The sequence below is a fragment of the Somniosus microcephalus genome, chromosome 13, assembly GCF_052327205.1.
Source record: "Somniosus microcephalus isolate GS21.2 chromosome 13, FLI_Smic_1.0, whole genome shotgun sequence".
NCBI classification, from domain to species: domain Eukaryota; kingdom Metazoa; phylum Chordata; class Chondrichthyes; order Squaliformes; family Somniosidae; genus Somniosus; species Somniosus microcephalus.
Window position 1 is genome coordinate 186,149,244 of NC_140999.1, and position 143,754 is coordinate 186,292,997.

A 143,754-nucleotide genomic window follows, 5' to 3' on the forward strand; every position below is an offset into this window, starting at 1 on the left:
CAGTAGGTAGCACTCGTCTCCTCTGAGTCAGAAGGTTGTGGGTTCAAGTCCGACCCCAGAGGCTTGAGCACAAAAATCTAGGCTGACACTCCCAGTGCAGTGCTGAGGGAGTGCTGCATTGCCAGAGGTGCTGTCTTTCGGATGAGACGTTAAACCGAGGCCCTGTCTACTCTCTCAGCTGGACGTAAAAGATCACATGGCACTATTTTGAAGAAGAGCAGGGGCGCTCTCCCCGGTGTCCTGGGGCCAATATTTATCCCTCAATCAACATCACTAAAAAAAAAATTAGCCGGTCATTATCACATTGCTGTTTGTGGGAGCTTGCTGTGCGCAAATTGGCTGCTGCGTTTCAAACATTACAACAGTGACTACACTACAAAAGTCTAGGCTGACACTCCAGCGCAGTACTGAGGGAGTGCTGCAGTGTCGGAGGTGCTGTCTTTCGGATGAGACGTTAAATCAAGGCCCCGTCTGCTCTCTCAGGAGGATGTAAAAGAACCCATAGCACTATTTTGAAAAAGAGCAAGGGAGACCTTGCCGATAAAAAAGTCACTAAAGAAAACAGATTATCTGGTCATTATCACGTTGCTGTTTGTGGGAGCATTGCTGTGTGCAAATTGGCTGTCGCGTTTTCTACATTACAACACTTCAAAAGTACTTCTTTGGCTGTAAAACGCTTTGGGAACATTGTGAAAGGCGCTATATAAATGCAATCTTTCTTTGAAGGCAGCCTACCTCTCGCTAACCTTTGGCTCTCAGTCGACTTGCTGTTCCATATGCCATTGGGCATGTCCAAGAGAATCAGTTTAACATGGATTCTATTTGCCACCTCCAGAGCCTGCTGCCCATATCCTGTCCTGCACTAAGTTCCACTAATCCATCAACCCTAACCTCATTGACCTTCACTGGCTCTGTGCCCAACGCTTCTTTTAAAATCCTCTCCCTCCTCTTTAAATCCATCTATGTCGTCACCCTACCCTATCGTTGCAATCTCCTCCAGCTGTATATCCCACCGCCTTCACTTACTGGTCCTCTGATTCCAGCCTCTTGTGTGTGCCCCTCTCCTATCGCCCCACCATGGGTGGCACAACCTTCAGCGGCCTGGGTCCTACTCTCTGGAACTACCTACCTAAACCCCTTAGGCACTTTACAACATTCCGGACTCAACATCGAGTTCAACAACTTCAGATCATAACCAATGTTCCCTTTAAGCTGCGAGGCCGCGCAGCGCTGCAGGCATCCCGTGCAGCCGGTTTGCCGGCTTTTCAATGCAAAAACCGTGCATGCGCGGTATTTTGAATGGCTTGCGCAGTCCCTTAAAGGGGCCATGCGGTGCCAAGAACAATTACAGGGAACATTGATCATAACCATTGCTTCCATTTTTTCGGAATGCAGGTTCTGGCAATGATTCTGATGTTGCCATTTACAACTCCTCTCGACCCATCTTTTGTTTCTTTTCTTGTCCCATTACCATCTCCTTTTGCCTTGCAGCATCATTCCTTTTGTCTTTTAATCTCTCCTGCCTTCCACCCGATCACAGACCTTCCCTTTTGTTCTTTCCACCCCTCCTCCTTTCCCTGACACTGTACTTGCTTAGAAACCTGTTACATCTGTAACATTTTCCAGTTCTAACGATAGATCATTGACCTGAAACGTTAACTCTGTTTCTCTCTCCACAGATGCTGCCTGACCTGCTGAGTATTTCCAGCATTTTCTGTTTAAATCCCTCCTCCTTTGCAAACTTTCTCAGAACCCATCTCTTCAACCCAGCTTTTGGTCATCCCATGTAATTTCTCCTTTCCTGTCCTGACCTCTGTTTTCCATACGCCTATCTGTGAAGCACCTTGGGATCTTTGTATATTAAACATGCTCTATAACTTCCAGATGTTGCTGTCCCTGCCCTCACGCAACACCCACACACATCTGCTTTCCGTAGGCATTACTAGAAAGCGATCAGGAGCAACTTTAAGTAACTTTTCCCTCAGTATCGAAGATGTTGAACACTATTGTAGGTGTTCAACTGAGGTCAGTTGATTCAGCAGAAACCAGACATCAAACCTCATTACCACTTCTGGAGGTGCATATAACACCTGAACCGTGAGGGGGGGGGGTTCAACAGTGACTACACTTCAAAAAGTAATTCTGACAAAAGGTCATCGACCCAAAACGTTAACTCTGTTTCTCTCTTCACAGATGCTGCCTGACCTGCTGAGTGTCTCCAGCATTTTCTGTTTTTATTTCAAAAAGTACTTCATTGGCTGTAAAGTGTTTTTGGGACATCCTGATGTCGTGAAAGGCACTGTATGCAAGTTCTTTCTTTTTTTGCTAAATTGACCATTTTGAATAGAATGAGCCTTGTTTTACTATGTTAAAGGCGCTATATACATGCAAGTTCTGTTTTTTTTGAGTCAAACATATTAAATATGATAGTACTTGTTACAACTCATCAATTACATAATAAATCCATTACATTCATTAGCCGCAATAAAACAAAGCCTTAAAACCAACTTTAGGGTTAACAGTATAAATGCAGTGGTAAATTTTACAGATAAATCAATAATATTAACAGTACAGGTACCCATAGAAAAAAAAACAATTTTACGCCAGTCCTATTGGCAATCTAGTGACTCCTCATTTTTTCTTGGTATTATCTAACCCTGTAATATCATAGTCCTTATACACGGTCTTTAGCTTTTCACAAAAAAAGGAACCACTCAAGACCCGAGGAAACACCGAATACTTGAATTTTCTTCTACTTACTGTTTTTTTTCCACATTTACTATTTTTGTTTAATTCTTTATTCAAGTACAACAGTAGTTATACAACTCATCAATTACAAAGTAAATCTATTACATCCATTGACCACAAAAAAAGCCTCAAAAGCAGCTTTAGGGTCAACAATATAAATACAATAATAAATTTTTACAGGTAAATCAATAATGTTTACAGTACAAACTGCCACTATTTAATAAACCAAGAAAAAAACCCTGTATCACGCCAGTCCTACTGGCATCGTTTACCCATTCAATTGTTCAATCATTCATTCGTTCGCTTCCACTCACTGATGTTGCAGGTTGTAGTTGTGGTGACACCTGGAGGGCAGGTGAGCCTCTGGCCGGGAAAGACTACAACCCCCAGGATGCTGTTCGCCGGCCGCGCAGGCGCAGTGGGCCGGTGCCCGGAGGCCGGGCGACAGGCAGCGAATCCCGGGGATGTGCGGCCCAGGCTCAGGCCTCGGCCTGTCCCGGGTCACTCGCAGTTAGGCAGGGAGAGAGTGGGTGAGAGAAAAACATGAAGCTTCTGCCGAACTCCAGCTTCGAGGCGATTAACTGGCAGCTCACCATCGAGACTGGAGACTGCGGCATCATCGGCAGGTGAGGAGGGACACAGCACCTGGGGAGAGGGAGAGAGGGGGGGGGACACACAGCACCTGGGGAGAGGGGGGGGGGAGGACACACAGCACCTGGGGAGAGGGGGGGGGAGGACACACAGCACCTGGGGAGAGGGGGGGGGGACACACAGCACCTGGGGAGAGGGGGGGGGAGGACACACAGCACCTGGGGAGAGGGGGGGGGGACACACAGCACCTGGGGAGAGGGGGGGGGGACACACAGCACCTGGGGAGAGGGGGGGGGGGACACACAGCACCTGGGGAGAGGGGGGGGGGACACACAGCACCTGGGGAGAGGGGGGGACACACAGCACCTGGGGAGAGGGGGGGGGGGACACACAGCACCTGGGGAGAGGGGGGGGGGACACACAGCACCTGGGGAGAGGGGGGGGGGGACACACAGCACCTGGGGAGAGGGGGGGGGACACACAGCACCTGGGGAGAGGGGGGGGGGGACACACAGCACCTGGGGAGAGGGGGAGAGGACACACAGCACCTGGGGAGAGGGGGGGGGGGGACACACAGCACCTGGGGAGAGGGGGAGGGACACAGCACCTGGGGAGAGGGGGAGGGACACAGCACCTGGGGAGAGGGGGAGGGACACAGCACCTGGGGAGAGGGGGAGAGACACAGCACCTGGGGAGAGGGGGGGGGACACAGCACCTGGGGAGAGAGGGGGGGGACACAGCACCTGGGGAGAGAGGGGGGGGGGACACAGCACCTGGGGAGAGAGGGGGGGGACACAGCACCTGGGGAGAGGGGGGGGGACACAGCACCTGGGGAGAGGGGGGGGGACACAGCACCTGGGGAGAGGGGGGGGGGACACAGCACCTGGGGAGAGGGGGGGGGACACAGCACCTGGGGAGAGGGGGGGGGACACAGCACCTGGGGAGAGGGGGAGAGGGGGGGGGACACAGCACCTGGGGAGAGGGGGAGCGGGGGGGGACACAGCACCTGGGGAGAGGGGGGGGACACAGCACCTGGGGAGAGGGGGGGGGACACAGCACCTGGGGAGAGGGGGAGGGACACAGCACCTGGGGAGAGGGGGAGAGGGGGGGGGACACAGCACCTGGGGAGAGAGGGGGGGGGAGACACAGCACCTGGGGAGAGAGGGGGGGGGGAGACACAGCACCTGGGGAGAGGGGGGGGTGGGGACACAGCACCTGGGGAGAGGGGGGGGGGGGGGACACAGCACCTGGGGAGAGGGGGGGGGGGACACAGCACCTGGGGAGAGGGGGGGGGGGGACACAGCACCTGGGGAGAGGGGGGGACACAGCACCTGGGGAGAGGGGGGGGGACACAGCACCTGGGGAGAGGGGGGGGGACGACACAGCACCTGGGGAGAGGGGGGGGGACGACACAGCACCTGGGGAGAGGGGGGGGGGACGACACAGCACCTGGGGAGAGGGGGGGGGGACACAGCACCTGGGGAGAGGGGGGGGGGACGACACAGCACCTGGGGAGAGGGGGGGGGACAACACAGCACCTGGGGAGGGGGGGGGGGGACAACACAGCACCTGGGGAGAGGGGGGGGGGGACACGGCACCTGGGGAGAGGGGGGGGGTGGACACGGCACCTGGGGAGAGGGGGGGGGGTGGACACGGCACCTGGGGAGAGGGGGGGGGGTGGACACGGCACCTGGGGAGAGGGGGGGGCGGGACACGGCACCTGGGGAGAGGGGGGGGGGGGGACACGGCACCTGGGGAGAGGGGGGAGACACGGCACCTGGGGTTGCTCAAAGGAAAACAGTAAACAATGCATGCAGGGCGGAACTAGGCCAATATCCATTAATAATCACTCCAAAAAAGAGCCACCAAATTTTGGAATCCCCTACAAATGAGCAACCCCCAATGCTATCACTACGACGCCCTGAAATGCCAAGAGCTGACCATAAAGAAGAATACCCTCAGTCAACTAGTCCTGGGACTCAGTGAAGTAATTATTAACAATACTAACAATAACCAGCCCCAGGACAGTGACAGGGTAACACAAAGAATTCGACCCAACACAATCGTCGCTAAACAAAAGGAAAAATATCTGACATATTGGGCAGAAACAACAAAAACCCAAAGCAAACTCAATTGCTACTTGGCCCTAAACAGACAATACAACATAGCTGATTACCTGACCATGGTAAAGGATAACAAACTGAGAAGAACCTCGACAAGGTACAGACTTAGCGAACATAGCCTAGCGATTGAAAAAGGCAGACACAGGCAGACCAGGCTGCCAAGAGAAGACAGGATATGCTCTCACTGTAGTCAGGGAGTAGTGGAGACAGAGATGCACTTCCTCACAGCCTGTGGAAAATATCAGGACATCAGGGAGAATTCCTACCAAAAATTCTCACGAATATGCCCTGAATTCAGAAATCTGAATGACAACCAAAAACTCCCATTCCTACTGGGAGAGGAGAGAAGCTGTGTAACACTGGCGGCACACTATGTTACAGCTTGCCATGAACAGAGGGACAACCAGTAAACTAAGAAAAGAATATATATAAACAATGCGAATGTATATTTATACACTCAGGGATATACCTGTTTATACACTGTATGAATAGAACTGCGTTTATGTGCTCAACCATAAATGTATTTTGATGCTTTGGCAACATAAGATGTAACTTATCATGCCAATAAAGCGATTTGAATTGTGAATTGAGAGGGGGGAGACACGGCACCTGGGGAGAGGGGGGAGACACGGCACCTGGGGAGAGGGGGGAGACACGGCACCTGGGGAGAGGGGGGAGACACGGCACCTGGGGAGAGGGGGGAAACGGCACCTGGGGAGAGGGGGGAGAGGGGAGACACGGCACCTGGGGAGAGGGGGGAGACACGGCACCTGGGGAGAGGGGGGAGACACGGCACCTGGGGAGAGGGGGGAGACACGGCACCTGGGGAGAGGGGAGACACGGCACCTGGGGAGAGGGGGGAGAGACGGCACCTGGGGAGAGGGGGGAGAGACGGCACCTGGGGAGAGGGGGGAGAGACGGCACCGGGGGAGAGGGGGGAGAGACGGCACCTGGGGAGAGGGGGGAGAGACGGCACCTGGGGAGAGGGGGGAGAGACGGCACCTGGGGAGAGGGGGGAGAGACGGCACCTGGGGAGAGGGGGGAGAGACGGCACCTGGGGAGAGGGGAGACACGGCACCTGGGGAGACACGGCACCTGGGGAGAGGGGAGACACGGCACCTGGGGAGAGGGGGGACACGGCACCTGGGGAGAGGGGGGAGAGGGGAGACACGGCACCTGGGGAGAGGGGGGAGAGGGGAGACACGGCACCTGGGGAGAGGGGGGAGAGGGGAGACATGGCACCTGGGGAGAGGGGGGAGAGGGGAGACACGGCACCTGGGGAGAGGGGGGAGAGGGGAGACACGGCACCTGGGGAGAGGGGGGAGACGCGGCACCTGGGGAGAGGGGGGAGAGGGGAGACGCGGCACCTGGGGAGAGGGGGGAGAGAGGGGAGACGCGGCACCTGGGGAGAGGGGGGAGAGAGGAGACGCGGCACCTGGGGAGAGGGGGGAGAGACGCGGCACCCGGGGGGAGGGGGGGGAGACGCGGCACCCGGGGGGAGGGGGGGGAGACGCGGCACCCGGGGGGAGGGGGGGGAGGACGGGGCACCCGGGGGGAGGACGGGGCACCCGGGGGGATGGGGGGGGAGGACGGGGCACCCGGGGGGAGGGGGGAGAGAGGGGGGACACGGTGATGTACCTATCAATTCATCCAATGAAAAGCGACGAGTTAAGAAAGTAACTATAGCTTTTTTTTGGCTAAATAACAGAGCCCACCCTCGTGGGTGATCGGATCCAACAAGGAGGAATACCAGCCAGTCGACCACCTTTATACCTGGGCAGGTAGGTGGAGCCATGGGCGGAGTCAGCAGTGGTCAGCCCAGGTATAACAGCGTGACAAGAGGCGACCTCGTATAGTGATACAACAGTGTGAACAGTGATAACTATAGTGTAACGATAGTGAACGATAAAAGTGGTTTACCACATTCACCCCTTGTTTAGATTTGAGTCCGGCGGGGTGAAGTGTACTACCAGTTCTGGTAAGTCAGTCTGTCCGGAGGCCTCGTAAGCCTTTCTGATCGTCGCAGCGGCGGTGTTGCATTCTCCGGTGTTGATGCTGGTGTCTGCGTGGTCGGCGAAGGCTCGTGGGGTTCCGGCATGCCGTCTACCTGAGCTGGAATTGGTGGGGGGGGTGGGGGGGTGGTAAAGGTGGTGTCTCCGGAATGCCCAAGGGTGCGAGGTCTCGCAAGGAGACTGTGTCCTCCCGCCCGTCCGGGTAAGCCACATAGGCGTACTGGGGGTTGGCGTGCAGGAGGTTCACCTTCTCGACCAGGGGGTCCGTTTTATGGGTCCTCACGTGCTTTCGCAGCAGGACGGGCCCCAGGGAGGTCAGCCAGGTTGGTAGTGTGGTTCCCGTAGTCGACTTCCTGGGGAAAACAAACATTCGTTCATGGGGGGTGGCGTTAATGGCAGTGCAAAGTAGTGACCGGGTGGAGTGCAGGGCTGCCGGGAGGACTTCCTGCCAGCGGGAGGTTGGGAGGCCCTTAGACTTTAAGGCTAAGAGGACGGCCTTCCATACCATCGCGTTCTCTCTTTCTACCTGGCCGTTCCCTCGGGGGTTGTAGCTGGTGGTCCTGCTTGCAGCAATACCTCTCGCTAGTAGGAACTGACGGAGTTCCTCGCTCATGAAGGAGGAGCCCCGGTCACTATGTATATAGTTTGGGAACCCGAACAAGGCGAAGAGGTCGTTCAGGCATTTAATGACCGTGGTACTGGTCATGTCTGGGCAGGGGAAGGCAAAGGGGAAACGGGAGTACTCATCAACGATGTTGAGGAAGTACACATTACGGTCAGAGGACGGGAGGGGCCCCTTAAAGTCGATGCTCAGGCGCTCGAAGGGGCGGGTGGCCTTGATCAGGCTTGCTCTGTCCGGCCTAAAGAAGTGCGGTTTGCACTCGGCACAGGTCTGGCAGTTCCTGGTCATGGTCCTGACCTCCTCGATGGAGTATGGCAGGTTGCGGGCCTTAATGAAGTGGTAAAGTCTGGTGACCCCGGGGTGGCAGAGGTCGCTGTGGAGGGTCTGAAGTCTATCACTTTGCGCGCTGGCGCATGTAATTCGTGACAGAGCATCAGGGGGATCGTTCAGCTTACCTGGCCGGTACAAGATATCATAATCATAGGTGGATAGTTCGATTCTCCACCTCAATATCTTGTCATTCTTGATTTTGCCCCTCAGCTTGTTATTAAACATAAAAGCGACCGAACGCTGGTCGGTGAGGAGGGTAAATCGTTTGCCTGCCAGGTAATGCCTCCAGCGTCGTACCGCCTCCACAATCGCTTGGGCCTCCTTCTCGACCGACGAGTGTCGGATCTCAGGGCCCTGTAGGGTCCTTGAGAAGAAGGCCACTGGTCTCCCCTCCTGGTTAAGGGTAGCGGCTAGGGCGAAGTCGGATGCATCGCTCTCCACTTGGAAGGGGATGGACTCGTCCACTGCGTGCATTGTGGCCTTGGCAATGTCTCCCTTAATGAGGGAGAAGGCTGCGCACGCTTCCTCTGTAAGGGGGAAGGATGTGGACTTCATGAGGGGTCTGGCTTTGTCTGCATAATTGGGCACCCATTGGGCATAGTAGGCGAAGAGCCCCAGGGTTCTCTTCAGAGCCTTTGGACAGTGGGGGAGGGGTAGCTCCATGAGGGGACGCATTCTTTCGGGGTCGGGGCCGATGACTCCGTTCTCTACTACACAGCCGAGGATGGCAAGGCGCGAGGTGTTAAACACACATTTCTCCTTATTGTAGGTGAGGTTCAGCCGTTGGGCCGTACGGAGGAATCTCTCCAGATTAACGTCATGGTCCTGCCGGTCGCGGCCGCAGATGGTGACGTTATCTAGGTAGGGGAACGTGGCATGCAGCCCGTTCTGGTCAACCATCCGGTCCATCTCCCTTTGGAAGACCGAAACCCCGTTGGTGACGCCGAAGGGAACCCTAAGGAAGTGGTAGAGGCGGCCGTTCGCCTCGAAGGCTGTATACTGGCGGTCCTCAGGGCGGATAGGGAGTTGGTGATAGGCCGACTTAAGGTCGATGGTGGAGAATACCCGGTACTCCGCAATCTGATTGACCATATCAGATATGCGGGGAAGGGGGTATGCGTCCAGCTGGGTGTACCTGTTTATGGTCTGGCTGTAGTCGATGACCAGGCGGTTTTTATTGCCGGTCTTAACGACCACGACCTGGGCACGCCAGGGGCTGGTGCTCCCCTCGATAATGCCCTCCTTCAGGAGACGCTGCACCTCAGAGCTAATGAAAGCTCTGTCCCCGGCGCTGTACCGCCTGCTCTTGGTCGCGACGGGTTTGCAGTCGGGGGTGAGGTTAGCGAACAGGGAAGGTGGCGGGACCTTGAGGGTGGATAGGCTGCAGGTGTTACGCGGTGGGCGGTTTAAAATCTGTTGGTTGTCGACTGTGAGTGGGGGGAGGGGTCCGCCGTATGCTAGCGTGACGCTTTGGAGGTGGGATTGGAAGTCTAGCCCTAGTAGGACGGCGGCGCATAGCTGGAGAAGGACGAGGAGTTTAAAATTTTTATACTCCGTACCCTTAACCGATAGGGTCACAACACAGTAGCCGCTGATGTCTGTGGCGTGGGATCTCGATGCCATCGAGATCCGGTTGTGCGTTGGCAGGACAGGGAGGGAGTAGTGGCTCACCGTGTCTGGGTGGATGAAACTCTCCGTGCTTCCGCTGTCGAACAGGCAGGTCGTGGCGTGGCCGTTTACTCTGATGTCCATCATTGACTTGGACAGGTGATGCGGGCGGGCTTGGTCCAGTGAGACGGAGGCTAGTGTATAGCTGAGCGAGTCGTTGTAGTCTGCGGGTGAGGCGGTAGTCGGGTCTAGAGGCACGGTGGCGGTCGAGCGTGGTGGGTAAAATGGCGTCTCCCACGAGGTTGGACAAAATGGCGGAGAAGATGGCTGCCCCCGTAACTCACATGAGGCACTGCTGGTGTTGGTTGCCTGTATCAAAGATGGCCGCCCCATGACTCACATGTGGGGATGCTGGCCTCTGTTGCCTTGAAGGAAGATGGCCGCCCCCACAGCTCGCATGAGGCACTGCTGGCCTCTGATGATCCACCTCTGCAGGCCTTAGCGAAGTGGCCTTTCTTCATACAGCTTGAGCAGGTAGAGTTCCTGGCTGGGCAGTGCGACCTCGGGTGTTTCGCCTGGCCACAGAAGAAGCAGCCGGCGGCCCGATCGCGGGGGTCCGATGTCGGAGCCGGTACCGGGGGTGGCGGTCTCGATCGGGTCTGGGACGCCGACGCTGAGGTAGGTCCCAGGGGGGGTGCTGCGGGGGGTATCGCGGTCGGGGTCGGTCCCAAGTCCCAGGGTCGCGAGTTACAGTACCTTGAGTATGCCTCGAGGTCCCGGTGGGCCACTTCTAGAGAGAGAGCGAGGGCTGCAGCTTTGTCCAGGTCGAGGTCCCTTGCTTCCAGTAGTCTTTGCCGTGAGTAGTCGGACCGCAGGCCTTTCACGAAGGCATCGCGGACATTGTCTTCAGTATTTTCTGCCGCCGTTACCGCTTTAAAGTTACAGTCTCTGCCGAGTGCTTGTAGCACCCGTAAAAATTCCTCCACGGGCTCTCCTGGCTGTTGCGGGCGGGATCTTAGGAGGTGTCTGGCATACATGGAATTTACCGGGGTTTGGTACTGTCTTTTCAGCCGGTTGATGGCGTCCTCGTATGTTTTGAGGTCCCGGATGAGTGCGAATACTTTAGGGCTCACTTGGGCGTTCAGAACTCTTAGCATGGATTTCTGAGGCACGCCGGATTCTCCCAGGTAGGCTTCGAAGCAGCTCAGCCAGTGTTCAAAGTCGAGGGCTGAGTTTGCTGCCTGTGGATTTAGATCCAGGTACGGTGGTCTGAGGGCTCGCAGCCAGGCAGGCTGCTGTGGCTGTTGTAGCTGGGCGTCTGGCTGGTCGTTTGACTGTCCAGGTGTCGACATTTTAAAATTTAGCCAATAAAATTGATATACCTATCAATTCATCCAATGAAAAGCGACGAGTTAAGAAAGTAACTAAAGGTTTTTATTGGCTAAATAACAGAGCCCACCCTCGTGGGTGATCGGATCCAACAAGGAGGAATACCAGCCAGTCGACCACCTTTATACCTGGGCAGGTAGGTGGAGCCATGGGCGGAGTCAGCAGTGGTCAGCCCAGGTATAACAGCGTGACAAGAGGCGACCTCGTATAGTGATACAACAGTGTGAACAGTGATAACGATATAACAGTGATAACTATAGTGTAACGATAGTGAACGATAAAAGTGGTTTACCACACATGGCACCTGGGGGGAGGGGAGAGAGGGGGGACACGGCACCTGGGGAGAGGGGGGACACGGCACTTGGGGGGAGGGAAGAGAGGGGGGGACACGGCACCTGGGGAGAGGGGGGACACGGCACCTGGGGGGAGGGAAGAGAGGGGGGGACACAGCATCTGGGGAGAGGGGGGGGGGACACAGCACCTGGGGAGAGGGGGGACACAGCACTTGGGGAGAGGGAGGGGAGGAGGGGGTGGACACAGCACCTTGAGGGGAGAGGGAGGGGAGGAGGGGGGGGACACAGCACCTGAGGGGAGGGGAGGGGAGCGGAGGGGACACAGCACCTGGGGAGAGGGGAGAGAGGGGGGACACAGCACCTGGGGAGAGGGAGGGGAGGAACACAGCACCTGGGGAGAGGGGGACACAGCACCTGGGGAGAGGGAGAGGAGGGGGAGGAACACAGCACCTGGGGAGAGGAGGGGGGAGGGGACACAGCACCTGGGGAGAGGAGGGGGGAGGGGACACAGCACCTGGGGAGAGGGGGGGACACAGCACCTGGGGGGAGGGGAGAGAGGGGGGACACAGCACCTGGGGGGAGGGGGGACACAGCACCTGGGGAGAGGGAGGAGTGGAACACAGCACCTGGGGAGAGGGGGACACAGCACCTGGGGAGAGGGAGGGGGGGGGAGGAACACAGCAGCTGGGGAGAGGGGGACACAGCACCTGGGGAGGGGGAGGAACACAGCAGCTGGGGAGAGGGGGACACAGCACCTGGGGAGAGGGAGGGGGGGAGGAACACAGCACCTGGGGAGAGGGAGGGGGGGAGGAACACAGCACCTGGGGGGGGCAGGGACACAGCACCTGGGGAGAGGGGGACACAGCACCTGGGGAGAGGAGGCGGGAGGGGACCCAGCACCTGGGGGGAGGGGCGAGCGGGGGGACCCAGCACCTGGGGGGAGCGGCGAGCGGGGGGACCCAGCACCTGGGGGGAGGGGCGAGAGGAGGGACCCAGCACCTGGGGGGAGAGGGGGGACCCAGCACCTGGGGGGAGGGGGGAGAGTGGGGACCCAGCACCTGGGGAGAGGGGGGACCCAGCATCTGGGGGGAGAGGGGGGACCCAGCACCTGGGGGGAGAGGGGGGACCCAGCACCTGGGGGGAGAGGGGGGACCCAGCACCTGGGGGGAGAGGAGGGACCCAGCACCTGGGGGGAGGGGGGACCCAGCACCTGGGGGGAGAGGGGGGACCCAGCATCTGGGGGGAGAGGGGGGACCCAGCACCTGGGGGGAGAGGGGGCACCCAGCACCTGGGGCGAGGGGGGAGAGGAGGGACCCAGCACCTGGGGGGAGAGGGGGGACCCAGCACCTGGGGGGAGGGGGGAGAGTGGGGACCCAGCACCTGGGGAGAGGGGGGACCCAGCACCTGGGGGGAGAGGGGGGACCCAGCACCTGGGGCGAGGTGGGAGAGGGGGGACCCAGCACCTGGGGGGAGGGGGGGAGAGGAGGGACCCAGCACCTGGGGGGAGAGGGGGGACCCGGCACCTGGGGGGAGCGGGGAGAGGGGGGACCCGGCACCTGGGGAGAGGGGGGACGTAGCATGAGGGGAGAGGGGGGACACAGCACCAGGGGAGAGGGGAGACACAGCACCAGGGGAGAGGGGAGAGGGGGGGACACAGCACCTGGGGAGAGGGGGGGACACAGCACCTGGGGAGAGGGGGGACACAGCACCTGGGGAGAGGGGGGACACAGCACCAGGGGAGAGGGGGGACACAGCACCTGTGGGATGGGGAGGTTGGGTGGGGTGTTGAAGGCGCCTGGATCTGATGTAAGATCTTGGGCGGGGGGGTAGGATCTGGGTTTGTTGGTCAGGAACTGGGGTGGGTGGGTGTAGAATCTGATGTGGGGGTAGGATCTGGGATGGTGGGGGGTGGGAAGGCTCTGGGAAAGTGGGAAGCACTTGGGCCAGCACCTGAATTTGTGGGGGCACCTCAGGCTAGATCTAAATTTGAACTGGACTTGGGTTTGAGGAGATGGATTGGCAGAGGTAGGCAGACCTGGACCTAGCTGATGAGGAGATGGGGTGGGGTAAGGGATCAGGACACTGGGAAAACGCCTCTTTTTCTCAAACAGTGCCATGTTTATTTTTGGTGTCCACCTAAGCAGTCAGTCAGGGCCTCGGTTTAACGTTTCATCCGAAAGACGGCACCTCCAACAGTGCAGCATGTTCTCTACTGGCACTGGAGGGTCAGAATAGATTTTGTGCTTCACTATCTGGATTGGGAGTTGAACTCGCAACCTTCTGACTCAGACAAGGGAGCTCTACCAACCAAACCAAGCTGATCAGAAATCAGCGAGAGAGCAAGTTTGAGAGAATAGAAGAAACGAGCCTGCTCACTCAGTTTGTTTCCTTGTAACTGTATTTACTGGGTAGTTTACTGTCCCCTTATTTATTGGGGGGAGATACATAGGAGCAGTCTGCTCTAGTTATCTGATTTTATAGTTTTGACAAATTGCTTTAAAAGTATTAGCCGATTCTTTCCACAGCGAGTTATTGTGATTTGGAAAGCACTGCCTGAAAGGGCGGTGGAAGCAGATTCAGTCCTAACTTTCAAAAGGAAATTGGATGAATACTTGAAGGGGAAAAGTTGCAGGGCTACGGGGAAAGAGCAGGGGAGTGGGACTAATTGGATCCCAAAGAGCCAGCATGGGTATGATGGGCCAAATGGCCTCCTTCTGTGCTGTATCATTCTATGAAAAGAATTAGCAGATCTGTGGTATCACTGACAGGTAGTTTGGAGTACAGTTGTGGTGTTTAGCTGCTACAGTGGAGATGTGCTTGCCTGGCTTGTTAGCATGATCGTCACAATGCACTGTGCCTTAGTGTGCAGAGGAAATCTTGCCTCCATACCTTAAGGGAATCTGGTAGTGCTCTCAGTAAAGAACTGGTATTTTTGAGGAGGTGAACAGTGGAAGGCCCTATGAACTGATCTTCAGAAAAACTTTTGAAAAAGAGAGTTGTGCATAAAAGGCTCCTAGTTAAGCTTAAAGCAGTTGGGATTTAGGTTAAACCCTGGGAATGGATGAGAAATTGGCTGACGGTAGCAAGCAGTGGCTACATGTTAGAGGAGTTATGCTAGGGTAGTTAGGAATAACTCGGTTGAGTACCTCCGATATTGGTATCAGGACCTCTGCTGTTCCTAATTTTTCACAAGGCAAATAGAATGTTGAATTACACGAGCTATGTAGTTCTGCACAAAGAAGAACTTCCCCATATCAGCTCTACGTTTGCCTTTCACTATCTTGAATGCAACACATCGAAAGGACTTCTGAGTAGAACAGGGGAGGTGGGAGCCTTGGAATCATTTTAAAAACAGTTGCAATAGAGGGACTTTTAAGGTCTTTTGGATGTATGAGCTGAGCTAAGTCGAGTGGCCTTCCTCATCTGTATCTTGTGGAAAGAAAGTGTCCTTTATTGCCACTTGAGAAGATTAATACTGCCTCTGGAGCGAAACTAGCTCCCCATTTAACACGAGAAATTATGTAAAACTGACGATAAGCATGAGATAAAATTACTTTTTTATATACTGCCTTGAATCATTGTTCTTGGATAGTTAGAAATCAAGAACTTGCATTTCTGTAGTGTCTTTCACGATCTCAGGATGTCCCAAAGCGCTTTACATCCAATGAAATACTTTTTTGAAGTGCAGTCACTGTTGTAATGTAGGAAACGCAGCAGCCAATTTGCGCACAGCAAGCTCCCACAAACCGCAATGAGATACACGACGCGGTCATCTGTTTTAGTGAGGGTGGTTGAGGGATAAATATTTTCTTTTAAATAATGCCATGGGACCGTTTCCATCCATTTGAGAAGGCAAACAAGCCTCAGTTTAACATCTCATCCGAAAAACGGCAGCTCCAGTAATGCAACACTCCCTCAGTATTGCATTGGAGTGTCCGCCTGAATGATGTGCTCACCAATCTTCCCTTCAAGTTGCGCGGCCGTGCGGCAGCCTGGAGGTCCTGCACAGCTGGCTCGCCGGCTTTTAAATGGAAAAACCGTGCATGCGCGGAAGTTTTAATGAACCACGCAGCCCGTTACATAGAAGATAGGTGTAAGAAGTCACACAACGCCAGGTTATAGTCCAACAGCTTTATTTGAAATCACAAGCTTTCGGAGCGCTGCTTGTGATTTCAAATAAAGCTGTTGGACTATAACCTGGTGTTGTGTGACTTCTTACATTTGTCCACCCCAGTCCAACTCCGGCATCTCCACACCATAGAAGATAGGAGCAGGAGTAGGCCATTCAGCCCCTCGAGCCCGCTCCGCCATTTAATGAGATCATGGCTGATCATCCAAACTCAGTACCCTATAGAAACATAGAGAAAGGGGCCGTGCACCAAAAAAAAATTAGAGGACATTGATGCTCACGTATTTAGATATCAAGTCCACTTCTAGGAAGGAGTTACTTCTTTGATTTTCCTCTTGTCCCTGGGGTTCCTCTCCTCCTCCTCTGTTGAAGTTGCTGACTCCTGCTGGCTGCAGTTCCACCTCATGAACCACCCTCTGATACTGCTCCTAAGTGGCAGTCCATTCATCTCCTGAGATGTGGATACTGTGTGAGATTTTGTGGGTTTTTTTTGTCAGCTTGAAGCGAGTCTAAGCATTTTCTTGCAACACAGAGGGCTGCTTCCAATCAAACATAGGAAATGGCTGTCTTACTTGAACCCACAACCTTCTGACTCGGAGGCGAGAGTGCTACCCACTGAGCCGAAGCTGACACCGAGCGTTCTAGTTTGACTGTCCTGTGTATTTTATTTTCAGGATTGAGAGTTATTCCTGCAAGATGGCCGGCGAAGACAAACAGATGTTTAAGCATTTCTGTCAGGAGGGACAACCGCACGTTCTGGAGGCCCTTTCACCGCCTCAGACTACTGGCATCAGCCCTAACAAGTAAGCTTTGGGTTGTCATTTGCATAAATCATCTAGATTTATCTTTTTTCTTTATAGGGTGAATCGGAAATGGGACTTAACTCCACTTGTGTCAGCCAGTGGCTCAGTGGGTAGCACACTTGCCTCTGAGTCAGAAGGTTGTGGGTTCAAGTCCCACTCCAGGGACTGTTGTAATGTAGGAAACGCGGCAGCACATAAATCTAGGCTGACACTCCAGTGCAGTGCTGAGGGAGTGCTGCACTGTCAGAGGTGCCGTCTTTCAGATGAGATGTTAAACCGAGGCCCCGTCTGGATGTAAAAAATCTCAACACTATTTTGAAGAAGAGCAGGGGAGTTCTCCCTGGTGTCCTGGCCAATATTTATCCCTCAACCAACAAAACAAAAACAAACACATTGCTGTTTGTGGGAGTTTGCTGTGCGCAAATTGGCTGCCGCGTTTAATTGGCTTTAAAGCGCTTTGAGACACCCGGTGGTTGTAAAAGGCGCTATAGAAATGCAAGTCTTTTCTTTAAAGAAACTCTTTTCACTGAAGCCTTTCCTCATTCCAGCTGATGCTGTTAGAAGCCTATTCAGAAAATGTATTTCCTTGAATATTTCCCTGTTGCATTAAATGAATTCAGTGAGTAAAATTTAGTGGTCATAAGGGAGATTGGATGATTCAGTGGGTGATAGTGGTTTAGATCCTGGCCTTTCGCCTCCTTAGGAGCAGTCCAGACTGATGGATGGGTGCAATGAAATGTGAAATGACGTCTCTGTCTAGTACCCTGTGGGCAAACCTTCCCCGATTCACTAATAATGGGCAGTAAATTAGCATTTAAAAAAAATTATTGGATGGGGCGTCGCTGGCAAGGCCAGCATTTATTGCCCATCTCTAATTGCCCTTGAGAAGGTGGTGGTGAGACAACTTAGTGGCTTGCTAGACCATTTCAGAGGGCAGTTAAGAGTCAGCCATTGCTGTGGGTCTGGAGTCGCGTATCGGCCAGACCGGGTAAGGGCGGTAGATTTTCTTCCCTAAAGGACATGAGTGAACCAGCTGGGTTTTTACGACAATCCGGTAGTTTCATGGTCACCATTCCTGATACTAGCTTTTTATTTCGGATTTATTTAATTAAATTCCACAGAACTCGTGTCTCCGGACCACTAGTCCAGGCCTCTGGATTACTAGTCCAGTAACATAACTACTGTGCTACCGTACCCCTATACAGGATGACAGGTGTGGGTAATGCCACACCGATTCAGTCGGGGCTGCTCGTCTTGGGTTGCGGCAGAGGCATGTTGTTGACTCCGAGAGAGGGAACTTTGATCTGCGCATAACTGCGCTATACCCGACCTGGGAGCGCTTGACGTTGATACTAGGTGTCTGAAATGGAAAATGCCCCATTCCCCAGGACTAATCTTCGTGGGCATCATGTTCACAAAAAAAGTACTTTTTATATAAAGCTGGGTGGCCTAAATGGGGATGGGTCGTGTGTGAGGATGAATTTAGCAGCAGCAATTGTAGATAAAACTTCACTAGAGAGCAGAAGACTTGGGTCATTGGCAATGGTATTTTCTGAAAAGTTAAAGCATCCTGGACTGGTATAGAAACATAGAAACATAGAGGATAGGAGCAGGAGTAGGCCATTCGGCCCCTCAAGCCTGCTCCGCCATTCAATGCGATCATGGCGGATCATCCAAATTCAGTACCCTGTTCCTGCCTTCTCTCCATATCCCTGGATCCCTTTAGCCTTAAGAAATATATCCAACTCCTTCTTGAATATATTTAATGAATTGGCCTCAACTGCCTTCTGTGGTAGAGAATTCCACAGGTTCACCACTCTCTGGGTGAAGAAATTCCTCCTCATCTCTGTCCTAAATGGCTTACCCCTTATCCTTAGACTGTGACCCCTGGTTCTGGACTCCCCGGCCATCAGGAACATCCTTCCCGCATCTAGTCTGTCTAGTCCTTTTAGAATTTTATAAGTTTCAATGAGATCCTCATTCTTCTAAACTCCAGCGAGTATTACTGAGTGGTTAGGGGAAACACCACGCATTTGTGTTTCAGGAGGCACAGACCAGTTAGGATAGGGAATGTCGTATTGCTGTATTATTGGCAAAAAAGATAAAATTGCAAATGGCAGTGAACGGCTCACAGTGCTTGCATAAGATGGAAAAATTAGAGCGCAATTCCTACTGTTGGCAGAGCAAGCCTAATAGATTTGTGCACTCGTGGGGGAGGTTTGAGCGCTTGGTTCCTGAGAGAGGTTCAGGCTTCCCTTTCAGACTAAGTATTTTGAGAGATTGAGGAGAGAAGAGGTCCTTTAACCTGGAACTTCTTTCCCTACCCCTCGGACAATGTTTTTTGGTGACATTTTCCATTGATGTGGTGATAATGTACATGGATGCATCTCTGTTCAGTAGTGTCACAGGCTTATTTAGTGCATTGGTCTAGGAAAAATCTCTCAAGCTTATACAGTTTAATTTTGTGCCAATATATTTGCGCAATGCTCTTAATTCATCAAAATTGCCGCCATTACCACCACTATATTTCACCCAAGTATCATACAGCTCCCAATGCTCTCTACACACAACCCGACTTTGGAAGAACAAAAGGGGAAACATTCAGTTGGTTGCGCCTCCCGTTAGCGCCGTAAGAGGGCGCTAACGGGACGCAACGCAACTAGCGCCCGGGCGCGGCACTGCCCACGCCTCCCGCAAAATTCAGCGGGAGGTTAATGGTGGCGCTGCGCCGCTGGCGATGACGTTATTGGTGTGTGCAGCGCCCCGCTGATGCCCCGGCCACAATCTTCGGGGGTGCCCCCTGACTTACCGCCGGATGCTGTGTCCGACGGGGCCAGGGGGGCGTACCTGCGGCCGGGGAGGCGCAATTCAAAGGCGAGGTGCGGGGCGGCCATTTTTGTTGCTGGCCGCCTGCCAGCGCCTGCTTGCGCTTCCGTCCCAGACCTCCTGAAACGCCACCCCCCCCCTGCAGAGTGCTGGCTGCGCTCCAAGAGCCCGGCACTTCTCTTGAGTGCCGGGCTCTTTTGCCTGCATTCCCGATCCCCGGGGGCCCAGCTGGGCCCCAGGTTGCGCTGCACAAGGCCCCTCCCGTTTAAGAAGGGGAGGAAGGCCTGCAATACTGCAGCGCGATGTGCCGCAGCGGCACATAATGCCGCAATATTGACTCACAGCGCCCCAAGAGGGATGCGGGGCGCTTCCAGTAGCGCCCCGCTTCCCTCTTGGGGCGCAACCACTCAATTTCCGGCGCGGGGACGCTAATTTTTCCGGGTAGCGCCCCGGCGAAGTTAGCGCTACTCAATTTTTAGCCCAAAATCTCACATTGCACCCCTAGGTGTTTGTCCACAGTTCACTGTCCTTCAGAGGAAAGACCTACCCCCCGTACCTGGTCTGGGCTACAAGTGACCCAGTCCCACACTACATGGTTGACTCTCCGTGACTTCAGGACTACGAGGGACGAGCAATACCTGCTGCCTTGCCAATGCCGCCTGCATCTCAACAACAAACAAAAAAATAAATGGACATAGTACACAACCATTACTCTTTATTGAAATACTATTTATTTGTTATCACTAAGCTTTTTTGTGCTTTCTTCCCATACTATATGCCATGGTGATGATCATCTTCCATACATTCCCTTTGGGGAGACAATGGCCCCTGCTCAGTACCTCTCCTGCAGCACATCTCACATCAGGAACTCGCCGTGGGAGCGAGCTCATGCCCTGCCAGTCCCTTAACTTACTGGCCCGCGATTGGATTCTCTTCAGATTGCAGTCCAATTCGTTGCGAAGGATTTGGCTTTTAATAAAGACCAACTTCCCAGTCTTTGCTTTTGGAACTTTCCAGTAAAGTTGGTACGGAATAAGATGGTGAACAGGTTAACGCGTTCAATCCTCCGATTTTTATCTTCCAGGCTAAGTCGGAGTCAGAGTGGAGATGACGGCGAGGGTCCGCTGTGCGACAACTGCAGTCGCAAGACCTTGTTTTACTTAATCGCCACGCTCAATGCGTCCTTCCGCCCAGACTATGACTTCAGCAGAGCAAAGAGCCACGACTTCAGCAGGGAGCCCAGCCTCAACTGGGTAGGTGGAGGCTGAATTGGATTGCAGGGACACTGGCCTCACTTTAGCTGGGTTCAAAGATGATTTACTTGTTTTTAACGCAGCAGGAATGTGCTGGGCATCTGTTCAACTTAATAAGTTGGGTCTAAATAGCAATCCAAAAAAGCTGGTTATGATATAAACAAACTTTTACTGTAAAAAGAACCGTATATAAGTTTTCTTTTAAGAGTGTATCTCCAGCAGTGGTGTTACTGAGTTTATTTAGCATATATGCTGTAGGAAAAAAAATTGTGCTTAAGCCAATATACTTTGATGTCGTGCCAAAACGCTCCTTGTGTCCTACTCTTAATTCAGCACCTCCCATTTCTTCTACCGCAAAGCCCACCAATGGCAAACATGTAGCCCACAAGTACTTCACCCCAGTGTTAAACAGCTCAACTTGCTCTCCACGCACGTCCCAAGTTTAAAATCGGGGGGAACCCTATAATTGTGCAGCTGAATTTTGTTTTATTAAAATAGACAGCATATGAAAGTTTCACACACACCACCAATATGCTCCGACTGAAATCCTTTGAGAAAACCGCTGTTTAAAATTTACTGGTCCCTTATTCCCTTCTCACTGTCTTTTTATATTACGGCATTTAGATAACTGAAATACAGTGGCCGAGTTCAGTACGCTTTCTTTGTCTTTCTCGATATTCTCATCTTCAACGGGAATGTTTTGTGTATTTATGAATGGTTGCTAACCTACTTCTCGCTGTCTGTGATCCGCAGGTTGTAAACGCAGTGAATGGCAGCCTGTCCTCAGCTGCTGGCGAGGAGTTTAACCAGCTGAAGCCTGAACTATGGAAGGCCATTAATGATGAGATCTGTCTTTCGGAATGTGAAATCTACAGGTAAGGAGTGTTCCCAGGCTCCTTTTAGTTGAGGCCTTTTTCAGGTTTGTTCACAGCATGTGCCCCCTGACTATACACAAGGGTGCCAGGATATTGGGAACCTTAAGAGTACTCCTCTAGGTAGTGTTTCGATTCACTTCCTTGGCAACGGTTTTCAAACTTTTCTGTGGTGGGTCACCCGCTGAAAATATCGACACATTCCTAAGGAGTCCCAACAGTTATTGGCACACTCTCGGAGAATCCCTGCCGCAACTTGTCAAGGACACTGTCAGCCATCCAAAGTGCTGCTATTGAGGAAGTGTGTTTCTGTTAAAAATGCAGAAAAATTCACGCATGCTATGTCAGATGGACTGAAGACTGATGGCCCTGGGAATCCCTGGGGTCTCTTGTAGACTCCCTCGGTTCCAGACATCTTTAGTGTGGAAGAACTACAGTGGCGGGAATGACCTATGAGGAGAGACTATGTAGTTTAGGGATGTACACACTGGAGTTTAGAAGATTGAGAGGGGACCTCATAGAAGTGTATAAAATTCTGACAGGTCTAGACAGACTGGATGCAGAAGGAATGTTTCCCTTGGCGGGTGAGAACAGAACTAGAGGACATAATTTAAGGATAAGGGCTAAACCATTTAGGACAGAGATGAGGGGGAATTTCTTCACTCAGAGAGTGGTGAACCTGTGGAACTCATTGCCACAGAGGGCAGTGTACGCCAGCTCATTAAATATATTTAAGAGGGAATTAGATATATTTCTACGGGCAAAAGGGGTTAAGGGTTACGGAGAGAAGGCGGGGACGGGATACTGAATTAAAGGATCAGCCATGATCTCATCGAATGGCGGAGCAGGCACGAAGGGCCGAATGGCCTACTCCTGCTCCTATCTTCTATGTATCTATGTATCTATGTAACTACAATTTAAAGCAGAGCTGTCTAACCTTTTGGAGCTGTCTGATTTAAAGGTGCATTTAACGTGAGTGCGACCAGTCATACTGTAAATTTACCCTAAATTTATTATTCTTTTGTCTTTTTTCTCTCTTGCGCCCTCACTCTTGCTCTTTCTTTTCTCCTCTCTTTCTCTGTTTCTCTCTTCCTTTCCTTCAGTTTATCCTTCTTTTCTGTCTCTTGTTCTGTTTGCCTCTCTCCCCACTCTAATTTCACGACCATCTCGGCCCTCCTATGCTCTTTCCTTTTTCTCTTTCCCTTCCTTACTGTTCTGTTTTTAGTTCTGTCTCTTTCTATGATTTAGACAGTGAGAGGCAGCAGCATGGGGACTTGGGCTAAGTAGCTAAGTTAGAAGTGGGTCTCAGGCCAGATAGAAGCAGTGCATTGGGATTCGGGTAAGCAGGGGCAGGTTAGAAGCAGCAGCGTCTCCGTGGCCACCATGTCTGGTGCATTGCGGATAAAGGGTGCTGGTGACCCACCTGTATGCCGGGGCAGGATCTGAGAGCTTCCTGGATGATGGCCACCTGTGGGAGACTTGACCTACTGGGGAGAAGGGGAGGACTGCACCTACTGGGCATAGTGGTTAGCACTGTTGCCTCACAGCGCCAGGGACCCGGGTTCAAATCCGGCCTCGGGTGACTGTCTGTGTGGAGTTTGCACATTCTCCCCGTGTTTGCGTGGGTTTGCTCCGGTTTCCTCCCACAGTCCAAAGATGTGCGGGTTAGGTTGATTGGCCATGATAAAAATTGACCCTTAGTGTTAGGGAGGATTAACTCCGTGGGGTTACGGGGTTACGGGGATAGGGCTTGGGTGGGATGGCTGTCGGTGTAGGGACCGGGTGCTAGGGTTTGGATGATCAGCCATGATCTCGTTGAATGGCGGAGCAGGCTCGAAGGGCCGAATGGCCTATTCCTGCTCCTATCTTCTATGTTTCTATGTACTGGGGAGAAGGGGAGGACTGCACCTACTGGGGAGAAGGGGAGGACTGCACCTACTGGGGAGAAGGGGAGGACTGCACCTGCTGGGGAGAAGGGGAGGACTGCACCTACTGGGGAGAAGGGGAGGACTGCACCTACTGGGGAGAAGGGGAGGACTGCACCTACTGGGGAGAAGGGGAGGACTGCACCTACTGGGGAGAAGGGGAGGACTGCACCTACTGGGGAGAAGGGGAGGACTGCACCTACTGGGGAGAAGGGGAGGACTGCTGGCATCGTAATCCTTGGCCTTCACTAACTTGGGTCAGTCAGTTGCTCCAGAGTGGGCTATTCTCCGTATTGCTTTCACTCCCAGTACAAAGCCACAGATAAGTAAAGTGAAGTGAACGCCATTGATAAAAATCACTCACCCCTGGAGTTGCAATCTTTTCACCACTGGGGGCATTATCGCTATTGCTTCATAAAATGTATTCTGCCAAGGAAGACTCCTCTCTCATAACTGACCTGCACTGTGACGTGAAACTTTTCGTGGAGAATTTTAGCAGGCATTGAACAAAAAATCTGATTGGTCAACTCTACTTAGTCCATTTACAGAGCAAGAGTAAGATGTACTGCACAGTGTCTGCTGGGAGAAACCTGGTGATTTTTGTATTTGAGCCCTGGCATTACTGGCTGTGTTGGCAGGATTGCACAGGGTTGATGCGCAGCTCCGCTTTTCTCCTTCCGCCGGGACCTGCATGTTACGAAGTGCTGAGGCAGGTCCTGAGTGGAGGAGAAAGGCAGCACTACTGGGAACGAGGGCTGCTCGACGGTTCGGAGCGCTCCCGCTAGGAAATCACTAGTTTATTCATTTTTATATGACCGATTAAGTGAGTGGGCAATAAGGTGGTGGATGGGATATAATGTGGTATAATGGATACCCCAGAGGGCTGTGGATGCTGAGTCATTGAATATATTCAAGGCTGAGATAGATTTTTGGAATCAAGGGATGTGGGGATCGGACGGGAAAGTGGAGTTGAGGTCGAAGATCAGCCATGATCTTATTGAATGGCGGAGCAGGCGATTGTGTGTGTATATAGCAGGGGGAGCCCGGCTTTGCCAGGGCTGTTTTGGACCGGGCGGTTTAAATCGAGTGCCAGGCTTTGGGGCCTCTCTGTGTCCCTCTGTGAATCTGCTGCCGGGCAACATTTTAAATCGAGTCCCAGGCTTTCGGGCCCTGTCTCTGTGTCCCCCTCTGAATCTGCTGCCGGGCAACATTTCTACCTTTTAAAACCTTGAAAGATGAAAGTGAAAGTACTTATAAAATGTTTTTGGTAAATCTTATGTTATTTTTAAAAGAGATACTAACTTTTTCAAAGCTGGATGATCAAAGTAGTTTGAGCTGGAAGCTGAAGTAATGGCAGTGAAACAATGGCTGCCAGATCCCTGAGATGAAAACGATTAGTCCCGCCCCCACACACACACACCGATTGGCCAACCATCAGGGGACCATACTGTAGGATTGGTCAATCGTGACGGCACAGGATTGGTGGAACCTTGACGTCAGTCAATCAATGCTAAGTAGCAGATAATGAGTTTAATTTTGAAGGTTTTTTGCATAAGGCGCGAACAATTTTCGTGCGACCGAAAAGTAAATACGCTTACGACCGTCCCGGAAGCGTAAGCTTTCTTCAGAGGTAACGCGCGCGTAGGTACGCCCTATAACTTTCGAGCGCATAGCCGGACAGACGCACACCCGAGGACAGAAGGACAGACAGACAGATAGACAGATCGATTCCTTTATATATATAGATATAGATATTTTGCCTACCTCTCTGTTTTTTATATATATATAAAAAATATATATATAATACAGGAAACTTTGTGCTATCCGGCAATCTGGAGCCACCGGCAAAAATCAGCAGCCGTTTTTTATTCTTTTTGTTTTTTTTTGCTTTGTTTGAACAGTCAAGCTGTGCAAGGTCTGTAGCTATAGCAATGGCTTCAGCTACAGAGCTTTAGGGCCACACCCGAGTGTTTAGAAGCTGTTGCTAAGCAACGGTGTTTGTTGTCAAATACGGAGATAAGAATCTCCGTATCGCTCAACATTAACTCTGGAGAGTACGGAAGTTTTGAGGCAACGGCAGCAGCTCGGTCCCGTGGGTGCCGGATAGCACAAAGTTTCCTGTATATAGTAAATTCTTGTTTAAACGGCACTGAATCATCCGAAATACTTTAATAACCGGTAAAATAGATAACCGGTAATCTTGCCGAATCCATCCAGCACTTGTTTTGCCAAGTCTGAGTCTCCTGCAGTGGTCGAGTTAGTCCGTGGTTTTTATTTTTGTTTGTGTTAAAAATTGCCTACCTCTCTGTTATCCAGAATTTTTCATCAACCGGCACCATCCTGGTCCCGTAGGTGCCGGATAAGAAAGAGTTTATTGTAATATACATTACAAATCTGCAATTGACTCCCACACTGACTCGCTCTCTCTCTCTCCCGCAATCCTACTGATGGGTCAGCAGTTCCTGCTGGCGTGAGGGCTCCGAAAGCAGAGCTTTGCAGGCCAGATTAGATTGACAAGCGGCTGGGCACCATTGGTTTAGAGCGCACAGTTGTGACCGGTATATATCTCCCATTTGGTTAAATAAAGGACAGGGTATGGAGAGATATTGTAACTCTTCAGTAAGACGTGGTCTGGGGTGAGAGAGGGAGAGAGAGAGTAAATTGCATCATCCCATTGCTGGCAGGCAGAGTATAACAAATCATTTAATGGCTATTTGTATAGCTCAACAGTTTAGGGCTGCAGGAATGTAAGGATCTCCACACTGTTTTCGTTTCACCCTCTACATCCCCATGTCCTGTCTGTTTCACCTTCTACATTCCCATGTCCTGTCTGTTTCACCCTCTACATCCCCATGTCCTGTCTGTTTCACCCTCTACATCCCCATGTCCTGTCTGTTTCACCCTCTACATCCCCATGTCCTGTCTGTTTCACCCTCTACATTCCCATGTCCTGTCTGTTTCACCCTCTACATCCCCATGTCCTGTCTGTTTCACCCTCTACATTCCCATGTCCTGTCTGTTTCACCCTCTACATTCCCATGTCCTGTCTGTTTCACCCTCTACATTCCCATGTCCTGTCTGTTTCACCCTCTACATTCCCATGTCCTGTCTGTTTCACCCTCTACATCCCCATGTCCTGTCTGTTTCACCCTCTACATTCCCATGTCCTGTCTGTTTCACCCTCTACATTCCCATGTCCTGTCTGTTTCACCCTCTACATTCCCATGTCCTGTCTGTTTCACCCTCTACATCCCCATGTCCTGTCTGTTTCACCCTCTACATTCCCATGTCCTGTCTGTTTCACCCTCTACATCCCCATGTCCTGTCTGTTTCACCCTCTACATTCCCATGTCCTGTCTGTTTCACCCTCTACATTCCCATGTCCTGTCTGTTTCACCCTCTACATCCCCATGTCCTGTCTGTTTCACCCTCTACATTCCCATGTCCTGTCTGTTTCACCCTCTACATTCCCATGACCTGTCTGTTTCACCCTCTACATTCCCATGTCCTGTCTGTTTCACCCTCTACATCCCCATGTCCTGTCTGTTTCACCCTCTACATCCCCATGTCCTGTCTGTTTCACCCTCTACATCCCCATGTCCTGTCTGTTTCACCTTCTACATTCCCATGTCCTGTCTGTTTCACCCTCTACATTCCCATGTCCTGTCTGTTTCACCTTCTACATTCCCATGTCCTGTCTGTTTCACCCTCTACATTCCCATGGCCTGTCTGTTTCACCCTCTACATCCCCATGTCCTGTCTGTTTCACCCTCTACATTCCCATGTCCTGTCTGTTTCACCCTCTACATTCCCATGTCCTGTCTGTTTCACCCTCTACATTCCCATGTCCTGTCTGTTTCACCCTCTACATTCCCATGTCCTGTTTGTTTTAAAGTAATGTGCAGTCTTGTAGGAAGACAATTTATAAGCAGCCCCTTTGGCACGACCTGGCTGCCTATAAACAGGACTCCACGTCATTTATAATGTGATTATTTATCATGCATGTAAATAAGTAGCTGTCGTAAACTTGTGTTATGGTACAGCTACAACCCAGATCTGGATTCAGACCCCTATGGCGAGGAGGGCAACTTGTGGTCATTCAACTACTTCTTTTACAACCAGAGGCTGAAGAGAATTGTGTTTTTCACTTGTCATTCAGTCAGGTGAGTATACGTTGATGCCAATGACTGCCACTTTATGCCTGCAGCTGACCTGTGTTATACCTTACTATGGCTGGCTTGAGGTGAAGTTAACTTTGCTCCTTTGTCTTGACTTGTGACTACCACGCCAATCTGAATTTAGGAATCATAGAACAGTAGAGCACAGAAGGAGGCCATTCAGCCCATCGAGTCTGCGCCGGCTCTTTCGCAGAGCAATCCAGTTATCAGTGAGGAGTCAGTAAGGAGAGGGAATGGTGGGGGAAAAAATAGAATGAAGGCAGCAGAAGAAGTGTTTTAAATTTTAATTTAAAATTCTTTGTGTATATTGCTAGCGTTGCTGTAATAAATTCTGACCGCTGAGCTGCTCAGTTACTGGGATGGCAGGTGACGTCTAAGCTGAATGTTTTATAACAGCCAGGACAGGGATTCTGAAACTCTCTCAACTGCTGGTAGGCTGATGGTTAGATGAAGTTTCTAACTGATGAACCTCTGACAGTGCTGTGCCTCGTGAGAACTGCCTGTTGAGAGTATTAATGAAGGATACCACATATCGAATCATAGAATAGGACAGCACAGAAGGAGGCCATTCGGCCCATCGAGTCTGCGCCGGCTCTTTCGAAGAGCAATCCAGTTAGTCCCACTCCCCCGCTCTTTCCCCATAGCCCTGCAATTTTTTCTCCTTCAAGAATTTATCCAATTCCCTTTTGAAGGCTACTATTGAATCTGGATCCACCGCCCTATCAGGCAGCGCATTCCAAATCCTAACCACTCGTTGCAGAAATTTTTTTTCCTCATGTCGCCTCTGGTTTTTCTGCCAATCAACTTAAATCTGTGCCCTCTCATTCTCGGCCCTTCAGCCATTGGAAACCGTTTCTCTTTATTTACTCTATCTAAACCCTTCATGATTTTTAAACACCCAGTTCGAATCCCAGTTAAGCCACCCGGTACAGTCTGTGAGTGACGATTCCAGTTTTGTGGCGAACTATATATGCTTTGTGCTGTCAATCCACACTCGCTAGGGGCTGGGTTTAGAGCATCATAATTAATAGGATGAAAGTTTACGCTCTTAACCGTCTACGCTGGATTTGAAAATGTTTTAACTCCGACACCCATTCTCTTATTGATGTAGAATTTTAAAATCCAGATGTTTCAAGCGATCTTTACCATGTAGTGTTAGGCAACAAATCAGCTTCTGTGTTACGTAGAATTTACAGCACAGAAACAGGCCACTCGGCCCAACTGGTCTATGCTCCACTCGAGCCTCCGCCCACCCTACTTCATCTAACCCTATCTGCGTAGCCTTCTATTCCCGGCACGGGCTCGACGGGCCGCCTTCCGTGCTGTACCCATTCTATGATTCCTTTCTCCCTCATGTGTTTACCTAGCTTCCCCTTAAATGCATCTATACTATTCGCCTCAACCACTCCCTGTGGTAGCGAGTTCCACATTCTCACCACTCTCTGGGTAAAGAGGTTTCTCCTCAATTCCTTATTGGATTTATTAGTAACTATCTTATATTTATGGCATAACAGAAAATGCTGGAAATACTCAGCAGGCCAGGCAGCATCCGTGGAGCGAGAAACAGAGTTAACGTTTCAGGTCTGGGACCCTTCATCAGAACTGGAAAAAGCTGGAGATGTAACAGATATTAAGCAGGTGCAGAGACAGGGGGGGGGGGGGTTAGGAGGGGAGAAAGAAATAGAAAGAACATCCTGTACTTTTGTAAGAGGCAGGAAAGATAAAATGTTGCAAATGTGAATGGCAAAAATCATACTGCATGAAAAATGGGGGCAGGGATAATTATCTGAAATTGTTGAACTCAATGTTGAGGCCGGCAGGCTGTAAAGTGCCCAATCGAAAGATGAGGTGTTGTTCCTCGAGCTTACGTTGAGCTTCATTGGAACAATGCAATAGCCCGAGGACAGAGAGATCAGAGTGGGAGTGAAGCGGTGAATTAAAGTGACAGGCGACCGGAAGCTCAGGGTCACCCGTACGGACTGAACGGAGGTGTTCTGCAAAGCGGTCGCCCAATCTGCGTTTGGTCTCCCCAATGTAGAGGAGACCGCATCGTGAGCAGCGAATACAGTATATTAAATTGCAAGAAGTACAAGTAAATCGCTGTTTCACCTGGAAGGGGTGTTTGGGGCCCTGGACAGTGGGAAGGGAGGAGGTAAAAGGGCATGTGTTGCATCTCCTGCGCTTGCACAGGAAGGTGCCAGGTGAATGAGCAGGGCTGTTGGGGGTGATTGAGGAGTGGACCAGGGTGTCGCGGAGGGAGCGGTCCCTTCGGAATGCTGAAAGGGGAGGTGAGGGGAAGATGTGTTTGGTGGTGGGATCACGTTGGAGGTGGCGGAAATGGCGGAGGATGATCCGTTGAATGTGGAGGCTGGTGGGGTGAAAGGTGAGGACAAGGGGAACCCTATCGTGGTTCTGGGAGGGAGGGGCAGGGGTGAGAGCAGAAGTGCGGGAAATAGAATGGACATGGCCCCTGGTTTTGGACTCCCTCACAAGTGGAAACATCTTCTGTACGACTACCCTATCAAACCCATTCATAATTTTAAAGACCTCTATCAGGTCACACCTCCACCTTCTCTTTTCTGGAGAAAAGAGCCCCAGCCTGTTCCGTCTTTCCTGATGGTTATAACTAAACGTATAACGAGAACAGTAACATTTGCACTGTGACGTGAAACTTTTTGTGAAGAATTTTGGCTGGCATTTAAAAAAAAAAAAAAAAAATGAATTGATCAAAATCCCGGAACTCCCTCCCTAACAGCACTGCGAGAGTACCTTCACCACACGGACTGCACTGGTTCAAGAAGTCAGTGCATCACCACCTTCTCGAGGGAAATTAGGGATGGGCAATAAATGCTGACCACATCCTGTGAATGAATTTAAAAAAAAACTCTACAGAGCAAAAATAAGCTGTAGTGAAATACTGGGCAGTGTCCACTATCATCGAGCAAAGCATGGCACAAACCTGATCTCCATAGCCCAACAACAATGTGATTCAAGACATGTGTAGGAGGATTGTGTGACTGAGTGAAATGTTAAAAATAATAAGTTGTAGTTCTCTGTATTAGCAGTTTTCACATGAAGCAATGATTGGAGTGTTTGAGACCGTGTAAAAACATTGAGCAGCCAGAACTTTCTATCCTAATGTAAACGGTTCCAGACTTTTAAGAATTTTACTGGACAAATAGCTAGCATACTTGAAGACCCCGTATTAATGTTATTGTGTATATGTTTTCCTAGTGCGCTGATGGTTCCCGGCGATTCCGAGCTAGGCAATGAGCTGGACATGGAGCTGGAGGGTGAGAATAGTTTAGTGGAGGAGGAAGAGAACCTGGGTGAATTGAGGTAAGATAGTTTGTCTGCTCCCCTTCCCCCACCCCTGGATCAACTTTATAGAGTCAGTTAGGACTCGAAGCTGTCAAACCGTGGTCGTCACTTTGGATATTGGAGATTATGCTAATACTCTTCACCTGCTTCTGTTAAAGGCCATGATTTACAGCCATGTATTATTTATGATTGGGGGGGATAAGGTAGAGACACTTATTATTACCTCAGTGATGTCATCACTAACAATTTAGGTAATTGCTGGTAGAAAAAAGCCTTCAGTCTGAATCCAGGGGATTGTTTCGTCTTTCGGATGAGACGTTAAACCGAGGCCCCGTCTGCCCCCTCAGGTGGACGTAAAAGATCCCGCGGCACTGTTTCAGAGTTCTCCCCGGTGTCCTGGGCCAATATTTATCCCTCAGTCAACATTACGAAGACAGATTATCTGGTCATTATCACATTGCTGTTTGTGGGAGCTTGCTGTGCGCCAATTGGCTGCTGTGTTTCCGACATTACAACAAGTGACTACACTTCAATAGGTACTTAATTGGCTGTAAAGCACCTTGGAATGTCCTGAGGTCATAGGAGGAGCTATATAAACACAAGTCTTTCTTTATAAGGATGGAATCAATATGCTTCGGGTCTTATAAAATTAGGTTTTGCAGATTTTTCACCAATAAATTAACACATTTTTCAGGTGGTGAATCAGTTTAAAAACAAGAGATTGGTCCTCAACTTTCCTCCCAAATTTTATTTTATTATTTTAATAAAAGCCCTCGGATTTCCCATATTTTTCTTACCCAAAATCCGGTGCAAAGACGTGTGCTTCACTTCTGTAATCATAATCATAATCATAATCAACTTTATTGTCATTGCTAGTGCACAAGTGCAGTACAACGAAATGTAGGCTTGCGGCTCCCGAGAGTGTACATTTAGTTTAAGACATTTAAACATTCAACATACATTTGGCTTGTAATACATTAACATAAACATAACCATAATAAAGTGCATTGGCAGATGTGCAGGCTTTAGAGTTTATTTGTGGAGTTCAGTAGGATGACAGCCCTGGGAAAGAAGCTGTTCCTAAATCTGGTCGTACGGGTGCGAATGCATCTGTAGCGTCTCCCAGATGGCAGGAGGGCAAACAGACTATGGCTGAGGTGGGTAGGGTCTTTGATGATGGTTTGTGACCTCCGTAAACAGCGTTTCTGGTATATGTGCTCTATGGTCGGTAGCCGGGTGCCGGTAATGCGTTGGGCAGTTTTGACTACCCGCTGCAGGGCTTTCCGGTCATAGTAGCTACAGCTGCCATACCATACTGTGATACAGTTCGTCAGGATGCTCTCTATTGTGCAGCGGTAAAAGTTAGAGAGGATCAGGGGTGACAGGTTACATCCCTTCAGCCTCCTTAGGAAATATAGGCGCTGCTGGGCCTTCTTCACCAGAGAGGAGGTATTGAGGGACCAGGAGAGGTCTTCCGTGATGTGGACTCCGAGGAACTTAAAGCTGTCCACCCTTTCCACCACAGCCCCATTGATGTGAATGGGGGTGTGACTTCCGCCTTTAGACTTCCTGAAGTCCACAACGATTTCTTTGGTTTTCTTGATGTTAAGGGCCAGGTTGTTATCGGCGCACCACTTCACGAGATGCTGGACCTCCTCCCTGTAGGCTGACTCATCAGGAGGAATATTGAAGAGCCTCGCTAATAACAAAATGGATACACTGCCGACGGATACTATTCATAGCACAGACTGCAAAATGAAAGTTTAGCATCAACTAACTCGTAATTGTCAGACTTTAATAATATTTGGTCTTTGTGATGCTGTGGCGGTGATGTGCTACTTTAAACGGTAATTTTAGCTGTCAACATTTTACAGCGCACAGCCCATTCATAAATACTGCAAATGTATTTTTGTTGCTGAAATAGCTTGACACTATTTTGTGATCATGTAAACTTACTGCTTTACTCTTGGGACTGCCACTGAGGCTCATAAAAGTAACGTCTGAACTGTGTAAATAATTGTGGGTTGTCATTTAGCTTAACTTGCGTGGGAGTCTCTACCTTGTTTTCTTGAGGTTTAGTAACATTGAAAATAAAAACTGATTTTCCCCAAATGAACATGGGTCTTTTGGGCTTTCATTTCCTCCCCTGATTTTTCTCCTGGTTTTTGATGTTAGAATTGGAAAAATACCCCCCCAAAAAACAAACAGGGGCCGAGAAATTTGGTAGCGTTCATTTTTGGGCGCCTTACCCGCAGAATACGAACAGCCCGTGCTCAAACAGAGAGGTTCAAGGAGCCCTGGATTTTGGGCCTCGGGCCTCATTATTATATAGGTGGCGCTGCGGTAGGAGCCCGCTCAGGTTTGTGCGCCAATTTTCAGGTAAGTGATTGGGTTGGATCGCGGGGGTCTGCAGGAGGAACAGCTGGGCCTCGGAGTCTGGTCGGAGGGCTGTCGGGGGGTTGGGTAGGAGGATTGCTGCAGTCTGGAGTATTGTTGGGGGGGGGGGTCTGGAGTGTTGTCGGTGGGGGGGTCTGGAGTGTTGTCAGTGGAGGGTCTAGGAGGTCGGGACCAGGGGGCCCAGAGGCTGGAGTCGGGAGTGAGGTCAGAGATCTCGGCAGCGGGCGTGGAGGTGATTATGGTAAGTACTTACCTTTTTAAAAATTCTGTGTTGTTTTAGCGTTGGTTTTCCCGGAGGCACTCGGCGCTGGTGCTTGCTGCCTCAGGTGCAAACCAAAGTTGCAGGAGGCAGCCGAAGCAAGCAATAGACTCCTTGTTTGCATATGCAGCCCGCACCAGAAGTGTGCGCGGACGCCATTTTGGACACAAAGTGGCAGCTGTAGCACCGAAAAACCGACCACTTCGGAGCCAAATTTCCAGGCCAAGATCTTTAACTTCTTGATTCTTGAGGTTTCCTGGCATTCCCTGTTTCTTAAATGATTATCAAATATTCCGTTGATTATACCTCCCTTCTGCAGTTAACACAGTTGTATACTGGTTAAGGAGTCGATCTGAAGTAAAAGACACCTCTTTTTTATGTTGCAGGTACAAAGCCATCTGTGCTTGAAGCTGGAGCCCAATTAGACTGAAAACTCAACTTTATTTTCCTGCATCTTGAGACTGATGTTTCCAACTTCTGCTTCGCTTTATATAGGACTGCATTTACATCTCATCTTAGTTTGCAGAGAGTGCGGAAAAGCGAAATGCTCCTTAAGGTGGTGACGTTGAATAAAGGGATGCTGCTGCCCATTTTTTCCAGTAATGGGGCAAGGCTCCAGCGTTGCGAGTGGGACTGTGGGAATTTATTGCTACTAACCAGAAGCCAGCATTTAAAAAAAAAAAGTCGTAAGTAGCCAACGACCACACATCCCAAAGTATCTCTCTGTCTACAATAGCAAAATACTGCGGATGCTGGAATTCTGAAATAACAACAGAAAGTGCTGGAAACACTCGGCAGGTCAGGCAGCATCGAGGAGAGAGAAACAGAGTCAATGTTTCGGGTCGAACCCCCTAAACGTTGACTCTGTTTAGTCTCTCCTCGATGCTCTCTCTCTCTCTCTCTCTCTCTCTCTATCCTTTCTACAGGTGTTTGTTGGATTAAACAGTATCGGGGGTTCCTGGAATCCCACCATGCTGCAAAATACGTTTCCATACGTGCAAATTACAAAGAAAAAAGGCAGTCAGTGTCAACCTGACTTGGTGCTCGCTTCACATTAAAACAGCACTTGGCGTGCAATATTTTTTTTTCTGACACCAAATATTCAGATGTTGAGAGCGTGGACTCTTGTCTACATGTGTACTGTCTTGCAAGTACACTGCACACTGCCCTTTTTAGATAGGAGAAGAGACTATAATGGATAGATAACTTGTTTTAAATTGCTGCAGGGGTGTGCTCCCGGGGCCCGTGCGATTCCAGGGGCGGCAAGCATTCTATTCTACGTTTTAATGTGTGTGCACAAGGTGAAAGATTGAACAACGTTGAGATAGTGTTTGTTTTCTTACACCAGACTCCTTCCCGTCTTACCCTATCGCATGAAGCTTATTCTGACTGATTTTGTTCACTGAACTTAATGTAGACAGTTCAATCAATCAGAACACCTCTGGGCCAGATTCAAAGCCCACCTCAGACTAGGTGGATGATATTCTCCTCCTGTTGATGGCTGTAATGGTCCTTGTGGAATTAGTTTGGGTAGCATCAATCCAAGTGGCCACGAGTCCACAGCACAAATTAGCATTAATTGCCACATTGATTACTTCAGCCAGGCACAGGGGTTTCGAGTATACTTAATGTATTTTATTGGTTTTTTTCTGCTTGTTCAGTTGAAACACAATGTGACATCTTGTTATCCAAATGGTTTGACTTTTTGCAGTGTAACAGTACGTCTGTGAAAAGAGGACAACAGCACATAGCCCAACATGTGCTTTGTTCTTTGTTGGACTGTTTTTCACAAGGAGCCTGGTTCATCTCTATTATTTGTTCCAGTCACCACAAGCGATTAGGTTCCTCAACATTTTATTTCTTGCTCAACGTCTTCGCTTTACGCCACTTCCAGTGTGCAATGGAACATGTCTTCCAACGATTCGGGCCTTTTCCCAACTTTCTGCCTTCTTGTCCCGAAGAGGCAAGGCTGCCAATGGTGGTGCGATGAAAATCGGGGATGCGAAAGAGGCTAGAATTGGAGGAGCGCAGAGATCTCGGAGGGTTGTAGGGCTGGAGGAGGGTACAGAGATAGGGATCTAATTGAATGGCGGAACAGGCTCGAGGGGCTGAATGGCCTTCTCCTGTTCTTCTAGCTAGGGTGATGCTAAAGATTTTTCTCTGTGTCTTTTGTGGATTAACATCTAAAACGCAAGCTGCAGATTTTCTTTCGTAGTTCTGTTTGAGGAAGACCAGCATGGTATCCTTACACTTGAACTTGAGTTTGAAAGATTCTCTCCTGCCAAGTTTAGGGGTTGGGGGAGAGCAATACAGGCTCGCCACCACCTTCACAAGGGCAGTTCTGGATAGGTAATAAATGCTGGCCTTGCCAGTGATGCCCACATCCCGTGAATGAATTTTAAAAAATTGACACTGCCGCTTTGGAGAGGCTGAGAAAACCAGCAATTCACCAGCCTTCTAATCAAATTGCTTCATATTTATATGCTTTCCTGTGGCTTCCGAGTCTATCAGCTCTTGCCTCCCGATTGTTTCTGCACAATTAAATAATCACTATTACTTACATAACATAAGAAATGGGAGCAGGAATAGGCCACTTGGCCCCTTGAGCCTGCTCCTCCATTCAATAAGATCATGGCTGATCTTGGGCTCAAAGCCACTTCCCTGCCCGCTCCCCATAACCCTTCACTCCCTTGTAAAAATCTGTCTCTCTCCACCTTAAATGTATTTAATGACCCAGCCTCCACAGCTCTCTGGGGCAGAGAATTCCACAGATTTACTACCCTCTGAGCGAAGAAATTCCTCCTCATCTCAGTTCTAAAAGGACGACCCTTTATTCTGAAACTATGCCCCCGAGTTCTAGATTTCCCCACGAGGGGAAACATCCTCTCTGCATCTACCCTGTCGAGCCCCCTCAGTACCTTGCATGTTTCAATAAGATCACCTCTCATTCTTCTAAATTCCAATGAGTATAGGCCCAGCCTGCTCAGCCTTCCCTCATAAGTCAACCCCCTCATCTCAGGAATCAACCATGTGAATCGTCTCTGAACTGCCTCCATTTAACACCTAGATTTTCCCTGTGAAAGTTCTTTCAACACATCGAATGTCTCGGGGAGTGCAAACTCACCCCAGTGGGCGGTCTGGTGCCACTTTGAGCACGTTTTTGCATGTGGAGGGCGTGTATTTTTGAACGCACTGAAATACGCGTGGAGCCAGCAAGTTATGGTGGATTACGATCAATGAGATTGATACAGATCTGGGTTTCTGCCAAGCTCGTGTTCAGGGCAATTTCACTTGCTGCCTTGAAAGATGTTGTAAAAAATGTCCATACTGCAATAGTATTGTGGGTTGAATTGATTGGGGATAATATTTGTGTATACACCAGCGTTACCTTTCAATTTGAGTGACCTTCGGATTGTGTCTTAGTAAGGGTGCACAAACACTTGGCTGTGGCAGCTCGCAGTCGTAGCGTCTTTAACATTACAACAGCGACTACACTTCAAAAGGGACTTCATTGGCTGTAAAGCGCTTTGGGAAGTTCTGAGGTCGTGATGGGCGCTATAGAAATGCAAGTTCATTCTTTCTTTACATAGCAAAGCTTCCCCAAAGCACTTGAGAAGGAGCCCAAGCAGGTATTGGGAGAAGAGTTAGGAGAGATGGCAGAAGGCACGCTCGCTCCAAGATGTAGGCCTTAAAAAAAAGAATTTGAAGCTGAGGAGAAATGCAGAAGAGAGGGTGGGTTTAAGAAAAGAATTACTGAAAGAACGAAGGCAACACCTTGGATAAAAAGCTTTCTCTCCACCCTTGCAAAGAAATAAAGCCTAATTCTGTTGTACTCCCAGTTGTAAAGTTCAACACTAACAGTGTTAATCAGTATTGTATTACTGATTTATTTAAATGCTATGCAACAACGCATCATAATGAATAATAAAAAAACGTGCTGTGAGCTATGTTATGTTGCACTGCAGCCTGTTTATAATCTGTTGTTAATTGTGTGAGCCGTAAGTTAAACTGGGTGCATTAAAGTAGTTTGGACCATGAAGAACTTCGGCTCCTAATTCTACATGGCGATCCTGCACAGGACATTCACATCAGCAATGTCATTTATATCTTGCATTGAACTAACCTGGCAGCAGATATATTTTGCTTAATTTACATAGAAGCCTCCCCTGTTCTAAGCTGTTGGTAAATTGTTCAGACCTCATTAAGGACACAGCATTGTTACTGTTGCTCTAGTTTTGAATTTCTGTTCTATCAAATCAAATCCTAAGGTTTGTCGTCAGATTAACCTTTTTAAAAAAAAATCATTCTTCAGGCTGTGGGCGTTGCTGGCAAGGCTGGCATTTACTGCCCATCCCTCGTTGGCCTTGAGAAGGTGGTGGTGAGCTGCAGTCCACATGAAGGTACCCCCACAATGTCGGGAGTTCCAGGATTTCGACCCAGCGACTATGAAGGAATGGTGATATATGTCCAACTCAGGACGATGTGTCTCTTGGAGGTGATGCTGTTCTCGTGCATCAGTTGCCCTTGTCCTTTTTAGGTGGTGGAGGTTGCAGGTTTGGGAGCATCCTGTGGATAGTACAGACTGCAGCCACGGTACACTGGTGGTGGAAGGAGTGAATGTTCAAGCTCGTGGATGGGATGCCCATCAAGCGGACTGCTTTGTCCTGGATGGTGTCGAGCTTCTTGCAGACATTGGAGCGTTTCTCCCCCCCCGATCCCCATTGACTTCAGTTTTGCTAGGGCTCCTTGATGCCACACTCGGTCGAATGCTGCCTTGATGCCAAGGGCAGTCACTCTCATCTCACCTCACCGCTGGAATTCAGCTCTTGTGTCCATGATTGAACCAAGTCTGGAGTTGAGTGGTCCTGGCGGATCCCAAACTGCACTAATGAGAAAATGCCCATTGATCGCACTGTCGATGACTCCTTTCGTCACTTTCCTGCTGTTTAGGGAGTAGGCTGATGGGGTGATAACTTCCTGGGTTGGATTTGTGCTAATTATTGTGCACAGGACATACCTGGGCAATTTTCCATGTTGTTGGGTAGATGGCAGTGTTGCAGCTGTACTGGAACAGCTTCGCTAGGGGCACGGCTAGTTCTGGAGCACAAGTCTTCAGCACTACAGCTGGGATGTTGTCAGGGCCTGTAGCCTTCAGCTATCCAATCTAATCTTCAATGTTGACATAGTTTCTGCCTCTGGAAGTGAATTTCACCGATTCACAACTCTGTGTACAGAAGTGTCCCTTGCCCTTTGTTCTAAATCTGTTGACATTTAATCTTGTATCCATGACCCCTTAACTACTGGAAACAACCTTTTTCTATCAACCCTGTCCCATACTTTTGTAAATTTAAGCTCTTTTACCATATCACCCCCATAATCTGTGTTCTAATGAAAAGAGCCCCAATATTTTCACGTCTTTCTTTGTATCTGTACTACTTCATACCCCTCTAAAGCCTCAGTAGCCTTCCTGTAGTGTGGAGCCCAATACTGCACACAAGACTCAGGTCTTGTTAAGGTTTCATATCGGCTCATCATTACCTCTTGGCTTTTATATTCTAGACCTTGTAATAAAACCTGGAATTCCATTAGCTTTTCTCACGGCCATGCCAACCTGAGGTGCTGCCTTTAACGTCCTGTGACCAATGCGCCCTCTTAATTTTGTTTTCCGTCTGCGGTCCCTTTAACTGGCTGCGCGGCCCATTCAAATTTTCACACATGCGCGGTTTCTTCCGTGTGAAAGCCGGTGAGCGCTGCGCGGTTTAGCGGGAACATTTCCTGTGACCCTGTTCCTCCAAATCTCTCTGCTTTTCCACAGCGTCGAGCCGACTTCCATCCAGAGTATAATTACTGCTTGTCATTTTTTTCACCAAAATGCATCACTTCCCACCTACTGAATTCCATCTGCCACTTTTTAGCTCATTCGTCTGTGTGGAGTTTGCACATTCTCCCCGTGTTTGCGTGGGTTTTCTCCGGGTGCTCCGGTTTCCTCCCACAGTCCAAAGATGTGCAGGTTAGGTTGATTGGCTATGATAAATTGACCCTTAGTGTTAGGGGGATTAAATACATGGGGTTACGGGGATAGGGTGGGATATGTGTTGGTGCAGGGGTTACGGGGATCGGGTGGGATATGTGTCGGTGCAGGCTCGATGGGCCGAAATGGCCTCTATCTGCACTGTGGGGTTTCTGTGATTCTGTGATAACAATATCCCTTTGCAGCTTACTTTGGTCTTCTAAAGAATTAAACCAATACCTCTTATTATGGTGCCATCTGCAAATTTTAACGCGACTACCTCTAGGCTTTTATCGAAATCATTGACGTACACAGCGAACAGAAGTAGTCCCAGAACTACCACTACTCGCTTCCGATTGCTCTGGAAAAACTGCCCTCAACTCCTACTCTGTTTTCTCTCTTCTAACCCAATCTTTAACCCTGTTAGCTATCCTCGTCCTAATTCCATACTCCTTAATTTTCTCTAGTAGTCTCCCGTGTGGTACCTTGTCCAAGGCTTTCTTAACTACATCCACTGCACTTTCCCCCAACTACCATGTCTGTTACCTCCCCCAAAGAACTCTGGAGTGCCACTGGCCTGTAATTATCAGGATTTATAAAATGTACGTGAATCGTAGGTATAAAATGTACAACTTTATTATTATTATATATAACTCATGGTACAAGGAATCCCAAATTATAAAAGCTGTAATTTTGGCAATCAATTGCTGGCCACTGACTCCATCCTTCTCCCTGGTGACTATGAAGCGGCACCAGACCATTCGCAACCTTAGTGTCATATTTGACCCCGAGATGAGCTTCCGACCACATACCCGCTCATTACCAAGCCTGGCCACTTCCACCTCTAACATTGCCTGACTCCCTCCCCGCCTCAGCTCATCCGCTGCTGAAACCTTCATCCGTACCTTTGTTACCTCTAGACTTGACTTCCAACGCACTCCTGGCTGGCCTCCCCATCTTCCACCCTCCATAAACCTGAACTCGCCCAAGCCTCTGCCGCCCGTGTCCTAACTCGCACCAAGCCCCGTTCACTCATCGTCCCTGTGCTCGCTGACCTACATCGGCTCCCGGTCCAGCAACGCCTCAACTTTGAAATTCTCATCCTTGTTTTCAAATCCCTCCACGGCCTCGCGCCCCCCCCCCCCCCCTCTATCTCTGTAATCTCCTCCAGCCCTACACCCTGCCGAGATCTCTGTGCTCCTCCAACTCTAGCCTCTTGTGCATCCCCTATTTTAATCGCTCCACAGTTGGCGGCCGTGCCTTCAGCTACCCAGGCCCTAAACTCTGGAATTCCCTCCCTAAACCCCTCCACTTCTCTACCTCTCCTTTAAGAAACTCCTTAAAACCTACCTCTTTGACCGATTTGATGGAGATTCAGACAATATCAAACCACAACAGCAAACCCTGGTCCGAATATCTCTTTATGTGACTCGGTGTTTATTTTTTGATAACGCTCCTGTGAAGCGCCTTGGGACATTTTGCTACGTTAAAAGCGCTATATAAATGTCGTTGTCATCCCTGTACTTGGTTTTGGGGGATGGGAGGGGAGGGAGAAGGTATGAGGCTGCTATATAAATGCAATTTACCTTTATCTTTACTAATTAAAAAAAACGATTCCGCTGACAAATGTGAAGTTGTACGGTCTATGCAAAAACCAGTATGGCAAGGCAGATTCTTGGGTGATAACATCTATAAGGTGGTGGGCATAAGCTGACATGGGTTTGTTTGTTTGTGGTTTGATATGGTCTGAATCTCCATTAAATCTCAAACCAGCTGTCCATTATTCTCTGTGTGCAGTTCTGTGGTTAATGATTTAACCCCAAGTGCACTGCGGGTGAGTTATCTCCGGCACAAGCTTGCCGTCCATGCGATGGATCTGATGACTCGCCCTGCTTTCCCACTTCCACTTTTCATTAAAAATAGTGTCTTGAACTGATCTAAGCTGGGGCAGCAGTTGTGCTGTGCAAATGACCGCAAGTGCCCGAGTTCCCACTCCTGCTCGCTCTCCAGTGATCCCTACCGAGTGTAGACATAGAAACATAGAAGATAGGAGCAGGAGTAGGCCATTCGGCCCCTCGAGCCTGCTCCACCATTCAATGAGATCGTGGCTGATCATCCAAATTCAGTACCCTGTCCCTGCCTTCTCCCCATATCCCTTGATCCCTTTAGCCTTAAGAAATATATCTAACTCCTTCTTGAATATATTTAATGAATTGGCCTCCACTGCCTTCTGTGGTAGAGAATTCCACAGGTTCACCACTCCCTGGGTGAAGAAATTCCTCCTCATCTCTGTCCTAAATGGCTTACCCCTTATCCTTAGACTGTGACCCCTGGTTCTGGACTCCCTGACCATCGGGAACATCCTTCCTGCATCCAGTCTGTCCAGTCCTGTCAGAATTTTATAAGTTTCAATGAGATCCCCTCTCATTCTTCTAAACTCCAGCAAGTACAAGCCCAATCGACCCAATCTCTCCTCATACGTCATTCCTGCCATTTGGCTAAGGATGGGATTGGGCTTGGCTTTGATGCCCGCTACCCTTGGATACCTCGGTGACCCTCACTGTTGAGGCTTGCACGCGGAAGAGGCAGCAGGTCGAGGGGGGGTGGGCTGGTCTGGAACCTTCGAAACCCCGGCCTAGTGAGGAGTCAGTAAGGGGGGGGGGGCGGAAATAGAATGAAAGCAGCAGAAGAAGTTTTAAATTTTAATTTAAAATTCTTTGTGTATATTGCTAGCGTTGCTGTAATAAATTCTGACAGCTGAGCCGCTCAGTTACTGGGATGGCAGGTGACGTGTAAGCTGAATGTTTTATAATAGCCAGGACAGGGATTCTGAAAAACTCCCTCAACTGCTGGTAGGCTGATGGTTAGATGAAGTTTCTAACCGATGAATCTCTGACAGTGCTGTGCCTCGTGAGAACTACCCGTTGAGAGTATTACTGAAGGATACCACATATCGAATCATAGAATAGTACAGCACAGAAAGAGGCCATTCGGCCCATCGAGTCTGCGCCGGCTCTTTCGAAGAGCAATCCATATCCCTGCAATTTTTTTCTTCAAGTATTTATCCAGTTCCCTTTTGAAGACTGCTATTGAATCTGTTTCCATCACCCTATTGAATCTGTTTCCATCACCCTATCGGGCAGCGCAATCCAAATCCTAACCACTCGTTGGGTAAAAAAGTTTTCCTCATGTCGCCCCTGGTTCTTTTGCCAATCACCTTGATTATAGTTGCATAGACTAGGCTTGCATTCCCTTGAGCATTGAAGATTAAAGGGTGATCTAATTGACTTTTTAGGGTCGAGAGCGAGCGAAACTATATCCTCTGGTGGGGGGAGGGGGAGTCCAGAACAAGGGGGCATAACCTTAAAATTAGAGCTAGGCCGTTTAGGGGTGATGTCAGGAAGCATTTCTTCACACAAAGGGTGGTGGAAATCTGGAACTCACTCCCGCCCCGCCCCCCTGCAAAAAAAAAAGCTGTTGAGGCTGGGGGTCAATTTCAAATTTCAAAATTGAGATTGATAGATTTTTGTTACGCCAGGGTATTAAGGGATATTTTGCAAGGGAAAGTGTAAAGAATTACTGAACCAAGGCGGGTAAATGTAGTTAAGATGCAGATCAGCCGCGATCTAACTGAATGGTGGCTCAGACTTGAGGGGACTGAGTGGCCTCCTCCTGTGCCCCTATGATTGAAGCCTGTTGGAATGATTCTAGGCTGTGTGGCCAGGAGGCACGTTTCTGTCTAAAACTGCATGCATGCTACACCTGAACCAACAACCGACAGAAGTGGGGAAAATGCAGCCAGCTGTTTTATTAAATCTAAAGCTGACATGCTCTCAATTTATAATCCTATATTATCCACCCTTTTACATCTTTCCAAAACAGTTGCTGCTCCTAAACAGCTGCCTGTGCTGAAAACTGCAGTATAGCATTCACCCACCAGATGGTGGTGGTGCACTGTACCACTGCACCGTTACTCGCCGTGGATTTTTGCACCGTAACTTGCCGGACGTGCGAGGGCAACGGGGCAGCTGGGACCTCCGGTGAACGGTGGGACCAACAGTCCATCTCCTTAACCCATGGGATTTAAGGATTGAGAAAGGAACGACGGAGAAGGAAATGGGGTTGAATTGGAGTCGAATCGGTTACAGAAAGAGAAATAAAGGTTGGATTAAGAGAGAGGAGGAAAAAAAGACAGGAAAAGTTTGAAAAAATAATTCAATTTGACTTGTTAAAACCTCTTGACAACAATTAGACTGTACGCAGGAGTGAGATTGAACACTTTAAATTGTTCCCGTTCTGGGTCCGAGCGTTTTAGCGCCTCATTAAAAAGGTACTTGCGCTCTTAAACTCACCACAGAAAGTCTGGTAATTAACGGGCAATTAATGTGCAAATCCGGCAAGTTCTTAAAAAAATAACGGGGAGGCAAAGGGTGAGTTGCTGTTTGTACGAAGACAACGAGCTGGCTCAGGCTCGATGGGCTGAATGACCTCCTCCTGTGCTGTAAGAGCAGGAGGAGGGGCTTGGATAGTACCTGTGTCTATATGATGGTGGCTGCCTGGAAGTGATTTAAAGGTTGTAATTTATGCAAGATGTCTTTTCCATTTTTTGCCAACAACAACAACAACTTGCATTTATGCAGCGCCTTTAACGTAGTAAGTCCCAAGGCGCTTCACAGGAGTGATTATCAGACAAAAATTTGACCCCGAGCCACATAAGGAGATATTTGGACAGGTGGCCAAAAGCTCGGTCAAAGAGGTAGGTTTTAAGGAGCGTCTTAAAGGAGGAGAGAGAGGCGGCGAGGTTTAGGGAGGGAATTCCAGAGCTCGGGGCCAAAGCAGCTGAAGGCACGGCCGCCAATGGTGGAGCGATTAAAATTGGGGAATGCGCTTCGAACAGGTGACCCAAAAGCTTTCTTTAAAAAAAAAAGAGGCAGGTTAGGGAGAAGGTAGGAAGGTAATCAGCAGCTGACGGGTTGCTCGAGAGCCTTTCGGGTGAATTGTCCTTGCTCTGCCTTCTCTCAGACAGGTGTCATTCACCCACGCCTTCCCTTCGATGATGCAACTGATTGTGAACTTAGTGTGAAAAATGGTAAATGCAACCCCACGCTCTGTCCCCCTGTAGCACGTGCTGCAATGCCACTTGTGAAAGAAATGGACCCTCCCTGCATTATCCAAATAAAGCTCGAGTTTCCCAGTAATCAGCTTTGGCTGATGTTTTCCGGCTGACTGGTGACTCGATGTGAATATGAGTTGAATAAACCAGGGAAGACCTGATCTGTGCTGAGTTACAACAAAAGGATATAGAGGCACTGGAGAGGGTGCAGAGAAGGTTTACAAGGATGATACCAGAAATGTGAGGGTATACATATCAGGAAAGGATGAACAGGCTGGGTCTCTTTTCTCTTGAATAAAGGCTGAACATAATGTAAGAATCAGGAGCAGGAGTCGGCCAGACGGCCCCTCGAGTCTGCTCCGCCATTCAATACGATCATGGCTGATCATCGACCTCAACTCCACTTTCCTGCCCTTTCTTCATATCCCTTGATCGCCCTAGAGTCCAAAAATCTATCTCCGCGTTGAATGTACTCAATGACTGAGCATCCACAGCCCTCTGGGATAGAGAATTCCAAAGATTCACAACCCTCTGAGTGAAGAAATTCTTATCTCAGTCTTAAAAGGCTGACCCCTTATCCTGAGACTATGCCCCCTAGTTCTAGACACTCCAGCCAAGGGAAACAATCTCTCAACATCTACCCTGTCAATCCCCTTCAGATCAGAGAGGTGACCTAATAGAGGCCTTTAAAATTATGAAAAAGTGGATAGAGAGTGTTTCCACGTGTGGTGACGAGCATAACTAGAGGCTATCACTATAAGATAGTCACCAAGAAATCCAATAGGGAATTCAGGAGAAACTTCTTTACCCAGAGAGTGGTGAGAATGTGGAACTCGCTACCACAGGGAGTGGTGGAAGCGAATAGTTTAGATGCATTTAAAGGGAGGCTAGACAAGCGTATGAGGGAGAAGGGAATAGAGGGTTATGCTGAGAGTGTTAGATGAGGAAAGACGAGAGGAGGCTCGAGTGGAGCATGGACTGGTTGGGCCGTACATCCTGTGTAATTGTACGGGCACTGCAGTTACCTCAGCGTCCCTGCACTCGGGAAGGAAAACAATCAGACAGGTTTTCTTGCTCCTACTCGCTCTCCAGTGACCCCAAGATGGATTGGGCTGAGCGCTGGCGATTAACAGCAGGGCTTGTTAATCGCCATGTCTGAATATAAGTTTTGCCTTGCATATCCAAGTTTACAGGTAACACTTAAGCTAGGAGGCTGAATAAGTTGTGCGGCTGGGAGCAGGGAGTTGCAAAGGGGACATAGACAAACTATTGGCAAATAGAGTTCAATCTGTGGAAGCGTGAGGGCATCTTTGGGTCCGAGAAAGATACATTTTCTTAATGGTGAGACACGAGGAGTTATGGCGGAGCAAAAGGATTTAGGCGTTCATGTACACACATCACTGAAAGCTCGTGCACAGGCACAAAAAGACCTTTGGCTCAAGGGGCTGGAATACAAAACTGAGGAAGCAATACTTCAGATCATCATCCTTTTCGTATCTTCTCAGTGTGAGGCAGTGGAGGGATTCGCAGGCTGATTAACAGTCTGACAGGCCGCAACGTTAACGCTCCTTCCGTGGCCGCACCCATCTTTATACCAGCCCGTAAGGGTGGTTAGTCCGATACGGCGGGAGGGTTTGATGGGCTCCCACCACCCATACCCACCAGACGCGAGTATCACGCTGGATTCAAAGCCGGATGCACCGACTCCACTCACCGGGACTGTCTGGAGTGGGGTTCAAACCCTGCACCTCCTGCCCCAGAGGTGAGAACGCTACCACTGTGCTAAAGATGTACAGCGCCTTGGCCAGACCTCGTCTGGAATAGTGTGTTCAGTTCTGGGCACCCGCACCTAATGAAGGCTTGAATGGTGGGGACAAGCTCGAGGGGCTGAATGGCCTCCTCCTGTTCTTGTAAGACCTTTATGCAGCTGAAGCTGACTTGTTGAATCAGCCCTTCATTTAAAACCCTTTTTTGATGGCAGGTGGAGACCGAGTCCCAGACCTGCGTTATTAGTGACGTAGAGGTTTCACAAAGCACCAATGTTTCGGGGCAAGGCAAGAAACCTGATTGGAGGGATTCAAACAGGAAGTTGCAGGTTGGACAGGCAGCAATCTGGGAGGCAACAACACGTTCAAGGACTGGAGACAGGAAGGGAATGGGAGATGGGGAACGACAGGAACCACCTTGACCACGTTTGTGGTTAAGAGCAGCAGATCCTGTGTTTCAGGGAGTCACCCCATCAAACACAGAGACTTCCTGGAGTAGGGAAAGTTTGAATCTCCCAATTTTAATGCTCGGTAGGTGCACCGGATAGGATCATGCTTACAGCACAGGCCATTCAGCCCGTCCCGTCCCGTCTCTGCAAGAGCACTTCAGCTAGTCCCACTCCCCCGCCCTTACCCTGTAGCCCTTCAGGTACTTATCCAATTCCCTTTTGAAAGCCACGATTGAATCTGCCTCCACCACCCTTTCAGGCAGTGCATTCCAGATCCTAACCACTCGCTGCATAAAAACGATTTTCCTCATGTCGCCTTTGGTTCTTCTGCCAATCACCTTAAATCTGTGTCCTCTGGTTCTCGACCCTTCCGCCAATGGGAACAGTTTCTCTCGATCTACTCTGCCCAGACCCCTCACATGCATCTTCTGTCCGACCATTTTCAGTCTTGGGGGGCGGATCTTTGACTTTGTGCGATAGTGTGAAACAGGCGACAGCGAGTCGGTGGAAGATTTTACATCTCTTCCATTGACATCAATAGAAACACAAAACGTGGTGGCGACTCGGTCACCCGTTTCTAGCGATCGCACAAAGTCAATGATCTGCCTCTTGGCGTTGTGTGCTCTGGGCCTCGTTTGACCATTTATAAAAGCGATATAGCACCCAAGTATTAAATGAGCCAGCCGCGGGAATAATCTGAAATAGGAGACGTGCGGCTCAGAAATTAACTAAACAAAAAATACAATTTTTTTATTTGAAATCGACAAATATACAATCAGTACGTACACGCAATAACTCCAATGTAGTGTTGGTGCTGCTGCACAGGTTATCAAACATATTTACATCAACTTGTCATTCTGTATCATAGATACTGTCCTGTACAAAAACAAGAGGAACTAGCACCTGCCCAAGGAGAGACCAGTAACACGGCCAGGCATGTTACACTCATGGATTTGAGCGGAGTTACGGTACAGAGTTAGTGAGGGGGGGGGGAAACACGGACCGCTAACAGATACCAAAGGCACAGCAACTGATGGCTACTGAATTGTCACGTTAGCCGCGGTCAGTCATTGCCGGCAAATTCAGCAGCCACGGGTCCTGGCAAAGAGTCACCAGCCAACGAGAATTGTCCACATTATTTTTTTTTGGCAACTTAGAACGAACGAACACAGCCCACTGCCGATTGCCACGGTTGGTCATTGCCTTTAACAGAGCTTACGGCCGGCACCCGTAACTAAAGGAAGGCCAGGCAAGGCATCGACTGTGCGGTCTCGACGCTGCCGCATGCGAGATAAGACTCGCGTTATCCAAACGTGGCCCCTACATTGCCCGCCAGCACAAGGGGGCAAGTGGACAGCATCCCCCTCCCTCCCCCCAATCCATTTCCCATCTTGGATATTTTAAATGTTTTTTTTAAAACGCCAAGTCGAACACAGTCAGGTAAAAACGCAGGCTGAGCTTTTTGGACAAAATATGTACACACATCACTGAACTTTATCAGGACCGTGCCGAGTTTGAAATCCAATCACTCCAGTGCCAAGTATCGGGCTAGCCCATGCGATCCCACGCTACTAATCACTCGGGAACCAGGAAATCCATTGGTTCCACAGTCTGTAAACACTGATGAGGCATTAAATGTAATCAAGTATCAAGACGTGCACATCAGGTTCTCGGAACAGCGATCTCTTGTCAGCAGAGAGCAACACTGCACAGCCTGAATTTACACTGCATTAGTCAGTTCTCGATCAGTGCTCTCCTAGGGTGGTGGGGGGGGGGGGGGGGAGGGTAGGTAGGAGGAGGATAAGGAAAGAGACAGTTCAGTCCAGACTCTGCATTGCTGACCCTTATCCATTCCTCAAAAGCACAGTTAAGAAAAAAAAAAATCCTTCAGTTTTGTACAATAATGGGGTCTGGGCGAGGAGCTTTTGGTTTAAGTGTCAGAATCCACCTGAATCTGGCGTTCCACCCACAGATTCCAGATAAGAGTTATTGTACAGAATACTGCTGGTGGAGGCGAGATTGGGCAAGCTGCTCTGTATTCTACCCAATCTGGAGCAAATCGCCACAAAATTCTGGCCCAGAACATTACTTTTCTTCCCCACCGGGCAACATTAATAAACACTTTGGTCCCCAGTTTTAAGGATAAGTCATGGGACAGAGAGGCCATACAATCAACCAATAAACTAACAGTACAGAATAATTGTTACATCTCATCACAGGTCAGAGAGCGGAAGAATAGCTCAGAAGTCCATGGATTTAGTTAGGCATCACTGAACAGGCCACCAATGCTCTCCACCACCCCTCCCTCAGATATTTCATTTCCATCGTCTTTCCACTCCGAGGTAATCCTGGTTTTGCAGTTATTGCTGCCAACAAACCTCCAGCTACAAATGAGACGACTAGAAGCTCTCTTCCACGCCCGATCTCGGGGAAGAGTCTGGTGTGGTCTTCAGAGGAGGTTTGGAAGGCTGATCGTGGGGGGGGGGGGGTTCCCCAGACTGGGTGGACCACCCCACAGTCCAAACACACACCATCAGGTCACGTTGCAAACACGGACTGATGAGGCGTACCCCCTCCCCACCCCGCCTCCCCCCACCTTGAAGCCCAGCGCACCATCTTCAGTCAGAAAACCCCAAACCCCTGGTTACAGGGTACAATCTGGAACCCCAAGGTCAAAGGCTTTCACTTCAGACCACCTCAAAACGAGGAAGGACGCAGAAGTTTAAAGTCACTGTCCAATTCACAGATAAGGCACGCAGCGTGACTTTTTTTCCCCCAATACATTTTTTAAAAATAAATTGTAAAAACTTCTACAAATCGTCCGTGTCCTCCCTGTAACTATCTGGGACCAGCTGGTCGGTCGATGGTCCTGAGCTGGTGTTGAAGGTTAGGTTGAAGTTGGAGCTGAACCAGGGATGATCCAAGATCTCATTGGCCGTCAATCTTTCAGCCGGGTTCCGCCGCAGGAGGCACCGGATAAGGCACTTGGCTTTGGGGGAGATGTTGTCCGGGACGGTGTAGAACCCTCGCCGGATCTTGCTGAAGAGGGCAGCCGGCTCCGTGTCCTGGAACGGGTAGCGGCCCACCAGCATGGTATAAAGGACCACGCCCAGACTCCAGACATCTGCGGCTTTCCCCGAGTACGACTGCTTGGCGTTGAGGATCTCCGGCCCCACGTAGGCAGGGCAGCCGTGCTTATCCATCAAGGAATCGTCCTCTCCCTTCAGGACACAGGCATCTTCCAGATTTTCCAGCCTCAGTTTGTTTCTGGAAGGAAAAAAAACACTATTTAGAGCAGGTGCATTTAAACAACAACAATAACATGTATTTATATAACACCTTTAATGTATTAAAATGTCCCCAAGGCATTTTACAGGAACGATTATCAGACACCGAGCCACCATAAGGAGATATTAGGACAGGTGACCAAAAGCTTGGTCAAAGAGGTAGGTTTTAAGGAGCGTCTTAAAAGGAGGAGAGAGAGGCGGAGAGGTTTAGGGAGGGAATTCCAGAGCTTAGGGTCCAGGCGGCTGAAGGCACGGCCCCCAACGGAGGAGCGATGGAAATCGGGGATGCGCAAGAGGCCAGAATTGGAGGGAGCGCAGAGATCTCCGGGGGGGGGGGGGGTGGGGGCGGGTGGTTGGTTGTAGGAGCTGGAGGAGGCTACAAAGACAGGGAGGGGGGCGAGGCCGTGGAGGGACTTGAAAACAAGGATCATAATTTAAAAACTGAAGCGTCACCGGACCGGGAGCCAATGTCAGGTCAGCGAGCACAGGGGGGCAATGGGCAAACGGGATTTGGTGCGAGTTAGGATACGGGCAGCCGAGGTTCGGATGAGCTCAGGTTTATGGAGGGTGAAAAGATGGTTGGCCGGCCAGGAGCGCGTTGGAATAGTCGAGTCTGGAGGTTGCAAAGGCATGGATGAGGGCTTCGACAGCGGATGAGCTGAGGCGGGTCGGTGTTTCAGAGGTGGAAGTAGGGAGTCTTGGTGATAGTGCAGATATGTGGTCGGTAGCTCAATAAATCTCGTTACCTATTTAATGAATAAAACCTTTTTAAAAAGAACTCCCAATTGAAATAGCCAGACACTTATAACTGAAAGCAAGTTCCATCACAGCAGTGATATTGGGTAATTTTTCAGAACTCACTTTTCTCTTGTTGCAAGCAAATTACCACGTTGCAAGCAAATTACCACGTTTAATTTTTTTTTTTTAATTTACAGAAAGGCATGTTAAAAGTTGTAATAATTGCCAGAATGCTTCTTAGAACTATACACCTCAGAGACCAATGCTGGTGTGTAGGCTGCTCCAGAGGCCTTGTCCACAGTTACAAGGTTAAATGTAAGAGAACAAGTGAAACTTCTTCACTGAGAGCTGCGAGGCTGTGGAATTCACTTCCAGAGTTACTGATTGAGGCGGAGACGAGGTCAACATTACGGATTAGATTGGATAGGTGGATGAGGAAACAGAGCAGCTAAATGTGAGTAGGACTATTCTCTGGTGTGGAGGGTGAACTGCAACATGGGTCGGGCCGAATGGTCCGTTTTCCCTGTAACCTCTTTCTGTCGGAAACTAATGATTTTGCCGCAGCTCAGTGGGTGGCACCCTCGCCTTTGAATTGGAAGGTTGTGGGTTCGAGCCCCACTCCAGAGACTCGAGCACAAAAATCTAGGCTGGCACTACTGAGGGAGCGCTGCACTGTCGGAGGCACTGTCTTTCGGGTGGAAGTAAAAGATCCCATGACACTATTTCGAAGAAGAGCCGGGGGGGGGGGGTGGTTATCCCCCAGTGTCTTGGGCCAACAATTATTCCTCAATCATCATCACTAAAAAAAATAATCAGATTATCTGGTCATTATCACACTGCTGTTTGTGGGAGCTTGCTGTGCGCAAATTGGCCGCCGCGTTTCCCACATTACAACAGTGACTACACGTTAAAAGTAATTAATCGGCTGGGAGCACTTTGGGACGTCCAAGGCTAGTTCTTTGATTCTTCCATTTCCAGCAATCAGTTTTTTTCTTTTAAGGGAGGATGCTGAGAAACTCCAGTAGGATTTGGACAGGTTGGGTGATTATACTGCATCTGCCCAATGTGGATAAATGTGAGGTTATCCACTTCGGTGGCAAAAACAGCAAGACAGATTATCTGAACGGCAATAGATTGGGAAAAGGGGAAGTGCAATGAGACCTGGGTGTCCTTGTGCACCAGTCGCTGAAGGTAAGCATGCAGGTGCAGCAGGCGGTTAAGAAGGCAAATGGTATGTTGGCCTTCGTAGCGAGAGGATTCGAGTACAGGAGCAAGGATGTCTTGCTGCAGTTGTACAGGGCCTTGGTGAGACCACACCTAGTATTGTGCGCAGTTTTGGTCACCTTATCGGAGGAAGGATGTTCTTGCCATGGAGGGAGTGCAGCGAAGATTCACCAGACTGATACCTGGGATGGCAGGAATGTCATGGAGAGAGATTGGGTCGATTAGGCTTATATTCGCTAGAGTTTAGAAGAATGAGAGGGGATCTCATTGAAACTTATAAAATTCTAACAGGGCTAGACAGACTAGATGCCGGAAGGATGTTCCCAATGGCGGGGGAAGTCCAGAACCAGGGGTCACAGTCTAAGGATAAGGGGTAAGCCATTTAGGACTGAGATGAGGAGGAATTTCTTCACCCAGAAAGTGGTGAATCTGTGGAATTCTCTACCACAGAAGGCAGTTGAGGCCAATTTATTATATATATTTAAGGAGTTAGATATATTTCTTAAGACTAAAGGGATCAAGGGATATGGGGAGAAGGCAGGGACAGGGTACTGAATTTGGATGATCAGCCATGATCTCATTAAATGGCAGAACAGGCTCGAGGGGCCAAATGGCCTACTCCTGCTCCTATCTTCTATGTTTCTAATATCAACCACTTGGTGGCAATCTGAAGGTACCAGACAGAACCTCACAGTTCTACGGCTACAGAGCATCACTAAGTGGCTGAAATAATACTCGGATTATATTGCACTTCAATGATGATAGCTCAAAATCAAAACTATCTAGCTGGCCAACATGTTTTCAAATGAACAATTACAATGCACGTCTGTCAGTACAATGTTTTGGGTGAAAACAAGACATTTAAGGGAAAGCGTGTATACCACTTTAATACAGCAACTACTGCAACAATGCAAATTAAAAGGGGGACGTGGGGCTGGGCAGGAAGGAGGAACGGTCGAGATCGTCACAGTACACCAGAGGGGGGGGGGGGGGGGGGTGATTGTACGATGTGGCGTTGTGAGCGGAGAGAGGGCACTCACAGGGAGCGACTCTCAGCAGAAACTACACCCGATTCTCAGTCACGGGCTACCGGCCCAGGATTTCCGGCACTTCCCTCTGCTGGGGCCGCTCACCACCGGAAGCATCGCATCACAGAGCCGTCAGTAGATTCCGCTACACACAAGCTCAGGGAGCAGTGACCGAGTCTTCGATCACTGCCTGCTCCCCTTTTGTGCAATTTCTTTTATTTTTGGCCTCTCTCGGTGTCTCTCCCTCTCTCGGGGTCTCTGCCTGCCTGCCTGCCCGCCCCCCCCCCCCCGCCGATCCTTTGCACCACCCCCTCGGCCAAGGCAACAGGTCCCACCATGAAGCTGGCTTGAGACTGCCCCAGGGAACCGTTTCACCTCGGACGTGAATAACCAGCAGAAAGAAAAGAGCTCTCTTCACCCCTCTTGTCTGGGTTCATAAGAAAAAGAAAACACTTGCATTTATATAGCACCTTTGACGCTTGCGCTATGTTCCAAAACATTTCATAGCCAACAAAGTACTTTTCGAAGTGTAGTCACTGTTGTAATGTAGGGAAACGCGGCAGAAATAATTTGCGCACAGCAAGATCCCACAAACAGCAATGGGATAATGATCAGATAATCTGGTTTTTTTTTAAAAAATATAAAAGTGATATTGGTCAAGGGATAAATACTAGCCGGGACACCGTGGAGAACTCGCCTCTGCTCTTCTTCAAAATAGTGCCATAGGATCTTTTTATGTCCAGCTTGGGTTCAAGCAGAGTTCCGAGTTGAAAGGACACACACACATACCCCGCGCACCTGAAGCACAAAGGCCGATGGCACTTTTGTTGTACAGAGAGGTTCGTTAAATGGCTCCGAGCCTGCTCCCAACCCCCACCCAAAAAAACTCACCTCATTCTGTCGGCGAAGACGAATTTGCGCAGCTTGAGGTCTCGGAGCACGATCCCGTGGTCGTGGCAGTGCGCCACCGCCTGCGCCATCTGCCTGAAGAGCGTGGCGGCCTCCTCCTCGCGGAGCCTCTTGCACGTCCGCACGTACGAGTGCATGTCACCGTGGCCACGATGGAAAAACACATAAGCCTTGCGGTCACCCGCGATCACCTCGGCCATCTGCCCCACGTGCGCGTGAGGCGGGAGGCGGGCGTGGGGCGCAACCACCTCACTGTAGCGCTTCATCGCAAACACCTGCAACGCGGAAAGGAGGAGAGCTGGTCAAGACAACAAACAACTTGCATTTATATAACACCTTTAAAGTCCCCCCAAGGCGCTTCACAGGAGCGTACATCAGACAAAACTTTGACACCGAGCCACATAAGATATTAGGACAGGTGAGCAAAAGCTTGGTCAAAGAGTTGGTTTTAAGGAGCGTCTTAAAGGAGGAGCGAGGGGTAGAGGCGGAGAGGTTTAGGGAGGGAATTCCAGAGCTTAGGGCCCAGGCAGCTGAAGGCACGGCCGCCAATGGTGCTACTCCGCTCGTCCGGACCCTAAAAACATGCTTGTGACCTGCACTGCCAGGTAAAGGAAGGAGACAAGGTGAGGGAGCGGAGGCTGGTCATCATCTGCGACCAGTCTCATGCTCTTCCCAGAGGGTGACGCGAGAACACTGTAGAGAACAGGGACAAATAATCTCTGTTCTCCCAGACAGGGGGAAGCGGGCGTTTGGAAAAGGGTGACTGGGGAGGGAAAGCAGCGAGAGGAATGTAAACTTTTGTGGGACGGGTGAATTTATTGAAAGGATGAAAAGACAAGTGACCGCGGAGGATTTGTTTTGCCGGTTACACCACGGGTCATGGGAAATGACCATTTACAAGAAATATGCGCATCAGCAAGTAAGCTGTGGTTAGTGGTTGGAAGCTGTGCTCAAAGGTTGGGTTGGGTTCGCGAGAGGGGGAAACACTCAGGGCAGAAACTTCCATGTCCTCTCCTGAAAACTCTTCCCGCCCACGACCTGGGGTCCTGAGGCCAATTGTCCTCCCCCTCCCACGGCCTAGGGTCCCGAGGCCAATTGTCTTCCTTACCATGGCCAAGGGAAAAAAAAAAAACACCCATTCCCAATCAAGTTGGGATCAGCTAACACAACACAGGCCAGGAATGGATCTGGATCCTCCCTGATCCGTGGGGCAGTGCGCGACACACAGGACAGTCTATCCAGCGAGCCTCCCCCCCCACCACCCACCCGCTACCATCAATAACCCTACCTTGCAGATGTACTCCTGCTCCGTGTGGGTGTGGACGGCTCTGTAGCAGTTATTCGCCTCGGTGGGATTGAGCAGGAGGTAAGGTCCGATGCGGGATACGCTGTTGTCGTCATCGGAGGAGGAGGGTGTAGGGGAAGGCGAGCCGAGGCACGGAGACAAGGCTGGGATGGACAGCTGGCTCAAGCGGGCCCGCTTACATTTGGGAAGGTCGGGATCATCAGCATCGTCAAAGTCTAACCTCTTCAGCCTGGCGGGGAGGGAGGGCAGCGATCTCGGGGCGTTCACACTCATGAGGATCTGTGGAAAGAAAGAAAAAAAAAGGACAGTTTTACAAAATGGCTTCTTGTATAAAATGGCCCCAAAGCTACTTTCATCAGACCAGGAGGAGGCCATTCAGCCCCTCGAGCCTGTTCTGCCATTCAGCGAGAGCCTGGCTGATCTGCGACCCAACTCCATACACCCGCCAAAGGCATGTAATACCTTTGGTTAACAAAAAGCTATCCATCTCAGATTTAAAATTAACAATTGATCTCGCATCAATTGCCGTTTGCGGAAGAGAGTTCCAAACTTCTACCACCCTGTGTGTGTAGAAGTGTCTCCTAATTCCACTCCTGAAAGGTCTGGCTCTAACTTTTAGACTATGCCCCCTGGTCCTAGACTCCCCAACCAGCAGAAATAGTTTCTCTCTACTCTATCAGTTCCCCTTAATATCTTGAAAACTTCCATCATATCGCCTCCTAAATCTTCTAAATTCCAGGGAATACAACAGCCTAAATAACAACAGAAAACGCTGGAAAAACTCAGCAGGCCAGGCAGCATCCGTGGAGAGAGAAACAGAGACAACGTTTCAGTTCGAAGACCCTTTGAATTTCCAGCATCCGCAGTATTTTGCTATAAGACAACCTAGTTTGTGTAACAATGCAATTATCTGTCAGCACAGACTGAGAGTGAATTCAGCTCCACCCTGTGAACTTCTATTTTATACCTTTTTAATTAATATTTTATATACTTAAGGGAGTTCCCATTTAACCACCACCTTTTCAGTTGATAAGGGTTGTTGTGAAGGACTGAGAGGAAAACAGCTCCAGTCTCCTCAAATTGTTTGGCTCACATTCACCTGGTTTTTCAAATGCCAATTCTTCACCTCCCAAGGTGTGTGGGGTCTGAAGCCAAGAGGGCCCATTGTAACATGAGTTTGAACAGACTTCAATCTAGCTTTCCGCAGGCGTGGGTCCACGGCACAAAACTGACCAGAGTTTGGCATTAGAGTGCTGTTTAGAGGCCATTGAGGATGGCAGACGGAACTGCCACACTGGTGCAGTAGGTGGTGCTGAGGTACAGTGGAGGCATGCGAGATAACCGACTGATCGAAAGTGAAACACACAACTCCAGAGCTTCAGCCAGTAACACCACCCCCCCCCACCCCATAAAAGGCACAGAGACACCCCTCCAATCCTACCACCACTCACACAGATCCAACTCTGCTCCTCCCCAACCTCCCAAAACAAACACACGTACATCCATCTAGATCCGGTGCTTCGAGCAAGCCTCCTGCAGTACAAGCTAGTAAACACAAGAGACCAGACTCACATCTCTGGCGCGCAGCAGCCTCATGAGCCAGGCGGCTTCTGATGAATCACATTCAGGATGAATCAAATAGCTAAGTTCAGGTAACAAATCACTGCCCAGCCAATCCGATTACCAGGGCCAGGAGCACAAGTACATGCCTCATCCATGACTCGATCACTGCTTATAGATGACACTGCCATTAGTCGTCAATAAGCTCAAATCTGCTCAGAGCCTGGAAAAAGACATTCTTTCATTGTTGCAGAAGCATGTCACAGTCACACACTTGGGGGCAGTGACATTTTTTTTTTTTTTAATATAAATGAAGGGCAAATTCTGAGCTGGAAAGGGGTTTAGAGTGATGACCTCACCCTTCCCCATCACTGGAACCTCCTCCAACCCTCCGGGATCTCTGCGCTCCTCCAATTCTGGCCCGTTTTTAATCGCTCCGCCATTGGCGGCCGTGCCTTCAGCTGCCTGGGCCCCAAGCTCTGGAATTCCTTCCCTAAGCCTCTCCATCTCTCTCTCCTCCTTTAAGGCGCTCCTTAAAACCTACCTCTTTGACCAATCTTTTAGTCACCTGTTGTGCTATCTCCTTATGTGGCTCGGTGTCAAATTTTGTTTGACATTGTTCCTGTGAAGTGCTTTGGGACGTTTTACTACATTAAAAAGGTGCTATATAAATGCATGTTGTTGTTAAGAGTGAGACAGTTTAGATCAAAATCCAGTCCCAGTCTGGGTTGGTACAGAATCCATCACATGGCATTGGGTAGAAAGGATGAAACACAGAGGCTGAGTGGCCAGACTCAAAGTGGGTGGGGAGGGGAAAGGAAAGAAGGGGGGGGGGGGGGGGGGGGGGCGACAGTCATTACCCACATTGAGGAGGATGAGGGCAACTTGGTTTAAGGATCACACCAAGCCTGCATTGAAAACTCAAAGCCATTGATTCCAACTACAGGCTGTAGACCAACATGCAATGACCGCTTTGGGGGGAGTGAGGGGGGGGGGGGGGGAGTGAGGGGGGGGGGGGGAGTGAGGGGGGGGGGGGGGGGGAGTGGGGGGGGGGGAGTGAGGGGGGGGGGGGGGGGGGAGTGAGGGGGGGGGGGGGGGGGAGTGAGGGGGGGGGGGTGGGGAGAAGAAATACCAGAGAAAACCAACCCAACACTTCCCTTAGAGCATAGGAACAGGAGGAGGCCATTCAGCCCAAGTCTGTTCCCTCCATTCAATTAGATCATGGCTGATCTGCAACTCAACCCCATCTCCCCGCCTCGGTTGCGTAACCCTTGCCTAACAAAAATCTATCAATCTCAGTTTTGACATTTTCAACTGACCCCGAACCTCAACAGCTTTTTTGGGGGGCTGGGTGGGGGGGGGGGGGAAAAAGAGAGAAGAGTTCCAGATTTCCACTACCCTTTGTGTGAAGAAGTGATTCCTGACATCACCCCTGAACAGCCTGGCTCTAATGTTAAGGTTCTGCCCCCTTGTTCTGGACTCACTCAGAGGAAATAGTTTCTCTCTCTACCCACCCTATCAACTCCTTTAATCACCTTGAAATATTTCAAGGGTCTTGATTCACCCCTAAACTAACCCAGCCATCCCTAAACACACAGGGCGGGGGGACAGGAAGGACAGCAATGAGACTTCTACATATGGGGTGGGGGCTAACTACTATATTCACAAATAGTGCAGTATAAAGGTTCAGGAATTTCAGGTATCGTCGTAACTTTACATTAACACACCGCGCAACTTTACCCCTGGAGGGGAGGGGGGTCCCGGGACACACAATACCATCACAAAAAACACCCACAAATTAGTAAAATAAATCGGGGCAGCGGTTGAAAAGCTCAACACGCGCGATACTGACCACGAATGTAAAAGACTTCGAATAAAAACTAACGCAGAACTCCAACAATACAAACCGTTAGAGGGAGGGAGGAGAAAAAGAAGTTTCGACAAACTTCTGTGACGTTAAAACTTTCTAGACAAAGGATTACTTTCGGCAATATACTTAAAACACAACCTGACCAGAGGGGGGGGGGGGGGGGGGGGGGAAGAGGAAGAGTGAAAATATTTGTAAGTGTAATCAGCATAATTTCTCAACACCAGAAAACAGAGGGGAGGGGAGAGAAAGAGAGGAAGGTCGAATGTGGGGACAAAGAAAGAAACTGAAACACGCCCCGATTAAAAAAAAACACGATTCAAACATTAAATTTCTACGAGTTTCACACACACACACTTTTTATTTTATTTTTAAAAACTCTTACCTAAGTTTTTCTTTCGTTACCAAAAGGGGGGTAATTCGCCAAGTCAGTTTCGATTAGGAATTCCCAGCAACAAAGCAATGTCCGAGCCGGCGTTCTCTCTCTCTCTCCGCGTTTTAAGTTTCCAGACTCGGCAGATACCGGTTCCTGAGCCGAAGCGAGGGAGGGGGGTGGAATCCGTTTGTTGCCCTTTGGGTCTCTTGTCTCCAGCGGGCGGCTCAGGGTTCCCCACGTGTGGATCTCAGGAGCCCCGAAACTGACATGAAATCCAACCTTGGCTACAATTGGAAACTCGGCAACAAAGCGCGCTATCTCCCACCATCCGCCAACATTGTTATTTAATAATATAAAGTTCCAGCGAGAAAGAGAGAGGGAGAGGGGGAAACTTTGTAATTCATCGAAAATAACTTATTTTAACAAAAAACTCCAGCCCTCCCGCACAACCAGAATCATTAAAGGGGCAGAAAGTCTCGAACGAAGAATGCAAGCTGTTTCTTTGTATTCAGAAGTATCTTTCACTCGCTCATTCTTTCCACGAGATTCGGCGAGGCTGATGATTTTTTCTCTTTCTTCTGCTTTCCCTGTTGTTTTGAAGCTGTTCGCTGGTGAGATCTCGGTGAGGTCCTTCTGTGCGAGCGAGTGTGTCTGTCTCTCTCTCCTCTGCCCAGCGACCAGACAGGGTATGATGTGGGGCTTGCTGTAATCTTACTGAATTATTACACAGCTCTGTGCTTTCACTCTCACTGTGAGCTGGCTGACGTTCACGGAGTCGCCTATTGCAACATCCTCCCGGCAACAACTATTGGCAGCAGGAGGGAGGGAGGGAAAAGAACCTTGTTTCAAAGACTGGTTCAACCAGATAACAAGAAGTGGGCGGGCAGACCAGAAACCATTAGGGGGTTCCTCCCATTTATCAGTGAATCATTGACATTCTCCACCATAACAACAATCTAGGGATTTGGCCTGGAGGGTGTTGCACAGAGCAGTTCCGTGCAATAGATTTTTAAATAGGTTTACGGACTCCCAGACCGCCTGTTTGTTTTGCGGTCTGGAGGAGTCCGTCTTTCACGTCTACACGGGGTGTGAGAGGTTGCAGCCCCTCTTCCATTTTTTGAGGGGGCTGCTCCTCAAATTTTGGTTGCACTTCAGTCCCACGCTCCTGATCTACGGTCACCCCGTGCGGAGGGGGGCGGGCGGGTCGGAGGACCTCCTCGTGGGCCTGCTCCTGGGCCTGGCCAAGAAAGCCATCAATTGGTCCTGGCAGCGGGCGAGCGAGGGGGTCGTCCGACCGGATTGCCTCCCCCTCTTCCGTGGCCATGTTCGCGCCCGGGTGGCCCTAGAGATGGAGCACGCGGTGTCCGCCGGCACGCTCGAGCTCTTTCGTGACCGGTGGGCGCCGCGGGGACTGGAGTGCATTGTTAATCGGGACAACCAAATTTTAATTTGATTGGTGGAGGGTTATTTAAAAGGGTAATTGGGTTGTTGTCACCTTATTTGTGAAATTGTTTCTTTTTTTGGGTCCAATGAAAAGAGAGGAGGGTGTTGCACAGAGCAGTTCCGTGCAATAGATTTTTAAATAGGTTTACGGACTCCCAGACCGCCTGTTTGTTTTGCGGTCTGGAGGAGTCCGTCTTTCACGTCTACACGGGGTGTGAGAGGTTGCAGCCCCTCTTCCATTTTTTGAGGGGGCTGCTCCTCAAATTTTGGTTGCACTTCAGTCCCACGCTCCTGATCTACGGTCACCCCGTGCGGAGGGGGGCGGGCGGGTCGGAGGACCTCCTCGTGGGCCTGCTCCTGGGCCTGGCCAAGAAAGCCATCAATTGGTCCTGGCAGCGGGCGAGCGAGGGGGTCGTCCGACCGGATTGCCTCCCCCTCTTCCGTGGCCATGTTCGCGCCCGGGTGGCCCTAGAGATGGAGCACGCGGTGTCCACCGGCACGCTCGAGCTCTTTCGTGACCGGTGGGCGCCGCGGGGACTGGAGTGCATTGTTAATCGGGACAACCAAATTTTAATTTGATTGGTGGAGGGTTATTTAAAAGGGTAATTGGGTTGTTGTCACCTTATTTGTGAAATTGTTTCTTTTTTATTTGGGTCCAATAAAAAGAGAGGAGGGTGTTGCACAGAGCAGTTCCGTGCAATAGATTTTTAAATAGGTTTACGGACTCCCAGACCGCCTGTTTGTTTTGCGGTCTGGAGGAGTCCGTCTTTCACGTCTACACGGGGTGTGAGAGGTTGCAGCCCCTCTTCCATTTTTTGAGGGGGCTGCTCCTCAAATTTTGGTTGCACTTCAGTCCCACGCTCCTGATCTACGGTCACCCCGTGCGGAGGGGGGCGGGCGGGTCGGAGGACCTCCTCGTGGGCCTGCTCCTGGGCCTGGCCAAGAAAGCCATCAATTGGTCCTGGCAGCGGGCGAGCGAGGGGGTCGTCCGACCGGATTGCCTCCCCCTCTTCCGTGGCCATGTTCGCGCCCGGGTGGCCCTAGAGATGGAGCACGCGGTGTCCGCCGGCACGCTCGAGCTCTTTCGTGACCGGTGGGCGCCGCGGGGACTGGAGTGCATTGTTAATCGGGACAACCAAATTTTAATTTGATTGGTGGAGGGTTATTTAAAAGGGTAATTGGGTTGTTGTCACCTTATTTGTGAAATTGTTTCTTTTTTTGGGTCCAATGAAAAGAGAGGAGGGTGTTGCACAGAGCAGTTCCGTGCAATAGATTTTTAAATAGGTTTACGGACTCCCAGACCGCCTGTTTGTTTTGCGGTCTGGAGGAGTCCGTCTTTCACGTCTACACGGGGTGTGAGAGGTTGCAGCCCCTCTTCCATTTTTTGAGGGGGCTGCTCCTCAAATTTTGGTTGCACTTCAGTCCCACGCTCCTGATCTACGGTCACCCCGTGCGGAGGGGGGCGGGCGGGTCGGAGGACCTCCTCGTGGGCCTGCTCCTGGGCCTGGCCAAGAAAGCCATCAATTGGTCCTGGCAGCGGGCGAGCGAGGGGGTCGTCCGACCGGATTGCCTCCCCCTCTTCCGTGGCCATGTTCGCGCCCGGGTGGCCCTAGAGATGGAGCACGCGGTGTCCGCCGGCACGCTCGAGCTCTTTCGTGACCGGTGGGCGCCGCGGGGACTGGAGTGCATTGTTAATCGGGACAACCAAATTTTAATTTGATTGGTGGAGGGTTATTTAAAAGGGTAATTGGGTTGTTGTCACCTTATTTGTGAAATTGTTTCTTTTTTTGGGTCCAATGAAAAGAGAGGAGGGTGTTGCACAGAGCAGTTCCGTGCAATAGATTTTTAAATAGGTTTACGGACTCCCAGACCGCCTGTTTGTTTTGCGGTCTGGAGGAGTCCGTCTTTCACGTCTACACGGGGTGTGAGAGGTTGCAGCCCCTCTTCCATTTTTTGAGGGGGCTGCTCCTCAAATTTTGGTTGCACTTCAGTCCCACGCTCCTGATCTACGGTCACCCCGTGCGGAGGGGGGCGGGCGGGTCGGAGGACCTCCTCGTGGGCCTGCTCCTGGGCCTGGCCAAGAAAGCCATCAATTGGTCCTGGCAGCGGGCGAGCGAGGGGGTCGTCCGACCGGATTGCCTCCCCCTCTTCCGTGGCCATGTTCGCGCCCGGGTGGCCCTAGAGATGGAGCACGCGGTGTCCGCCGGCACGCTCGAGCTCTTTCGTGACCGGTGGGCGCCGCGGGGACTGGAGTGCATTGTTAATCGGGACAACCAAATTTTAATTTGATTGGTGGAGGGTTATTTAAAAGGGTAATTGGGTTGTTGTCACCTTATTTGTGAAATTGTTTCTTTTTTTGGGTCCAATGAAAAGAGAGGAGGGTGTTGCACAGAGCAGTTCCGTGCAATAGATTTTTAAATAGGTTTACGGACTCCCAGACCGCCTGTTTGTTTTGCGGTCTGGAGGAGTCCGTCTTTCACGTCTACACGGGGTGTGAGAGGTTGCAGCCCCTCTTCCATTTTTTGAGGGGGCTGCTCCTCAAATTTTGGTTGCACTTCAGTCCCACGCTCCTGATCTACGGTCACCCCGTGCGGAGGGGGGCGGGCGGGTCGGAGGACCTCCTCGTGGGCCTGCTCCTGGGCCTGGCCAAGAAAGCCATCAATTGGTCCTGGCAGCGGGCGAGCGAGGGGGTCGTCCGACCGGATTGCCTCCCCCTCTTCCGTGGCCATGTTCGCGCCCGGGTGGCCCTAGAGATGGAGCACGCGGTGTCCGCCGGCACGCTCGAGCTCTTTCGTGACCGGTGGGCGCCGCGGGGACTGGAGTGCATTGTTAATCGGGACAACCAAATTTTAATTTGATTGGTGGAGGGTTATTTAAAAGGGTAATTGGGTTGTTGTCACCTTATTTGTGAAATTGTTTCTTTTTTTGGGTCCAATGAAAAGAGAGGAGGGTGTTGCACAGAGCAGTTCCGTGCAATAGATTTTTAAATAGGTTTACGGACTCCCAGACCGCCTGTTTGTTTTGCGGTCTGGAGGAGTCCGTCTTTCACGTCTACACGGGGTGTGAGAGGTTGCAGCCCCTCTTCCATTTTTTGAGGGGGCTGCTCCTCAAATTTTGGTTGCACTTCAGTCCCACGCTCCTGATCTACGGTCACCCCGTGCGGAGGGGGGCGGGCGGGTCGGAGGACCTCCTCGTGGGCCTGCTCCTGGGCCTGGCCAAGAAAGCCATCAATTGGTCCTGGCAGCGGGCGAGCGAGGGGGTCGTCCGACCGGATTGCCTCCCCCTCTTCCGTGGCCATGTTCGCGCCCGGGTGGCCCTAGAGATGGAGCACGCGGTGTCCGCCGGCACGCTCGAGCTCTTTCGTGACCGGTGGGCGCCGCGGGGACTGGAGTGCATTGTTAATCGGGACAACCAAATTTTAATTTGATTGGTGGAGGGTTATTTAAAAGGGTAATTGGGTTGTTGTCACCTTATTTGTGAAATTGTTTCTTTTTTTGGGTCCAATGAAAAGAGAGGAGGGTGTTGCACAGAGCAGTTCCGTGCAATAGATTTTTAAATAGGTTTACGGACTCCCAGACCGCCTGTTTGTTTTGCGGTCTGGAGGAGTCCGTCTTTCACGTCTACACGGGGTGTGAGAGGTTGCAGCCCCTCTTCCATTTTTTGAGGGGGCTGCTCCTCAAATTTTGGTTGCACTTCAGTCCCACGCTCCTGATCTACGGTCACCCCGTGCGGAGGGGGGCGGGCGGGTCGGAGGACCTCCTCGTGGGCCTGCTCCTGGGCCTGGCCAAGAAAGCCATCAATTGGTCCTGGCAGCGGGCGAGCGAGGGGGTCGTCCGACCGGATTGCCTCCCCCTCTTCCGTGGCCATGTTCGCGCCCGGGTGGCCCTAGAGATGGAGCACGCGGTGTCCGCCGGCACGCTCGAGCTCTTTCGTGACCGGTGGGCGCCGCGGGGACTGGAGTGCATTGTTAATCGGGACAACCAAATTTTAATTTGATTGGTGGAGGGTTATTTAAAAGGGTAATTGGGTTGTTGTCACCTTATTTGTGAAATTGTTTCTTTTTTTGGGTCCAATGAAAAGAGAGGAGGGTGTTGCACAGAGCAGTTCCGTGCAATAGATTTTTAAATAGGTTTACGGACTCCCAGACCGCCTGTTTGTTTTGCGGTCTGGAGGAGTCCGTCTTTCACGTCTACACGGGGTGTGAGAGGTTGCAGCCCCTCTTCCATTTTTTGAGGGGGCTGCTCCTCAAATTTTGGTTGCACTTCAGTCCCACGCTCCTGATCTACGGTCACCCCGTGCGGAGGGGGGCGGGCGGGTCGGAGGACCTCCTCGTGGGCCTGCTCCTGGGCCTGGCCAAGAAAGCCATCAATTGGTCCTGGCAGCGGGCGAGCGAGGGGGTCGTCCGACCGGATTGCCTCCCCCTCTTCCGTGGCCATGTTCGCGCCCGGGTGGCCCTAGAGATGGAGCACGCGGTGTCCGCCGGCACGCTCGAGCTCTTTCGTGACCGGTGGGCGCCGCGGGGACTGGAGTGCATTGTTAATCGGGACAACCAAATTTTAATTTGATTGGTGGAGGGTTATTTAAAAGGGTAATTGGGTTGTTGTCACCTTATTTGTGAAATTGTTTCTTTTTTTGGGTCCAATGAAAAGAGAGGAGGGTGTTGCACAGAGCAGTTCCGTGCAATAGATTTTTAAATAGGTTTACGGACTCCCAGACCGCCTGTTTGTTTTGCGGTCTGGAGGAGTCCGTCTTTCACGTCTACACGGGGTGTGAGAGGTTGCAGCCCCTCTTCCATTTTTTGAGGGGGCTGCTCCTCAAATTTTGGTTGCACTTCAGTCCCACGCTCCTGATCTACGGTCACCCCGTGCGGAGGGGGGCGGGCGGGTCGGAGGACCTCCTCGTGGGCCTGCTCCTGGGCCTGGCCAAGAAAGCCATCAATTGGTCCTGGCAGCGGGCGAGCGAGGGGGTCGTCCGACCGGATTGCCTCCCCCTCTTCCGTGGCCATGTTCGCGCCCGGGTGGCCCTAGAGATGGAGCACGCGGTGTCCGCCGGCACGCTCGAGCTCTTTCGTGACCGGTGGGCGCCGCGGGGACTGGAGTGCATTGTTAATCGGGACAACCAAATTTTAATTTGATTGGTGGAGGGTTATTTAAAAGGGTAATTGGGTTGTTGTCACCTTATTTGTGAAATTGTTTCTTTTTTTGGGTCCAATGAAAAGAGAGGAGGGTGTTGCACAGAGCAGTTCCGTGCAATAGATTTTTAAATAGGTTTACGGACTCCCAGACCGCCTGTTTGTTTTGCGGTCTGGAGGAGTCCGTCTTTCACGTCTACACGGGGTGTGAGAGGTTGCAGCCCCTCTTCCATTTTTTGAGGGGGCTGCTCCTCAAATTTTGGTTGCACTTCAGTCCCACGCTCCTGATCTACGGTCACCCCGTGCGGAGGGGGGCGGGCGGGTCGGAGGACCTCCTCGTGGGCCTGCTCCTGGGCCTGGCCAAGAAAGCCATCAATTGGTCCTGGCAGCGGGCGAGCGAGGGGGTCGTCCGACCGGATTGCCTCCCCCTCTTCCGTGGCCATGTTCGCGCCCGGGTGGCCCTAGAGATGGAGCACGCGGTGTCCGCCGGCACGCTCGAGCTCTTTCGTGACCGGTGGGCGCCGCGGGGACTGGAGTGCATTGTTAATCGGGACAACCAAATTTTAATTTGATTGGTGGAGGGTTATTTAAAAGGGTAATTGGGTTGTTGTCACCTTATTTGTGAAATTGTTTCTTTTTTTGGGTCCAATGAAAAGAGAGGAGGGTGTTGCACAGAGCAGTTCCGTGCAATAGATTTTTAAATAGGTTTACGGACTCCCAGACCGCCTGTTTGTTTTGCGGTCTGGAGGAGTCCGTCTTTCACGTCTACACGGGGTGTGAGAGGTTGCAGCCCCTCTTCCATTTTTTGAGGGGGCTGCTCCTCAAATTTTGGTTGCACTTCAGTCCCACGCTCCTGATCTACGGTCACCCCGTGCGGAGGGGGGCGGGCGGGTCGGAGGACCTCCTCGTGGGCCTGCTCCTGGGCCTGGCCAAGAAAGCCATCAATTGGTCCTGGCAGCGGGCGAGCGAGGGGGTCGTCCGACCGGATTGCCTCCCCCTCTTCCGTGGCCATGTTCGCGCCCGGGTGGCCCTAGAGATGGAGCACGCGGTGTCCGCCGGCACGCTCGAGCTCTTTCGTGACCGGTGGGCGCCGCGGGGACTGGAGTGCATTGTTAATCGGGACAACCAAATTTTAATTTGATTGGTGGAGGGTTATTTAAAAGGGTAATTGGGTTGTTGTCACCTTATTTGTGAAATTGTTTCTTTTTTATTTGGGTCCAATGAAAAGAGAGGAGGGTGTTGCACGGAGCAGTCCCATGCAACATAGTTTTAAGTAGGTTCACGGACTCCCAGGCCGCATGTTTGTTCTGCAGTCTGGAGGAGTCCGTATTTCATATTTATATCGAATGTGAGAGGTTGCAGCCCCATCTTCCATTATTTGAAGGGGCTGCTCCTCAAGTTTTGGTTGCACTTCAGTCCCACGCTCTTGATCTACGGTCACCCGGTGCGGAGGGGAGCGGGCAGGTCGGAGGACCTCCTCGTGGGTCTGCTCCTGGGCCTGGCTAAGAAGGCCATTAATTGGTCCAGGCAGCGGGTGATCGAGGGGGTCGTCTGGCCAGATTGCCTCCCTCTCTTCCGTGGCCATGTTCGCACCCGGGTGGCCCTGAAGATGGAGCACGCGGTGTCCGCCGGCGCGCTCGATCATTTCCGTGACCGGTGGGCGCCGCGGGGACTGAGGTGCATTATTGGGTTGGATAACCAAATTTTGATTTGATTCTTAGGGTTTATTTGAAGTTTTGATGGTTTATTTACAGTTTTTATTTGTCTAAATTATGTTTTCACAAAAAGAGGATCAAGTAAAGGGAGGAGGGGAGATGACTCCCAGAGCCAATCAGAACTTTGAAAAATGAGTGTCATTGGCTGACAAGGCAATAAGGACCCCAAGGGAAGGGGACAGTAGTCTACTGGTAACTTGACTGAACTAGTAATCCAGAGGACTGGAATCATTCTCTGGCTTGCTCTGAGTGCTGCAGGAGGAAAGTGGAGCGTGGTGGCCTCCTGACCAGGCAGGGAGGAGAAGGAGAAGCACCAGTCCACCACCAACCAGACCATCTACAACTGAGGTGCCTGGAGGGAGAGGAGGAGAGGAAAGGCCTCCATCTCAGGAGAGGGAGAGAGGGGGGGACTTGGCCTGGAGGGTGTTGCACGGAGCAGTCCCGTGCAACATAGTTTTAAGTAGGTTCACGGACTCCCAGGCTGCATGTTTGTTCTGTGGTCTGGAGGAGTCCGTATTTCATATTTATATCGAATGTGAGAGGTTGCAGCCCCTCTTCCATTATTTGAAGGGGCTGCTCCTCAAGTTTTGGTTGCACTTTAGTCCCACGCTCTTGATCTACGGTCACCCGGTGCGGAGGGGAGCGGGCAGGTTGGAGGACCTCCTCGTGGGTCTGCTCCTGGGCCTGGCCAAGAGAGCCATTAATTGGTCCAGGCAGCGGGCGGTCGAGGGGGTCGTCTGGCCGGATTGCCTCCCTCTCTTCCGTGGCCATGTTCGCGCCCGGGTGGCCCTGGAGCTGGAGCACACGGTGTCCGCCGGCGCGCTCGATCACTTTCGTGACCGGTGGGCGCCGCGGGGACTGGAGTGCATAATTGGGCTGGAGAACCAAATTTTAATTTGATTATTAAGGTTTATTTGAAGTTTTATTGGTTTATTTACAGTTTTAATGGTTTATTTACAGTTTTTATTTGCCTAAATTTATGTTTTCAAAAAAAAAAGAGGATAACAAGAAGTGGACGGGCAGACCAGAAACCATTAGGGGGTCCCTCCCATTTATCAGTGAATCTTTGACATTCTCCACCATAACAACAATCTAGGGACTTGGCCTGGAGGGTGTTGCACGGAGCAGTCCCATGCAACATAGTTTTAAGTAGGTTCACGGCCGCCTGTTTGTTCTGCGGCCTGGAGGAGTCCGTCTTTCACATTTACGCTGAGTGTGAGAGGTTGCAGCCCCTCTTCCATTATTTGAAGGGGCTGCTCCTCAAGTTTTGGTTGCACTTTAGTCCCACGCTCTTGATCTACGGTCACCCGGTGCGGAGGGGAGCAGGCAGGTTGGAGGACCTCCTCGTGGGTCTGCTCCTGGGCCTGGCTAAGAAAGTCATTAATCGGTCCAGGCAGCGGGTGGTTGAGGGGGTCGTCCGGCCGGATTGCCTCCCTCTCTTCCGCGGCTATGTTCGCACCCGGGTGGCCCTGGAGATGGAGCACGCGGTGTCCGCCGGCGCGCTCAATCACTTCCGTGACCGGTGGGCGCCGCGGGGACTGGAGTGCATAATTGGGCTGGAAAACCAAATTTTAATTTGATTCGTAAGGTTTATTTGAAGTTTTAATGGTTTATTTACAGTATTTATTTGTCTAATTTATTTGTTTTCCCAAAAAGAGGACGGAGCAGTCCCGTGCAACATAGTTTTAAGTAGGTTCACGGACACCCAGGCCGCCTGTTTGTTCTGTGGCCTGGAGGAGTCCGTCTTTCACATTTACGCTGAGTGTGAGAGGTTGCAGCCCCTCTTCCATTATTTGAAGGGGCTGCTCCTCGATTTTTGGTTGCACTTCAGTCCCACGCTCTTGATCTACGGTCACCCAGTGCGGAGGGGAGCGGGCGGGTTGGAGGACCTCCTCGTGGGTCTGCTCCTGGGCCTGGCCAAGAAAGCCATCAATTGGTCCAGGCAGCGGGCGGTCGAGGGGGTCGTCCAGCCAGATTGCCTCCCTCTCTTCCGCGGCCATGTTCGCGCCTGGGTGGCCCTGGAGATGGAGCACGCGGTGTCCGCCGGCACGCTCGAGGACTTCCGCGACCGGTGGGCGCCGCGGGGACTGGAGTGCATAATTGATTTGAATAACCAAATTCTGATTTGATTTGTTAACATTTATTTAAAGTTCTATTAGTTACAGTTTATTTGTTTATTTTTTGATTGGTGCTACCAAAAGAGGAACAACACAACAACAATCTAGGGACTTGGCCTGGAGGGTGTTGCACGGAGCAGTCCCGTGCAATAAGCTTTTAAGTAGGTATTAAGTGGGCTTATACTCGCTGGAGTTTAGAAGAATGAGAGGGGATCTCATTGAAACTTATAAAATTCTAACAGGACTAGACAGACTAGATGCAGGAAAGATGTTCCCGATGGCGGGGGAGTCCAGAACCAGGGGTCACAGTCTAAGGATAAGGGGTAAGCCATTTAGGACAGAAATGAGGAGGAATTTCTTCACCCAGAGAGTGGTGAACATGTGGAATTCTCTACCACAGAAGGCAGTTGAGGCCAATTCATTAAATATATTCAAGAAGGAGTTAGATATATTTCTTAAGGCTAAAGGGATCAAGGGATATGGGAAGAAAGCAGGGACCGGGTACTGAATTTGGATGATCAGCCATGACCTCATTAAATGGCGGAGCAGGCTCGAGAGGCCGAATGGCCTACTCCTGCTCCTATCTTCTTCTATGTTTCTATGTTTACGGACTCCCAGGCTGCCTGCCTTTTTTGCGGCCTAGAGGAGTCCGTGTTCTATGTCTATATTGAATGTGAGAGGTTGCAGCCCCTCTTTCATTATTTGAAGGGGCTGCTCCTTGTTTTTTGGCTGCACTTCAGTCCCACGCTCCTGATCTTCGGTTACCCGGTGAGGAGGGGAGCGGGCAGATCGGAGGACCTCATCGTAGGACTGCTCCTGGGCCTGGCCAAAGTGGCCATTAATAGGTCCAGGCAGCGGGCCGTCGAGGGGGTTGTCCGGCCCGTTTGCCTGCCTCTCTTCCGCGGCTATGTTCGCGCCCGGGTGGCCCTGGAGATGGAGCACGCGGTGTCCGCCGGCACGCTCGAGGCCTTCCGAGACCGGTGGGCGCCGCGGGGACTGGAGTGCATCATCACCCCGGCCAATGTAATTTTAATTTAATTTGATAAGTAAAAAAAAAGAAAAGAAAAAAAACAACAAAATCTAGAACTAGGGGCCACTGTTTAAAAATAAGGGGTCGCCCATTTAAGACAGAGATGAGGAACTTTCTTTCTCAGAGGGCGATGGAAGCAGAGTCTTTGAATATTTTTAAGGCAGAGGTAGATAGATTCTTGATAAGCAAGGGGGGGTGAAAGGTTATCGGGGGTAGGCGGGAATGTGGAGTAATCGGATCAGCCATGATCTTATTGAATGGCGGAGCAGGCTCGAGGGGCCGAGTGGCCAACTCCTGCTCCTAATTGGTATGTTCGTATGTTTGTATTTATATAGCGCCTTTAACATAGTAAAACGTCCCAAGGCGCTGCACAGGAGTATTTTAAGACAAAGAGTTTGACACTGATCCACATAAGGATAAATTAGGGCAGGTGACCAAAAGCTTGGTCAAAGAGGTAGGTTTTAAGGAGCGTCTTAAAGGAAGAAAGAGAGGTAACGAGGCGGAGAGGTTTAGGCAGGGAATTCCAGAGCTTAGGGCCTGGGCAACAGAAGGCACGGCCACCAAAGGTAGAGCGATTATAATCAGGGATGTTCAAGAGGGCAGAATTAGAGGAGGCCAGATATCTCAGTGGGGTTGTGGGGCTGAAGGAGATTACAGAGATAGGGAGGGGGCGAGGGCATGGAGAGATTTGAAAACAAGGGTGAGAATTTTGAAATCGAGGCGTTGCTTAACCGGGAGCCAATGTAGGTCAGCGAGCACAGGGGAGATGGGCGAACGGGACTTGGTGCGAGTTAGGACACGGGCAGCCCCAGAGAGCTGTGGAGGCTGGGTCATTGAATATATTTAAGGTGGAGATAGACAGATTGTTGAAAGATAAGAGAGTCGAGGGTTATGGGGAACGGGCAGGAGAGTGGAGTTGAGGCCAAGATCAGATCAGCCATGGTCATAGTGAATGGCGGAGCGGGCTCGAGGGGCCGAATGGCCCACTCCTGCTCCTGGTTCTGATGTGCAGTCCCAACAAACCAGCTCCATTCTCTCCCCCCTCTAAATCATTCACGCTTATCGCACAACATTGTAAGTGAAAGATAGAGAGAGACACACACAACTGAAAATAATGGGAGCCTAAATCAGGAGAAAGGCTGAAACATTAACTCTCCTTCTCTCTCCACAGATGCCCTTTTCTGCTTAACCCCATAAGGAGACACTGGGTCGCCCTCATGTCATCAATCGCAAATAAAAGAAATCTAATAAAAGTGCCCCCTTTTTAATGGGCAAGGAGAAAGACTTCCAATTCTATCGCGCCTTTCACCATCTCAGGACGTCACAAAGCGTTTTACAGCTGATGAAGAACTTTTTGAAGTAGAGTCACTGTTGTAATGCACGGCAGCCACCTGGGAATCCCTGGCCCAAGACCGCACAAAGTGGAGGAGAAGCATCCGGGAAGGCGCCGAACACCTCGAGTCTCTTCGCCGGGAGCAAGCGGAAGCCAAGCGCAGGCAGCGCAAGGAGCGCACGTCAACCCAAGCACCCCACCCACCCGCCCCTTCAACCACCGTCTGCCCCACCTGTGACAGAGACTGTAGGTCCCGCATTGGACTCATCAGTCACCTGAGAACACATTTTTAATGTGGAAGCAATTCATCCTCGGTTCCAAGGGACTGCCTAGGAAGAAGAAGAACGCTGTAAAGCTCTTTGGGATGTCATGAAATGCGATGTAGAAATGCAAGCCTTTCCATCTTGTGCCCACTCTCCCAATTTTATGCAACGCCAGTGATATCTTATGCCCAAATGCTGAAGACAAAAATCTGTCCTTTTAATCTGTAAAGCGGTTGCAAGATACCGAGAGAGAGCAAAAAAACTCACAGCAGGGGGTAAAAAACGTGGAGTGGAGAGAGGAGGGAGGCGCCGAGAAACAAGAAATTAATGTTTTCAGGCTGGCTTTGCACAGGCGCTGGGCGATTGCACCATCGCTAACTTACTCAAAGCTGCTGAGTGATAACATTGCAACATTGCACACAGATTGCAAATACTCAACAATGTACAGGGCAGAGCAGGCGGTGCCTGGGAAGCTCCCCATCATAAATAACACTGTTGCCATGGCGAACGTGAATGGACTGAACTTAAAAGGCAATGTTTGAATGATGCGGTATTTTCGGGACGCTGGCTAATTTATTAGCACATTTTTTTAAAAAGAAAGCCGTAATCTTTATTTAGAAGTTGCACCGCTCGCTAATTATAAGCTGCAGCGATTATAGGCTTCGTCCCGTTCCCGAATCCCGAATCCCACTCGCAGACCCTCGCTGTGGGCATCTGAATCCAGCTGCTAACCCAAGCTCAGCCACACTGCATACCTTCCCTACATGAACAACACTGACTACACTTCAAAAGAACGCCATTGGCTGTAAAGCGCTTTTGGAGACGCCCTGGGGTCGTGAAAGGCGCTACAGAAATGCAACTTTCTTGTTCCATCCCTCCCAAATTTCCTTTGGGGTTTTCATCCCGGAAGGTAACAGTTCAGCAAGTGCTGGAGGTGCCTCCGCGCCCTCGTCCAGCTGGCTGTTTTTTTTCCCCACAAGGAGGCCGCACGTGCAGGCCGGATATTCAACTCTGGAAGGCACCACCGCTTAGCCCTGGCGCTGTCCCTTTGCCGAAAATCCAGGCACTCGCCTTCTACAAGCAAGGGGCTCACTGGTCAGTGACCGGGCGCGGGAGCGACGGCTGACTGATCCCCCCCTGTAGTGTATGTAACTGTTCTACCTTTAAGAGAACTATTGTATGTAACCGTCCACCTTTAAGAGAACTATTTTAGGTGTGGCACTACTTTATCTTGGCTGCTGTATACTGTAATACCGACGGTGACCACACCAGTCTATAAGTGCTGTGTCAGGATTTATTGGGCAGATTCGCCCTGACCTTCGAATAGTAAAGTCCTGTTAAAGTTACTCTTGTAGTCTGTGTATTAATTCGCCCTGATACCTACAGACTTTACAGTGGCGACGAGTTCGATCTTACCCTGCGGCAACAATACTTCCGAAGCAGTTAACGAGTGTCGAGAAGAGGCACCCGCCCTCGTCGTTCTGCTGAGAGAAAACTCGAGTCTGCAGAGCAAGGAAGAAGGAAGAATTCAGACACGAAGCCTTCCATCAGCAACAGGCACTGATTGTCCCTTCTGCCACGGTGGTGAGTGAGCCGATCAGCACGAGAAGCAAGTCGGCCACGGTGACTGTGAGTAAAGGGAAAATAAAAAAAATAAACGGAGGATAAGGGCGGTGAACTCGACCATGGTCGGGGGAAAGGAGCCGGACAGAAGTCGGGCCCAGAGGCGCTGAGACTGGGGCAGCGTGGAGCACGGAAGCCGCGGTACAAGCGGGCTGGGAGACGCAACGGCGTCGTGAGACAGCTAGACCGCGACCGGCGAAAAAGGCCGGGCAGCTACCGAGGCCACGAGGCGATGCGACCGGGATCATAAGGCGCGGGAAGATATAAAAATAAATAAACCGCGGTGAACTCAGCCGCAGCCGGGGAGGAAAGCACCGGACTGCGAGAGGGCTGGGAGGCGCGATTGGAGTGAAAAAGGCCGGGCAGCGACCGAGGCCACGAAGCGCTGCGACCGGGATCGTAAGGCGCGGGAAGATATAAAAATAAATAAATCGCGGAGAACTCAGCCGCAGCCGGGGAGGAAAGCACCGGACTGCGAGAGGGCTGGGAGGTGCGATTGGAAGCCGCTGAGGGAGAGACAGAGCCCGAGCGAGCGGGAGAGACAGAGCCCAAGCGAGGGAGACTGAGCGAGATCCAGCCCAGCGGCTGAAACTGTTCGCCGTCAACGGGTTGTACCCAGCGCCGGTTGCCCTGCCGAGAAAAGGGAACAAGGAACACACTGAAGCCGACGCGCAGGCTGCGAACCCCGAAAGCCAGCGGTCGTCGCCCGAGGGAAAAGCTTACCCCTCCCGCCAGGGGAAGAAACGCGGGAAGCCGCCAGTAGGCGGGGAAGAAGACAGAAGCGGGAAACCGCCATTTTGAAAGTGGGCGGGGAAAGAAGACAAGCGCGGGAAACCGACATTTTGAAAAAAAAAAGTTAAAGAAATATTTCGTTGTTGTTTCTCAGGAAGAGTGTGAAGATGCCTAAGTGTAGTAACATCAACGGGTTCGATTCCGATGTGGAAGATTGGGCCACGTATGTAGAACGCATCGAGATATATTGTAAGGTCAATAAGATAGCAAATTATGACAAAGCTCTAACCTTACTAAACTCAATGGGTGCGAAGACATACGGGTTATTGAAGCATCTTCTATCACCAGCTAAACCGGCGGATCAGTCTTTCGCTAATATTGTTGCTGTCCTGAAGGATCATTTTAACCCCGCACCGCTGATGTTAGTGGAACGATCAAAATTTTACGTGAGAACGCAATGAAAAGAGGAAAGCAACGCGGAGTACCTGGTTGAACTGCGTAGGCTAGCAAAATACTGTCAGTTTGGGGTAAATCTGACAGAGGCACTGAGAGACAAGTTCGTGTGCGGGATGTCGAAGGAAGGAACACAAAAACGACTGCTCGAAGAGAACGATCTTACACTTGATAAGGCTGTCCTTATTGCAGCATCGCACGAAGCCGCAGCGAGAGGCACGGCGGAAATGCAGTGGAAGACAGCGGTACTCAGTGTGGATCAAATGACTTCGGGTACAACGAAATGTTATTGTCGTGGGAAGACAACACACGACCAGAACCAATGCTGGTTTAAAAACCAGGAATGTAGAAAATGTGGCAAGCTTGGTCACATAGCTAAGGTATGCCGGTCAGGCAGAAGAAGTACAGAAAGGTACATAAGGTGACTGGGAAGAGTCCAGATGAACAGAATTCAGACTCAGACTCCAACAGCAAGGAACTGGGTAGTCTGAGGATTCACAATGTGAGTAAAGAAGCTGACCGACAAACTATCTGGGTCACACTACAGATTGCAAAAGTCCAAGTGAAGATGGAAGTGGACACCGGATCGGCGTTGACGGTCATGAATAAGCAAGATTACAAAAAGTTATTCAAACATATTCCCCTACGGGATACGGAGATAGTATTGCAGACATACACGGGGCACAAAGTCAAGGTGAGATACAAGGACAAAGATCACCAAGGGATGGACATGTATGTGCTGCCTAAGGGAGGTCCACCACTTCTGGGACGGGAGTGGGTCAGGAAAATAAAGATAGACTGGCATTCACTAAACACAATGACGGTAGATTCCGGAAAGGAAGATGTCAAACCTGAACGGTTGTCCAGAATATTGGACGAAGCTAAAGAGGTATTCCAGCAAGGACTGGGAACACTGAGAGGAATTAAAGCAAAAATCAAGATTGCAGAACATGCAAGCCCAAAATTTTTCAAAGCCAGATCGGTACCTTACGCGATACGACCTGCTGTGGAGGCAGAACTGGAAGAGCTTGAATGTTCAGGGGTACTGTCTAAGGTGGACTGGAGTGAGTGGGCCATGCCCATTGTTCCCATCATGAAGTCTTCATCAAGTAACAAGCCAGGGGGACCGGGAAAGGTCCGCATCTGCGGAGACTTCAAGATCACAGTTAATCCGGTGCTTCACACGGTACAATACCCGCTCCCGCGGATTGAGGATATCTTTGCTTCATTGTCTGGCGGGAAACACTTCACCAAGATAGACCTGGCACAAGCATACTTACAAATGGAAGTCGAGGAAGAGTCGCGCAAGTATCTCACAATCAACACGCACAGAGGCTTGTATCGTTATAATAGACTGGTTTTTGGAGTAGCTTCGGCTCCAGCAATTTGGCAGAGGGCCATGGAGCAGGTCTTACAGGGTATTCCAAGCACGCAGTGTTACTTGGACGATATCCTGATTACGGGAGAAGACGAGGCGGAACACCTCACAAATTTGAAACTGGTGCTCACCAGGTTGAAGGAATATGGCCTTCGAGTTAATCGCCAGAAATGTGAGTTCTTCCAGAAACGGATCTCGTACTGCGGTCATGTCATTGACCAAGAGGGGCTGCACAAGTCACCTGACAAGATAGAAGCTGTCGTGAAGGCCCCCGCTCCGGGAAAATGTATCACAGTTGAGATCGTTTCTGGGGTTGATTAATTATTACCACAAGTTTCTGCCAAATCTATCCACGGTGCTGCATCCGCTGAATGCTCTGTTGCGGAAAGAAGTACCATGGAAGTGGAGCGAGGACTGTAAGAAGGCCTTTCGCAGAAGCAAGGCGTTGATTACCTCTGAGGAAGTGTTGGCTCATTTCAACCCAACGTTACCTCTTCGTCTAGCTTGTGATGCTTCCCCTTATGGAATTGGAGCAGTACTTTCACACAAGTTACCAAATGGCTCGGAAAGGCCAGTCGCATTTGCGTCCCGATCATTGACCTCCGCTGAGCGAAATTATGCTCAGATAGATAGGGAGGCCCTCAGCCTTGTGTGGGGAGTAAAGAAATTCAATCATTACCTGCAGGGCAAGAAGTTCACATTACTGACAGACCACCAGCCGTTGGTGTCCATATTCAACCCTAACAAGGCCGTTTCCACTATGGCAGTGCAAAGGCTACAGAGGTGGTCCGTGTTACTTGGGGCACACCAATATGACATCGAATACAAAAGGTCCAAACAGCATGGAAATGCTGATGGGTTATCGCGCCTACCATTGCCAGTAGTAGAAGAGGCGGCTACAGTGGACCCGGTAGAGATGTTCCACTCATCCATAGTGGAATGTCTACCAGTAACAAATTCGATGATCGAAAATGAGACAAGAAATGACCCGACTCTCTCACGAGTCTACGATTTAACAGTGGAGGGATGGCCAGCACATGGCGAACCAACGCTGCCCGCATTTTCGCAAAGAAAAGAACAGCTGTCAGTGTGCCGAGGAACCTTGATGTGTGGATCTAGAGTGGTGATTCCACCCAAACTTCAGCATAAGGTGCTAAAGGAGCTTCACGAAGGGCATCTGGGTGGAGTGAAAATGAAGAACCTAGCAAGAGCGTTTGTGTGGTGGCCAGGTATTGATGGAGACATCGAAGAAATAACCAAGAGCTGTCTAGGATGCCAGAAGGTCCAAAATGCGCCACCACGAGCTCCTCTGCATCCATGGGAGTGGCCCTCATCTCCTTGGCAAAGGGTACACGTCGACTTTGCTGGTCCATTTATGGACTCAATGTTTCTAATCGCGGTGGATGCACACTCCAAGGGGCCGGAGGTAATAAAGATGTCCTCCACCACCACGGAAAAAACCATCACAGTATTAAGGACCATATTTGCCAGGAATGGGCTGCCGGAACAGATCTGTTCTGATAATGGACCGCAATTTGTGTCCGAAGAATTCAGGAAGTTCTTAAAAAGGAATGGGGTCAAGCACTACACGTCAGCCCCATACCATCCCGCCACCAATGGATTAGCTGAAAGGTTTGTCCAGACCTTCAAGAAGGCCATAAAGGCCATGGGTAATGAAGACATCAACCTACAACATAAGGTAGATAACTTCTTGTTGGCGTACAGGAATGCAACACATGCGGTCACAAACCAAACTCCCGCCATGATGTTTTTCAATAGAAGACTAAGATGCCGGCTGGATTTGATTAAGCCAAACGTCAGAAGGGACGTAGAGAACCGGCAATTTCAGGGCATGAATGAAAGGCCAACTAGATCCTTTCAGATAGGTCAACAAGTTTTGGCCCGGGACTACCGTACCGAGAAATGGCAGCCTGGAACTATTGGGAAAAGGCTAGGGCCGCTGATGTATACCGTGGACATTGGTGACAGCATAATAAGGCGCCATGTTGACCAGATCATAGGGTCATCCACAAAGGACCAACCTACTCCACAACCTTACACGGCTAATGTTGAAGCAGAGATACCCAGAACACCTACCTCCGATCTGGTAATACTGGAATCAGATGAACCTGACACTGTCCTTCAAGCCGAATCGACCTTGCCAGAAGAACCTACTACCCCGCCAAAAACTACTACACCACCGAGGCGTTATCCGGACAGAGTCAGGAAGCCTCCAGAGAGACTGAATCTGTGAACTGTTTTGCATAAGTTGTATATATGTTATGATGTTATGTTAATGGGGAATAAGTATGTTGTAAGCTAAAAAGGGAGGATTGTAGTGTATGTAACTGTTCTACCTTTAAGAGAACTATTGTATGTAACCGTCCACCTTTAAGAGAACTATTTTAGGTGTGGCACTACTTTATCTTGGCTGCTGTATACTGTAATACCGACGGTGACCACACCGGTATATAAGTGCTGTGTCAGGATTTATTGGGCAGATTCGCCCTGACCTTCGAATAGTAAAGTCCTGTTAAAGTTACTCTTGTAGTCTGTGTATTAATTCGCCATAATACCTACAGACTTTACACCCCCTACCCACCCCATGGGGTGTGGAGGCCAATTGTAATCGTGCCCTAGCCGAGGTCAGCCCGTCCAGTGCAGGCGAGATAATGAACCTGGGACGTTTCTGATTTCCCCGGACGGCTCAGTAACCAGCAGGGCAGCTAGGCCCCTTCCGCCAACTAATAGAATTGAGTCAACAAGGGCCAGCGCGTTTGAATTCCAAACTTCTGGATTCAAATTCCTTAACGGCACTATCCCAACATCTGTTACTGTGCTTAACCACATCAGACAGTGGTGACATCCAGCGCCTACACTGTGTGGAAAAAAATAGAGGCATAGAGTACAAAAGCCAGGAAGTTATGCTGAACCGATATAAAACATTAGTTCGGCTCCAGCTGGAGTATGGTCTCCAATCCTGGGCACCCCACTTTAAGGAAGGACGTGGAGGCTTTGGAGAGGGTACAGAAAATATTTACTAGAATGGTTCCAGGGATGAGGGATTACAGTTACGTGGATAGACTAGAGAAGCTGGGGTTGTTCTCCTTAGAGCAGAGAAGGCTAAGAAGAGATTCGATAGAGGTGTTTAAAATCATGAAGGGTTTAGACAGAGTAAATAAAGAGAAATTGTTTCCAATGGCAGGAGGGTCGATAACGAGAGGGCCCAGATTTAAGGTGATTGGCAAAAGAACCAGAGGCGACATGAGGAAAAACATTTTTACGCAGCGAGTGGTTGTGACCTGGAATGCGCTGCCTGAAAGGGCGGTGGAGGCAGATTCAATAACATCCTTCAAAAGGGAATTGGATAAATACTTGAAGGGGATAAAATTGTAGGGATATGGGGAAAGAGCAGGGGGAGTGGGACTAACTGGATTGCTCTTCGATGGGCCAAATGGCCTCCTGTGGTGTACTATTCTATGATTCTATGAAAGGAAGAAAGACTTGCATTTTTATAGCGCCTTTCACAACCTCAGGATGTACCAAAGCACTTTACAGCCAATGGAGTGCTTTTTGAAGTGTAGTCACTATTGTAATGTAGGAAACGCAGCAGCCAATTTGCACACAGCAAGCTCCCACAAACAGCAATGTGATAATGGCCAGACAACCTGTTTTAGTGACATTGGTTGAGGGATAACTACACCGGGGAGAACTCTCCTGCTCTTCTTCGAATAATGGCCGTGAAATCTTTTACGTCCATCTGAGGGAGCAGCCTCGGTGATGTAAGAAAACTACTAGGCACTTGGTCTGAGTATTAAACAAGGTTTTAATCAACTGTTTTTCAACATGGAGATCTAGTTGTGTCCTTCACTAGTTCCTGTTAAAGAATGTCCTGAGCAAGCTGGGCCCATGCCCGAGTATTTATACTCTCCCTGGACAGCACCACCAGCAGGCCACCCAGTATTATTTCATAAGTCATTTCTACATGAATGACTGATTCATGTCACTCGGTTTAACGTCTCATCTGAAAGACAGCACCTCCGACAGTGCAGCACTCTGTCAGCACTGCACTGACGTGTCAGCCTGGATTATGTGTTCAAGTCTCTGGAGTGGGACTTGGCAATGGTCAAGGGGAGGTGGTCAGTGGTACAATAGGGCTGGTTTTTGGCAGTGGTGCCCTGATAAATCAGAACCAGCTGTACTTTGGATCCGGGTTATAAATAGCGGCAAGTCGTCGATGACTAAGAAAGGTCTCATCACACCTACGTATTCAGAGCCATCCCACAGAACTAAACGGAGCCAAGAACACCTGACCCTGAAATTAACACATCTCATTCAGTGCTCTGAGCATAGATTTCTAATGGACCAAACCACGGGGCCAGAGCGACGGAACATTTAAATGCAAAAAGCCTGATCGAATGCAATGTGTTCTTTAACCATTTTAATAGTCACAGTTAAACTCAACTTGTTGAAAGTGGACACGTTAAATAATATCAAAATAATTAGAAATGCTTAAGTAGTTTGATTAAGCTTGTGTGAGCTTGTATTTGTGCCTTTCTCCTTGTCTCTGTGCGTGTCTGTAAACATTTCCAGCTTCGTACTTGAACCGAATTCTGTTTTGAGGCAGCAGTGCCCATCCACCAAACGCTTGCTTTTACATTTATATATCGAGTCTACGGCACAGAAACAGGCCATTCGGCCCAACTGGCCTATGCCGGTGTTTATGCGCCACACGAGCCTCCTCCCACTGTAACCACAGTGTTATTACTTGAAAGACTTGCATTTCTATAGCGCCTTTCACGCCCTCAGGATGTCCCAAAGCGCTTTGCAGCCAATGAAGTACTTTTTTGAAGTGTAGTCACTGTTGTAATGTAGGAAACGGGGCAGCCAATTTGTGCACAGCAAGCTCCCACAACCAGCAATGTGATAATGATCAGATAATCTGTTTTTATTAGTGTTAATGCTGGTTAAGGGATGCATGTTGGCCAGGGCACCGGGGATAACTCCAGTGCTCTTCTTCAAAATAGTGCCATGGAATCTTTTACACCCACCTGAGAGAGCAGACGGGGCCTCAGTTTAACGTCTCACCCGAAAGACGGCACCTCCGACAGTGCAGCACTCCCTCAGTACTGCACTGGGAGTGTCAGCCTAGATTTTGTGCTCAAGTCTCTGGAGCAGGGACTTGAACCCAGAAACCTTCTGACTCATGCTACCCACTGAGCCAAGGCTGACACTCAAATGAGACTTGATGTAGAAATGTTCATACCATGCTGACTCAAGGACTGGGAGTTGGTCTCTACAAACGCAGTAGGACTTTTATATGGAGCTCCACAGACAGGAACAGCTCCCTGCATTGATCCCAATGACTGATCTGTAGACACCCATTTTAGAAGGTCTACAATGCCATGGGGATGAGGTCAGGACTTGTTTACAGTGCGGGGTTCACATGTCGGAGGGACGCTGTTACTTACATAACTGTAAAAGTGCCTTATGTGTGTCTGTAACTAAACCAATGTATAACAATACCAGTTTACATCTTTAGGCAATTTTAGATTTTCTGAGGGATACGGGGAGGGGGTGTGGGGGGTGCAATGCTTAAACAGAGACCCCCGAAACCTCCATACGCCGTGCTCCCCTGTTTATTTTATCGTGCATTCAGCCGTTTAGGCCCCATGCTCTGGAATTCCCCCCTAACCCTCTACGCCTCTCCTCCTTTAAGATCCTCTTTGAAACCTACCTCTTTGACCGAGCGCGCCGCCCATTTTTGACCGTTTTCACCTCTGCGAAGAGTCTTGGGATGCGTTTTGACCATGTAGGCGCTATATAAATTCAAGGTGCTGTTGTTGCTCCAAAAGGTATGCACCTCTGTTACCTTCCTTTTATCTGATGCCCGCACTAAACAGGATGTCCCTTGTAGTTGACACACAATACAGCTCCTCCACATCATAACATTATTTGATGCCTCACTGTATGCCTATCCAAGATTGCTAGTACTGTACTGCCAATTGAAGGTGTGCCCATGAATATAATGATTGATTCTGGATGCCAGATAAACATTATTGATGAATGCATCTTCGAGCAAATTGTCCCTGGCCACTGTCTCAGGCTGGAACCAGACTGTTTGCAATCTCTGTGTCCTATTCAACCCCGAGCTGAGCTTCCGACCCCATATCCTCTCCATTGCAAAGACCGCCTGTAAGAAATCATGAATTGGAAGAAATAACTGGAGACAAAAAAGCCTCTTCAGGCTGGTGTTAGGATAACTGGATGGACGCTTAGAATTTGCTGATGTTCTTGGTTCCCTGCGGGTGTTCTAACATTCTGCACCGTGGCGGTGACCTTGTTTCCAGACTAGATGTCTGCTGTTTGTGCGCTAGACAGGTTGTTGACTGTATCTTTGATAATCTACCCTAGGCCCACCCCTAAAAAGAGAGTAAAAGAGATATCAGAAGAGCTTTGAGCGCAGACGGGGAAGGGAAGGGAAGGGAAGAGCTGTTTGCCCACGCCAGGTTGACGTCCAGGGTTACTAAACTGGACAAGGCAGACGGGGTCGGAATGGAATCCTCAGCTACATTTTTGTCTTCTTGTGCGCTAAACAGGTTGTTGACTGTATCTTTGTTAATCTACCCTAGGCCCACCCCTAAAAGAGAGTAAAAGAGATATCAAAAGAGCTTTTAGCACAGACGGTGAAGGGAAGGGACCTTGACCCTTGACCTGTGAAAGTCAATCAGCGAGGTCCTCTCATGCTCAAAGAATGCACCTGTTTCCTTAATCCCAGAGACACCGGCTATGTGACTCATCAGCACACTTAACAAAGTTCTTCAGGAATCCACCTTCCTGTTCCGGAGCTTCACCCACCCCAGGGGCTGCAGATCCCCAAACCAATAGCTACAACATCTTTGAAGCACCTTGAGGGAAAATCACTTTGTGCTGACTTTCCATGGACAAATCCATGGGAGATCCGAAACCTCTGCCGCCCCCCATCCCAACTCGCACCAAGCCTCTGGTCGCCTGTTTCGGGCGGACAGCTGGCCGGCAGATTGTTAACGAGGCCTGGCCGTTAAAATGGACCAGGATTCCTGCCTGCAGCTCCTGGGCAGGCAGTCCTAGCTTCCCGACCAGGAGTTAGAATTCCCCCCAATAAGTGTGCACCTGTGTACAGCCTACTCCCTTTGCGTAATTCAAATGATCTGAAAATTCAAATTCCGTAGTGCGGAAACGACTTTGAATTATCAGAAGTCAGCTCTGTGCAAAACATGTCAACCTAGAAAACTGGTAACAGCCCGAAAGAAAGAAAGAAAGAACTTACATTTATATAGCGCCTTTCACGACCTCAGGACGCCCCAAAGCCTTTCACAGCCAATGAAGAGTAGTCACTGTTGTAATGTAAGGAAAAAGGATGACAAATTATAAAAAGCCATGAATATAAGACTTTGACACATGCATACCAATGTTCTCTGTAAGCTGCGCTGTGTTCTGCGCAGCCTGTTTCAATGCGTGGTCCCTTTAAATTTTGGGGCTTGCCCGGTATTTACAATGGAAAAGCCGGTGAGTGGCCTGCGCGGGACCTTGCAGATCGCTGCGCAGCCGCGCAGAATAGAGGTATCATTGGCGCATACATTGGAAGTGCAATGGTCACAGGCTTGCCACAACTTGAGCTACAGATATACCCAACATTCCATCACCTGTATAGCGAAAGAGTGCAACAAAAATGTTGGGGATTTTCCCCACATTCCCTGAGGAACATTGAGGGCCCTAAAACTCTTTTGGCTTCAATGAATCGCTGAGTGCTTACGTCACTCATTTCTTTCTACCTATGTAAAGTAGTGCATTTCCCCCCTGTGGCTCTTTGGCATATTGCTCAACCTCGAGCTGAACTTCCCTCTCCGTCTGTTACCAGGAATGCTTTCACCCATCTCTGCCTCATGTGCTTGTGTAACCCTGACTTCCTTCGCCCTACCATTAGCAGCTGTGCCTTCAGTTGTCTAGGACCTAAGCTCTAGAATACCGTCTGACATGAATCAGTCATTCATGAAAGAAAGGCTTATGAAATAATACTGAGCGGCCTGCGGGTGGCGCTGTCCAGGGAGAGTATAAATACTCGGGCACGGGCCCAGCTTGCGCAGGACATTCTTAACAGGAACCAGTGAAGGACACAACTAGACCTCCATGTTGTAAAACAGTTGATTAAAGCTTTGTTTAATGCTTAGACCAAGTGCCTAGTAGTTTTCTTACGTCACCCTCCCTAAATCTCTCTGCCTCTCTCTCTCCTCCTTTAAGAGGCTCCTTAAAACCTACCTCTTTGATCAAGCTTTTGTTCACCTGTCCTAATGTCTCCTTCTATGGCTCGGTGTCAATTTTTGTCTGATAACACTCTTGTGAAGTGCCTTGGGATATTTTACTATGTTAAAGGTGCTATATAAATGCAAGTTGTTGTTGTTGTTATTTCCGCCTCACCCTTGCAGAACCTCTAGCCCTTGTCTTAACCAACTTGGGCTTGACTTTTCCAAGGTTCTTCAAGCTGGCCTTCGCTCAATCCGATTACAGCCATCCAGTTTCCTCGCCCGTAATAACCCCTGCCCTCCCACCACCTCATCCTGTCCAAGCCCAGCTGGCTCTCCACACTCCAGGCAATTGAGTTTAAGGCCCTTGTGCTTGGTTTCCAGTGAGCTCAATGGCCTTGTCCACTTTACTTTAGCAATCTCCTCCAACACTCCGTCCCGACAAGCACCTTCGCTCTTTGTTCACCAGTGCCTTCATTCCACCAGTGGCTGTGCCATATGCTATGCCCCTGAACCTCCCTGGATCCTTAGAGCTCCCTCCTTGCTTCCAAAAACCTCCTCAAAATCCTTTCCGTTGACCCTATCTTCAGTCAGCCAACTCTCTCTGCTTTTTCCCTTCCTGTCCATTTTGTTTGCCCCCCCACGCTGCATTTAAAGTGTTGCCAACTCTTCCTGTACAAGAGGAAGTCCACAGGGATGTAGACGGTTGTTGTTGTTAACCAAAGCTGTTCGGCATCAAAATGGAAGAGACAAACAATCACACTCCCAACGAGAAGGACCGGCTCTGGGCACTGTGTGTGACCACATGGCAACTGGTATTCAAAACAACATGGTTTACCATTGTTACTACCCATAGTCACCAAGCAGCTCTTCCCCCAGCGCAGTGCTGAGGGAGGGCTGCACTGTCGGAGGTGCCGTCTTTCGGATGAGACGTTAAACCGAGGCCCCGCCTGCTCTCTCAGGTGGACGTAAAAGTTCTCCCCGGTGTCCTGGCCAACACGCATCCCTTAACCAGCATTAACCACTAATAAAAACAGATTATCCGGTCATTATCACATTGCTGTTTATGGGAGCTTGCTGTGCACAAATTGGCTGCCACGTTTGCTACATTACAACAGTGACTACACTTCAAAAATACTTCATTGGCTGTAAAGCGCTTTGGGATGTCCTGAGGTCGTGTAAGGCACTACATAAATGCAAGTTCCTCCTTTCTTTCTTTCTTTGTTTCTTTCTTTGTTTCTTGCGACTGGATAATTGATAAGTCGATTGAAAAGACAGGACAGCAGCCATCAGTATGCACGTGGGTGTGTGTTTTATATATACACTGCAGAGAAACATAAGGGCGATGCACAGGGCATGGTCTGGGACCTTCCATCCTCTTTCCACCGATTTCATGGCTGGAGCTGGGAAGAGTGAGGACAGCGAGCTGGATGAGAACATTCGCTGCTGTACCCCCCACCTATTGTCCCACACACTGAACATCCTGCCGGCAGTCTTCAATACACTCTCCCGTATATATGGTCGGGCCTCTGTTAATGGTATGCAAATTAGGACCCAATATGCAAATGACATTACTCGTGTGGAGCATAAATACCGGCTTAAACCAGTTGGGCTGAATGGCCTCTTCCTGTGCTGTAAATTCTATGTAATCATCTGCCATTTCTTGCCACAGCATCGCTGAGTGCCAGAGAGGCCTGTTTGTGGTGGTGGACTCCTCGGTGAAGGCCAGGGAAACTGTCACAAGATACGTAACAATGGCAACTTAGCGCTTTTAATGTAGTAAATGGTCCCAGGCTCGAAGGTCAGCCAGTGTCATATCTGTGCGGTGGGCGGAAGCGTCATCGCCCCAGAGATAGGCCAGGACACCGGGGATAACTCCCCCTGCTCTTCTTCGAAATAGTGCCATGGGATCTTTTACGTCCACCTCAGAGGGCAGACAGAGCCTCGGTTTAATGTCTCACCTGAAAGACGGCCCCACCACCTTTAACGTAGTAAAACGACCCAAGGAGCTTCATAGGAAAGAAAGACTTACATTTCTATCGCACCTTTCACAACCACTGGATGCCTCAAAGCACTTTACAGCCAATAAAGTACTTTTTTGAAGTGTAGTCACTGTTGTAATGTGGGAAACACAGCAAGCTCCCACAAACAGCAATGTGATAATGACCAGATAATCTGTTTTTTTTTGTTATGTTGATTGAGGGATAAATATTGACCAGGACACCGGGGATAACACCCCTGCTCTTCTTCGAAATAGTGGCCGTGGGATCTTTTACGTCCACCTGAGAGAGCAGACGGGGCCTCGGTTTAACGTCTCATCCGAAAGACGGCATCTCCAACAGTGCAGCACTCCCTCAGCACCGCACTGGAGGATCAGCCTGGATTTTTGTACTCAAGTCTCTGGAGTGGGAATTGAACCCATAACCTTCTGACTGTGAGGTGAGAGCGCTACCAACTGAGCCACAGCTGACACTGTTATCAAACAAAAAATTTGACACGAGCCACATAAGGAGATATTAGGACAGGTGACCAAAAGCTTGGTCAAAGCTGCTAAAGTGGAAAATTAGGAGTGAAACCCAATTAACTGGAAGATGCAGCACGGTGGCATAGTGGTTAGCACTGTTGCCTCACAGCGCCAGGGACCCGGGTTCAAATCCGGCCTCGGGTGACTGTCTGTGGAGTTTGCACATTCTCCCTGTGTTTGCGTGGGTTTCCTCCGGGTGCTCCGGTTTCCTCCCACAGTCCAAAGATGTGCGGGTTAGGTTGATTGACCATGATAAAAATTGACCCTTCGTGTTAGGGGGGATTAAATACGTGGGGTTACGGGGATAGGGCTTGGGTGGGATGGCTGTCAGTGTAGGGACCGGGTGCTAGGGTTTGGATGATCAGCCATGATCTCGTTGAATGGCGGAGCAGGCTCGAAGGGCCGAATGGCCTACTCCTGCTCCTATCTTCTATGTTTCTATGTCTATATTCTTCTCTGATTAATGTCCTAACAAAATCTCATTCTGACATTGTTTGAAAGCCAAGTGTTCCTGCAGATTTTCGTAGTGGATTGTTAATTATGGAGAAAAGCAGACCTCTTTTATTTTTGTTCGGGAGGAATTTCAAGGCCATGCTCTCATATTGATTCAATCTCTCGACATCCAGTGCCATTTGGCCTTAATGGATTAGCACAGGAGTGTGCTGTCTGCCCCAGTGGGTTTCCGTGGTTACCGCTCAGCGGGAACCTCTGCTTTGAAGTCTCCAGCAACCGCCCGTCAGAGTGCGCTTTTCCAGAGCAAGGCTGAGTGCCTATTGTTTGGTTAGGTGTGTGTGTGCTGGGCTCTCTTCCTGTGTAGCACCAACTATAGACTCAACAGGAAGATTGCACAGTACGCTCACTGTCTCCCCCCTACACATACACACACACATGCTCACAAATGTGGCATCCGTCAGTGAGTCTGTCTCTGTGTCTCCATCCTTGTCTTTCTCCCCATGCCTTTATATTACAATCCTCCCAGATCATTTGGCCATGTATTCCAGGAGCAACTTATATTTATAAAAAAAAGAAAAGAAAGATTTAGATTTATACAGCGCCTTTCACGGCCTCAGGATGTCCCAAAGCCAATGACGTACTTTTGAAGTGTAGTCGCTGTTGTAATGTAGTGGCAGCCAATTAGTGCACAGCAAGGTCCCACAAACAGCAATGTACTAATGGTCAAGTAATCTGTTTTTGTTCTGTTGGTTGAGGGATAAATATTGGCCAGGACACTGGGGAGAACTCCCCTGCTCTTCTTTGAAATAGTGCCGTGGATCTTTTACGTCCACCTCAGAGGGCAGACGGGGGCCTCGGTTTAACGTCTCATCCGAAAGACGGTCCCACCGCCTTTAATGTATTATCAAACAAAATTTGACACCGAGCCACATAAGGAGATATTAGGACAGGTGACCAAAAGATCAGTCAGAGAGGTCGGTTTTAAGGAGCGTCTTAAAGGAGGAGCGAGGGGTAGAGAGGTTTAGGGAGGGAATTCCAGAGCTTAGGACCCAGGCAGCTGAAAGCACGGCCACCAATGGTGGAGCGATGAAAATCAGGGATGCGCAAGAGGCCAGCGGAGGAGCGAAGGGATCTTCAAGGGCTATTGGCTGGAGGAGACGGGAGCTTGCTGTGCGCAAATTGGCTACTGTGTTTCCTACATTACAACAGTGACTACATATGGAAAGTACTTCATTGGCTGTGAAGCGCTTAGGTATGTCGTGACAGGTGCTAGATAAATGCAAGTTCTTTCTTTACCTCACCATATCATATTTAGGCCTTTGAATGTACATTTATTTCTAACTAATGCACACAATGTTTCTTTTAAACCATTTAATTCATTTTCTCCTCTTTTTCCGGTAAGCAGATCAATATTTATCCTTGTTCCAACGCCTAAAACAGATTATTATTGTCATTATCGCATTGCTGTTTGTGGGATCTTGCTGTGCGCATATTTGCCTGCCGCATTTCCCTACATTACAGCAGTGACTGCACTTTAAAAAGTACTTCATTGGCTGTAAAGCGCCTCGGGAACGTCCTGAGGTTGTGAGAGGTGCTATATAAATGCAAGTTCTCTCTCTTTCTTGCTTAAACCTCCCACCGGCGGTAGCGCCTGGCCTGGTCGCAGTGCCGTAACGCTGTAGCTGGACTGCCCCTGGTGGTGTGGAGTGACACCACAAGCGGAGGCATCACCATGCACACCCAGCCAAAGGGGCAGCACTTATGGTGGCCAATGCGATTCGCAGCCTCGCACTGCAGATAAAGAAAGACTTGCATTTTTATAGCGCCTTTCACAACCACCGGATGTCTCAAAGCACTTTACAGTCAATGAAGTACTCTTTGAAGTGGAGTCACTGTTGTAATGTGGGAAACGCAGCAGCCAATTTGCGCACAGCAAGCTCCCACAAACAGCAATGTGATAATGACTTGATAATCTGTTTTTGTTATGTTGTTTGAGGGATAAATATTGGCCCAGGACACCGGGGAGAGAACTTCACTGCTCTTCTTCGAAATAGTGGCCGTGGGATCTATTACGTCCACCTGAGAGCGCAGACGGGGCCTCGGTTTAACATCTCATCTGAAAGGCAGCGCCTCCGACAGTGCAGCACTCCCTCAGCACTGCACTGGAGTGTCAGCCTAGCTTTATGTGCTCAAGTCCCATGGAGTGGGATTGTGAACCCACAACCTTCTGACTCAGAGGTGAGGGTGCTGCCCACTGAGCCACAGCTGACACGGATAGTTTCATGCAGTTACCAGTGCTCGGGAATCTAGTCCATAATATAAAAGGACAGAACCCACCGTCCTGTACATTGTAGAACCATTAATTCTAGAAGCGGTTTGATCACCTAAACTATTTATTTCTCTGGACTTCTTTCTGTCCCTTGAGCTCTCTGTCTTTCTGTATCTAGAAGGACCACCTTCTCAGGGTAACAAGAGTGGGCAATAAACGTGGCCTCGTAAGAGTCTCACCATATCCTGCGAATATTTTTAGAAAAGAACATGATCCAAAGCAGGCCCCAAGACGGCCAGGTGGCGCTCGGCCATGTTTATTTTACCTGCTCTCGTCGCTCCTGTCGGAAGTCAGAGGTCTGTAAGTGAGGGAATCCAGCTCCGTGGCTTTCCTGTCCAACAGAGACCTGACGAGCACATGTGACCAAGGAAAATGGGCTTCTTTGCTGCAATCGGAAGAACAGAGGTTGGACTGTTTATATTTACAAGGGCAGCGGATGGCGGGAAAACTATGCATTTCCTCATCAACTACACTCTTCTAATGACAAGCGCCTTTCGAGATATAGAGGAGGTGCTGGTCAGAGGCTGTCCCTCGAGTGGTTCTGTGATACAGCTGCAGCCTGTGCTGCTGTGCTCCCCGCAACAATCTATCTACTTTGCTGGCGGGGCTGGTGGGACAGTAGCAAATGAAACAAGGCAGAGCAAGAGCCATCAGAACCAAAGCACAGCATCGCTAGAGGTGGCACATCTGACAACGTAATGACCTCTAAGAGCATCGCAAACTCGTGGGTTCAGGTCCCACTCCCGAGACTTGAGCACAAAATCGAGGCTGACACTCCCAGTGCAGTGCTGAGGATGTGCCGCACTGTCGGAGGTGCCGTCTTTCGGACGAGACGGTAAACTGCTCTCTCAGGTGGATGTAGACGATTCCATGGCACTATTTTGAAGAAGAGCAGGGAGCTCTCCCTGGTGTCCTGGCCAATGTTTATTCTTCAATCAACATTACAAAAAAACAGATTATCTGGTCAGTATCACATTGCTATTTGTGGGACATTGATGTGCGCAAGTTGGCTGCCTCGTTTCCTACATTACAACAGTGACTACGCTTCAAAAGTATTTTATTGGCTGTAAAGCACTTAGGGACGTCCTGAGGCTGTGAAAGGTGCTGTAGAAATGCAAGACTTCTTCCTTTCTCTCTGTCTTTATATCTGAAAAGGAAAAGGAAATTTGTATAGCTCCTTATCATGTCATCAAAATTCCACAAAGCGATTGACACAGTGAGCTGCAGTGTCTGTTGTGACATAGGAAGACTTTCTGCAGCAGCAACCTCCCGTCAACATCAATGAGATGAATGTCCATCGAACCTGCTCTTGGTGGTGTTGCTGGAGAGAAAAATACTGGCCAGGATACTGGGAGGACTCACTGCACTTCTTCAATGGAATCTTTAACGTCCACTTGAACAGGGAGACAGGACCTTAGGTCAACATAAGAAACAGGAGCAGGAGTAGGCCATACAGCCTGCTCCGCCATTCAATAAGATCATGTCTGAACTGCTACCTCAACTCCACTTTCCCGCCCTATCCCTTGATTCCCTTAGTGCCCAAGAATCTATCGATCTCAGCCTTGGATAGACTCAACGACTGAGCATCCACAGCCCTCTGGGGTAGAGAATTCCAAAGATTCACAGCCCTCTGAGTGAAGAAATTTCTCCTCATCTCAGTCTTAAATGGCCGACCCCTTAACCTGAGACTATGCCCCCGAGTTCTAGACTCTCCAACCAGGAGAAACAGCCTCTCAGCACCTAACCTGTCAAGCCCTCATGGTCTCATATGAAGGATGGGGCACAGAAAGCTCATGGCCACGCTTTACTTCCCACCAAAGCAGTTTCACTTCGCCGGCCTCTATCGATTATCCCCAGTTGTTGGGGAAAGTACTGGCCCTCAGGGGGAAAGTAAGTCACAAACAGCAACATTAAAACAACCACACAAGCCCACCTTGTCTGCATAGATCGATAGAATTTATAGAACCGAAGAAGGCCCATTGGCCCATCCTGCTGAGCTGGTGCCGGTTTCCCTGACCACCCTTTCATTATCTTCCTTTTAATACCTTTTTAAATGATGTTGTAATCTCTGTTTCAATGCCACTTGTGCTAAAACATTCCATGTTCCAATAACCCTCTGTGTGGAAAAAAAACCTTCTATTTTCCTCCATTACTCTATCCTACCAATTCACCAACTAGTGGAAACTATCTTTCACTATTTACCCTCTCAAAACCTTTCATAATTTTGATAGCTTCTGTTAGATTCCCCTCCCCTTTAACCTTCTCTGCACCAGTGAAAAAGTCCCAACTTTTAAAACCTTTCATAACTGTAACCTCATTGTCCCTACTGTTCTTTCCATAGTTCTCATAACCTTCCTATACGGGGACGCCCAGCACAGCCCACAACACGCCAGCTGTGGTCTAAACAAACATCCTGTACAAATTCGCCATCACTTGCTTGCTCTTACAGTCAATTCCCCAAAGAACCTCTTACTTGGCACCTTATCAAATTCCTTCTGGAAATCCACACGTACAATATCTGCTGTATCCCCATCATCTATACATGCTGTGAGTTCATCGCAATGAGTTAAGCAAACCCATAGTGACTGCCCCATTGCCATTCTAAGTGTTCACTAATTTGAGTCGAAAGAAAGAAAGAAAGACTTATATTTCTATGGCGTCTTTCACGACCTCAGGACGTCTCAAAGCACTTTACAGCCAATAAAGTACTTTTGAAGTGTAGTCACTGTTGTAATGTATGAATCACGGTGGCCAATTTGTGCACAGCAAGCTCCCACAAATAGCATTATGACCAAATAATAAGTTTTTTTTTAGTGATGTTGATTGGGGGATAAATATTGGCCTGGACACCAGGGGGATAACACCCCTGCTCTTCTTCGAAATAGTGGCCATGGGTTCTTTTACGTCCACCCGAGAGAGCAGACGGGGCCTCGGTTTAACGTCTCATCCGAAAGACGGCACCTCCGACAGTGCAGCACTCCCTCGGTACTGCACAGGGAGTGTCAGCCTGGATTATTGAGCTCAAGAAGCTTACCCACAACCAAGGTAAAACTAATTGGCCTTAATTTCCTGGCTTATAAAGTGTTGTAAAGAAAACATCCCACAATATAAATAGGGCGGTTCCCGCAGCACCGGGAGTTGTAACTGGCAATGTAGAATAACTGGAAACACTTCTGCAATGTAAATAACACATTAGCCTGTCAGTCTCAGTCAATCCCTCTGATTAATTCTCTCTCACTCAGTTCCATCTATCTTTCTTCTTCATTGTAGTTCAATCTTTATCTGTCTTTATACTTGTTTCAGTCCATCTCTGTCACTTTTTGGTCGATTCTCCTTTGCTTTGTGTTTGACTCTTTCTTTCCATCTCCTCTTCCTAATTGCCAATTAAGATGATCATTTGGGTTTCAATTGAACATAATTGAAATGTTCCATGTCTACGTGGAGTGTGAGGGGCTGCCACCTCTCACACTCCACGTAGACATGGAACATTTCTTTCTGTCTCTCTCTTTCTGTCTCTCTCTATTTCTGACCCCAGCCCAATAATTCTCAATAACAACAGAAAATGCTGGAAAAACTCAGCAGGTCAGGCAACATCCGTGGAGAGAAACTAGAGAAATTAGAGAAATAATTCTCAATGTTGGTGATCGCTGAATAGCCAAGCTGGTTTCCACTAATCTTAGAACCTTTAAAGGGACACACACAATACACCCAAATGTACACTTAAAACAAAGAGAAAAAACTAATCAAAATGCTGTAGGCCGTGTCAGCTAAGCACTCCAGTCTCTGCAATGCCCACCAGTCATGGATAGCTTCAAGCATCGTGGCGGACAGTGCGTGCTCCCTCTCCAAGGACACCCGGGCGTGGACATAGCCGCGGACGAGAGGCAGGCAGCCGGGCCGAACAACCCCCTCGATCGCCCGCTGCCTGGACCCGTGGGTAGCCACCTCGGCCAGGCCCAGGAGCAGACCCACGAGGTGGTCCTCCGGCCTGCCCGCTCCCCTCCTCCGCACCAGCTGGCCAAAGAGCAGGAGCTTGGGACTGAAGCGCAGCCGGATGTTGAGGGACCGCCCCTTCAAACAGTGGAAGAGGGGCTGCCACCTCTCACACTCCACGTAGACATGGAACATTTCTTTCTGTCTCTCTCTTTCTGTCTCTCTATATTTCTGACCCCAGCCCAATAATTCTCAATGTTGGTGACTGCTGAATAGCCATGCTGGTTTCCACTAGTCTTAGAACCTTTAAAGGGACACACACAATACACCCAAATGTACACTTAAAACAAAGAGAAAAAACTAATCAAAATGCTGTAGGCCATGTCAGCTAAGCACTCCAGTCGCTGCAGTGCCCGCCAGTCACATGGCGGACAGTGCGTGCTCCCTCTCCAAGGACACCCGGGCGTGGACATAGCTGCGGACGAGAGGCAGGCAGCCGGGCCGAACGACCCCCTCGATCGCCCGCTGCCTGGACCCGTGGGGCCACCTCGGCCAGGCCCAGGAGCAGACCCATGAGGTGGCCCTCCGGCCTGCCCGCTCCCCTCCTCCACACCAGCTGGCCAAAGAGCAGGAGCTTGGGACTGAAGCACAGCCGGATGTTGAGGGACTGCCCCTTCAAACAGTGGAAGAGGGGCTGCCACCTCTCACACTCCACGTAGACATGGAACATTTCTTTCTGTCTCTCTCTTTCTGTCTCTCTATATTTCTGACCCCAGCCCAATAATTCGCAATGTTGGTGGTTGCTGAATAGCCAAGTTGGTTTCCACTAGTCTTAGAAGTTTGACCATGTCACCAGACCTTATTAACTGTTAAAATTGTGACCCGTTCTGTATGTCTTATAGTAAAATGATTCAACATTATAACAGGGACTACACTTCAAAAAGTACAGGCCGGGGCTCTTTTCTCTTGAAAAAAGAAGGCTGAGGGGTGACCCAATAGAGGTCTATAAAATTATGAAGGGTTTTGATAGAGTGGATACAGAGAGAGTGTTTCCACTTGTGGGGAAGAGCAAAACAAGAGGCCATCAATATAAGATAGTCACCAAGAAATCCAATGGGGAATTCAGAAGAAACTTCTTTACCCAGAGAGTGGTGAGAATGTGGAACTCGCTACCACAGGGAGTGGTTGAAGCGAATAGTATAGATGTATTTAAGGGGAGGCTGGACAAGCACATGAGGGAGAAGGGAATAGAGGGTTATGCTGATAGAGTTAGATGAGGAAAGACGGGAGGAGGCTCGAGTGGAGCATAAACACCGGCATGGACTGGTTGGGCCGAATGGCCTGTTTCTGTGCCGTATATCCTGTGTAATCCCATGTACTTCATTGGCTGTAAAGCGCTTTGGGATGTCCGGTGGTCATGAAAGGCGCTATAGAAATGCAATTCCTTCCTTCCTTCCTTCCTCCCTTCCTCCCTCCCTCCCTCCCTCCCTTCCTCCCTCCCTTCCTCCCTCCCTCCCTCCCTTCCTTCCTTCCTTCCTTCCTTCCTTCCTTCCTCCCTTCCTCCCTCCCTCCCTCCCTTCCTCCCTCCCTCCCTCCCTTCCTCCCTCCCTTCCTCCCTCCCTTCCTTCCTTCCTTCCTTCCTTCCTTCTTTCCTTCCTCGATTTTGGCACTCCTTCAGGATTGCACTGAAGTGTCAGCCTAGATTAAGAAGTTAAATCTCTGGAGTGAGACTTAAAACTTGCATACTTGCTACGGCTGATACGATAATTCCACAGTGTAACTGTGATCAGCAACTAACAGCATTAAGTACACCTATTTGAGTTTAATTTCCTTTGTGGGTTTTTTTAAAATCACAAGTTAATGCATTTGCATAAATTGCTGTTTATACTGTTTTAAAACCGTTGTTAACCCTTTGATTTTAAACAGGCCTGTGACTGGTTTCAAATAACGCAGACAGGAATTTATGCATCTGGATTAACCAGGCCACTAAAAAGAGAAAATTAAACTTGTTACAGTCAGGATATATATTGAGAGACTGCGTTAGAACAAATAGGGTCCATTGGCCGAATAAACCGATCCCTGTGAACTGCACAAACAGCTAACAGCCTGGCCTCAAGGCCAATAGTCTCACCTTGGGAATAACAACAGAAAATGCTGCAAAAACTCAGCAGGCCAGGCAACATCCGTGGAGAGAAAATAGAGTCAACGTTTCAGGCGAAAACCCTTTGTCAAGACTGAAGAAGCACAGGAAATGAAACAGATTAAAAGGCCAGTGGGGGCTGGGAGAGAACAAAAGAGAAGTGAAGAGACATTAAGAGGTCTCACCTTGGGGTTCAGTTAAACTTAAAAATGATCCACTCGAGTTTTGATCTTTTTTTTTTCATGAATTCATCTGTACCCCTCCATGAGGATAAGGGGTCGGCCACGTAAGACTGAGATGAGGAGAAATTTCTTCACTCAGAAAGAAAGAAAGACTTGCATTTATATGACCACCGGACGTCCCAAAGCACTTTACAGCCAATGAAATACTTTTTGAAGTGTAATCACTGTCGTAACGTAGAATTGTGAAGATTGAGAATCTTTGGAATTCTCTACCCCAGAGGGCTGTGGAGGCTCAGTCGTTGAGTATATTCAAGGCTGAGATCGATAGATTTTTGGACTCTAGGGGAATCAAGGACTATGGGGATTGGGCGGGAAAGTGGAGTTGAGGTCGAAGATCAGCCATGATCTTATTGAATGGCGGAGCAGGCACGAGGGGCCGTATGGCCTACTCCTGCTCCTAGTTTTTATGTTATTATGAGATTATTACCTTGTAATTACCCTGGGGTATCCATTATGTTCTTTATCTGCATCCCTCACTGAGATTGCTGTCTGATAATGACTCCCAGGCATCCATTATTTTCTATGTATACCATCATTAGTGATATTAATAATGACTCCTTTGACTCCAGTCTCCTCCCCCAACCCTTTGCCCCACAATTCATGGCTCACTGTTCAGCAGTCTTGGTCCTTCGCTGAGTAAAGCTCTTCACCTCTCCATTTCTCTCCAACTTCAAAAACCCCCTCAAGACCCAACTGTTTGACCACGTTTCGGGTGACCCCCCTCCCCCACACTGGGGCTCTCTGTTCCCCAGTGCTCTGATCTCGACTGCGCCATTGACGAGGGAGACTGCAAACGATAGAGATTCATTAAGCAGTAAGAAGAGAGAGTGAGTGATATTGAAAGGGATGTTTTTTCCTACTGGGATTTAGTTCCTCCTTTTAGGTTCCTGTTAGTTTTGCGTACATTAAATTAAAGTGACAAAGGGGCATTCCCAGATGATTCTGCTGGTTAAGTAAGTGTGTAGCTGAGCCACACACAGAGCGGGACGGTCCTAGGTTAATCCCTGGTCGGCGGTGAGTTAGACATTCTCAGCTGGAGCAGTTTAATTGACCCTTGGGGGTCGATTTTCCTGAAGTTGTCGGGAAGAAGACGGGACTACAACTTTCGGGTTTTAGACCCGCCTACATCGACGTCCGGCCAACCCACGCGATTTTCCCTTGATTGACCTTGTTAAGCCCGCCCAGCGGGCTCAGCAGGCCAATTAAGGGCCACCCAGCAACAGGTGACGTCACAGACTGAAATTTCATCTGTCAAGAGTTCTTGACAGATGAAATATCAGTGTTTCACAGCTGTTTGAAGCTGCCAAACACTGACAGTCTGAGTTCTAACATGAGTCCTTCTGCACAGACTCAGTTAGAACTCTCAGCAGCACTCAAAGCTGAAGCCTGTCACTTTTCACAGATCGCAGCCGTTCAGCTTTAAGTGCCGGCTGAGTGATGCGCTCCCGACGCCTACAGGAAGAAAGGCTGTTCCTCTTTTGGCAGGAAGAAAGGCTGTTAAGGTAAGTACAGGTAAGTAAAAGTGCTTTACACACTTTAGACACACCAAACACACTTACCTTTGCACTCATGCACCCATCACTCACCTGAACACCAACATCGCGACCCCTCCAACTCCTTCAACCCGACGGCCCGCCTGCTCTAACCTGGCGTGGTTTGGAGCCGTCGGGAATCCCACATAACACCCCTCAAAATAGGGATTAGGCTAAAAACTGCCTGTTAACTACCTGTTAACAGGCAGTTAATTGGCACTAATCCCTTCCCGCCTGGGGTCGGCGGGTCCCAGTGCGGGGCGGGTATCTGCCGCCTCTGAAACTTGCGTGGAGCGTGGTTTTGGGGGGATGCTGTCGGGAATCGCGGGATTTCCCCCCCCCCCACACGCCTGAAACCCCGCCTGACGGCTCCAGGAAAATCGACGCCTTGGTGTCAGCTGTTGCTCAGTGGGTCACACTCTCTCGCCCTGAGTCAGGAGAACGTGGGTTGAAGTCACTCTCCAGAGACCTGAACACACAATCCAGGCCGACACGCCAGCGCAGTACTGAGGGAGTGCCGCCCCGTCTTTCGGATGAGACTTTGAAGATATTCAAATGCAGCTGAGCGTGGCTGATTTCTGCAAACAGGGTCAAAGCATTTCCAGTGTAAGATCAAGGATTAACTGACCAATCGTTTATGACTCAGTAACGCCTGACTATTCATTCAACACTGTCTAATTCTCCATGTGCTATAAGTAGGCTGTTTAACTTGAAACGGTGACCTCAGCAATGGAGCGTAGTTTTTTTTTGACATAACGTATCACTCTATCATACACTGTTACTTAGATTCTAAGGGGTATAGATTAATTGAACAGTAATAATATATTTGACATAATTCACAAACTACAACAAGGAGGCAGGACTCAGAGAACCTCAGAGAAGGGAAAGCAAAGAGGCATTCTGGTTTTCATTACTTTACACAGAAAGTGGTGGATATATGGAACAGATTAGCACATGGAATCGAGGTCTAGGTAAGGTAATGGAGGCAAAAATCCAGAATTATTTAAGGAACAGTAGGATGCCATGATGAAGCATTTCCTGGATAGATCACCTAGGATTGGCCAATCAGCTTTCTTCATCCATATCTTTCTTGTCATCTCCTGACACCCATCACCCCTGAGCTCGCTGACCTACATTGGCTCCCAGTCTGGCAATGTCTCGATTTTAAAATTCTTATCCTTCTTTTCAAATCCCTCCATGACCACGCCCCTCCCTATCCCTGTAACCACCTCCAGCCCTACAAGCCTCCAAGATCTCTGCTCTCCTCCAATCCTGGCATCTTGCGCATCCCCGATTTTCATCGCTCCACCATTGGCGGCCGTGCCTTCAGCTGCCTAGGCCCCTAAACCTCTCTGCCTCCCTCTCCTCCTTTAAGACGCTCCTTAAAACCTACCTCTTTGACCAAGCTTTAGATCACCTGTCCTAATATCTCCTTATGTGGCTCGGTGTTAAACCTTTAAAAACATAGAAGATAGGAGCAGGAGGCCATTCGGCCCCTCGAGCCTGCTCCGCCATTTAATGAGATCATGGCTGATCATCCAAATTCAGTACCCTGTCCCTGCTTTCTCCCCATATCCCTTGATCCCTTTAGCCTTAAGAAATATATCTAACTCCTTCTTGAATATATTTAATGAATTGGCCTCAACTGCCTTCTGTGGTAGAGAATTCCACAGGTTCACCACTCTCTGGGTGAAGAAATTCCTCCTCATCTCAGTCCTAAATGGCTTACCCCTTATCCTTAAACTGTGACCCCTGGTTCTGGATTCCCCGACCATCAGGAACATCCTTCCTGCATCTAGCCTGTCCAGTCCTGTTAGAATTTTATAAGTTTCAATGAGATCCCCTCTCATTCTTCTAAACTCCAGTGAGTATAAGCCCAATCGACCCAATCTCTCCTCCTTTGCTTGATAATCGCTCCTGTGAAGCTCCTTGGGATGTGTTACCATGTTAAAGGCGCTGTATAAATGCAAGTTGTTGTTGATGGCAATGTCGGTGTATAATGTCAGCAAAGTGAAGAGGGAACTGGGTAGGTTTCAGAGAAAGACAGTGGTATTTTTTGAACCATAGACAGGCCAATGGACTGCAAGGTCACTCTGGTCCTCTGCACTGCTGTTGTTCCTGTGGGGGCCATTTTCAGCTGTCAGATGCCTGTTTCTCGACCTGGCTGGCAGATGAAAGTCAGGGAGGTAGGGTGGGCACCTTGACTGCCCCATTGACAATCAATGCGGTTTTCAGGCAGGCCTGTGACTGGATGAGCAGCCCACCCGCCCGCTCGCCAGAAACAGATGTAAGGCAGCTTAATTATGCAAGTCAGGGTCCTATGCCAGTTGTAGGACCCCGATTGTAATTTTCAGGTACAAATGGAATATAGGAACAGGAGGATGCCACTCAGCCCCTCGAGCCTGTTCCGCCATTCAATTAGATCATGGCTGATCTGTATCTTAACTCCAGCTACCCCCTACTTGGTTCTGTAACCCTTAATAACCTTGCCTAACAAAAATCTATCAATCTCAGAATTGAAAGTTTCAATTGAGCCCCCTGGCCTCAGCAGCTTTTTGGGGGAGAGAGTTCCAGATTTCCACCACCCTTAGTGTGAAGAAGTGCTTCCTGACATCACCCCTGAACGGCCTGGCTCTAATTTTATGGTTATGCCCACGAAATGGGCATCTTGCAGGCTGTGCCCGTTTGTACCAGGCGTGGAGTGGGACCTAACCAGCGGCTCTTAAAGGGGCCTCTCCAAAAAAAATCGGCTGAAGAAATGTTTAATTTTTTATTTCTGTGGGGCCAGGAGATGTGGTCCCCTCCCATCATTACACATTCCTATGATGCCATCCCATCATTAGCGCTCAATTTGAACACGTCGATCCCCATATTTGGGCGGACGCATTCAATGGTAGCCGTCACTCCCGGCGGACAATCTGGAGCAGCTCCCCCGGGCCGATTTTCCGTCGCTACCCCTTTCCCAAGATCCTCCCGGAATCTGGCAGATTTGAGCGGAAGATTGATCCTGAATGGCTTACATTTTTTAGTTTAGAATTTGTTTCTATTTTTGTACTTTAGAAAAAAAAAGACTTGCATTTCTATAGCGCCTTTCACAACCACTGGACGTCGCAAAGTGCTTTACAGCCAACAAAGTACTTTTGTAAGTGTTGCTGTAAATGTGGGAAACGCGGCAACCAATTTGTGCACAGCAAGCTCCCACAAACAGCAATGTGATAATGACCGGATAATCTGTTTCTGTTTTGTCAATTGAGGGACAAATATTGGCCAGGGCTGATATTACAGTAATAAAGCTATTTCTGATGTCTGAGTCGTCGTATTTTGGGTTTATTTCAATGCGACACCGTGAACCGATAACTGAAAAAAAAATAACAGTCAGGCTTAGGAAAGCTGTCACTTCCTGGACTTGCTTGTAAGTGATTGGTGGCAGGATGTGGTTATTATTACAATCACCGCAGCCTACAATGGCACATAAGGCTCTTTACCAAAATGACGATGCTCTTCTAACCAAACCATTTCCTTCTCTGTGCGGCCATGAGCTAAAAACAAGCCCAAGTAATTCTTTCCCAGCATTATTCATGAGTTTAGCTGAAGCAGATTGCCTGCTGTGGTGAAAAGTGCTTCATCCTGTCACGAATAGCGTCACACAACTACCAAGGAGGCTTTTAGACAGCAATGTGTTGTCAATCTATTCCTTAAAAAATGGAAAACACATCTGTAGTGTATGTACCCGTCTACCTTTAAGGGAACGATTGAGTGTAACCGTTCACCTTTAAGAGAACTACTTTAGGTGTGGCACTATTTGATTGGCTTCTGTATACGGTAATACCGACAGTGACCACACCAGTATATAAGTGATGTTACAGGATAACTAGGGCAGATTCGCCCTGACCTCTGAATAGTAAAGACCTGTTTGTTTGTACTTCAAAAGTCTGTGTATTTATTTACTGCACAACCCACAGACTTTACAGTGGCGACGAGTCCGATCGTACCCTGCGGCAAGAATAGCAAAGTAACAAAGAGCGTCGAAGAGAGGCAACCGCCCTCGTCGTGCTACCAAAAGAAAACACGAGGCTACAACAACAGAAAGTGTGGTACTTTACAGAAGCTGGAAGACTAGCAACAAAAGCTTCATCAGCAACAGGCACTGATTACTCTGCTACCACGGTGTGGAGTGAGCCGACCAGCAAGAAACAAGGCGGCCGAAGAGACTGTGAGTAGGGGAAGGGGTAGAAGTATCCGGAGGAGAAGGGCAGAGCACTCGACCTCGGTCGAGGGGGAGCTGTACCGGCCAAAAGTCAGGTCCAACGGCGTCGGGTGACAGCCGGACCGCGATCGGCGGGAAAAATCCGGGCAGCGACCGCAGCCACGAAGCGCTGAACCTGCGAGTAGGCGCGGGAGGAGAAACCCAGCCGCAGCCGGGGAGGGAAACACCGGTCTGCGAGAGGGCTGGGGAGGCGAACGGGAACCGTGCGGGTGAGAGCCGGGTGCGGAGTGAGAGACTGCAAGGAGCCAGTCCAGCGGCTGAGCTGTTCTCCACCAACGGGGTACTCAGAGCCGGCAAAACCGAACGTGCGGGAGTGGGAGAGCGAACAGGAGCCGAGAACGGGGAGAGAGACTGCACGAGAGCCAGTCCAGCGGCTGAACTGTTCTCCACCTACGGAGTACCCAGAGCCGGTAGAACCGAACGTGCGGGAGAGGGAGAGACAGAGCCGAGCACGGGGAGAGAGAGACTGCGCGAGAGCCAGTCCAGCGGCTGAACTGTCCTCCGTTAACGGGGTGTACCCAGCGCCGGTAGAGCCGTGCGGGCGGGAGGAAAAGACAGAGCCGAGTAAGGGGAGCTGTGCGAGAGCCAGCCCAGCGGCTGAACCTGTCCGCTGTGGGGAAAGCGTACCCCTTACACCAGGGAGAAACGCGGAAAGCCGCCATTAGGCGGAGAAGACGACAGAGGCGGGAAACCGCCATTGAAGTGGGCGGGGAGAGAAAGGAAGAGCGGGAAACCGCCATTTTCGCGGGGAAAGAACCGCCATCTTAACTGCCATTGAAGTGGGCAGAGAGAGAGAGAGAGAGAGAGAGAGAAGGGAAGAGCGGGAAACCGCCATTTTCGCAGGAAAACCGCCATTTTAGAAAAAAAAAGATAATAAATAATACGTAAAGAAATACTGTGCTGCTTCAAAGAAAGAAAGATGCCTAAGCGAGGGAATATTAACGACTTTAATTCTGAAATAGAAGACTGGGCCACGTACGTGGAACGCATCGAGATCTATTGTGAAGCCAACAAAATAGAGGAAGACGACAAGGCGATAACATTGTTAAACTCGATGGGCGCAAAGACATACGGGCTCTTGAAGGATTTACTAGCACCAGCTAAACCGGCGGATCAGTCTTTCGAAGAGATTGTGGTTGTTCTGAAGGACCACTTGAACCCCACACCGTTGATGTTGGCTGAACGATTCAAATTCTATGCAAGAACGCAACGGAAAGACGAAAACAACGCAGAATACTTGGTCGAACTGCGTAGGCTAGCGAAATACTGCCAGATCGGAGGGAATCTGACAGAGGCACTGCGAGACAAGTTCGTAGGCGGATTGTCCAAGGAAGGGACGCAAAAGCGCCTACTAGAAGAGAACGACCTTACACTTGACAGGGCTGTCCTTATAGCCGCATCACACGAAGCCGCAGCGAAAGGAACGGCGGAAATGCAACTAAAGGCGGCGGCGCTCGGGGTGGACCAAATTACCTCGAGTACAACAAAATGCTATCGTTGTGGGAAGACAACACACGACCAGAATCAATGCTGGTTTAAGAACCAAGAATGTAGGAAATGTGGCAAACTGGGTCACATCGCTAAGGTATGCCGGTCAGGGAAGAAGACCAACAACCAAAGGAAGCCATCACAAGAAAAGTACAACAAGGTATACAAGGGGGCTGAGAAGAGTTCAGACGAACAGAATCCAGACTCAGATCCAAACGGCCAGGAGCTGGGTAGTCTGAGTATCCACCATGTGAGTAAGGAAGCTGACCTACAAACTATCTGGGTCATGCTAAAAATAGCTGGAGTCCAAGTGAAAATGGAGTTGGACACTGGATCAGCTGTATCAGTCATAAATCGAGGGGATTACCACCGGCTATTCTCACACATACCCTTAAGAGATACCAAGTTCGTATTGCAGACATACACGGGGCATAAAGTATACCCCATGGGAAAAATAAGAGTCAAGGTGAGAGATAGGGGTAAAGAACACCCAAGAATGAACTTGTATGTACTACATGAGGGAGGACCACCACTTCTAGGATGGGAGTGGATCAAGAAAATAGACATGGAATGGCACTACCAACAAGCAATGACGAGTGAGGACTCGGTGCAGACAAGCAGCTCAGACTCTGAGCCGGAAGACGATAAGTCCAGCCCACGTATGAAAAACAAGGTTAACATGAACTCACTGACTAAGGTTGGAAAAACGATGGCGTGCATAAAGACAGAGAATTCTGAGTCTGTTCAAGTCACAGACATATGCATTACGGAGGAACACCGAGCTCGAACTCAACGTTATTTCAAAGTACGACAACAATTCGAACAATTAAGTTACCGTCTCGTACAGGAAATGAAAACAATGAAAAAGTTCTATGACACCGAATGGGAGAGTCTGGAAAGACAACAGAACCTGTTGGCTCAAGCAGAGAGCGACCATAGAGCCATCGTGACCAATTACCGATCACACCTCCCTTATGATGTTCAGGAGTTAGAATATTTGCATGATCTAGAGATACAGCATAAAGGCAAACCACGCTACACTGAGGATTTTGTTCTGCAATTGGAGACGGAGCTAGTGCAGGCAAGGTTAAGAGAAGCTGAATCGCAGTGTGCACTTAAAGAGATGCAGAAAAAATCTTGGACATGGAAAAGAGAAACGCTTCTTTACTTGATGTGAATAATGTGGCCATGTTGCAAGAGGAGCTTATCACTCAGTTAAATGAAAATAAAGGGAAAATGACTGAGATAGACTGCAAGAATAAAGAAGATTTGATGGCAGTGAGACTTCAAGAGGCAGATAGCACAGCAGCCTTGGCTGAACTCCAACAGGAAATTGCGAAAGAAGCAAATGAAGAGGAATCTTCAGGAAGCCAGGATTTTATTCCAGTTCTTCTCTACGACTCCTTACAAGCAGAGTGTGAGAAGTGGAAAGAACAGTATGAACAGGCCCAGGCTACAATTCTGGAGGGGATTAACTCGGCAACCTCCGAAAAGCTAGTTTCAGTAGAAGCATATGAACAACTAAAGTTTGAACATGAGCGAGAATTACAAAGGCTGCAGGAAATGTTTGACGAGCTCCAGGCCAAGACAGACTCATCGGTAGAGATTCCATCCGTAGATGGAAAATTAGAGGTGGAAGACATAGCAGAACGTGAAATTCAAGATGTCCAAGAACTCGTTAAATTATTGAAGGAAACCCAAGACAAATATGAGGCGGCAATGGCAGAGGTCCAACAACTTGAAGAACATATTCAACTAGGAATCCGGGCAGTGGAAGGAAAGGCCAATGGAAGGAACACAGAGACTGTAGGAATGGCCCCTGATCAGGAGTTAGAGAACACCAAGGCGCAATTTCTTCGAGCGCTTAAAACCAAAGGACCGGAGGAAAGGAAGGTGAAAACATTGGAGGGAAAGGTGGATGAAATGGAGAAGGCGCTAATCCACAGTGTCCCCGTAGAAGAGTTAACGGCCAGCCAACTCTTATACACGCTGAGGGACAAGACTCCAAAATGGGAACACGAGTTTCAGGTTTCAAAGGGAAAGAATTCGGAGCTTCCAAAAGTCACGGAGAGAGCTGAGGGGGCAACACAGCTTGCACATGGATGTCAAAAGTATGCTGAATTACGTCAAGGGGAACAGAAGAATGCGGAAACAGCTACTTCAGTAGAAGGATTAAATAGCCTGATAACGGAATCCCCGATGGAAGGGAAGGTATTGAACTCACAAATGAGGCCAGGCGTGAAGGAATGGCAGACATCCCAGGAAGAGCGGGATGAATATGAATGCTTGAAGAAGTCTTTTCAAGAAAGATGGTCAGAGAAGGAACCACCGTCGGCTAACGTCCAGTTGGATAAGAAGGAAGTAGAAGGGCCCCTCACTGGCCTAACTCAGGACGACCCCGAATACTATCATGACCTATTGAGTGACACTGAATATTACGAAGATCTGGTCTGCCCAGTTTGTGATGAAAGCTCCCAAAGTACAGAAATCCGCATGAAGCACTTAAGGTCTAATGAACATAGAGAGTTGGTGGCGCTACAGATGGCCGCAGAGAAAGGAGCTCCGAGAGTTTCAAAAAGGCAGAAAAGAAAAAGAAGAAGCAGGAGATAATAACTGTCTAAAATACTATCATCTCAGGCGGGACACCATGAAAGGAGCTAAATTAGTTGAAAACCCGAAAATTATCAAGACAGCCAGTTGGTTGTAAAAGTCCGCACTGCTGGTTCAACAGGACGGAAGGTCAAGCTGTTATGTTAAGAAAAAGGCTATGGAGGAGTCACGCTAGCCATGTGAACCGGCTACACCAAAGAGATGCTGTTCGGAATGAGTCAAGATCAGAGACTGAATCTATGAACTGTTTCCGCAGAGACTGAACCTGTGAACTGTTCCCACTGAAAGTATATCTGTAAACTGTTTTATATGACGTTGACTCCACCGGAATTATCTCTGTAAATTGTTTGTTCTCCACCGAGAGTATATCTGTAAATTGTTATGTGAAGTTGAAGATATGTATGTTTAACGGGGACCCTGTAAGTAATAAGCTAAAAAGGGAGGATTGTAGTGTATGTACCCGTCTACCTTTAAGGGAACGATTGAGTGTAACCGTTCACCTTTAAGAGAACTACTTTAGGTGTGGCACTATTTGATTGGCTTCTGTATACGGTAATACCGACAGTGACCACACCAGTATATAAGTGATGTTACAGGATAACTAGGGCAGATTCGCCCTGACCTCTGAATAGTAAAGGCCTGTTTGTTTGTACTTCAAAAGTCTGTGTATTTATTTACTGCACAACCCACAGACTTTACAACATCAACCACAACAACTTGTATTTATATAGCGCCTTTAACGTAGTAAAATGTCCCAAGGCGCTGCACAGGAGTGTTACAAGACAAAAAAATTTGACACCGAGCCACATAAGGTGAAATTAGGGCAGGTGACCAAAAGCTTGGTCAAAGAGGTAGGTTTTAAGAAGCATCTTAAAGGAGGAGAGAGAGGCGGAGAGGTTTAGGGAGGGAATTCCAGAGCTTAGGGCCTAGGCCGCTGAAGGCACGGCCACCAATGGTTGAGCGATTATAATCAGGGATGCTCAAGAGGGCAGAATTAGAGGAGCGCAGATATCTCGGGGGGGTTGTGGGGCTGAAGGAGATTACAGAGATAGGGAGGGGCGAGGGCCACGGAGGGATTTGAAGACAAGGATGAGAATTTTGAAATCGAGGCGCCGCTTAACCGGGAGCCAATGTAGGTCAGCGAGCACAGGGGAGATGGGCGAACGGGACTTGGCGCGAGTTAGGACACGGGCAGCCGAGTTTTGGATGACCTCAAGTTTACGTAGGGTAGAACGTGGGAAGCCAGCCAGGAGTGCATTGGAATAGTCAAGTCTAGAGGTAACAAAGGCATGGGTGAGGGTTTCAGCAGCGGATGAGCGGAGGCAAGGGCGGAGACGGGCACAATTAATGTAGTAAAATGTCCCAAGGCGCTTCACAGGAGGGTCTTAAAGGAGGAGAGAGAGGCGGAGAGGCGGAGAAGTTTAGGGAGGGAATTCCAGAGCTTAGGGCCCAAGCAGCTGTGTGCCTTACACGTTCCAGGTGTGCATACAGTCTAGAAACTTCTTCCTTCTAGTTCCGAAGCTCCTTCGCGATGGATGCTGAATAAAAATTGCAGTTGCGTTAAAAAGACTGAGAGACAGTCATAATTATTACAATTAAGACAAGCTTCACATTTAAACAATTTGTATTTGTGACCTGTTTTCTGTGAAAATATATCTGTGGATATAAAAAATATCATTTGTTACGTGACAGGAATGGAGGGCAGTGGTGACAATTCAATTCCTTTTGTATTTTTTTCACTTGCCCCTTTTGATTTATTGGGCAACAGACTCCCTTAATGGGTAACAGTTCCATAACATGGAGTGAATAGGAAAGTATTTGGTGCATTGGACTTCCATCCCAGGTTGGGAAGGAATGGGAAGAGATGTAGTTCATTTCATGGAAAAGATTTGCCCCATTGGATTTGCTTACAACGGAAGAGAATGGGAAGGGGTTTGATCCAATGAGCTGTGTACAGTGAGAAAACAAAACAAAAAACACCGACCTTGACCAGTTTGGGTCGAAAATCCATGGTCCTTCTGTCGCACTCCCTCCGTAACTCTGGCAGGAGTGTGGCAGAAAGTACATATTAGGCCAGGATTGGGACACGCTGGCTTTCCATTGGAGTAAAGGGCAGAGCCTTCACACTCTCCAAGTAAGCCCATCGGTGTAGGAGGGGCCAAGGGCCAGGGGCTGTCAGCAAAGAGCTCCACACCCAACCTACAAGTCCCACTCCAGGGACTTGAGCACATAAATCTAGCCTGACACTCCCAGTGCAGTGCTGAGGGAGTGCTGCACTGTCGGATGGTGCTGTCTTTCGGATGAGACGTTAAACCGAGGCCCCGTCTGCTCTCTCAGGTGGACGTAGAAGATCCCACGGCACTAATTCGAAGAGGAGCAGGGGAGTTCTCCCCGGTGTCCCGGCCAATATTTATCCCTCAATCAACATAACCAAAAATAGATTATCTGATCATTATCACATTGCTGTTTGTGGGAGCTTGCTGTGCAAATTGGTTGCTGCGTTTCCTAAATTACAACAGTGACTACACTTCAAAAGTACTTCATTGGCTGTATAGCGAGAGGATTCGAGTACAGGAGCAAGGTTGTCTTGCTGCAGTTGTACAGGGCCTTGGTGAGACCACACCTTGAGTATTGTGTGCAGTTTTGGTCACCTTATCTGAGGAAGGATGTTCTTGCCATGGAGGGAGTGCAGCGAAGATTCACCAGACTGATACCTGGGATGGCAGGAATGACGTATGAAGACAGATTGGGTCGATTAGGCTTATATTCGCTAGAGTTTAGAAGAATGAGAGGGGATCTCATTGAAACTTATAAAATTCTAACAGGGCTAGACAGACTAGATGCAGGAAGGATGTTCCCGATGGCGGGTGAGTCCAGAACCAGGGGTCACAGTCTAAGGATAAGGGGTAAACCATTTAGGACTTAGATGAGGAGGAATTTCTTCACCCAGAGAGTGGTGAACCTGTGGAATTCACTACCACACAAGGCAGTTGAGGCCAATTCATTAAATATATTCAAGAAGGAGTTAGATATATTTCTTAAGGCTAAGGGGATCAAGTGATATGGGGAGAAAGCAGGGACCGGGTACTGAGTTTGGATGATCAGCCATGATCTCATTAAATGGCGGAACAGGCTCGAGGGGCTGAATGGCCTACTCCTGCTCCTATCTTCTATGTTTCTATGTAAAGCACTTTGAGATGTCCCGTGGTCATGAAAGGCGCTATAGAAAGGCAAGTCTTTCTTTCTTTTTCTTTCTTTCTACAAATCACTGGGTGGATAATTGACAGCTGGCATGTTGGCAGAGCACCAGCCCACTGAATGGCAGATGTGGGGCCCACTGGGTATCCAGGGCTAGGGTGTGACCTGGACCCCCAAGGGGGAGTCAATTAAATAAATAGCTTTTTGCACCCCCATCCCCATCCAAAAGGGGCTGAGAGGACACTTGATTCACCTGTCGTGTGAGGCCCTGCCAACCGCACTCTCCACACCTGGTGGTCTGTCCGTCATGGGGAGGTGGTGGTGGTGGGGGGGGGGGTGACGGGGGACGGTGTTTCTGAGGTGTGCAGCTGTGGCGTCAGTGTCCACCCAGACTATTAAAATTAGAGGGCGCACCCTCACCCTGAAAGGTCCACTGGCATCAGCACTGGAGGAGGCTGCTGGGTGCACTGACACAGGGACACCACTGCTCATTTTCAGCCTCATTGGCTTTAATTGCTTGAAATAAAAAGCTGCATGTTTTGACAAACTAGCCTGAAAAGAAAGAAAGACTTGCATTTCTATAGCGCCTTTCACAACCCCAGGACGGTCCAAAGCGCTTTACAGCCAATGAAGTATTTTTGAAGTGTAGCCTCTGTTGTAATGTGGGAAACGCGGCAGCCTATTTGTGCACAGCAAGCTCCCACAAACAGCAATGTGATAATGACCAGGTAAACTGTTTTAGTGGTTGACTGAGGGATTAATATTGGCCAGGACACCAGGAGGACTCTCCTGCTCTTCTTTGAAATAGTGGCCATGGGATCATTTACGTCCACCTCAGAGGGCAGACGGTGACCTCGGTTTAATGTCTCATCCAAAAGACGACACCTCCGACAGTGCAGCACTCCCTCAGCACTGCACTGGGAGTGTCAGCCTGGAATAATGCACTGAAGACTCCTGGAGTGAAACTTGAACCCATGACCTTCTGACTCAGAGCCAAGACTGCTAGCAATGAGCCAGGGCTGACAGCAGTTCAGACAGAGGGCCTGAAATGTTAACTCGTCCGTTTCCCCCACGGTTATTGACTGATTCGCCGAGTGCGCCGGCGTTTTCTGTTACTGTGTCCAAACCATCAGCTTATGATCACGGAAGACCTCTCCTGGTCCCTCAATACCTCCTCTCTGGTGAAGAAGGCCCAGCAGCGCCTATATTTCCTAAGGAGGCTGAAGGGATGTAACCTGTCACCCCTGATCCTCTCTAACTTCTACCGCTGCACAATAGAGAGCATCCTGACGAACTGTATCACAGTCTGGTATGGCAGCTGTAGCTACTATGACTGGAAAGCCCTGCAGCGGGTAGTCAAAACTGCCCAACGCATTACCGGCACCCGGCTACCGACCATAGAGCACATATACCAGAAACGCTGTCTACGGAGGTCACGGTCCATCATCAAAGACCCTACCCACCCCAGCCACAGTCTGTTTGCCCTCCTGCCATCTGGGAGACGCTACAGATGCATTCGCACCCGTACGACCAGATTTAGGAACAGCTTCTTTCCCAGGGCTGTCATCCTACTGAACTCCACAAATAAACCCTAAAGCCTGCACATCTGCCAATGCACTTTATTATGGTTATATTTATGTTAATATACTACAAGCCAAATGTATGTTGAATGTTTAAATGTCTTAATCCAAATGTACACTCTCGGGAGCCGCAAGCCTACATTTCGTTGTACTGCACTTGTGCACTAACAATGACAATAAAAGTTGATTTTGATTTGATTTGATATGATTGTAACTCTTGACTTTGTGACTTCAACTGTCCAGCTCTGAGGCTGTGGGCACGATCTTGCCGGCCCTGGGGAGGCGGGTTTGGAGGCGTGACTGCCGGGAAAATGGCAGAATCCGGGGGCGGGAGCCCAACCCGCCCCCAACCCGCCCCCCAACCCGCCCCCAACCCGCCCCCAACCCGCCTCCGTGTCATCTTCCCGGGAGGCGGGTAGCCGACCCGCGCCGGGTCCCGTCTCCAGGAGGCGGGAAGGGGATTACAGCCACTTAACTGCCTGTTAACAGGTGGTTAACAGGTAGTTAACAGGCAGATAAGAGGATTGTCCCCATTTGACCCACACAAGTGCAGGCTTCCCGAAGGCTGCGAACCCCGCCAGGGTCACCGAGGCGAGCAGTGGGTCTGCGGGGGGTTGGAGGGGTGCAAAAGTGCGCTGTGAAGGTAAGTGATGGGTGCAAGTGTGGAGAGGTGAGTACGTGAGGTAGGTGGAAAGTGATAGAAAATGTTTCCTTCCCTTTGTTTCTTCCTGCAGGCTTCAATCGTTGGGGATGCGGAGAGTCTCACATCTCCAGGCAGAGATGACAGATGGCCGCTGCATTCTCCGATGCAACAACCTTCTAATTTCTGCTAAAGAAAGAGGTTTGATGAGTCTTGAACACAAGGGGGTCGATTTTCTCGAAGCTGTCGGGAAGAAGGCGGGACTACAACTTTCGGGTTTTAGACCCGCCTACATCGACGTCCGGCCAATCCGCGCGATTTTCCCTTGATTGACCTTGTTGAGCCCGCCCAGCGGTCTCAGCAGGCCAATTAAGGGCCACCCGGCAACATGTGACGTCACAGACTGCAATTTCATCTGTCAAGAGTTCTTGACAGATGAAATATCAGTGTTTCACAGCTGTTTGAAGCTGCCAAACACTGACAGTCTGAGTTCTAACATGAGTCCTTCTGCACAGACTCAGTTAGAACTCTCAGCAGCACTCAAAGCTGAAGGCTGTCACTTTTGACAGATCGCAGCCATTCAGCTTTAAGTGCCGGCTGAGTGATGCGCTCCTGACGCCTACAGGAAGAAAGGCTGTTAAGGTAAGTACAGGTAAGTAAAAGTTCTTTACACACTTTAGACACGCCAAACACACTTATCTTTGCACTCATGCACCCATCACTCACCTGAACACTGACATCGCGACCCCTCCAAGTCCTTCAACTCGACGGTCCGCCCGCTCTAACCTGGCGTGGTTTGGAGTCGTCGGGAATCCCACACGACACCCCTCAAAATAGGGATTAGGCTAAAAACTGCCTGTTAACTACCTGTTAACAGGCAGTTAATTGGCACTAATCCCTTCCCGCCTGGGGTTGGCGGGTCCCAGTGGGGGGCGGGTATCCGCCGCCTCTGAAACTTGCGTGGAGTGGGGTTTTGGGCAGGATGGTGTTGGGACCCCCGAATTCGGGATTTCCCCCCCCCCCACATGCCTGAAACCCCGCCTGACGGCTCCAGGAAAATCGACCCCAAGGACTCATCAAACAACGTAGAATGTCAGTGGTTGTCAGCTTCACAGGGCTGTCAAACGATGACAATTCATCTGTCAAGACAGACGAAACATCAAACGCTGACCTTCTCTGTAACCAGCTTTTCCTTAATTGGCCTGCTGAGCCTGCTGGGCCGGCTTAACAAGGTCAATCAAAGGAAAATAACATGGGTTGGCCAGAACTTGATGGAGGCGGGACTAAAACCCAACAAGTGGGAGTCCCGCCTCCAAAAGCTCCCCATTGGCAAAATCAAGCCCTGAGTTCCAACTGGTTTCACATAGATTCAGGTCAAAGTGTCTCATTCACTCAATTATTGTTTTGGTAGTTTTGTGATCAGTGGTTTAATAAAACTATAGGTGATGATCAAACAGTTGGCTTGTGGTGAGGGTGCACTCGGCGAATCAATCACGAAACTCAAATCCTAAGTGCTGGTGGATTGTCCTAGGCTTGGATTCCCTTGAGTATAGATGATTAAGGGGTCATTTAACCGAGGTGTTTAAGACAATGAAAGGATTTAACAGGTTAGATAGAGAGAAACTATATCCTCCAGTGGGAGAGCCCAGAACAATGCTGGGATGACATCATAGGAATGAGTAATGATAGGACCACACCTCCTGGCCCCACAGAAATAAAAATTAAACATTTCTACGGCTGATTTTTTTGAGTGGCTCCTTTAAGAGCCGCTGGTTAGGCCCACTCAACACCTGGTACAAACGGGCACAGCCTGCAAGACGCTCATTGTGGGTCATAATCTTAAAATTAGAGCCAGGCCGTTCAGGGTGATGTCAGGAAACTTCTTCACACAAAGGTGTTACATTGTTATAGTATCACATTGTTAAATGGAACTACTTTGGTATGGTGTAGTTATGTTGCTATGTGGCACACTGTGCACGGGCAGTGCACAGTGCAGCGTCGGACATCTTGTATCATAGTAACATAGAGATAGGAACAGGAGTAGGCCATTCGGCCCTTCGAGCCTGCTCCGCCATTCAATGAGATCATGGCTGATCCTCGTCTGAGATCATAGCTGATCTTACCAGTTCAGTACCCCGTCCCCGCCTTTTCTCCGTAACCCTTAATCCCCTTAGCCTTCAGAAATATATCCAATTCTCTCTTGAAAATATTTATTGAATTAGCCTTCACAGCCCTCTGTGGCAGGGAATTCCACAGGCTCACCACTCTTTGAGTGAAGAAATTCTTCCTCATCTCTGTTTTAAATGATTTGCCCGCTATTTTTAGACTGTGGCCCCTGGTTCTGTGCTCCCTGGCCATTGGAAACATTCTCTCTGAATTCAGCCTGTCCAGGCCTGCCATAATTTTATATGTTTCGATGAGATCCCCTCTCAATCTTCTAAACTCCAGTGAGTACAAGCCCAAACTATTTAATCTCTCTTCGTAGGTCATTCCCGCCATTCCAGGTATCAGCCTGGTGAATCGCCGTTGCACTCTTTCCATGGCAAGAACATCCTTCCGCAGATGGGGCGACCAAAACTGTACACAATACTCCAGATGCGGTCTCACCAGCACCTTGTACAGCTGTAGTAAGGTATCCCTATTCCTATACTCGAACCCCCTTGATATGAAGGCCAACATACCATTTGCCTTCTTAATCGCCTGTTGCACCTGCATGCTCTCCTTCAGTGACTGGTGCACAAGAACACCCAGGTCCCTCTGCACTTCCCCATCTCCCAATCTATTGCCATTTAGATAATAATCTACCCTCCTGTTTTTACCCCCAAAGTGGATAACCTCGCATTTATCCACATTATAGTGCATCTGCCACGTATCCGCCCATTCCCCCAACCTGTCCAAATCGCACTGTAGCCTCCTGACATCCTCATCAGAGCCCACCCCTCCTCCTAGTTTAGTGTCGTCAGCGAATTTGGAAATATTGCATCCAATTCCCTGATCCAGATCATTTATATATATTGTGAACAGCTGGGGTCCCAGGACAGATCCTTGCGGCACCCCGCTGGTCACTGCCTGCCACTCTGAAAACGAGCCGTTTATTCCAACTCTCTGTTTTCTATCCGCCAGCCAGTTCTCTATCCACGTTAATACTTTGCCCCCAATCCCATGAGCCTTAATTTTGCATGACAATCTTTTGTGTGGAACCTTATCGAAGGCTTTCTGGAAGTCAAGGTACACCACATCCACTGGCTCTCCCCCATCTATTTTACCAGTTACTTCCTCAAAAAATTCCAGCAGATTAGTCAAACACGATTTACCCTTTGTAAATCCATGTTGACTCTGTCCGATCCTTTCCCCATTTGTCAAGTGCTCCGCTATTTTATCCTTAATAATGGACTCTAGCATTTTGCCCACAACCGATGTAAGGCTTACTGGTCTATAATTCCCTGCTTTCTCTCTACCCCCCTTTTTAAATATTGGGGTAACATTAGCTACCCTCCAATCCACGGGTACTGTTCCCGAGTCAATGGAGTTCCGGAAGATGATCCTTAGAGCATCTGCTATCTCCAGGGCCACCTCCTTAAGTACCCTAGGATGTAGTTTATCAGGCCCCGGGGATTTGTCGGCCTTCAGTCCCCTCAACTTACCCAACACCATATCCCTAGAGATACTAATTTCTGTCAGCTCCTCCCTCTCATTAGTCCCTATGTTTGCCGATATTCCTGGGAGGTTATTTGTGTCCTCCTTTGTGAATACAGAACCAAAGTATGAGTTTAATTGGTCTGCCATTTCCTTATTCTCCATTATATATTCTCCCGAATCGGACTGCAGGGGACCGACTTGGGATTTTACCAGTCTTTTCCTCCTGATATACCGATAAAAGCTTTTGCAGTCTGTCTTTATTTTTGCTGCAAGTTTACTTTCGTATTCTATTTTCCCCTTCCTGATTAATCCCTTTGTCCTCTTCTGCTGTATCCTGTACTGCCCCCAATCTTCCGGTCTGGTGCTTTTTTTTGCCAGTTGATATGCCCTTTTTTTTGATTTTATGCTGTCCCTAATTTCCCTCGTTATCCACGGTTGAGTCACCTTTTTAGGTTTATTTTTATGCCAAACCGGTATAAACATGTTCTGGAATTCTTCCATTCTATCTTTGAATGCTTGCCATTGTCTATCCACTGTCAATCCCCCCAGAAACACCACCCAATCAATCTTACCCAATTCCCGTCTCATACCCTCGTAATTCCCTTTATTTAAGTTCTGGACCTTAGTCTCTGATTCAATTTCCTCACTCTCCATCTCGACTGAGAGCTCGATCATATTATGATCGCTCTGACCCAAGGGGCCTCGTACAAGAAGATTGGTGATAAGTCCCTTCTCATTGCACAATACCCAGTCTAAAATGGCCTGATCTCGAGTCGGCTCCTCGACATATTGGTCCAGATAACCGTCCCGAAAACATTCCAGGAATTCCTCCTCCTCAGAATTTTTACTAATTTGGGTAGTCCAATCAATATGTAAATTAAAGTCACCCATGATGACAGCTGTGCTCTTATCGCACGCTTCTCTAATTTCCCTTTTTATGCCTTCCCTCACCTCCATATTACTATTTGGAGGCCTATATATCACACCCACTAACGTTTTTCTCCCCTTGCTATTTCTCATTTCTACCCATACAGATTCCGTTTCATCCGAGTTAATATCCTTCCTTTCCATTGCATTAATCCCCTCCTTTACCAGCAATGCTACCCCACCTCCCCTACCTTTTTGCCGATCCTTCCTAAATATTGTATATCCCTGGATGTTAAGTTCCCAGCCTTGCCCACCCTGCAGCCACGTTTCTGTAATCCCAATCAAATCATACTTGTTTACCTCTATTTCCACAACTAATTCATCCACCTTGTTCCTAATGCTTCTAGCATTAAGATACAAAGCCTTCAGGCTTGCTTTTTTCACACTCTCATTATGAATTAGTTTGGCCCTTTGTGTTTCTCTCCTTTGCTTATTGCTTCTCACCTTTCTACCATCTATTTCTGACTTCATATGACTTCCCTCTTTTCCACTACCTAGGTTCCCATCCCCCTGCCAAATTAGTTTAAATCCTCCCGAACCGTCCTAGAAAATATTACCCCGAGGACATCGGCTCCCTCACAGTTCAGGTGTAGACCGTCCCCTTGGTACAGGTCACTCCTCCCCAAGAACTGGTTCCAATGCCTCAAGAATTTAAATCCCTCTCCCTTGCACCACTGCTCAAGCCACGTATTTAGCTTATCTATCTTACTCTCTCTAATCTTATTAGCTCGTGGCACTGGTAGCAATCCAGAGATTACTACCTTTGAAGTCCTACTTTTCAATTTAGCTCCTAACTCCCTAAATTCAGCTTGTAGGACCTCCTCCCTCTTTTTACCTACATCGTTGGTACCTACATGTACCACGACAACTGGCTGATCCCCCTCCCCCTTCAGAATGCTCTGCACCCGCTCCGAGACATCCTTGACCCTTGCACCAGGGAGGCAACATACCATCTTGGAGTCTCGGTCTCGGCCACAGAAACTCCTATCTATCCCCCTTACAATTGAATCCCCTATCACTATAGCCCTATCCCTCTTTTTCCCTCCCTTCTGTGCAGCAGAGCCAATCATGGTGCCCTGAACCTGGCTGCTGGTGCCTTCCCCTGGTAAGTCATCTCCCCCAACAGTACCCAAAACGGTAAACCTGTTTTGGAGGGAGATGACTACAGGTGACTCCTGCACTACCTTCCTGCCTTTACCCTGCCTTTTGGTCACCCATTTACTGTCTGAGCTAGCCTTTACCTGCGGTGTGACCAACTCACTGAATGTGCTATCCACAACATCCTCAGCATCGCGTATGCTCCAGAGTGAGTCCATTCGCAGCTCCAGCGCCGCCATGCGGTCCGCTAGGAGCTGCAGCTGGACACACTTCCTGCACACATAGTTGTCAGAGACAGTGTCCCTGATTTCCCACATGGCACAGGAGGAGCATGACACGGGTCTGAGCTGCCCTTCCATGACTTAACCCTTACAATACCCTTTTATTTACTACGATTTAGCTTAATTATTGAATTCTACTTAGAATAAGTTTGTGAAAGTACTCACCAACCAGTCACCTACCTGTTTTCTGGTGTTGTATTTTCACTGCCGCCTCCTGTCCTGGAACCTTTTCCACCGAGGTTAGGCTCCTGAAATAAAATAAATTGAACCTACCTTTTCAACTTCCCCTAACCCCTAAAAGGTTAGAGGAGGTGGAAGGGTGGGAGACACTACACTGTAGTGTTTCGGGTTTAGCAACAGCTCCACCTATATAAGAGTTACTGGCCTCCTGCTCTCCCGACTGCACCAGCTGTGAAAGAAAAAGCCCGCGAAAGGTGAGCTTTTAAACTCACCAGTTACTGGCCTCCTGCTCTCCCGACTGCACCAGCTCACTCCCCGCTGCTGAGTTGGTACGCCTCGCCTCTCTCCGGTTTTTATACCGGTCTCACACTGCTCCCGACTGGTCTCGGGCCTCGCTGGTCGCCGGATTTCCTGCCGAGCTCCTCCTCGCTGCTCCCACTGGTCCCGATCACTGGTCCCACTGGTATCACTCCGCACCATGCGGCAACACAGAAACAAGGCAAGAATACAGCTAGTAAAAGCAGTAACTAAAATGAGCTAAAAGTGTCTGTATTATTTATAGTATAAGAACACAAGGAGACACAACAAAAGGGTAGTAGAAATTTGGAACTCTCTCCCCCCAAAAAAGCTGTTGAGACTGTGGGGGGTCAATTGAAAATTTCAAAACTGAGATTGATAGTTTTTTGTTAGGTAAGGGCATTATTCCCTCCCTAAACCACTCTGCCTCTCTGTCTCCTCCTTTCAGACGCTCCTTAAAACCTACCTCTTTGACCAAGCTTTTTTTAAATTTAAAATTTGAACATTTTATTTACAGTTAATGACATTACAGAGCTCAGGTCTCAGCTCTTTGTACAAAGTTACAAGCCATCATTCCCTGCAAGGCAGGGGTCCCCGTCTCTTCAAGTTGGTGATGTGATCTCCAAGCTTCTTGATCATCTTCACTTGTTCATCCAGATAGTGGGTCTCCAGGAATTCACACAGATCAGGGTCAGCGCTCCCAGTGGAGAGTTTGTGCAGATCCAGCAGACTCTGGTTGACATTCTTCACCATCCACAGGGCTCTCTGCATCGCCGAGCGGAGCCTCCCGCTCTCCCGGCCGAACAAATGGACTGTAAAGAAACTTAAACATTTAAATTAATTACCTGCCCTAATATCTCCTTATGCGGCTGGGTGTCAAATTTTGTTTGATAATCGCTCCTGTGAAGCGCCCGGGGACGTTTTACTACGTTAAAGGCGCTATATAAATGCAAGTTGTTGTTGTTGCTGTAAGGGTTATGGAACCAAGGCGGGGAGATGGAGTTAAGATACAGATCAGCCATGATCTAATTGAATGGCTATGGCAGGCTCGATGGGCTGAATGGCCTCCTCCTGCTCCTATGCGCATTACTGGAGGGAAGCTGGTGCAGATTGAACTGAAGTTGGATTTGCATTGCTGTCCTGCCTCTATTGGGCAATATTTCACATCCCCCACTCTCTCTCCGACCCATGACATCCTTGGCAGAAAGTGCAGACGTAGCTCAGCCCTAGTCTTAGTAGCTGAATTCTTGTCAGGACATCAGTAAAATGAACACACGAAAGAAAGGGGAGTAAAGATAAGTCTGCTGTTCAAGGGAAGGGATTAGAGCTCTGTAAACTTGGTTTAACAGGCACATCCGACACAAGTTAAACATGCTGGTGCAGATGCAGCTGTATTGCACAAAACACATGAGCAACATCACGGTCATGTTCATACATTCCTATGCAGTGATGTTATTGGATGAAGCAAGTGTACACTGAGCCAGAAAGCCAGTTACAATCACCGAGGAGAGCAGGTGATGTAAGAAAAAAATAATGAAACACTTCATTTGGATACTTGCAGAAATGTAAATTAAATTCTGCTGAATTGTCACAGTTCTCTTGAATTGCTTATTTGCCATGACCTAACAGCTCCAATTCCCATCTCAGTGCCAAGTCTCATAGGAACAGGAGGAGGCTGTTCAACCCCTCAAAGTGTGATCACTGTTGTAATGTAGGAAACGCGGCAGCCAATTTGGACACAGCAAGCTCCCACAAACAGCAATGTGATAATGGCCAGATAATCTGTTTTTTAGTGGTGTTGATTGAGGGATGAATATTGGCCAGGACACCAGGGAGAACTCCCCTGCTCTTCTTCGAAATAGTGCCATAAGATCTTTTACGTCCACCTGAGAGAGCAGACGGGGGCCTCGGTTTATCGTCTCACCCGAAACGCGGCACCTCTGACAGTGCAGCACTCTCTCAGCACTGCACTGGGAGGGTCAGCCTAGATTATTGTGCTCAAGTCCCTGGAGTGGGGATTGAACACACAACCTTCTGACTCAGAGATCGGAGTGCTACCAACTGAGCCAGCTGGCGTGGGATTGGGAGGCGGCAGTGGGGACGTGAAAGGGAAATGAAATGTTGGGGATAGAAACATAGAAACATAGAAGATAGGAGCAGGAGTCGGCCATTCAGCCCCTCAAGCCTGCTCCGCCATTCAATGAGATCATGGCTGATCATCCAAATTCAGTACCCCGTTCCTGCCTTCTCCCATATCCCTTGATCCCTTTAGCCTTAAGAAATATATCTAACTCCTTCTTGAATATATTTAATGAATTGGCCTCTACTGTCTTCTGTGGTAGAGAATTCCACAGGTTCACCACTCTCTGGGTGAAGAAATTCCTCCTCATCTCAGTCCTAAATGGCTTACCCCTTATCCTTAGACTGTGACCCCTGGTTCTGGATTCCCTGACCATCAGGAACATCCTTCCTGCATCCAGTCTGTCCAGTCCTGTTAGAATTTTATAAGTTTCAATGAGATCCCCTCTCATTCTTCTAAACTCCAGCGAGTATAAGCCTAATCGACCCAATCTCTCCTCCTTTGCTTGATAATCGCTCCTGTGAAGCTCCTTGGGATGTGTTACCATGTTAAAGGCGCTGTATAAATGCAAGTTGTTGTTGATGCCTTCTGTGGTAGAGAATTCAATAGATGTTAGTTGAGGGAGAATGGGCAAGTGCAAAAAAAATAGAGCTATATAAGGATCAGTAATAGACATATTAGCATTTGAGAGGAAGCCAAATTAATTTACAATAAACCACAGTCTGATTTAGCATTGCTTGGGCAATTGGCCACTTTACACAATATCGTACAGCAAAGCTGAGTTACTAAATACAGACTTACATTTGATTTCTCAACATCCCTCAGTTTCAGCCTCAAAGGATTTCACCACTTTCTGGTGAAAGTTACAAGGGAGATGACACACCGTACGACAGATCTGGACCAGGGTCACGGAAGCTCTTGTGCAAAAGAACAGATTTCGCAAGATGCTGCTCACTCAGCAGTATTTTCGTGTGAAAAAAGTCAGGACTAAGCAAGCGGAGGTCTGTTAAGGAGACTCTCTGATTGGCCGGTCAGTGCTGGGTCATCCCATCTTCACTCGAGGAGCCTTCCCGCGGGCTCTTCAGTTGGCCTCAGCACCCTGGACAAAGTAATGAGGGGAAGAGAAAAAAAAACACTCTTGACCTGCTCTCCCGTATCTGCTGGAGTATGCAGAAGGGCTGGAATAAAACGGCAGGACCCGGATATACCGGCCAGTATCCGTGGGGCCTTGTTTGGGGCAGAGGTTGCTGCCAATTGAGCTCTGCTGTTGTACTTGTACTTGCTGTACTCCCTCTCGCCCTGGGGCAGGGTTTTGGCCACCGCTCAGTGCCTCCACCTGATGGCATACGCAGGACCTTAATGAGCAGAGAATTAGGCCTTAACGTCAGACCAGTTCATGGCACAGTAGGGCATATTTTAGGAATGCAAACTACTGGCTGTTGGCTGTTTATGAGTTGTGGGTGATTTCCCGTTATGTGTAGCTGGCAGGCAAGGCTTGCTACCCTAGCTCCAACGGACTGTGCCAATGTGGTGTTATTGGTGTTACCATAACTCTGGTGGATGTTTGTAGGATTTCTGTCCCATTTCCCACCCTCCATAAACTTTAGCTCATCCAAAACTCTGCTGCCTATACATTAACTCGCACCAAGTCACGTTCATACACCACCCCTGCGCTCGCTGTCCTACATTGGCTCCCGGTTAAGCAACGCCTCAATTTTAAAATTCTTATCCTTGTTTTCAAATCCCTCCATGGTCCTCGCCCCTCCCTAACTCTGTAACCTCCTCCAGCCCTACAACCCTCCGAGATCTCTGCGCTCCTCCAATTCTAGCCTTTGCGCATCCCTGATTTTCATCGCTCCACCATTGGCGGCCGCGCCTTCAGCTGCCTGGGTCCTAAGTTCTGGAATTCCCTCCCTAAACCTCTCTGCCTCTCTACCTCTCTCTCCTCCTTTAAGACGCTCCTTAAAACCGACCTACCTGCCCTAATATCTCCTTATGTGGCTCGGTGTCAATTTTTTTGTTTCATAATCGCTCCCGTGAAGCGCCTTGGGATATTTTACTATGTCAAAGGCGCTATATAAATGCAAGTTGTTGCTATTGTTTGGCGGAAACCCTGCTTATGAGCGTAAACAAGCTGCGCCCAAGTTACGGTTAGAGCGCAGGAGAAGTCCCCGAGGAAAGTCACTCCCATTATCTCTTAAAGTTTCAGCGTATTGGTACCCAGTTGAAAAGTTTATCGTGGGGTTTTGATAGAGTAGATAGGGAGAAACTGTTTCCACTGCCAGGGGGGTCGGTAACCAGAGGACACAGATTTAAGATAATTGGGAAAAAATCCAGGGGGGAGAGGGGGAGAAATGTTTTAACGCAACGAGTTGTTACGATCTGGAATGTGCTGCCTGAAAGGATGGCGGAAGCAGATTCAATAGTAACTTTCTAAAGGAAATCGGATAAATACTTGAAAAGGAGAAATTTGCAGGGCTATCTATGGGGTAAGAGCCGGGGATTGGGACTAATTGGAGAGCTCTTTCAAAGAGCCAGCACAGACACAATGGGCCGAATGTTCTTCTCCTGTGCTGTATCATTCTACGATCTAGGAACATAGGAAGGGACATAGGAACAGGAGTAGACCATTCAGCCCATCGAGCCTGTTCCACCATTCAATTAGATCACAGGTTGATCTGTACCTTAACTCAATTTACCCGCCTTGGTTCCATAACCCTTATCCTTGCCTAACAAAAATCTATCAATCTCAGTTTTCTAAATTTCAGTTGACCGCCCCAGCCTCAACAGCAATTTGGGGGAGAGAGTTCCAGATTCCCACTACCCTTTGTGTGAAGAAGTGCTTCCTGACATCACCCCTGAACAGCCTGGCTATTATTTTAAGGTTCTGCCCCCTTGTTCTGGACTTCCTCCGTCCCCCCCACAACCACACCAGAGGAGATAGTTTCTCTCTGCCCATCAAATCCTTTAATCATCTTAAACTCCTCAGTTGGATCACCCCTTAATTTTCTATACTCAAGGGAACACAAGGCCAGTCTATGCAATCTGTCCTCATCTGAGCCCATCACAGTGAGGTTGCCCTTGTGATTTCACTACGGGAGGTGGGCTTTGCACAGAAATTGAAAATCCCCAATCACAGCATTTGCCCCAGAATTCGCAACATGAGCAGAAGTGCCATGGTAACCGAGCAAAGGGATAGGAAGCTGCCGAGAACCACTAGCGGCAATTGAACAGCGAGGAAAGTCTTACTGAAACACTTGCCAAGATGTGTCACGGTAAACCACAAACTTGTGGTTTCTCACACAATGAGCCCAGTACCCACTGCTTGGGTAGGGTTTATCATGAAAAAAAAATCAAATGATGACAGAGAATTTCTCTTTAAAAAGATCGTCATGTCAGTAAAAAATGAACACTCGAACTAATTACTCAATAAATTGAGCGGGCATTTCAGACAGTGAAAAACCTGAGCTCTCATCTCTTTCTCAACTTGTTGCTTCTCATGGTTATGTTACTGGACCAGGAATCCAGAGTGCTGGACTAACAATCTAGAAAACATTGAGTTCAAATGCCACTTTCAGAATTTGAATTCAGTTTTAAAATAATCTGGAAATAAAAAGCTGGTGTCAGTAAAAGTGACCATGAAGCTGGTTCACTAATGTCCCTTAGGGAAGGAAGCCTGCCCTTCTTACCCGGTCTGGGCCTATATGTGATTCCAGTCCCGCATCAACGGACTTGACTCTTAACTGCCCTCTGAACTGGTCCAGCAAGCCTCCGAGTTGGGCAACTAGGGATGGGCAATAAATGCCGACCTTACCAGCATCCTGGGATTGAATGATATGAAATAATATTCTCTGGCTTTCTTTGAATGGTACAGGAAACTCTTTTTTATCCAGCACTGACGGGACCGGAGTGGTGCCGGTTTATCAAAAAGTCCGGATTACAGGGAGGCATAGTTAAAAGGTACGAGAGCTCCGTACACAGCAACAAATCCAGGCTTCCCTGTTGCTTAGCAACAGGTGCAAGAACCTCAGCCACAGACCAAGCGTCCCTGTTGCTTAGCAACAAGTGTAGGAACCCCGATTACACAGCCACAGATCCAGGAACGGCCACTAATATGAAGTAAAACTTACCTGAACCTACTCCTGAATTTTGCTGGTTAAGAGAGATTTCCGGTTATTTAGGTGCCGGTAAATCGAGAATCTTTAATGTTGTCAAAGCTGAGGAGCAAAGTAAGGGCGGCCCTAAGACAAGGAGAGGACCACCCCAGATTGAAATGAAACCTTTCCGAAACAGGTTTCCCCTCAAGCCCCTGTGGGGGAAATCCGCTTCAAAACTCACGGGGAAGTCCCTGAATTTCCATAGTTTTGAGGTGGGAGGAGAGGGTTTTTATTAATGAGCCTTGTGCACAGTGGGTGTACAGGCTATTGGTGTCCTAGGTGCTTTCCGCACACAACTCACTGCGCTCAGCATATTGGGGCAGAGGGAAGGCCCCAAGCCTCCATACCCAGTGAGAAAGGGCCCCGGTGCTGCCAACACGTTGGACATACTGTGCCACCTTGATGCCTGGGGCTAGGCATGTCTTGCCCCACTGTGAAGTTCCACAGAGTTAGTTCAACACTTCAGGCTCCTTAAGTAGCAGAACAGGAATTAAGAAATAAACGATTCCTTTTTTTTTGAAGAACAATTGCCTTATTGTAATGGTTTTCAGACACCACATAAACCCTCCAAAGGACTCTAATTGCAGACCGATGTCTTTGTGTAATACAGGTTGATCTTACCACCTTACATCCGTGTACACTGCGCAAGTATTTAACGTGTTCTGCAATATGTACACTCCCTAAAAGCAAAGTATTATTCACCCAGTCTGCATGTTGCGATGTGACTTGCTTTAAATCTTCTCAGGATTATTCATCGGACTTCGATGTTGTGCAATCTTCAGCTGCTGCTGCTGCTGCTAGAGAGAGATGACAACAGAAGGAACATTCGAGAAAATGGCAAGAATGCTTCTCTGGGGCTGCACGGGAGTAGCTAAAAGGGGTGGGTGGGTGAGGTTTACAAAGGTTTCGAAAGTTTGCCTCCTTCCCAAGTTATTTTTTTGTGGATATACCAAATTCAAAGAAATAAAGGGACTTGTCAAGGACACTAAAAATCAGGCAGCCCAGACTCCCCGCCCCCCTCCCACTCACTTCAGTGGGGAGTTCTCAACTCCCAGAACAGCCTGTAAAAGCTGCTCTAAGAACATGGTATCGTCGTGTCGGGGGTGTTTATTTTGTGGGGGGTGGAATTCATATCCTCACCCCCTGCCTCCCTCCCAACCAGGCTTGGCAAGTTTGTTTTTGCAATGCAGTACTACATCTCCCGCAGTGCAAAATTTCACAGTACGGTTTAAAAGAGACAAGGCTGATTTGATGAATGCACACTCCTGGTATGGACCTCAGGAAAATGGGGAGCGTGCCTGGCCTGGCTCCAATGTGCGTTCCTAGTGAGCAATCCTGTGCACTAGGCGCGAGCGAGTGGGGTCAGCCGTGGCTCAGTGGGTAGCACTTCTCGCCTCTGGGTCAGAAGGTTGTGGGTTCATAGTCCCCACTCCAGAGACTTTAGCACCAAAATCTAGGCTGCCGTGCCGTCTTTCGGATGATGCATTAAGCCAAGGCCCCCCGTCTGCCCTCTCAGTTGGACGTTTGAAGACGAGCAGTGGAGTTAATGCTATGTATGCACGTCTTTCTTTCTGTTCAATACTGGCCTTTGTCCACAGAAGGAAAAGAAAGACCTTGCATTTATATAGCACCTTTCTTGACCTCAGAACACCCCCCAAAGCGCTTTACAGCCATTGAAATAATTCCTGGTTCCGTGAGGCCTTGGGAACTTTACTCCAGATAATGCTTTTGATTGCAAAACGACAAAATCTCTGAAATTGGGCAGATTGCAGAGATTGTGAGATGGGTTGACATGGTGCAACATGGGTCCTGAGACAGGATGCCTGCTAGCTCCCAACTCCAAGAATCACATTGCATTGCAAAATATATTTTTCTGCAAACTCTGTTGCTGAAATCGCAAAGTAGGATTTTCTGATGCTAAGGGAAGAGGCTAATTAAAACATTCAGCGTAATGTACAGTATGTGGACAATTCGCTCACCTGATTCCCCGGTTCCAACAGCAACTACTTGCATTTATACAGCGCCTTTAACATAGTTAAAAATGTCCCAAGGCGTTTCACAGGAGCGATTATTGAACAGAATTTTGACACCGAGCCACATAAAGAGATGTTAGGACAGGTGAAGTAGAAGTGATGGGTGCTGGTCCCCAGCCAGAGTAAGCACGCGAATGGACACCGAGAGAGACTCAGCTTACATAGGCACGGCAAAGATTGGGCAGCGGATGTCCATGGAAGCGTAGAGTTGCTGAGCAAAAAAGGAGCTCCCAATGGAGCCACCTGCCCAGGGGCCATCTTGGTTTCGGGCCTTCATGGAATCTTCGAACGATGCAGCACCGAAAGGGGCCATTCGGCCCATTGTTCCCGTGCTGGTTCGTTGGTAGAGCAAGCCTGGTAGAACCTTGTGCTCTAGTTTGTTTTCAGACCAAATTTTTCCAAGAGATGAACTGGATACCCAAAAGGCCTGTCTTCCGAATGCGCTCACAGGGCAGCGATTCACCCATGAGGAAATATGAAATCGAGAGGTCGCGGGCTGTTTTATGGTCATTACAGTTTTCACCGGCGATTCCCCAGTATGTACACCCAAATGGGTGAGGGTTGGGGCTGGGAGCGTGCGTTTGGGCCATCAATCCTCTGAGACCTGTCTTCCTAATTAAAAGTCCTTGGGGGAAAAATTCAGTTGGTAGCGCCACCCATTAGCGCCTTAAGAGGGCGCTAAGTGGGGTGCAAACCAACTAGCGCCCGGGCGTGGCGATATCTGTGCCTCTCGCAAAATTGACCGGACATTTTGCAGTGGCGCTAAACACTACCGCCATGATCTCCTGTGCCAGCAGATCGTGACGTCAGTCGAATGCGCAATGCCCCGGTAGCGCCCCGGACTGGAAATTGAGTGGCGCCCCCTGCCTTAACGCCTGCCGCTAGCAACGACAGGTTGAGGGGAGCGTTTTGCAGTCAGGAAGGGACTGGGGGAGCGCTATTTAAAGGCGACCACTTCCTGCCTTTTTTTGTTGGTGACATTTTTGCACCACGCATTCTGAGAGAGAGAGAGAGAGAGACTTCTGGAGAGATTCAACGCTGTGTGAAGGAGTTTTGGGTACCGAGCAACACTTTGCAGGTTCATTTTGATTTGCCCTTCCTTGTATCGATTTAGAAGAGACTGTGGGGGCTGCACTCTGAGTTCTTTCCCTGGGTCTCTCCGTTGTTCTTTCCAGCAGATTTGATGGACAGGTCTCTCCAGGCCGAGATTCAAGGCTGCAATGAGCAGGATGTGGATGGAGAGCAAAATCAACCCTCCCCTTTAAGATAAAAACAGAAAATGCTGGAGAAACTCAGCAGGTCAAGCAGCATCTGTGAAGAGAGAAACAGAGTTAACGTTTCAGGTCGATGACCATTCATCAGAACTCCCCTTTAAGAATTGGACGGTACCAGTGTGTCTGTGTTCCATTGCTGACTGACATCACATGAGCTTCGCCAGTGCTGTGAGTTAGCGCCTCGCTCATTGGCCTTTGTGTCTTAAGACGGGTGTGAAGCGCCTGATTTAGCGCTCCAATCACCTCCAGGGGCGATAAAAGCCAAGTTTGCAGTCGGAGGCGATAATTAGCGCCAGGCGCTAATCTTTGCGCCCGTCCGATAATTGCGCCCCAAATGGGGCGATACTGAATTTCTCCCCCCTTTTTTTTCTGTTATGTGACAAGGAGTCATTAGTTATTCTGGTTATTAAGGTTTTCAGTTAATCATCAGCGAAGTAAACAACAGCACTAGAAACCACGATTGTCCCTGTCCCTGCCTGCAAATGGCCTTGGCCAACCTTAGATTTCAAACACACTGACCCAGAATGACCTGTGCTGTGTGGTCACTTATAGGTTCATATTTTGAGACAAAGTGTTGACACTATCATGTGTGCATTGCACAACTCCGCATTTAGTGGAGGCACCCTCGGCAGGGAGAATTAGTCACGGAGGCTGTTGTGCAAGCAACCAATTATATCTTGGCGTGCGGGCCAAGAGCTGAGGAAGCCTTCTGGGGCTCTGATGTGGTTGCTTTGCACCCTGCCTTGGCTTGAGGAGGGGGGACGAGAGTTACCCTGGACGCTGGAAGTGACAAGTTGCTTGGAGGGGGTGTCCGAACAGCTTAGACTCGCACGTTGCACATGTTCATGTTTATGCCAGTGGTTTTTTTAACTTTGAAGAATGCGTGATCAATTTTTGATACAGTGCGGAATGATATTTGTGTTTTTGTGCCAATTTATTTACACTGTTTGTTGTGTTATGACAAAAGGTTTTTCAAAAAAAAAAGCTGAAATTTTGCCAGGCAGAATTTACCTTTCCCCATTCATCGTTTGGTTATTTACTTCCACTCAACTCCTCCCCTCTCCCCAGCACATTCCGTCCTGCTGGTGTGTGGTTGCAAGGGTGCCAGCAGCCTGCCCGGACCTCACCCAGTGAGCCTCCTTCACACGCTCACCTCGTGGGCCGGCTGATCTCGACTCTATATCCACACCAAATCGTCCAAAAATTCTGGCATAAGAACACAAGGAATAGCAGCAACACTTCCTGCTTGTTTCTCAGTTCTGTCGAAGGGTCTTCGACCTGAAACGTTAACTCTGTTTCTCTCTCCACGGATGCTGCCTGGCCTGCTGAGTTTTTCCAGCGTTTTCTGTTGTTACTTCGGATTTCCAGCATCCGCAGTATTTTGCTATCGAAATAGCAGCAGGAGTTGAGCACCTGCTACACGGCTCCTCGAGTGGAGATCTCCCGGGATGCGTGCAGGAACATCCAGGAAATCCTTTGCCTCAGCTCATAATCCCTGCCGACCCTCATCTATACGGAACAAATGGCGGGGGGTGGGTGGGTAGCGGGACTAATTGGATCACTCTTTCAAAGAGCCGGCACAGGCACGATGGGCCGAATGGCCTCCTTCTGTGCTGTATCATTCTATAATTCTATGAAATGTAATCCAATTAAATGCACCGTTTTTCGTGGACAAAAAATCAATAGATCATGCAGTGCCTTTCATCTTTGTGCCTGTTGCGATACATTCAGAAAATGACGATTCAATTTGAAACCCTGCTCAGTGGTTTTATACGGCAAGGTGTGCACGGCAGCGATTTACTTCAAGCAATTGCTTGTGTTAAGACGCAAAGTCGAATTGCTTGCAGCCCGACCTCCTCCGATCCACAGCAGCCCCGCCACGATGCTAGCAGCGACCCGGCCTTGCTCACCTCTTCACCAGCTGCCTGGAGTACCTCGGTGGTTCAATCCAATATTGGGGCTCCTCGGGCCTCACCGTTCAGGAGCAGGGCATAAACCATGCGCCAGGCACGCCCCCCAACACCCCCCCCCCCGTTACCTCAAAAATGGGCGCGCCCTAATATCTGTTGGGCACTAAAGGAATCAAAGGATACGGGGATAGTGTGGGGAAGGTGGAGTTGAGGTCGAAGATCAGCCATGATCTTATTGAATGGCGGAGCAGGCTCGAGGGGCTGAATGGCCGACTCCTGGCTCCTAATTCTTATCTTCTCACATGTTCTCATCTAGGCCAAGTTCTCTGGTCGTACTTTCTGGCTTAATTTGTTGCTGTTGCCCGGTTTACCGTATCTGTACCGTTTTATATACCTCAACCTGATGTCCCCCTTTAATTATGATCTCTTATTTCTGACTTTAGGAGGACTCAGCATTTCTCTCGGCTCTCTATAATAGTTAACTGTTTGCCTGGAGCTAGTAATTTTTATATTCATTATCAATTAACATTTACATTATTATACACCATACATGCAAATACATTTTAAGTGACTTAAAAGAGTAAGGCCTAGAAATTCATTAAGGCGCTGCCAGCTTTGCGGCCCGTTACCGCCTAAAGAGGGCTTCTGCGCCAAAAAGGAGTTTGCGCTGATATTCAGCGCAGCGGTATTGGCGGCGGTAGCCGTTAGCGCTGCGCCGGCACCGATGACGTCATTGGTGTGCGCAGTGCCCCGGTTCCGCCCCGAAACCGGCCCGATCCCCATATTTAGTTGCAGCCGCCTCCTCCGCAGCGGCCACAAACAGCGACCAGAAAACGGGGCCGTACTGTAGCCTTGGTGGGGCGCTTTAAGGTGGAGGTGCGGCCGGCCGCTTTTTCGGCGGCCGCCTGCCCGCACCTCCTTCCCCGGCCTCCTCCACCACCCCCCCCGCGGCATTGCCAGCTGCTTTCCGTGAACCCGGCACTTCTCCGTGGTGCCGGGCTCATTTGCCGGCAATATCCAGCGGCGATCTCCCCATTGCAGGCAGCTCCCCCTTAAGAGAAGGAGAAGGCCTGCAGTACCGCAGCCTGCCGCTCCGCAGCGGCTGGCGCAGCGGCGCCAAGAGCGCTGAAATTCAGTTTCAGCGCCCCAAGCGGAGGCGGGCACACCCTGGAATAGCGCCCGCTTCCGAATTGGGGCGCAAAAACTGAATATCTGACGATCGCAAATGGCTCCCCGCCCAGCGCTAACTTTTGGGCGCTAGCCAGCTGGCGGGGCCATAGTGAATTTCTAGGCCTAACACTTTATTAACAAGTACTTTTTGCCCTATTAATTTTTTCTTATTTTTGAATGCGTGTGTAACTTTCCAAAATCTTTTCTGCCCACTGAAATGCACTTGACCACAGGATCTCTGAACTCCAAGTACGAAAAGAAAAACACATCATCAGTGAGAATGGTGGTTTAAAACCTCTTTCTGGATTGTAGAGTTTTGACCCTCCCTCATCTTTCCTTTTGCCTCATCCCCTCTTTGCCTTATTCGTTCAGCTTTTTTCTTTAGTGATTTGCCACGCACGCATAATAAATAAATTTAGAGTCAACACCTCATGCCTTCCATCGATGGGTATTGAAACCCTTAAAATAATTCCTGCTGCACACTCATTCCTGATTCACAGCCATCTGTCAGGGCACTGACCAATGAGACTATGCAATAATACAGAAACCAGGCAATGTTTTTTTGTGTTACCCATTGATTCAGCAAGTTTCTCAATGAGTCACGCACATTTCATCAGATAGCTGATGATGAAATCTCAGTTCTCCACTCTGACTCACACAGAGGTTGACATTTATGTATCATGGCTGTGGTCGGGAATAGCTTTTTTCACAATCAGATTTTAAAGGTAGATTGTTCAGTTAAACATCTTTTTCAAAACATCTCCCCAACTTGGTTATTTCGGTACTTTTATATGTTTTCTCCCCCCAACTGCTTCCCCCCCCCCCGCCCACTTTCATCCCCTACCTCCCCTGGAGATGCTGACTCATTTTATTGTAATGTGCCACGGAATTCAGGCAGTCATTGTCTACCTTACCCAAGCGGTCATTCCTGGTGTGCAAGTTTAGGTAGTGACTATTGGCAGTGACTGTCGCTGCAATGCGTCATAGGCGAGCCCAATTCTGTCCACACCGGAAGTTCTGCCCATGTGCACTTTCCACGAGGAGTCACTGGATAGTGATCAGGAGCACAAATCGTGGCTTGATTCTATCTAGACTGACGCTTCCAGTGCGGTGAGGGAGTGCTGCACTGTCGGAGGTGCCATCTTTTGGGTGAGAGGTTGGTGCTGCCTTTCGTTAAACTGATGCCCCGCCCGCTCACTCAGGTGGATCCCATGGCACTGTTTCAAAGAAGAGCAGGGGGGGAGTTCTCCCCGGTGACCTGGGCCAATAATGATCCTTCAACCAACATCACTAAAAAAATTATCTGGTCATTATCGCATTGCTGTTTGTGGGAGCTTGCTGTGCGCAAAATGACTGCTGCGTTTCCTACATTACAACAGTGACTCCACTTCATTGACTGTAAAGTGCCTTGAGATGTCCTGAGATCATGAAAGGCGCCATATAAATGCAAATCTTTCTGTTTTTTCATTATCCCCTTCCCTGAACCCGGAAGCAGTGGGGCCAGTTGTACCACCCTCAGTGTTACCATATTGGGCGAGGCCAAGGCAGGTTGATTTTGGGGGTCAACCATCCAGCCTTCGTTTCATGCAGGCACAGGGCAACTGCAGCGCTGTTCAGGAGCTGTGGGCAATTTATGGGGCTAGGACTTCGTTAACAATCTTTCAAGATCTCAAAGAGCCTAGTGCATGCTTGTTGCTCAAGGCTTCAGTTCCCCAGATCCTTCCCTACCACATCATACCATACTATGTGCAACAGGTGCCCAGAACGCCTCAGTGCCCAATAATATGGGTGGCTTATGCCTGACGTGTCTCAGTGTTACAGGTGTCATATTATCGGACCCATCGAATAATGGATATCTGGGACTGACGGAACAGACTGGAGTGACTCACATAGAAACATAGAAACATAGAAGATAGGAGCAGGAGTAGGCCATTCGGCCCCTCGAGCCTGCTCTGCCATTCAATTCGATCATGGCTGATCATCCAAGTTCAGTACCCGGTACCTGCTTTCTCCCTATACCCCTTGATCCCTTTAGCCTTAAGAAATATATCCAACTCCTTCTTGAATATACTTAATGAATTGGCCTCGACTGCCTTCTGTGATAGAGAATTCCACAGGTTCACCACTCTCTGGGTGAAGAAATTCCTCCTCATTTCTGTCCTAAAAGGCCTACCCCTTATCCTCAGACTGTGACCCCTGGTTCTGGACTCCCCGACCATCGGGAACATCCTCCCTGCATCTAATCTGTCCAGTCCTGACAGAATTTTGTAAGTTTCAATGAGATCCCCTCTCATTCTTCTAAACTCCAGCGAGTACAAGCCCAATCGACCCAATCTCTCCTCATATGTCATTCCTGCCATCGCAGGTATCAGCCTGGTGAATCTTCGCTGAACTCCTTCCATGGCAAGAATATCCTTCCTCAGATAAGGCGACCAAAACTGCACACAACACTCAAGGTGTGGTCTCACCAAGGCCCTGTACAACTGTAGCAAGACATCCTTGTTCCTGCACTCAAACCCTCTCGCTATGAAGGCCAACATACCATTTGCCTTCTTAACCGCCTGCTGCACCTGCATGCTTACCTTCAGCGACTGGTGCACAAGGACACCCAGGTCTCGTTGCACTTCCCCTTCTCCCAATCTATTGCCATTCAGATAATAATCTGCCTTCCTGTTTTTGACACCAAAGTGGATAACCTCGCATTTATCCACGTTATATTGCATCTGCCATGCTTCTGCCCAATCACCCAACCTGTCCAAATCATCCTATAGTTTCTTGGCATCCTCCTCACAGCACACACGCCCACCCAGCTTTGTGTCATCTGCAAATTTGGAGATATTACATCTAGTTCCCTTGTCTAGATCACGGGCTCGGGCACGGGCTCGACGGGCCGAATGGCCTCCTTCTGTGCTGTAACCATTCTATGATTCTACATTGTTTATATATATTAATAATAACTGATACATGGAACACCTAACCCCTCGACATGGGGAAAAATTTCCTTGGAGCGCTATTTGTAGGAAGTCATAAACATGTTCTTTATACTCAAATTTACAATTTCACTCCAATGCTGAGCAGAGGAAACCTTCTCCTCATAAGTGAGTCACATTGGAACTCACCATTCCATTGCAGGGTAATTGGAACACCAAAACATCTAACTATCGCACGTCACTTTTTTAGCCAATGGATGAACTTGCAACAATATCGCTCCTTGTCCCACTCCAGGGACTTGAGCACAAAAATCCAGGCTGACACTCCCAGTGCAGTGCTGAGGGAACGCTGCACTGTCGGAGGTGCCGTCTTTCAGATGAGACGTTAAACCGAGGCCCCGTCTGCCCCTCTCACGTGGATGTAAAAGATCCCATGGCGCTATTTCGAAGAAGAGCAGGGGAGTTATCCCCGGTGTCCTGGGGCCAATATTTATCCCTCAATCAACATCACTTAAAAAAAAACCAGATTATCTGGTCATTACGTCATTGCTATTCGTGGGAGCTTGCTGTGCGCAAATTGGCTGCCGCGTTTCCTACATTACAACAGTGACTCCACTTCAAAAGTACTTCATTGGCTGTAAAGCGCTTTGGGATGTCCGGTGGTCGAGAAAGGTGCTATATAAATGCAAGTCTTTCTTTCTTCTTATCATGTTTTCAGGCATTCCCAAAGTGCTTTTCAACCAATTGATTACATTAAAAATACTGCTTTATGTAGGCAAACCTGGCAGTTAACACGGGCACACAAGGTCCCAACAGCAAGTGAATCAATGACTGGACCATATAGTTCTGATGGCGTTAGTTGAAGGAGCAATGTTGGCCAGAACAACGAGAGAACACCCTTCAAAAATAAAAACAGAAAATGCTGGAAATACTCAGCAGGTCAGGCAGCATCTGTGGAGAGAGAAACCGAGTTAACGTTTCAGGTCGATGACCCTTTGTCAGAACTGGAAAAAGTAGGAGATGGAACAGGTTTTTAAGCAAGTGTAGGGGCAGGGAAAGGGGGGGAGGGGAGGAAAGAACAAAAGGGAAGGTCTGTGATAGGATAGCAGGCAGGAGAGATTAAGGGGGAAAAATTGAGTCGCGCCCCCTTTGGGGCGTTAACTTCGCCGCCCGGAAAAATGAGCACCCCTGCAGCCGAAATTGAGTGGTAACGCCCCAAGAGGGAAGTGGGGCGCTACTGGATTAAGATATTCTTAAAGGGGAGGGGCCGTGCCCAACTGGGCCACCGGCACTCTGCGGGGGGGGGGGGGTCAGGAGGCCGGGGACGGCAGCGGAGGTAGGTGCTGGCAGGCGGCCAGCAACAAAAATGGCCGCCCTGCACCTCGCCTTTAAATAGCGCCCCACCCCTTCCGCAGGTAGGCCCCCCTGACCCCGTCGGACATAGCGTCCGGCGGTAAGTCTGGGAGCGCTACAGAAGATCGTGGCTGGGGCGCGAGCGGGGCGCTGCGCACGGTGATGGTGTCATCGCCGGCGGCGCAGCGCTGTGGGGTGCTAACGGTTACCGCCGTCGCTAACCTCCTGCTGAATTCCGCGGGAGGCTCGCCCTCTTAAGGTGCTAACGGGAGGCGCAAAGCAACTGAATTTTTACTCCTAAGAGACAAAGGAGATGATGGTGCAAGGCAAAAGGAGATGGTAATGAGACAAGTTAAGAAACAAAAGACTTTAGATGAAGTGTAAATGGCAATGGCAGGGTGCTAATGTAACACCCTTATTTAAAAAGGGCAGTAGACAGAAGGCTGGAAACTATAGACCAGTTAGCCTAACATCTGTGGTAGGTAAAATTTTGGAGTCCATTATTAAGGAGACAGTAACAGGACATTTGGATAATCATAATTTAATAGGACAAAGTCAGCATGGTTTTATGAAGGGGAAGTCATGTTTGACAAATTTGCTGGAGTTCTTTGAGGAAGTAACATATAGGGTGGATAAAGGGGAACCAGTGGACGTAGTGTATTTAGACTTCCAAAAGGCATTTGACAAGGTGCCACACAAAAGATTATTGCTTAAGATAAAAAATCACGGGATTGGGGGTAATATTCTGGCATGGATAGAGGATTGGCTATCTAACAGAAGGCAGAGAGTTGGGATAAATGGTTCATTCTCAGACTGGCAATCAGTAACTAGTGGTGTTCCGCAGGGGTCAGTGCTGGGTCCCCAACTCTTTACAATCTATATTAATGATTTGGAGGAGGGGACCGAGTGTAACATATCAAAGTTTGCAGATGATACTAAGATGGGAGGGAAAGTAGTGAGTGGGGAGGACATAAAAAACCTGCAAGGGGACATAGACAGGCTAAGTAAGTGGGCAGAGATTTGGCAGATGGAATACAATACTGGAAAGTGTGAGGTTATGCACTTTGGCAGGAAAAATCGTAGAGCAAGTTATTATCTTAATGGCAAGAAACTGGAAAGTACTGAAGTACAAAGGGATCTGGGGGTCCTGGTGCACGAAACTCAAAAGGTTAGTATGCAGGTGCAGCAAGTGATTAAGAAGGCCAATGGAATGTTGGCTTTCATTGCTAGGGGGATAAAATATAAAAATAGGGAGGTATTGCTTCAGTTGTACAAGGTATTGGTGAGACCGCACCTGGAATATTGCGTACAGTTTTGGTGTCCATACTTAAGAAAGGACATACTTGCTCTCGAGTCAGTACAAAGAAGGTTCACTCGGTTAATCCCGGGGATGAGGGGATGGACATATGAGGAGAGGTTGAGTAGATTGGGACTCTACTCATTGGAGTTCAGGAGAATGAGAGGCGATCTTATTGAAACATATAAGATTGTGAAGGGTTTGGATCGGGTGGATGCGGGGAAGATGTTCCCGATGATGGGTGAAACTAGAACTAGGGGGCATAGTCTTAGAATAAGGGGCTGCTCTTTCAAAACTGAGATGAGGAGGAACTACTTCACTCAGAGGGTGGTAGGTCCATAGAATATGCTGCCCCAAAAAGCTGTAGAAGCTACATCATTACATAAATTTAAAACAGAAATAGACAGTTTCCTAGAAGTAAAGGGAATTAAGGGTTACGGGGAGCGGGCAGGAATTTGGACATGAGTCTAGGTTCGGATCGGTCATGGCCCTGTGGGTAGCAGAGCGGGCCCAGGGGCCGTGTAGCCTGATCCTGCTCCTATTTTGTGTGTCTAATTCTGTTAGATTCAGGAGATGGTTCTGTGATAGTGGATTGGCGGTTAGGATCAGATCAGCCATGATCTTATTGAATGGCGGAGCAGGCTCGAGGGGCCGATTGGCCTACTCCTGCTCCTATTTCTTATGTTCTTATGTTCTTATGATCAACAGCTGCCATGTGAGAGAGAGAAAAAAAATGATAGGGGCCGAGGTTTGGGTCTGAAATTGTTGAACTCGATGTTGAGTCCAGAAGACTGTAAAGTGCCTAATCGAAAGATGAGGTGCTGTTCCTTGAGCTTACATTGAGGTTCCTTGGAACAGTGTAAGAGGCCGAGGATGGAGAGGTCAGAGTGGGAATGGGGCGGTGAATTAAAATGACAGGCGACCGGAAGCTCGGGGTCACCCTTACGGACTGAACGGAGGTGTTCCGCAAAGCGGTCACCCAATCTGCGTTTGGTCTCCCCAGTGTAGAGGAGACCACATCGTGAGCAGCGAATACAGTATACTAGATTGCAAGAAGTACAAGTAAATCGCTGCTTCACCTGGAAGGAGTGTTTGGGGCCCTGGACCGTGGGAAGGGAGGAGGTAAAAGGGCAGGTGTTGCATCTCCTGCACTTGCACGGGAAGGTCCCGGGCGAAGGGGAAGGGGTGTTGGGACCCTTCTCTTCTTCAAATAGTGCCATGGGATCTTCACATCCACTTGAGCAGGCAGATAAGGTCTTGGTTTAACCTCTCACCTGACAGATGGTATCTCCAATAATGCAGCACTCCCTCAGTACTGCACTGAAAGTGACGGCCTCAAGTCTGGCAGCGGGATTTGAACCCGCAACCTTCTGACTCAGACACAAGAGTGCTACCAACTGAGCCAAGCTGGCACTTCCAAAAAGAGAAAAGACGTAGTGTTAAAATTACACTTTTATTGTAAACCTACAAGTCCAGCTCAAGCGATGCCATCTGCCTAAAGATCCACCCACTCCGCCACCGGTGTGCCGTGGCTGCAGTGTGCACCATCTACAAGATGAACTGCAGCAACTCGCCAAGGCTACTTTGACAGCACCTCCCAAATCCATGGCCTCCACCATCCAGAAGGACAAGGGCAGCAGATGCATGGGAACACCATCACCTCCAAGTTCCCCTCCAAGTCGCACACACCATCCCGACTTGGACACATACCCACCTTTCCTTCATCGCCGCTGGGTCAAAATCCTGGAACTCCCTCCCTAGCAGCACTGTGGGAGCACCTTCACCGCACGGGACTGCAGCGGTTCAAGGTGGCGGCTCACCGCCACCACCTTCTCAAGGGGCAACTAGGGATGGGCGATAAATGCTGGCCTTGCCAGCGACGCCCACATCCCAAGAATGTATTTAAAAAACGATGTAAGCACTTCAGCATATTCAAAGGTGGAACAATTCTCAGTCTGTCAGCAACAGGAAATGAGGTGTCCTGGCATTAGGGTGAGAGTCTGTGAAAATGACCTATGAGTACATCATGAGGTTATGAAAATGTGGTAGCTGTTCTTCTTCAGATGTGTCTTGAAGATCATGTAACGCTCCTCGTGCAGTAAATAGAGCAGATGAAACATGTAAGTACTGTAGCGCATTGATCCATTTACGCCCTGAACTGCCATGAGATACATTATTGTACAAACAGTGGAAGGAGCGCACGTCAACCCAAGCACCCCACCCACCCGCCCCTTCAACCACCGTCTGCCCCACCTGTGACAGAGACTGTAGGTCTCGCATTGGCCTCATCAGTCACCTGAGAACTCTTTTTTTAGTGTGGAAGCAAGTCAGCCTCGGTTCCGAGGGACTGCCTGAGAACTGTACATTATGGAAAATAGTCGCCACACTTGCAAAAAACAATGACCTAGTATGATATCATCTGAACAGGCAACTCTCGACAATCAGATCATGTCAGGAACAGGATTGGGACTACCTGCAACTAACCAGAGAAGTGATTCTTTCTACAGACCATAACCTACCCTATGATGGATCATACCCCAATCAATTTCATCTCCTGAAGAAAAGCTCAGCTTAAAGAATGAAAGAACTTGCATTTATATAGCGCCTTTCACAACCTCAGGACGTCCCAAAGCGCTTTACAGCCACTTTTTGAAGTGTGGCCACTGTTGTAATGTAGGAATAAATACCCTTTGATTCCGAAAAAGGTAACTTCCTGAGTATCCACCCAGAGCGGGACACATTGGGGCCGTTCTGGACATTGTGTGCTAGAGGGTGGCGGGGGTCTGGAACTCACTGCCTGAAAGGGTGGTAGAGGCAGAGACCCTCAACACATTTAAAATGTGCTTGGATGTGCACTTGAAGTGCCGTAACCTACGGGGCTACGGACCGAGAGCTGGGAAGTGGGATTAGGCTGGATCGCCCTTTGTCGGCCCGCGCGGACACGATGGGCCGAAATGGCCTTCTTCTATGCTGTAAATTTCTATGATTCTATGATTGGCCTCTTTTCATTCCGGGCTATTTTACATTCTCCTCATTGATCTTGAAGACCAGACAGGTGGGCGGAGCTAACATTAGCTAGGTTTCATCGGTAGGCTGAGTCAGATAGAAAATAGGGCTGAGGGGGCCATGCCTTCCTGCTTTCACACACTCTCTCATAACTTCCCCCGCTCTCTGTGCTGTCACTGCTCCCTCCACTCTAGATTTCACTGTTGTCTCTTGCTCTAAGTTGTAGGGGGAGAAATTCGGTATCGCCCCATTTTGAAGGGCGCAATTATCGGCCGGGCGCAAAGTTTAGCGCCTGGCGCTAATTATCACCTCCAACTGCAAACTTGGCTTCTATTGCCCCTGGAGGTGATTGGAGCGCTAAATCAGGCGCTACACACCTCTCTTAAGGCGCTAATGCCGAGGAGCGAGGCGCTAACTCAGAGCGCTGGCGAAGCTCAGGTGATGTCAGTCAGCAATGGAACACAGACACACTGGCGCCGGCCAGTTCTTAAAGGGGAGGGTCGATCTTGCTCTCCATCCACACCCTGCTCATTGCAGCCTTGGATCTCGGCCTGGAGAGACCTGTACATCAATTATGCTGGAAAGAACAATGGAGAGGCCCAGGGATAGAGCTCAGAGTGCAGCCCCCATAGTCTCTTAATAATCGATGCAAGGAAGGGCAAATCAAAATAACCTGCAAAGTGCTGCTCAGTACCCAAAACTCCTTCATACAGCGTTGAATCGCTCCAGAACTCTCTCTCAGAATGGGTGGTGCAAAAATGTCGCCGACAAAAATAGATAGGAAGCGGTCGCCTTTAAATAGCGCTCCCCCAGTCCCTTTCCGACTGCAAAACGCTCCCCTCAACCTGTCGTTGCTAGCGGCAGGCGGTAAGGCAGGGGGTGCCACTCAATATCCAGTCCGGGGCGCTACCGGGGCGTTGCATGCTCGACTGACGTCATGATCTGCTGGCGCAGGAGATCGTGGTGGTAGTGTTTAGTGCTGCCACAAAATGTCTGGTCAATTTCGTGAGCGGCGCAAACATCATGGTGCCCGGGCGCTAGTTGCTTCGCACCCATCTTAGGGCCCCAACGGGAGGCGCAAAGCAACCGAATTTTTTCCCCATAGAGTCCACAATGCTAACAATATAAATTGATTGGACATGACTGGCTTGTACACTGGATCATTATCAGGCAATTTGCTGTCGCACATGGAAGTCCGCCCATTCTCTCCTCAGCCACCTTCAATGCGCCCATGATTCCTGACTGCGTGCTGTTGGCCCGATTGGGCGCAGTAACTGTGGCGGAAATCACGGATACACCGTGTGAACGAGATTACTGCCATAGTTACGGCAACTGATCGGGAGATTCCCCACTGCTGATTCTCACCAGAACAACCAAAGGGGAAGTTAGATGTTTTTAAAATGTTTTTTGCTTTACCACAATTGACCATTGAGGCAGAGATCATTTTAAAGGGAAATGGCCAAGTGTTTGAAACAGACAAATATTAAAGGAAATGAGATTAGAATAGGCAGCTCCAACTGAAGAGCTACATAGGATTACACAGGATATACAGCACAGAAACAGGCCATTCGGCCCAACCAGTCCATGCTAGTGTTTATGCTCCACTCGAGCCTCCTCCCGTCTTTCCTCATCTAACCCTATCAGCATAACTCTAGTCCCTTCTCCCACATGTGCTCATCTAGCTTCCCCTTAAATACATCTATACTATTCGCTTCAATAAACTCCCTGTGGTAGCGAGTTCCACATTCTCACCACTCTTTTGGCAAAGAAGTTTCTTCTGAATTCCCTGTTGAATTTCTTGGTGACTATCTTATATTGATGGCCTCTAGTTATGCTCTTCCCCACAAGTGGAAACATTCTCTCTGTATCCACTATATCAAAACCTTTCATAATTTTAAAGACCTCTATTAGGTTACCCCTCAGCCTTCTCTTTTCAAGAGAAAAGAGACACAGCCTGCTCATCCTTTCCTGATAGGTATAACCATTGCATTCCTAGCATCATCCTTGTAAATCTTCTCTGCACCCTCTCCAGTGCCTCTAATAGCTGGATTTTTCCAGCCCTGAGGAGGCGGGTTAGGAGGTGGGACTGCTGGCAAAATGGAAAAAAAAATTCCCAACCCCACTTCCAACCCACCTCCGAACCCTCTTCCCGGGAGGCGGGTCCCCGACTCGCGCAGGGACCCATCTCCTCGAGGCAGGAAGGGGACTAGAGCCAATTAACTGCCTGTTAACAGGTAGTTAACAGACAGTTTTGAGGCTTTTCCCCATTTTACGCCTGCAAGTGCGGGCTTCCTGATGGCTGTGAACCTCACCAGGGTCAGCGAGGCGAGCAGTGGGTCTGTGGGGGTGAGAGGGATTGAAATGTCCATTGTAGCGGTGATTGATGGGTGCAAGTGTGATCAGGTAAGTATGAGAGGTGAGTATAAAGTGTTGGAAAAAGTTTCCTTACCTTTGTTTCTTTCTGTAGGCTTCAACCTTTGAGGATCCGGAGGTGCCTCATCTCAATGCCAGAGATGACAGATTGGCTGCTGCATTCTCAGATGCTGCAGCCATCTGCTTTCTGCTGAGGAGAGAGGTCTTGGTGAGCCTTCTGTGCAAGGGCTCACCTTAGAACAGAGATTTGCAGTCTCAAAGCTGTCAAATACTGACAATTCATCTGTCAAAATTTTTTCGACAGATGAAGCGTCATGCGCTGACGTCATCTGTCGCCGGCTTTCCCTTAATTGGCTGGCTAAGCCCGCAGGGCGGGCTTAACACGGCCAATCAAGGGAAAATAGCGTGGGTTCGTCAGATGTCGTTGGGGGCGGGACTGAAACCCGGAAACCAGAAGTCCCGTCTCCAGCATGTCTCCAGAGGTAAGATTGCGGCCTATATCCCTTTTATAATATGACGACCAGAATTGTACGCAGTACTCCAAGTGTGGTCTAACCAAGGTTCGATATAAGTTTAGCATGGCTTCTGTACTTTTCAATTCTATCCCTCTAGAAATAAACCCTAGTGCTTGGTGTGTTTTTGTTATGGCCGTGCTCCCAGATCCCTTTGCTCCTCTACCCCATTTAGATTCTTACTTTCCAAGCAACATGTGACCTCCTTATTTTTCTTATCAAAATGTAATACAGGAAACTTCGCGATATCCGGCACTGACGGGACCGAGCTGCTGCCGATCTATCAAAACTTCCGGATAGACCAGCGCTAATGTTGAAGGATACGGAGGTTTTCATCTCCGTATCTGACAACAAACACTGTTGCTTAGCAACAGCTTGTAAACACTCGGCCCGTACCTTGGAAGCGTCTCTGAAGCTGTTGCTAAGCTACAGAGACGCTTTCCAGAGCCTGACTGTTAAAAAAAATGCTAGGAGAAGAAAAAAAACCTAACCAAAACGGCTGCTGATTTCTGCCGTTAGATCGAGGTTTCCGGACATACAACCTCCGGATAAACCAAAGTTTCCTGTACCTCTCACTTATCTGTGTTGAAATTCATTTGCCAATTATATGCCCATTCTGCAAGTGTAACACTGGCACAGATTTGATGGGCTGAATAGCCTCCATCTCTGCTGTAAATTCTGAATCTATGAAGCTTCGAGTAAGGAAGAGGGGAGTAAAGTGGGGTGGGGGGGGGGAGCGAGCCTGTATTCTTCACCCAGAGAGTGGTGAACCTGTGGAATTCTCTACCACAGAAGGCAGTTGAGGCCTATTCATTAAATATATTCAAGAAGGAGTTAGATATATTTCTTCAGGCTAAAGGGATCAAGGGATATGGGGAGAAGGCAGGGACAGGGTACTGAATTTGGATGATCAGCCATGATCTCATTAAATGGCGGAGCAGGCTCGAGGGGCCGAATGGCCTACTCCTGCTCCTATCTTCTATGTTTCTATGTATTCGGCAGTTGACTCTCACTAGATCAGGTTGTTTTTGGACTTTTGTTTAGCCTTTGACCCTTGGGGACATCATGGGCAAGATTTTCATTGGGCCGTGGAGGCGGGATTGGAGGTGTGTGGGGGGGTTAAAATCTCGAAATCAGGGGGCACGAACACATCCCACCCCCAACCCGCCTCCATGCCAGTTTCAAAGGAGCCGGATACCCGACCTGTGCTGGGACCTGCCTCCCCGAGGCGGGAAGGGGATTATTGCCAATTAACTGCCTGTTAGCAGGCTGTTTTTAGCCTAATCCCTATTTTTATTGCTGCAGTGTGGGATTCCCGACGGCTCCAAACCACGCCAAGTTAGCGAGGCGGACCGTCGGGCTGAAGGGCTTGGAGGGTTCGAGATGAGTGATGGGTGCATGAGTGCAAAGGTAAGTGTGTTTGGTGTGTGTAAAGTGTTTAAAGAAGTTTAATTATCTTTACTTACCTTTACAGACTTCCTTCCTTCAG

At 49.3% G+C, this 143,754-nt stretch overlaps 2 protein-coding genes across 3 annotated transcripts; one reads left to right on the top strand and one right to left on the bottom strand.

The window, feature by feature from the left end:
- The first annotated feature begins 3,146 nt into the window (after nucleotides 1–3,146).
- Nucleotides 3,147–37,721, top strand: maf1a (MAF1 homolog, negative regulator of RNA polymerase III a). 2 transcript variants are annotated; one of them, XM_086005809.1, is made up of 7 exons: nucleotides 3,147–3,374; nucleotides 16,520–16,648; nucleotides 20,559–20,727; nucleotides 21,481–21,602; nucleotides 27,568–27,687; nucleotides 30,937–31,041; nucleotides 32,634–33,452. In XM_086005809.1, exons 1-7 carry the CDS (start codon nucleotides 3,292–3,294, stop codon nucleotides 32,686–32,688), a joined length of 783 nt encoding a protein of 260 aa, XP_085861935.1. In that variant the 5' UTR covers nucleotides 3,147–3,291; the 3' UTR covers nucleotides 32,689–33,452. The 2 variants fall into 2 exon arrangements, with proteins under 2 accessions (XP_085861935.1, XP_085861936.1); XM_086005810.1 differs by lacking the exon at nucleotides 32,634–33,452 and adding an exon at nucleotides 34,066–37,721 and having other exon boundaries at nucleotides 3,150–3,374.
- Nucleotides 37,722–47,741: 10,020 nt separating this feature from the next.
- trib3 (tribbles pseudokinase 3) lies at nucleotides 47,742–60,243 on the bottom strand. Its single transcript, XM_086005812.1, has 4 exons — nucleotides 59,322–60,243; nucleotides 55,492–55,788; nucleotides 54,186–54,478; nucleotides 47,742–50,284 (listed from the first exon to the last, which is right to left on the bottom strand). The coding sequence occupies exons 2-4, from the start codon at nucleotides 55,780–55,782 to the stop codon at nucleotides 49,828–49,830; spliced, it is 1,041 nt and encodes a 346-aa protein (XP_085861938.1). The 5' UTR covers nucleotides 55,783–55,788; nucleotides 59,322–60,243; the 3' UTR covers nucleotides 47,742–49,827.
- Nucleotides 60,244–143,754: the final 83,511 nt, after the last annotated feature.

Bases quoted from the DNA above. Each gene is read 5' to 3' on its own strand.
- maf1a (XM_086005809.1), top strand. From the start codon at position 3,292: ATGAAGCTTCTGCCGAACTCCAGCTTCGAGGCGATTAACTGGCAGCTC. The intron at 3,375-16,519 runs GTGAGGAGGGAC...TTTTATTTTCAG, and splicing joins GACTGCGGCATCATCGGCAG to GATTGAGAGTTATTCCTGCA. The intron at 31,042-32,633 runs GTAAGATAGTTT...CTTGATGTTAAG, and splicing joins GAGAACCTGGGTGAATTGAG to GGCCAGGTTGTTATCGGCGC.
- trib3 (XM_086005812.1), bottom strand. From the start codon at position 55,782: ATGAGTGTGAACGCCCCGAGATCGCTGCCCTCCCTCCCCGCCAGGCTG. The intron at 54,479-55,491 runs GTAGGGTTATTG...TCCGCGTTGCAG, and splicing joins AGCAGGAGTACATCTGCAAG to GTGTTTGCGATGAAGCGCTA. The intron at 50,285-54,185 runs GTGAGTTTTTTT...TTTTCCTTCCAG, and splicing joins GTCTTCGCCGACAGAATGAG to AAACAAACTGAGGCTGGAAA.